Source organism: Diabrotica undecimpunctata, chromosome 9 (genome assembly GCF_040954645.1).
Source record: "Diabrotica undecimpunctata isolate CICGRU chromosome 9, icDiaUnde3, whole genome shotgun sequence".
Lineage (NCBI taxonomy): Eukaryota > Metazoa > Arthropoda > Insecta > Coleoptera > Chrysomelidae > Diabrotica > Diabrotica undecimpunctata.
The window spans coordinates 26,356,868-26,501,046 of record NC_092811.1 but is presented as its reverse complement, the minus strand read 5'-3'; the positions used below and the strand labels follow the sequence as shown (position 1 = coordinate 26,501,046).

At 33.9% G+C, this 144,179-nt stretch overlaps 4 protein-coding genes and 2 long non-coding RNA genes across 8 annotated transcripts; 3 read left to right on the top strand and 3 right to left on the bottom strand.

Moving 5' to 3' along the window:
* Positions 1-37,726: 37,726 nt before the first annotated feature.
* Positions 37,727-38,284, bottom strand: LOC140450479 (uncharacterized). Its single transcript, XM_072544124.1, has one exon. It carries the CDS (start codon positions 38,282-38,284, stop codon positions 37,727-37,729), a length of 558 nt encoding a protein of 185 aa, XP_072400225.1.
* An 8,285-nt stretch (positions 38,285-46,569) lies between these two features.
* LOC140450478 (uncharacterized) lies at positions 46,570-47,259 on the bottom strand. The gene has a single exon (XM_072544123.1). It carries the CDS (start codon positions 47,257-47,259, stop codon positions 46,570-46,572), a length of 690 nt encoding a protein of 229 aa, XP_072400224.1.
* Positions 47,260-58,233: 10,974 nt separating this feature from the next.
* On the top strand, positions 58,234-58,800 carry LOC140450477 (uncharacterized). The gene has a single exon (XM_072544122.1). It carries the CDS (start codon positions 58,234-58,236, stop codon positions 58,798-58,800), a length of 567 nt encoding a protein of 188 aa, XP_072400223.1.
* Positions 58,801-78,299: 19,499 nt separating this feature from the next.
* LOC140449710 (uncharacterized) lies at positions 78,300-106,022 on the bottom strand. 3 transcript variants are annotated; one of them, XR_011951865.1, is made up of 4 exons: positions 105,889-106,022; positions 93,725-94,109; positions 89,978-90,390; positions 78,300-78,534 (listed from the first exon to the last, which is right to left on the bottom strand). XR_011951865.1 is itself a non-coding variant. In XM_072543032.1 (2 exons), the coding sequence occupies exons 1-2, from the start codon at positions 105,892-105,894 to the stop codon at positions 92,262-92,264; spliced, it is 1,854 nt and encodes a 617-aa protein (XP_072399133.1). In that variant the 5' UTR covers positions 105,895-106,022; the 3' UTR covers positions 90,499-92,261. The 3 variants fall into 3 exon arrangements, 1 of the variants encoding a protein (XP_072399133.1); XR_011951866.1 differs by lacking the exon at positions 93,725-94,109; XM_072543032.1 differs by lacking the exons at positions 78,300-78,534; positions 89,978-90,390 and having other exon boundaries at positions 90,499-94,109.
* Positions 106,019-109,477, top strand: LOC140449711 (uncharacterized). The gene is made up of 2 exons (XR_011951867.1): positions 106,019-106,658; positions 106,800-109,477. It is a non-coding gene; the product is annotated as an uncharacterized lncRNA (long non-coding RNA).
* Positions 109,478-128,486: 19,009 nt separating this feature from the next.
* Positions 128,487-136,500, top strand: LOC140451550 (uncharacterized). The gene is made up of 2 exons (XR_011952076.1): positions 128,487-128,628; positions 136,217-136,500. It is a non-coding gene; the product is annotated as an uncharacterized lncRNA (long non-coding RNA).
* Positions 136,501-144,179: the final 7,679 nt, after the last annotated feature.

Below are 144,179 nucleotides of genomic sequence, written 5' to 3'. Positions count from 1 at the left end.
CTTCAAGTTTACGAACAGACTGAAAAATATCTAGTTAAAAATGCAATGATAAAATGATAATTAAGTAAATATAAAAATGCAAACTAATCTTATTACAAAGCTTGTTTTACATGTTTAAAGCGCGGATGCGCGCCGTTAGCACCGAGGAATGAACGGCCTGGACGCGGATCCTCGCCTTACGCAATGAACCTGTTAATTTGTTTATCATGGAAAATCCTAACTACTAAACATAACTGTTTCGTACAAGTACAGTTGGTTGACTCATAGATTATTAAACTGGATTTATTAATTTTTAAAATGGAAATAAGTTTTTCTTTGGAAAAATGGCCTAGTACATGTTTAATAATGTTTGTCGTTTTAGTACGAGCGAACTTTATGTTTTTTGCAATGTCGGAGTCTGGAAAGATAGACTGCAATAAATTTGGCAGATGGTCCATTATAAGCATTTGTAAATTATGTTCCACTATAAAAGCACACAGCTTAATTTCTGCGTCTTTTGTATACTTTGCATTATGCGTAGATGTAGATTGCCTCTCCTAAAAAACTGGTCAAGCCTCTCTGCGTTTTTCTACTTTAACAATTGTCTGGGTGCTTTTTTCCAGAAGCGTGCCTCTCTACTTAACCCGTAACTGCTACCGACAAAAAGTTATCTCGCAGCTGCTATTGACGGGTCACTGTGACCCAGCTGAAATAAAGAAAAAACATTAGCTAATACATTTATTTTAAGTCATAAACACTTTTTTATATATCGGTAAACTAATTTAATGTAAAATAAATTCCTATTTACAATTTGGGCATATTTTTAGAGCACATTGTAAACATATAGGTAATTTGCACAGTATGTATTTGTTTTCCGGTCTTTTTTTCCGGGACAAATTGCGCATCTCTTCCTTTTAGATATATTCTGTATTGGCAATGGTGCAGGTGTGTCATCTATATTTACTCCAAGGATATTCGGTGCGAGACATCGAAGTTTCCGGGGTACATTTACGTTGTAAAGTCTTTTCTTCATATGTGGCGTGTACAGTGCAATGCCTAGTTCTTTTAAAAAATTGTAACGGGATATTTCTTTTCCTCGGGAAAACTGATATATTATTCGGCTGTTTACACCAGACACATTTAAAATACAGTGAAAAATTGCCATAGGCCATCGACGGGTCCTTCGAGAAGTGGAATATGTTGCACATTTTTCGTCCAAAGCATCTACACCTGCTTTGGTTTGGTTATAAAAAATTATTATTTCGGGTTTCCCAGTGCTCTGATCAACAGTACTGTCGTAATGCATTGATGATATTAAAACAACAGATTTTCCCTTTTTTGGAACATATGATACCAGAGTATTGTCTGATGTAAATCCGAACTCTGAAGAACTAGCAGGTCTCTTTCTGTCGGCCATAAATTCTGGAGGAATCATTCTTTTATTTTTCTTCACTGTACCTACATATGTAATTCCTCGTTTTCTTAACTCGTTGGTTAATTCCATTGATGTGTACCAGTTATCACCAGTGACATTACGGTTGGAATTTTCAATACATTTTATCATTCGAAGAACAACCTCAGTTGGATGTGAAAATAGCGATTTTTGTTTCTGTTGGAGAATTTTTCCTGTATAGACCTCCGCGTTATACATGTAGTGTGTTTGGGAATCGGCTAAGATCTGCACTTTTATACCATATTTCGCAGGTTTATTAGGTATGTACATTCTAAATGCACACCTTCCCCTGAATAGTACCAGCATTTCATCTACTGTTAGGTGAGGACCTGGAACATAGTTCTGTTGGGAGTTTTTTACAAAAGTTTCAAATAGGTTGGATATAGCTGCCAATTTATTAGTTTTCACTCTTTCAGACCTTGTAAGATGATTGTCGAATCTTAAACAGCTTAGCAAAAATAAGAATCGTGCAAGTGACATCGAACATCTAAACAAATCTCTCCCTGTACCATCTGTTGCCCATAATGATTTTAAATCTTCATGGTTAGACTTAAATATACCTTGCATAAATAAAAGTCCAATAAAAGCTTCTATCTCAATTTTATCTGTTCTTTCAATGAAAGTTGGGGCAAATTTTGAGAGAGAGTTTTTACGTCGTTTGAATGTAGCGTAATTTGAGGATACTAAGTCAATTCTTGTGTTGGTATGTTCAACAATAATTTCCAACATGTCATCAGTTATTAATAATTTCCAAGCTTCTTTATGACACAGTGGTGGATTCTGACGGGTAGAACCTTTCAGTCCTGGTAAAACTCTTATAATGTTATGAGATTTTACTTTGGACCTTTTTGGCGATTGTTTTGCCCATTTTGTAGAATCTTTTCCATACCAAGCTAATTTTGAAATGTTCAAAGTAGCTGTTTTGTTACTTGAAGCGTTATTCGTGGCATCATCTCTGTCTAAGGTGTTTTCATGCAATAGTTCAACCTCAAATTCACTATCAGAGTCGTGTTCACTGTAAATTTCATTGTCTATTTCATCGCTGTCACTTTCACCTGAATAGTTAAATAATTTGTGTGCAGCTTGCTCCTTATTTTCTACTTCTTGGAGAGTATCTGTCGTTTCATCGGCATCTTCCAAAACTCTTCACTGTTTAGAATGTCTTCCATCTCAGACAAAGTTAAATGCTTACTTGAAGAAGCCATTTTATCTAAAACAAAAAATGTGTATTAAGCAAATGATATAAATATTTAAATTATTCAAGCCGTTAACATAATAAAATATATATATATATATATATATATATATATATATATATATATATATATATATATATATATATATATATTGTGACAATTAGGGTTTATAGAAAATAATTTATAAGTATATACTACATAATATTAGATATTTGATTGTTTTAAATAAGTTATATACTAGAGAATTTTATAAAAATATATTTATGTGAGGGCATTTTAATAAATTAGCATATAATAATTGTAAAAAGTTGTATTTTAGTAGTTATGATTTTGTAGATATTTTTAAGTGAGCCATGTGACTAGGCAACACACTATACCCTCCATTCCTAAGTGTCATTTTAAGAATTTTACGAATATAAGTGGGGTTATATTGTTTGAAATGTGTATTTTATTAAATTAGAGTGTTAGTTACTAATTTGAATGTTTATTCTGATCTGAAAAGCCTAAATGTCAACAAAATTATAAATGGAACATTAACGAATTCTCCAGAGTGCAGAATTTGACCTGTGTTTATGTTGGAACATTCTGGAATAATGATTATGGCGGTGGATCGAACAGATATTTTTTTTGAGAACATCTATATAGAAGTTAATAGAACGAATGGAACATGATCTCTTACCAGATGGTTCTGGAATATCCAAAGGGATATAAATACCAGTGATTTGGATTCAAGATGGCAGTTTTTGAAAGTTTTTAGTCAGAAGCCAAGCAGTTCATTATGAAAGTTAGTCCTAGACACATTTAGTTAGTGAATAGTGAAGTAAATTGTTCAGAATTTTCAAGAAGTCAGTCAGAAAAGTTTAGTAAGAAATATGAAAGTTAGTTGGAGTCAGTGAATCAGATTAAAAAAAGTATATTGGAAGAAATTAAATTATATTATGATTGGAGATTAGTATAAATCAACTTATAATAATTGGATATTGGTATATTGAAAAGAAGAATAAATATAAATGGTGTTTGCTGGTTTGCTTGGTGGTGTAGAAATGCTGGTGAAGAAAACTATATCTTAAATTGGTAGAAGCTGATAATTGGAAAAAGTAATTTCACAAAAACAAGGATAACCGAAGTACGAAGACATTTAGTGATGATTAGAATCTATATAGTGGAAAACAGTTCATTTAGGCATTCAGTGAAAGAAAGGTACAAAATTTTGTTAATATAATTTAGTTAGTGTCATAACAATTTCAATTTTGAAGATAGTTTGTTTAAATTTTACATTGTCTATAGAATTTAATTAGTTTTATAAGAATATCAATTTAAAGATAGTTTATTTTAAATTTACATTGGCTAGGTTAGATATATATGTCTGTTTCATAATAGTTATAATAAAGATAATTTAAAAAAGTACTTACAAGCTAATTCTTTGAGAACCGCGATAAAAACCCTATATATTATATTATTAAAAATACTCATTGCTCATCATTCAAACAAACAAAACATCATAACAATATATATATATATATATATATATATATATATATATATATATATATATATATATAATAATAAAAATAGGTACATACCATTATAACCAAAAAATATTATGTTACTTAAATACTATAGACGGGTCACCGTGACCCAACTACGTAATTATTTCGAATTTGACACGATCAACAAAACTGCTCACTTTGCCTTTTTATAAAATACTAACTGGCCAGAGAATAGGTGGACAGACAGCTCCCCCACTATCAAACTTAAATGGGTAGGGCGGTTTAAAACTATTGATGGGTCACGCTGACCCTGTCGGTAGCAGTTACGGGTTAAAGCTTGCCTGATTTAACATCGATGTCAACGTTACATGCAGAACAGTAAGCAAATGTTCTTTCTACAAAATTATAGTTCTGAAACTATTTTCTTGTAGCATTTAATGATATTTATAACCCTAAATAGGAATAGCTACAATAGTTTAATTGAACAATATAATTATTGACGTTTCGATTTTCAAGCATAAAGTGGAAACGGCAATAAATATATTTTTTTAATTAAAATATAGTTAAATAAACAAATACCAAAACATATTTTGCTATTTTCATAGAAAAAAAATCTGTATCAGACAAACCTTTTTACTTTTTCCAAACCAGCACAATTTACTTTCATATTCCCATTTTATATACCTGGGAGGTATATAAACTTTTTTTCATAACTTTGGCACTAGTGTCGCCTATACTGCTATCACTGTCAGACATTATTAAGTATTAATAAATATACACTATACACTTAATATAATTTACCCATAGACCACTTGAATATATGCAATAAATAACTTTAATAATATAATACTGAATTATTATCGTCGTCTCAGTACATGTCAGGCACCGCGTAGGATTCAGGGATTTTACCAATATTTATTTGAGTAAATCCCAGAAAATCCATTTCTCAATGTCGTAATACATTCTTTATTGCCACTTACCGCTGCTACATCATAGGCGCGCAATAATTAAATTTTATGTCTCATATTCTTTAATCAATCAAATATAAGTATATTATGTTTTGTCACATGGTTTAAATTAAAAAATGCGGTAGAATAAATTGGTAGAGTGCTAGATCGAGGTGGAAAACGGTAGATCTGCCGTAAAAACGATAGATTTGCAGCACTGTTTACTCATAAGCACGCGCATTACCGTCTGAGAAGAGAAACCGTCCATGTACAAATGTGGATGGGGGCAGCACTAAATAACATCCAATTGAGCAAAGATTTTAACTTAAGATTCAATACTAGACTACTTTTCCGCATATCGGCAAATTATTATTTGAAAATTGATTTTTTCGCTCCACTCAGCCGCCTTGCTTGACCCCCAGATACTTAAAAAGTAAGTGATCAAGCTTGGTTGTACTGATTATTTAGCAACACGTGGTTGATTTACCGCGAATTTATTGGCATCAATGCTACCAGCTATATGTAGGCCACCCCCACAAGCTGGTTTAACAATTGACTAAGAACAGTCAACGGCTTATTGTAACGTAGATTCGCTTTCGCTGTTAGATTAACACTGATTTAACTTAATGAAAACTAGCTAATTTTCACCAAATTTGACCAAATATTTATAGCAACCATTTATTTTGTGTAGCCATTTATGAACTTCACCCCCACAAATATTTGAAAAATACCTTTAGTTGGACAAATTAAAAATTTTATAATGTTGAGAGATTTTTTACCTTCTATGGAAATAACCTCAGTGGTCTCAGTGCGTTTTCCGGCAAATCGGCTGGCCATTCACCTGCAGCGATCAGTAGCGTACTGACTTTAGTTAATTCTACTGCACTCTCATATAATCTGTAAAATTCCCTATGTATTCTAATGTCATCTCTTAAATGTCTCGCCAGCCAATCATATTCATTCTCTGATATGTTTAACAACTAACAAACCGTCGCTATGTACACTGTTCCGAGTTTTCAAGATGTACCTCTTCACATGTCTTACTCAGGCAGTCATGACCTCTGAGGTATCTTGATGGATTGGATCTCGCAAAAATGTATTTGTTTTGTGAAGAAATGTTACACTGATATCCGTGTCGAATCAGCAAATCGATAGACTCCTTTATTAGGGGGTCAAAATTACTGCAATTTTTCTTCCTCTCTTTCCTTCTACTTCAACGACAGTTGGAGTATCAGCCAACTTGCGCTCAATTGGTGTCAATGATTCGTTAATCTCATCTGTACTTGACCTTCCTAACTTGGGCTGTTGATATAATCGGTCATCTTGATCCGTGGCGCTTCTCCGGAGCGTCGTTTATTGAAACTAATGATACGGGATAGAACTAGAGTAGCAAGCGTTATGCAAGACTTGTGATTTCTCTCCTTACTTCCCATTTCATCCTTAGCTGTCAAAATCTATTAATTTTTTAAGGTCATCATTAATCATTAGTTATTGATAGCAATTGTGGTGCATTTCTTTTTCGTGTTTAGTTTGCAACCGCACTTGACGATATACGAACATTCCATCCTAATTTTATAAGCTGCATAAAGGAGGACATAAACCTGGTATGTTCGAGCCTCCAGCTGATTTGCCCTCCCCCAAGAGGGACGCACAACTTAGTCATGGCTCTGGTCTTCCTACCTCTCGACATACAACCTGTTACTACTTAATATCTACGAAGCCCTGTCAGGGCAACCCATCCCATCACCGCACAAAACTTGCGGTGAAAGAAGACTCCCGATTTCGTTATTGAAAAAATAATTTAACATAAATGGTTTACATGGTTATCAAATAGTGAACACTTAGGGAGAGCGCCCACTAAACTGGCGTGACATGTAATATAGCACTGGCATAGCACGGGCATGTCACTGGCGTGGCAGGTAGCGCACACCAAAGTAGCATGACATTAAAAAGGCTAGTTAAATTCAAAATATCGCCCTCTGAGGATGAAGTTAAGCTAACGCTTTTAAACGTCAACAATATGAACAAAACTCGTCCGCAACGTCAGTTTTGGATACACCCTTATTGGAAAGAGATGCAAGGGCATAGTAGATTTAATGTATTTAAAGAATTAAATAATTCCAGACTTGTGTCGTCATAGATACCTGAAAATTTCTCAATTAATGAGAAATTTCCAGGTATCTATGACAATAGGATTAATATCTCCAATAAATGAGACAAAACGAATATTAAATTCTGGACTGTCTTCCACATTTAACATGCAAAATTCAAGTAGCACGTGGCAAAAAGTAGAAAAAGCTCTATTTTTAACGACGTGGCGTAGCAAGCTGCATGACGCCACTGTCACTGTCATTTTGGTGTGCGCTGAATCATTCGTTTGCATTGGATACATTTTAGGTAACATGCTGGACGCGCGCTACTTGCTACTTGCCATACCAGTTTGGTGGGCGCTCTCCCTTAGGTGCTATGGGGCGTAGTGCCCTCACTTTTAGCACTTCGGTTGTGTGGGTTTAATTTGGAATGTTTTCGCGGCGCACTTTTCGTATGTTAGCTATTTTTATCTCACTATTTTCTGTTTATGCTATTGTATTTTGTCACGGGCACTGTTTTGATTTTGTATGTTTATTGTACTTATCACTAGATTTATAGGTATTAGTGAACAGTTCATTTTACCGCCTGTTTTATCGTTTTTGTCGGTATTCTGAAGGTAGAAGTAATTGTCGTCGTGTAATGTTGTTTATACGTTTATGTTTTGTCTATCGTCGTCGAGGATCATTTTTTCGCCCCAATCGTTGATCTATTGCGTTAGTTCCTTGTCTGTAATATGTATGTTAGTAGGAGGGTATGCCATTAGTCTTTGTAGCAATCTTTGTGTCAGTGTTTGTCTAGCAGTTTGTCTTTGTGTGACTGTACATGTGTTGAGGACGTGGTGTTGATCTTCGAGTACGTTAGTGTTCACAGTTACCGTCCGTATCTCTAAGACTGAATCTGCTGTAATAGTCTTGCATATGTCCGTGTCCTGTCAGAAGTTGCGTCGTTTTCCATATGAATACTGGTTCTGTTAATTTTACATTTTGAATTATGTTATGTGTTTTTGTCCCTTTGTCTGTGTTGTCCCAGTTTTATTGCCATGTGGTTCGATTTGTATTTTGTCTTATTGTCTTGTTTCGTGACGATGTTAATTTTGTGTTGTGGGTTGATATGTGCTGTTTTCGCGAGGTTATGTGCTATTTTGTGTCCTGTGTCCTGATTTGTCAGTGTTTCCAAGTTCTTTTTTGTTCTGTTAATTGTTTTGTTCCTGTTGTTCCCGTTTTTTAGTTGTGATATTAGTGTGATGGAGTCTGCGTGGAATGCGATTGTTTTGTTTATATGTTGTGTATATTTTGTGTAATTATGTCTGTACATATGGCTAGTGCTGTGGCTTCTAGGTTGTTTATATTTTCGTTTGTGTTAATTTTTCGGTTTAGTCTGGTCGTGTTGTCTGCGTTTTCTGTGTATATACCAATTGTACTGCTAGTTAAGTTGTTACTAGTTTTGATGCTAGCATCTGTGTACGATTTTGTGTTTGGCATATCTATGTCATGTAGCGTTCTAATTGTTTTGTTTGTAGTGTGGTGTGTCTATGGTTCTAAGTTTTAGTTAGTTTGTTCCAAACAATCGTTCCTTGTTGTCTGTGTATGTTGTGTACATGGCAAAGGCATCTACGCTTAGCGGTGTGGTTCCGGCCAGTATATGTAGGGCCGCTCTTGGAGCGGTGTTATATGCTCTGGTGATCGCTCGCAGAAATGGTCTTTCTGCGGCGACCTATTGTTTTGCGATCCTTGTATCCTTCGCTTTTTTTTTCCAGATCTCTGCTCCGTAGAGTAGCATGGATTTTATCGCGTTTTCGTAGATTACCTTCAGTGTTTTCGGTGTCCGTCCCCAGTCTTTGCCGGCAATGATGAACAGTTTGTAACCAATGTCGACTGTTTTTTGTCTATTCATTTTCACATGTTCCAGCCACAGTATTCCTGTGTCGAAGGTCAGTCCCAAGTAGTTGAGATGGTCTGACGGTGTTGATTTGATCGTTGATTCTGAGTCTTGGGGGCCTGGTTGGTTTACATGGTATGAACATGACTTCCGTCTTATCTCTGTTGTACTGCAGTTTATAAGTTCTAGCCCATTTTACATAAGCTGTCCATATGCCTGTCCACTGTTTCTAGTGTCTTTGGTGACGTACCTGTTAGTAAAATGATCTGGTCTTCGGCAAAGGCCTGTATAAAGTCATGGTCTGTCGTAATTTCGGTTTGCTCGATGAAATCGAACCAGGATTCCATTAGGAGGATCCATAGTATGGGTCCTAGGCTAGATCCCTGCGGGCAACCTTATTGTGTTTTGTCATCAACGTATTCTGTGGTTATTTGTCTGTTTTGTAGGAAGTTTGTGTATAGTGTTTGAATGGGTGTCTCGGGGCTTTGTGTAAGCTGTCTATTATTGTGGGTATCCAGGCAGAGTTGAACGCATTTTGTATATCCAGTGTGATAATTGCTGTATGATACTTGTGTTTCTTCTTGTATATTATTTTGTTACTTATTTGATCTATCGCGTCTAATGGTCTTGCATGTCTTAATGTTTTACTCCAAGCCGCGCTGCACAGAATTGCTTCACGTTTAAGTATAAATGCTATAGAAATAAGAGTAGATGGCCCAATGAACAAATTAAGTTAGTTGTTCCGAATATATACGATTTGATTAAGGGTTAAATGTCACAATATCATACCATAATATTTGTGTTTTATTCTTTTTACTGTTGTAATGTAGTTTGTTAGGTTACTAAAAATCAATGAATTTAGACAACAAAATATTATTTTATTTGAAAAATAAACAGAATAAATTTGAAATTATATAAAATAATATATATTCGCTTAGATTTATAAACACAAAATTTGTATTCCAACAATAAAATAAAAAATAAAACGTAAGAAATCAGTATTTTGCAGTCTTTATAATTTGCACATATGAACAGAAGTAAAGCCAGGTATACAATAAAAGTTATCGCACTGTATACATTTATAACGCGACATAGTGGCCTTAGACGTGCCGTATTTTCTACCGTGAATATGGTGCAGTTGCATGGCAAGAAGATGCTATTAGTTCTGGACGACAAACAAAATAAATAAAGAAAAATAAAAATATATACTGCTTTTATTTAGCTCCTGCCCTAAAGTCTTCCAAATGTTCTCTTTAATTACATTATTACGATAGTTAACGTGGCTTACGTCGTAAATAACGGAATATTTTGCTACAAAATTAATTAATTGTTCTTCTGCATTTGAAAAACTCAACTTTCAAAGAATTTTCAGTCAATTTGGAAACAGAAAAAATACGTGTCATCGCTCTGCTGTCGGCGACACTACTGGCTCTGGTGCAGTCCTGCGGTCTGCGGTGGCGACGTTCTGCTTGCGGCGGAGACAGTGCCGCTCTACTCGACATACAGCTCATAAGAAACCATATGAACCAGTAGGTCTGTCGCTGCGGTTTGCAGTTTGCGGTCTTGTTCGGAATCGTCCCTTAAGGCGCATTTTCACGGGTCGATCTAGGTTGAACGATTTGGATCGTTCGAGCATAATTCGATATGTGTGGAAAGCAAAAAGGTTTACACGACAGGCGATGAATGTTAAATTAATTGTGGTACAAAATGGCGTCACGTGAAATGATAAATGTAGGTGCGCAATTAATTTGTTGTGCAATTTGGGAAGAAATCGCTAAATCAAACAAAAAGAAAAAAAAACGTAACGTGGTGGACCCGACCGTGGATTGTGAGACGAAATACACATGGTGCATCACAAATCCTGCTCCAAGAAATGGTTGTGGAAGATCCAGAGGCTTATAGAAATCATTTAAAAATGGATAATGCTCATTTTAGAGAACTTTTAGAAAAAAAACTGCTGAGACAAGTCAAAAAACGATACAAATATGCGTGAAGCATTACCAGCAGGGATGAAATTGCAAATAGTTCGTCGATTTCTAGCCACTGGAGACAGCTGTGTGTAAATGATTTATTAAGGACTAGTACAACAAAATGAATGTTTTTAAAAATAAAAAGCCAAATTAGAACCGGTACATATAAGTCATCAGGTCCAGAGCCACTCTTTAGTGATTTCAATACTTTGCTCAATTCACGATTGTATGTTGTTCTAATATATTTTATTTTATTTTTCAAGTCATTTTCAGATATTGAGTTTATTCATATGCTGTAGAATTGCTTGCAATGCCTCTCGCCTCGCTTGTAGATTGCGATAAAGCTCGGTTTGTGGATTCCATAATACATTATAGTTTTGATAAGCATCCAAAAATCTTGCCATGTCTGCATCTGATCAGTTTTCAGTCATTTTTTCCGAAAATTACAGCTTTTCGTACTAAAAACAACAACTTTATACACGCTAGAAGTACTCTACTCGGCTTTCGGTACGTTGTGTTTCCGTTCGACCAGGTGTTTACACATTCGATTCCAGTCGTTCGACATCGATTCGGCAGCAATCGCCCTTCAAAAGTAGACAGTCTTTCTACTTCCGTCGAATCGACTCACTCCGCCGAACGGCCAAGTCGATTTAAGGTTTACATATTCAATTTGCTTTCGATTTTATAATCGACCTAAATTTCAATCCAGATCGACCCGTGAAAACGCGCCTTTAAAGCTACGATTCCGACGACGACTGCAGACGGCAGTTGCAGTTGCTGCCGCGGCAGCATTTGCCGTCATATTGATTCCTTAGTCAGCAGCAGCCACTTCAGTGATGTGACGGCATAAAACAGTTGAGGTTGTATATTACATAAAAACATGGATTACAAAATGCTTGAAGTTTTACTGCAAAAAGAAGAAGATGACGATTTGTTATTGTTTTATTACTTTAGGAGAAATGCTACACAACCATTGTAGTTAACTAGACTAGAAAAAGGCTCTTATGAAACATTAATCAAAAGACATTTAAATGATAGTGAAGCGAATTTCAGAAGTTATTGCCGTTAAATAAAGACCAGTTTAATTTTGTGATGTCTGTAGTTCATGAGGATCTTACACCAAAACAAGGGGAGGGAAAATATCACCAGCAGAAAAATTATTCCTCACTTTAAGGTAAGCTAATTTAATTTAGTTATTAATGATAATATTTATAATACCAATAATAAAAACAAGATCTAATCTATAAAATCTAATCTATCTAAATCTAATCTATAATAATAATAAACAATATTGTTAAACTAATCTTCTGGAAATTCTCAATTTTCTTCTCTACCTGACTGTTGTTGACACTTCATTGAAGGCAAATCTTCATTTTGTTCATATGTCATATCGGTTGAATTCGAATATCAGTCGGCGATATAACATTGAAAATAGTGTGCTGAGTATTACCAGAAACATTTATCGGGGCGCTATGTGAAGCGTTGTTTTCTGCTGCTAGTATTTCATATTTTGTAAGAACTTGAAAGAGCTCCTGTTTTGCTTTTATTTGAAACACTTTTGTGGGCAGTTTTCGTAAAACTGGTTCGATATGGTTAGCAAACGATTTAAATTCATCACAATTTTGCGATGCATTTGTCATTGCCGAAAGTCGTGACTTCTCCCGTTCTCTCATATCTGATAGAATGTGTTCTTTAGTATTATGACGGCGTTTCTTATTGGGTTGACCGAGTTGCTGGTCAGTTGTGACAGAGAGAGTTTGTACATAACTCTCAGTACTTATGGTAGCATTTGCTTGTTGAGTAGGAGACTCTTCCTGTGTATTATTCTGTGCTGAGTCTGCGAGTTCTTCAACACTGTTTTGTGATGACTCCGTGTCATCATATATGCTGCTAATAGAGAGATATCGCAACGTCAAACGTTAATACCGTATTAAGACGTAAATAACGGATAACGGTCTATTGAAACACAGGTATCAGGAGAGTTATCGCAAATTGTTCTGGGAGGTACGATAAGACTTAACGTTATTATGACAACCGACGTTTGGCATTAAATGTAACCTAGAAATTAATGTTAGCCATACTGGAATATAACTACTTATACTTAACTGTTTTTTTTTGAATAACGGATTTGGAAATTGATGCAGCAATAATAGCTGGTGCTGATGATAACGAAATTAAAGACTTAGTTCTTGTTAATTTGCTAGAAGGAGAAAATATTGAGCAGGTAGACGTGCACTTTAATTTTAATGATTTAATCAATAGTCAATGCAAAGATTTCTTTCGCTTTAGCTCCCAAGTAGAGAAGGATGCACTTAAGCCCACTTTTTGTCCCCAGATCTAGGGAAAAACTGTTCCGGTCTTATGGAGAATAGGGCAAATTTCCCCAGCCCTGTATCTCAAATTTTCCCAGATTCCGACAGCTCGGCGCATCCCACCGTGACCACAACCTCGGCGCGTATGAAGAAGATTTTAATCAAAGTATTATTTATTAAATAAAAAATTCTACCATGTGTAGGACTCAAACCCGCGACCCATACGTTCATGACTAGGCGCCCAGACTACTAGACCAATCGGTCATTTGAATTAGGTAGGCGTCAATAGGTATAAAAAAACAAAGTATTTATCAAAGATGTAACGGTCATTTGCCATGTTTAGAACGGAATATACGAAGCAATGTGTTGATATACCGTGTATATACAAACCGCAGAGGATAATGCAAAAGCGAATAGCCGTATAACGTCAAGGTTGGCGATATGAATATTGCAAACCTATTTTTATTTAAACTTGTGTGTTAAAAATGAAAAGTCGCAAACAAGGTGATTTTTAGTTGTACAGAATTATGTTTTGAATCGAGTATCTAAAATATGAAAAATTACCATATATAGAATCAACCAACATCACAGAAGTAAGTCCTAAAACCAAGTCAAGAAAGCGAGCTAGAAATCCTGGACGTTGGAAGAGGAATACCTGCAAGAAACTAAGAAACACTGGTAAGGAGTATAAAACGTCAAAGGGTAAATTAATTGCTGCAAGAAAGGTTCTTCCTCCCTGTAGTACAAAATGTATACGTAAGTGTACCACAAAATTTACTGAAGAAGAGAGAAAGTCGTTATTTGACAGTTTTTGGGGATTGGCTGATTTACACAGTCAAAGGTCGTATGTATTGAACTGCATGCGTCCTATTCAGAAAAAATATATTAAAGTAGATGCTACTAACACGAGGCCGCGATGACTAAATAAAGCTTACTACTTTACAAAAGAAGACGATCCTCGTCAAGTTTGTCAAAAATATTTTATATCTACATTAGGGATCACTGATAGATTCATTAGAACCACAGCTTCAAAACGGCAAGACGGATTTTTGGAAAGTGAAAAGAGGGGTAAAACAGGCAAAAATAAGGTACCCGAAGAAATTAAAAAAGGTATGCATGAACACTTATCGTCAATACCTGCAGTAGAGAGTCATTACACAAGAGCGAATACTCAGAAAAAGTATATCGATGGAGGCAAGACAGTGATGGATCTGTACCGTGATTATGTTCAGTGGTGTAATGATAGTGGGAAAAATCATGGAAAGTTGTCTATGTACAGGCATATCTTCAATTATGATTTTAACATGTCATTTCATACACCAAAGACAGACCAGTGCCTTATATGTACAACTTATGAGAAGTCTGACCTGGATGGTAAAAATGCCCTTAAAAATGATTACGAATCTCATATTCTAGAAAAGAACTTGAGCAGACAAGAAAAAAATGCAGACAAAAGCAATATTACCAACTTATTCCACGTAGCTTGTTTCGATTTACAAGCAGCTCTACCAGTTCCTAAAGGTGACGTTTCAGCCTTTTAGTATGTCTCGTTTAAATTGCTACAATTTTACAGTTTGTAGCCTTCAACAAAAAGGACAAAAAGGTCCTGTAGAGTGCTATATTTGGCATGAAGGAGAAGGGAATCGTGGATCCATTGAAATAGGTTCTTGCCTACTTAAATATTTAAGAAAAACGGCTAATGGAGCTGACTCTGAAAATTTGGAAGTAGTCTTCTTTTCATATAACTGTGGAGGACAAGGCAAAAATAAATTTGTTATCACCACCTTTTTGTATGCAGTTACTAATTTCAAAATAAAAAGTATTATCCATAAATTTTTTGAAGTGGGACATGGTCAAAACGAAGGTGACAGTAGTCACTCCATAATCGAAAAAAACATCAAACGAGCTTTGAAATCGGGCCCCATTTTCCTACCAGCTCAATACTCAGCAATAATAAGTACTGCTAGTAAAACAGGAAGTATACTTAATCAATGAAATGGCTCATAATGAGTTTGTTGAATTAAAAAAAATGACATCCGATTGTACTAATCAGCCATTTAATGTAAATATTAATGGTAAAAAGTTTAACTTTAATGATATAGTTATGATTAAAGTCGACAAAAATTATCCAGATCGTTATTTTTATAAAACTACTTATACCAGCACAGAATTTAAACAAGTTATAATCAGAAATAATAAAACAAGGAGCGGAATAACTCAACTACTACAAAATTATGATCTATCCCCAGCATATTTGGATACTGTTAAAATTAATAAGAAAAAGTATGATGACCTACAATCTCTCGTCCAAAATAAATCTATACCACCTATACATGCTCCTTTCTTCAATGCATTGAATTATAAGGTCGCAGAATAATATTCCGTTGGAAAAATTCTCTCTTTATCTGATGTATTTCGACTCTATGGAATATTTTTGATTTTAAGTTTTGAATGTTTATACTTAAGTTTTTAAATAAAAATTAGATCAAATATCTTGGTTTTATTTATAACGGTATTTATAACGACCACCTGTCAAAACTGGCCACCTGTACTAGCCGGCAAGCTACAAAGTTCCCCAAACCAAAATTTGTGGACTACAAAACCTGGTATTAGCGGCCACCTTTTTATATCGGCCAATAGTTCTGTCATTTTTAGTGACCGTTATTGACAGGCGTTACTGTATTAGCATGTTTTTAATAAATTTATCCAAATTAATAAAATAATACGTCACTAATACCGCACAAAATCTTAAAAGTTCCACGTACTTGAATGCATTAATGACGTAACTTGAAAAAAAAATTGTCAAAATACCCCTGTCATCAGTTAAACGACTGTATTATGTGAACTGTCAGCTTACCTAGATGAATAAAATCAAAAATACGTCAATAAGTCAGTCAGCTACCGAGCAATCAAAGATTGCATTTCCCCCAAAACTTTAAACGCACTTTACTACAAACTACGTTTTTGAAGTTACGTCACTAATGTTCTCAGCAAGCGATATTAAGCCTAGCAGGAGAAAAAGGTAGAATTCAGAAACAGGGTTTTATGACAAAAAATTATATTTTAATTTACATAATCTAAATAAACAAACAAAAGTTACTGTTTTAATTGTTGCGGAAGTGATTGGATTAATTCCCTCTGGGCTGAGATTGTCTCTCGCAGGCTATTGCGGTCAGAAACTTCCATTTCAAATCTGGCTTTTTTAATTTGTAGCTGTTGTTGTTTTTTTTTCTTCTAATGCTATTTGCCGCTCTTGAAGTTCAACTTTCCTTTTTTCTAACTGCAATTAATTTTTCTCTAATTGCAGCTCCCGTACTCTAATGTTGTGCTCTCTCTCACTTCTTTCTTGAATGAAAGTTAAGCGACTTCTACGAAGTTCTGCACTTTGATTTTTTTGTTTGCGGATTGGCCCTGAATAAAATAAATAAATTTCTTTAAAACAAAATATAGCCTAAACAATTATATTACATTTTGTGTTAATTATAATACAGTTATGTCATAGCTTTTATTGGAACAATTAGAAAACATTCACAGAGGAAGTGTTAAACTCTCAGAATAATATTTATTATAAGTTAGAATTAACCTGCTATTTGTTTCCTGCTGCTGGGACCTTCTTCAGCAGTTCCATCATTGATTGTTTTGATGGGACCCTCATTAACAGTTCCCTCATCTGGTGTTTGCCCATATACCACTTCAGGAGTCTCTTTAGAAGTTGATGCAACTAAAATAACAGTAACACATACAAAATAATGGTTAATAGTAACCAATCACATTTACCATGATTTTATCAATTCCATATTTTTTAAATAAAAGTAAGTATGGAGGTATCAACATTACCACAATTGTAGTCATGATCACTGATGACATTTTCTTCATGGTCAATAGACATGTCTAACTCATCTTTGACATAATATTTTGCTGCAAGGTCCCTTAGAGCAACATCAATTTATGAGGATTGTTGCTCCTGTTTTGTTTTATTTCTTTTTAATTTAGTTGGAGTAATTTTTGTGCTTCTAGCAATGTCCCAAATTTCTTGAAGTAGATTATCTCTTTCCGAGAAAATCTCTTCAACTCCTGATTTTGTTTTTTATGCGAAAATGTATACCTGACTCTATTTACAGCATCCTTCTTTTTCCAAATCTTTGACAATAACAATTGTTGGAACAATGGAACAATTATTGTTCCATCATATTTATTGTTAACGAACGTGCTCAAAGATATTTTAAATTTTAACATGCATTTTATTAAATGTACAGTTACATCAACAATAATGTTATTTTAATATTCAATTTTATTTATGTGTATAATCTTTTAATTTCTTTACTCCCGATGAAGCTATTAAATAAATGGCGAAATATTGAGCTTTAGAAAAAACAAAGATTTTTATTTAACCTTTCAGTGCTAACGTGAATTATTTTGACGTAAGTGCTAACGTCCGTCTCTGAGACCGTATATTTATACATGCCCTAGTACGGTAAATTTTACCAATTTTTAAAATTTAATTACTTTAAGGGTCTTATTAAATACTTTTTTATTTAAAATAAATACAGTTTTATTTAAAAATTATGTTTATAAACATTTATTTTGACAAAAATAATTACTTAACAAAAACAAGCTACTATTCTAAAATGTGGGAAAAAAAACCCTAAAATCTTACTACAAACAAAAAATTTGCTTAGTTGCTTTTAAACTAAAGCTTACATTATCCACTTATAATAACCACACTTAAAAAATTCTAATAATACGAGGTAACTTTAAACTTAAAAAAAGTCAATTTTTTTCTGAACATTCCACACATATACCCTTTATGTGTTCTAAGCACATAAATTTATTACACGAGTAACAACTGTACTTTGTTTTTCGACTTTTCTGGCTTCCACAGTAAAAACAACGACCATGAGATTTTGCAATATTTTGCACATTCAACGTAATATCAAACATTTCTCTGAGTCGCATACTTATCATCCTTGGCATATTTGGTGCAATTGCTCTACGTCTGGCATGTGGTTCAAGCAATTGAATACCCATTGTCTCTAAAAATGTTCTTCTAAGTGGTATGCGTTGGGCTCTCCGAGCAGAATTACACTTGTATATTGTATATGAATTTATGCCGGCGATATTCAGTAGTGCATAAAATATCACCATGGGCCAGCGATTAGTCGATCTTGCACAATTGTAGCTTTCACACATCTTGTCAATAGTGTCCACTCCTCCCTTGGTTGCGTTGTAATCAATTATTATGTTAGGCTTACCAGTCTGGGGATCCAACGTATCATCTTCATAATGCATTGTTGACATCAGGAGCACAACTTTTTTCGGTTTTGGAATATACGAAACAATAGTGCATTTATCTTGAAATGCAAACATACTTGTAGAAGTAGGCCTATTTATAGGCGCCGTAAATTCCAAAGGCAGTTCTGGTCTATTTCTTCGAAGAGTTCCAATTATAGTGAGCTGATGATTGGCCAATAATGTATCAGCTAGCTGCTTACTGGTAAAAAAATTATCAAGTGTAACATTTCTATTTGTACCCCAGATAGGTCTGCACAAACGTACTACTAAATCCAAAGTCTTTGTGGTTTGCTGGTAGGGTCCCTGTGGTTGCTGACCAACATAAATTTCTAAATTTGAGGTATAAGCTAATTTAGCATCAGTCAAGGCGTATATTTTTATACCGTACCTATTTGGTTTTTTTGGCATATAAACTTTGAACCCACAGCGTCCTCTAAAAGCTTCTAATTTTTCATCAACTGTACAATAGTGTGACATGGTGTAGTGTTTTGGCAAATTGGTGTTGAAGTCTTCAAAAAAGTTTCGAATAGGAGCTAATTTATCTATTTTTTGTCTCTCTGCACGAGTTTGTTTATTATCAAAGCGAATAAATGCCAATAAAAATTCGAATCGCTCGTATGACATTGTAAGGCGAAATATTTCTAAGGAAGTACCGTTTTTTCTAAACAAGTCGCGAGCATTGAGATGGTTATTCTTGAACTTTCCTGCTATGTACAACAGGCCTATAAGTGCTTTTATTTCTAGTATATCCGTCTTTCTGTAGGTTCTATTCAAAGGATCAGCATGTAGTTCAATATTTATATTTGTATTTATTACAATAAGTTCCAACATCTGGTCTGTTATAAAAGATCCCCAAATATCACTAAAGATTAATTTCTCCTTAGCATCCCCCTTTACTCCTGGTAAATGTCTCAGTAAATTGTCTGCTCTTGTACGCACTCGCTTATTAGCAACATGCTTTCGCCATTTAGTTTTTTTATCCTTACCAAAAAAAATAGGAATTCGCCGGCAAATATTTTCTGCTTCTGCCTCATGAAATATATCATTTTCTGCTTCTGATATATCCTGTTCACTCTCTGTATCGAGATTTTGTATTTCAACTTCGTCTTCTTCAGAACTATCCGAAGAATCGTTGCATTCCAATTCATCATTACTATCAACGTCCTCTAGAAGTCTCTGCAAATATTTTTGCTCCTCCTCGTAGTTCATTTCTATTTCTAAAAAGTAAAAAAATAATATCTTATTCACTAAAAATAAAACGCTAAAAGTTACAATCCTTACCTTTAGTACAGCCGCAAAAGCTAACATCCGTCTCTGAGACCGAAATCGTGTGTAACAAACGAACCGTGTATCTACATTCAACAATATTTTAATACTAACAACGGTTAGGCAAAATATGAAGCTATTGAATGACCTAGAGCGAATATCGGAACGGATCGTTAATTATCGGTATGAATAGATTAGCTCCGTCTGTGAGACCATGCGTTAGCACTGAAAGGTTAATATAGACCACATACCCGATATTTCCAACATATTTATAAATTGTTTTTTGGTCGAAATAATCACGTTAAATATATATATATATATATATATATATATATATATATATATATATATATATATATATATATATATATATATATATATATATATATATATATATATATATATATATTGTTATGATTGTTTATTTTGACTTTAATCTTAGTTTATTGAGCCAATAAAAAAGAATTATAACTTATTTGTTATCAAAAGTAAAATAATCCTTATATTACCTGTGTTCGATGGATTCAAAAGATTTTCTAGTTGTCTTTTATCGGGAGAAGAAGAAAGGATAAGAATACAAATATATTATATTACAAAGATTTACGTTTCTTTATTTTATATGAACGAATAAAACAATTATTAAATTCTGTCGTTATCTTATCAATCAGCATACAAGAAAATAAATCAAATTTTTATAATAAGATTATAAAGCTACATACATTTATATTACGTGAAAACCAATTTTACTTAAAATTTTCTTTACTTGAAACAAGAAACAACAAAACTTTAAACTTTTGATTAGCCTAACAAAACCTCAGTTCTTAAATTTGAATGCTAATGACCATGATGTCAAACCGATCCTTCACAGATATAAAATTCAATTGTACAAACACTTACAGCTTATTTTCTTCTTGAGTTGTATGTTGGAAGATACCCAGAAAAGTCCAGTCTCCTCAACGATGTGATATCTCCTCTTTGGCACCTCGGCTCCTTCTTAACGTCTCTGCAAACCTCCTGCAGACTACACAAAAAAAAACACCTGATTCACTTCTCCAAACTCAGCTACTTATTTATGACACCAGGACCTCCTTTTGTCAACTTGATGCCGTAAGAATACTTTCACATATACTTTATAAAATGCCCACGGTAGATACAAGGACCTCTTTTAATCTACTTGTTATCTCCTTCCTGCAAACTATTCACTTCTTTTCGTTACGCCGGTATCCAAACTCACGAACCACACCCTATCTTGAGACAAACGACTGTTTCCTTTCGATGACCAAAATATATCTAAATTCTCCGGTCTCAGGATCGGCTCACAAATTCCCATCGGCTTACCATGATTTTGGAAAAGCCTAATTTCGGTTTCAGAGAAAAACTAAATAGCTTACTTTAAAATTGGTTTTGTCAACACATTTTATACATATTTCAAAAGATTAGAATATGGTCATTTAATACTCGACTATACAAACAATGAAAAGATTAACTTACAGGTAAAATGTCTTCTAATTCTAAACAAAGGTTTTTTTGATAATTTTGTTTGAAACGGAAAAAGGTCGTTTTTCCGTTCTATTTCTATTCTTATCTACCCTAAATGTTATCTTAAATTACTATATACAATTCGTTTATATTGATATCTTGAAATTTTATTTCGATGGATTTTTTTTTATTTATTTTTCTTTGGTTGGGAAAGAAGAAACATAACAATATATATATATATATATATATATATATATATATATATATATATATATATATATATATATATATATGTTAAATAACTAAAATTGTTTTTTTGAGCTTCTTTTGGAAAAAACGTTGTAGCAACATGATTTTGTGGTTTTAAGGAAATTTTTAGTATGTAGATGACCCACGATACTAGCTGACGAAAGTTTATTTCTTTCATCAGTTTTCATTAAATTTATATCGGAAAATACTCTTTCCACATTCGCTGATGAATGAGGTAAAACTAACAAATTAAAAACAAATCTACTTAAAACCGGAAACAGTGAAGTTCCATCGCCATATCGCATATTTTCAATATTTGTCCAAAAGTGTTCAATATCTACATTTTCATCGGAATCGATATCAGTATTTCTAAGAAGCTGCCACTCATTATACAAAAGTTGTAATTCATTTTCCGATACTAAATTTGGGAAATGTCTCACAAGTGGTACTATACTGTGACTTTTTTTCTCTAATACATTCTTTGCACTTATTAAATTAATATTGATTAAAACAGGATCGTCAAAATTAAACCTTTGTGTAATTTGTTTAGCATCTTCTACAAAAAATTCCAGGCACCGTTTTCTAAAAATAAGTCTATCTGATTCATTTAGTCTTTCTAAAGATAGTTGAACTTTAGCTCCTAAATATAATTCTTCTAGAAGAAGAACATTATTTGGATTGTTGAAATCTATTTGGTGAAGTGCAGTCTTTATCAATATATCTCTTTTTATGAAGCATTCCAAAAAGGATTTATAAACAGCACTGACACATTTATATAATTGTGCAACTTCTGGTTTTTCAGATTGCATCTGCCGGTTTAAATTGGTGAAAAATGGTAAAGAAAATTCTAAGAATTCTAGATATATGTTTGCGAATTGATCATTTCACTTAAAATATTTTCTGAGGCCAACGTCCGGTCATTTAAAGAAGCATCCGTGAAGTACAAAATTAATGCACTATATTGTTCTCGAATTCTATAAACAACGGATTCAACGGAGAGCCATCTTGTCTGTGCAGGATGTAACATTTTATGTATTTTTACATTACAAAAATGTCGTAATTCGTCTTTTTAAGTTTCAACGCTTTTTGGACTCTTGGTGAGATAAGTGTATATGTCACGTGCCAAATATTCAATACCTCTAGGTAATTTTAAACACGCATAAAAAGCGCATAAGTGAAAACTGTGACATATACACCTTATTACATAAACATTTGGTACATCCGCTTTTAGCCTGGATACAACTGAATTATGTTTACCGACCATAACATTGGCCAAATCAGATGTAAATCTTATTAGATTTCGTTGGTATGGAATTTTCTTTTTATTGAAGAAGTTTGTGACTTCATTGTACGGATCCTCTGCTTTAGCCTATTTGAGCGGCAGTAGGACGAGGAAACTAAGTACCGACATTTAATGCTAGTAACACATTTAGGCTTCAATCTTTATTCATACTTACGTACCTATTATTGTGGCGGTATCGACAAACAAGGCACAGATGATTTGTGCATTATGAACACTATAAACAAATCCACGTGGCACTCCTAGTGAAAATCGCTCCGGCGCAACTCGAACTTAAAACGGTACACAAACACGTTCCAAGAGGGTTAAGTTCCGGTAATCGATTCAGCACCGGGACTCCGTGTCACATAGAATTCTATTGTCGTTTTCTATCTACAACGGCGATAGTAACGTGTATTGTCACTCCGTGCGTATGTCGTTTCGCTTCGGTATTTTCCGATCTCTCTATTATTGAATGTAAAAACATTAACCTGTTGGTTTTACTCAAATATCGCATTTATTGTCTATTATCTTTGTTTGTAACACATTTTAGAGAAAGAAAGTACTATTTTTGGGGTTTTTAATTGTTTGGGTTGACTTTTTCGGTTTCGGTTTATTACGCGGGTCATTTGCATGCTGCTGTTTGTTTTTGTTATTTGAAGTCATTTTTAAAGAGCTTCGTCTTCGTTAAGGCAGCTTTGCATCTAGGCTATGCAAGTCCGTCTTGCATGGCACATCTCTTGCCTAGCTTGACCTTTTTACATCACAGATATTTCTGTGCAATTGTAGATCCCACTTTCATTGTTGCCAATGTCCTCCGGAGGCGTGTCAGCCGGGAGCTGACAGCCGTGCCGGACGCATCAAGGAATTTGGATATCGGTCAAAATACTTGGGAATTCCAAGTTTGGCCAAACCCAAATTTCTAATTGACTCGATGCAGGGAAATTCCACTTCTGCTACGTAAAACAAAGGATTTGTTTTACATAAAAGCAGGTAGATTTTCTCTCAGCAGTCAGTCGAGCTTGCCTCTTCTACTGTAGACCTAGTCGGTGCTATTATTGTTCCAACTAAGTTATTGTTTTATTTCTGATTTCCTATATACCATTTTTATTTTAGCATTATTGTATATTCAGACCTTTTCAGGTTAGAATATTACATTGATCTATATTTGTTCATGTACTGATTGTTTGATATTTTATTTGATTATTTTGATTGTATTTTGTGTCTAAGTTGTTCTTCCGTAAGTTAAGAACACTTAGAAATATTTATCTTGCTTTTTCTATTTTATATTTTGATTTGTACTTTGTCTAAGTAGTTCTTTCCGGTAAGTCAAAGAACTCTTAGAAATATTTCTCTGAATATTTGACTTGTTATTTTAATTGTGTGTCTAAGTCGTTCTTTTCCGGTAAGTCAAAAGAACCCTTAGAAATATTTTCATATCGCATTATTATTTCTGATATTTTATCTAAGATATTTTCTTCCGTAAGTTAAGAAAATACTTATATATTTGTCTATTTCATTTTTCCATTTTTTCTAAGCTGTTTCTTCCGTAAGTCAAGAAACACTTAGCAATATTTTCACATCTTTTCTATATTTGATTTTTCTTATTTTCTATTATAAGTCGTTTCTTCCGTAAGTCAAGAAACACTTATAAATATTTGTGCATTTATTTTACTATATTTGATTCTCTTGTTTATTTTCTGTTCTAAGTTGTTTCTTCCGTAAGTCAAGAAACACTTTCTATAATCTGTTTCATTTTTGCATTTCTCGTTTTATATTTTGAGTATTTTATTTTTCCACTCTAAGTCGTTTCTTCCGTAAGACAAGAAACACTTTGAAATATTTCCATATTTTACTCTCACATTTACATATTTTATTTATCTATATTTCTGCCCTAAGTTGTTTCTCCCGTAAGTCAAGAAACACTTAGAAACATTTTTCTTTGCATTATATTTTTATACCATTTAATTTACTTGTTTACTAAGTTATTCCTTCCGTAAGTCAAGGAATACTTAGATCATTTTTACCTACCTGTTTTCCATTTTTGCTCTGTTACTGTGTAACTGTTCCTTGGAACCGTTACCTATAACAGATATTTGTCACTGGAACTGTTATTTATAACAGCGGTGGTATTTAACCTTTCTACCAGCGACAAACCAAAGATGGTGAATACCCGATCCAATTCCGGGGATAGGAAGAAGCCCGAAGAGCCGGCGATGGGTCCTACAGGCCCAAATGCCCCCTCTCGGCAACACCAACAGAGAAAATATTTATCAATTTGAGGTTATTTTATTTTAAATAAATATAATTAAGTACTAAAATAAATAATATAATAAATAAATATACACTATTTATGGTTATTAAAAGGGTGAAGGATGTCAACCAAAGAAAAGAAAACATTGTTATTGTTGAATATTGCTGTTGTAGCAACAATCATGAAAAATAATAAAAAAAGAAAACCTAGAAAATGCTGGGTCAAACATTGGTTGAATGCAGGACTGGGAAATTTGAAGTTACCCCAAGAGTTCTTGGATGCTAGAGACCTTCAAAGTTTTAAAAACTTTCTTCGAATGAACGAGTCCACTTTCCTTAAGCTCCTGGAAAAAATTAATCCCTTAATTCAGAAAAGAGATACCAATTTTCGCCAGTGCATTCCATCAAGGACAAAATGAATTATAACTTTAAGGTATCTGGCAACTGGTGAAACGTTTCGATCTCTAATGTACAATTTTAGAGTATCAGAATCAGCTATATCTCAAATTATTCCCATTGTGTGTAGGGCAATTTATGATGAATTAAAGAAAGATTATTTAAAGGTGAGTACCTAAATAACTGGCTGGTAGGGGCAAATGTTACATGTTAATTTTTTATAATGTATATATACCATGTACAACAGAGGAATGGTTAAATATTGCTAACGATTTTGATGAAACATGGAACTTGCCAAATATTTTGGGAGCCATTGATGGCAAACCTATTCTAATTCAGGCACAGCAAGAAGAAGGTTCTGCTTTTTATAATTATAAAAAACAGCATAGTATTGTGTTACTAGGTGTGGTAGATGCCAACTATAACTTTTTATATATAAATGTAGGTATAAATGAAAGAGTTTCTGATGGAGGTGTTTACAGAGAAAGTGACCTCTATAAAGCTATTAAACCAGAGTTTTGGCACGTAAATGTCGTCAGTGGATGCCCCACTTGCCTCTGATTTTTTTATTTTATTTATTTCAGTTAAGTATTGTGAACTAATTCCATGAATTTTCTTTTTTATGACATCCACAGTTATAAATTTGTTTTCTTCCATTAAATTATTTTTAATATCTTCCAATGCCTGAATTCTTTTCATTTTGTTTCATTTCTCATACAGAATTATTAATTTTTTGGTCAACTCCATTGTCCATATTATTGGTTTTCTATAAAAGATATATATTAATTTTCTCTCTAGCAATATTATAAAACAAACTTGTACTCACCCAGTCGTTTTTACATTAACTTCAGACATAGTATATCTATTTATCACCACTTAATAAACTTAATTTAAATCAAAACACAACAATACACATGTGGGCTAAGGGACGCTAAAGATAGAGATACGGTTACGTTTTATTCTGTAATCTATTATAAATTGTTATGTTGGCAACATGAATTTTAACGATAAATTGCAAGAAAATAGCATGAAAAATAGAATATGTTCTAATTTTTCGTCTAGCACGGGAATTACATGGAAATAGCCCGTGGGCATGCGCAGTTCCATGATCTGTCTTGCATGGCTCTTGCCTAGCATGAAAATAGCATAATGTAAAACTGTCTTTTAAGCCAAAGAGGTGCAAGTCATATTTTTAAAATTTTGGCGTAAGTCTTGCTTTATAATCTTGAGATACAGATCTCTTAAAAGGAAAAGTGGTATACCTTCTAACTTTGTCCATACCTTCATATATGGCAGTAACAATTAAACTAATCAATGAGTAGCTGTTTTTATTAATAGACATTGTGGTGCAAGTCAGACATACACCACTATTCCTGCAACTGTTTGTGAGAAGTGTGGTGTACTTGTAAATCAACCACAGCTACATTGTATTTTGTTGGATGGATCCTCAATCTGATGAAGATACAAATAGCGAACCAAGTATACTAAGTGACATAGAAATCCGAACACCCAGTTTAAATGATTTTATTTCAATAAAATTTGGTGTTTACTGAAAAAAACAGGTGATAAAGTTTTTAGCCTTATCAGTTGGAGATTCCGGTTTTTATACTTTTTGTTTTTAAATTCACTAAAAATCTAAAAATGAATATTTCAGCCGCAGTAAAGATCCAAATTTGGCGGATTGTGGTTCTTGACATTCTTTACGATTAGTTACGATGCCTAGAATACGGAGACCTGTACGATTTCGTCAACTTAGTGAGTTTGATAGGGGCCGTATAATGGGACTTCGGGAAGCTAGACTTTCTTTTCGGGAAGTTGCAGTTAGAGTGCAAAGAAGTGTAGACACCGTGGTTAGATGTTGTCAGACATGGCTTCAAGAAGGCCGTACGCAAAGAGCAAGAGGCACTGGACGCCGCCGTAGAACAACAGACCGTGAAGATCGCCGCCTAAGATTATTGGCCTTAAGAGACCGTTTCTCCACTACCAGCTCCATTGCAAATGAATGGTTTGCAGAAGAACACGGAAGACCTATTGGCATGCGAAGTGTTTACCGACGAATGAGAAGTTTTCGCCTGTTTTCATACCGACCACACTGGGTCCTCCCGTTAACTCCAGAATACCGCCGTAATCGCCTTCAGTGGTGCAGAGAACGGTCACTCTGGAATCAGAAATAAAACAGTATTGGCTTTAGTGACGAGTCTCGATTTTGTTTAGGCATGCACGATGGTCGAGCGAGGGTTAGAAGATGACGTGGTGAAAGGAGGAATCCACAGTTTTTTGTTGAAAGACATGTTCATCACACTGTTGGAGTTATGGTTTGAGGTGCTATAGCTTATGGTTCTAGGTCACCTTTAATCTTCATCAGAGGTAACATGAACGCGCAGCGTTATATCCAAAAAGTTCTAGAACCCCACCTTTTACCCTATCTTGACACCCTGGCTAATCCAACTTTACAACAAGATAATGCCCGACCACATGTTGCAAGAGTCACAATAGACTTCTTTCAACATAATGATGTCACATTGTTAGCATGGCCACCAAGATCTCCCGACTTATCCCCAATTGAGCACGTGTGGGATATGATGGGTAGGAGATTGCTCAATTTGCAACGTCCTCCTCAGACTCTACAAGCACTTCGAGAGGAGTTGGTGGTTGCCTGGAATGAGATACCACAAGAGGACATTGACCACCTGATCAGAAGCAGGCCTAGGCGCGTTGGAGAAAGCGTAATACATCGGGGTGCATCCACACATTATTAAAGGTAAAAGGGCTTTAAAGCAATGCAATCATTTTGAAATTTGAATCATTTACTTATTATTCATTAAGTACTTATACAAAATTTTATTAAAATAAAATCATTTAAACTGGGTGTTCGGATTTCTATGTCACTTAGTATATATTTCAAAATGCAGGATCTAGTGATGATTATGAACCTTCACAATCTGAAATTTCTGACTCTTCAGGTCTTTTTTCAGGTCTGACTATTCAGGTTTTTGCGCACAATTTCATACATATTAAATGCCGCGCGATGCACCCGTGCCTCGCAATTCAAAATCATGTTTAGAAAGAAATTTTGCTATATTTAAGAAATGCGTTGTTTTTGTACTGCATTTTTATGCGTTTTAAACGAAAAAAATAAATTGGCCTGGAGAAAGGCAAAAAATATTATCATTATGGCGATCAACGTGTTAAGGTAGAAATGTTTCAAAACCTCGTGAACCTCGTAAAGACGCATGCCCGGAAAAATAAATGTATCCTAAAAACATGCACCATTTTAATTTCATAGGAAATCGGGCGACAGGGTAGGATTTGCACGTGCTAATGATGTCGAGTATTCGCTCCATTAGTCTGACGTCACGAGATGGGTGGAGCCAATGCCTGTATCTAAGCAAATTTTCCAGCCATTTGATTGTTCACAGCCTTGTGAAAATTTGCTGTATCACAGCAAATTTTCCAGCCAGTGAATGTTGATGATGTGAGTACCAGTGGGTTTTAAGCTAAAATATTATTTAAATCAGTGGCGGATCCAAGGGGGGGGCTCATGACCAATATTGACCATAATTTATAGTAAATATCAAAGTGAATATTGCTGTTGCATTAGCTCTGTCTGATTAGTGAATACAAATAAAGAAATTGGGGCTGCTGTCCAAGGTATTTGTGAAACTCGTTGGGTTGAAAGGCATGAAGGTTATCTTCAGTTCCAGGACAAATCATCATCAAAATATACAACGCTCTTGAAATAATTTCTACGTGAAAGGACAGTAAAATATCAGCTAATGCATTTTCATTAATGGAAACTATTAGTAGCCCAGAATTTTTTATTTTAGTAGTTTGTCTTAGTGATGTTTTAGGTACAACTGTATCACTTAGTCGTCTTCTTCAGTCACCAAAATTAGATTTGAAGGAGGCTACTGAGGCTATAGAGGACACTGTCGTGAAAACCAATCTGCTAACTCTTGCGAAGACAATTTCCGAAGATCTATTTATTTACACCTTTTAACCCTTTCCGACACGAATTTTTTAAAACGATATATAATTTTTTTAAGTTTTAGCGATTATTAGAAATATTTTTCTACAATTTTTAAGCTCCTCAGGAAATTTGTCAAATTTGACATTCTGAAGTTACGTCATGTACACTGCAGTGTACACAATGATTAACAGACACATATCAATATGAAATGATTTTTATTTATAAGACTGTAATTGACAAAAACTATTTATTTGGTATGAAAATCTGTAAAACAGTTTTGATTTCGAGCAATACATAATGATACTTGACATTTTGTGCAACGAATATACGTTCTTGATCCACAGTTGCTTCCTTTACAACGAGCGATTTTGTCACAGAAAGTCGGTAAATGGCCAAAGTTATCATAACGAATATCTTCAATCGGACGCACTTGTTTACCAGAAGGACCTGCTGCGTTACCTACAGGAGAACTACCTTGAGGATGTAGAGGATTATTTGAAACTGGTCTCAAACGTGCAACGTGTTGTCGAAAATGTATAAGGTCCTTGACATTTTTTTGCGGTATTTTCAGCTCCTCCGATTGCTTTCTATATTCCAACCAGCTGTTGGTGACAGCCATGTCAACAGCATGTGACATTAATCGAACAGTCCATTTCTTTGTTCTGATAAACGATCTGTACAAAGAAATAAGAAAATCGCACTTGTCAACAGCTCCCATCCCATTGTTATAAAGAGAAACTACTTTGGGGCGTGTCACTTCAATATACTCTTTTATCTTCTTATCCCATCTTCGACATACATCAGAAGAACTTACTCCAACGAAATTGGAACCCAGAGTAACAACTCCGCTATCAATCCACTTGGTTAGTACAACACCAGATTTTCTGCAGATAACGTGCTCGACGAAACCCCTGGTAAGTTTCTTTTTATTCTCTTGGCACATAGTAAAAGGTGGTTTAGAAAAGCGGTCCAACCGAATTGTACCAGCGGCATATATTGGTTTCTTTGACAACCCTTGAAATAACCAATAAGAACTGAAATGATTGTCAAAATAAAGTTGTGCTCCTGGAGGTATTTGCTCGGATAGGTGCATTACTACAGCCGGAGACTGGCCAAACAACATATACTCTGCCTTCAGTTCTGTATTTGCACCTTGGTAGACGATGAAATCATATATTGTTCCACTTATCCCACATAATAGGAATAATTTTATACCCCATCTCCTCGGCTTATTTTTAATGTATTGTTTAATATTCACAGCACCCTTAAAAGGAACCATTTGTTCATCGATACTATATACCTCCCTCCGGTTCCAACTGCCTGCATCTTTTTCTTATGGTATTGAAAAGGGGGCGTACTTTCCACAGTCGGTCTTCCGGCTGTTGATCTTCGTTGGAAGTGAAATGCATCGTATTTCGTAGTTTGAAAAATCTGTTTACTTGCATATTTTCAGATATTAGAGGAACTGCAAATTTTTGTTCCCAGTACATTCGGACTCTCGGATAATTCAAATTACCCATTATTAACAGAATTCCAAAAAATGTCTTGACTTCTGCAATGTTTGTAGCGGGAAAGTTTAGCACAGAGCTAACAACAGCATATAAGTTTGTTTTTTCTACGCAGATATTGAGGAGCTCATCCGTGAAATACTGGTAAAAAATTTCTACTGGACTGGGTAAACTTATCACTTCTTGTTTCTTACTTTTATAAAACTGAATATTTTTTGACATTTCATAGATCCCCTTTGTCCAACTGATCTGTTCTTTTTCAATTAAACTTTGTGACTTCAGGTATTCGCTTGCAAATTCGTGTGCTGTCTGACATGTGTGTATTTCTTGCATTGGCGTGTCTTGAATATCATGTGATTCGGACACAATTTCAATCAGCGCAGCTTCTTCTGGTTCCTCACATATATCGCCTTCCACCAATTCATTCTCATCTACAAACAACAGTACTCTAATATCACACAATTTTGCTAAAGAAAAAGGAATAAAAAACTAAGAAGAGTCCCACTTACCCCCACACTACATATCACGATCTTCAAAGTAATTATCCTCTTCCATATCTAGTTCCTCTAAATCGGAATTATCTCCATTGATGATTTCATAAAGTTCCTTCTCAGTTAACGGTTTTTTCCAGTACCGTCTGTCAGTCATCATGTACACTTTAAAGTACATATTTGTAAACCTTCATGCTATCAAAATATTAGAAGTTTTCTAAGAAACCAATAATTCATAACTTACCTGAAATTACAATAGACTCGAGAAAAATATAACAGTTTGATAAACACGCAAAAAACACCAGAAACGCTTATAACTAATTTGAGGTTATACGCCAACATGATATTCACTGTACTAAGAATGGTCACTTTACACAAAACAGTAGAAAGTAAACGTTTTGATGTGATATGTCGATTTTATATGCAATTTGTCATACGACACTACAGTGTGCCGCATGACTTACAGAGAGTTCATTCGGAAATAGCCCATTACTAGCATTTGAAGTATATGTACACTACAGTGTATGCCGTGTCGGAAAGGGTTAAACAATATCTTAACTGATTTAGAAGAACGACTTTAACCGAAAGTTATGAATCTATTTAATCTTCAAGTTGTTTTACCTAAAACTGATAACACACCAGAAGATAAAGTTGCATTAAAAAAAATTGTTGACACCTTCCAGAATATGATTGGACCATCTACTGTATATTCCACAGTAGAACAAGAGTTTTCACGTGAATTCAAAAGTGGAAAAGAGTCGTGCAAAATAATGGAAAACTTATTAATTCTAAACTTCTAAGTGTTAGAAAACTGCGTTATTCATATGTATCCAAATAGCAGAATATTTCTGCAAATATTAATTACACTGCCAGTCAGTGCAGCAACAGCAGGGCATTCTACGCTTAAGCGTCTAAAGACTTGGCTTAGAAATAGAACTTCAGAGAAAAGGTTAACTGGTTTAGCACTCATCAATGTGCATCTTGAAATTTCTCTAGATCTTGATGCAATCAAAGAGCGTTTTGTTAAGACGGATAGGCGAAAAGAATACATTTTATAAAATTATATAATATTTACTTATCTTATTCTTATAGTATTTTTAATCACTGAAATTTTATTTACCACTCGTTACCGGCTGTTACTGACAATTCGTGAAAAAAATTTCAATACCGAGTGAAAAAATATTTTATTTTACTCACTTGTAGCCTAATTATAGAAATAACTATTCTTAAATTACATTATGTTTTTTGTTGAATAAATTAATTTAAATAAAATGCTGTTTACAGCAGAAAGCTAGAAAGCTGGAATATTTAGGTCACATTACCAAAGGTGCGAAATATGAGATATTAAGGCTCATAATGCAAGGTAAAATCAAGGGTAAAAGATCCATAGGAAGACGAAGAATTTCCTGGCTGAGAAACCTAAGAGAGTAGTATAGTTGCAGCTCAGTAGATCTTTTTAGAGCAGCCACCAATAAGGTACGGATAGCTGTGATGATAGCCAACCTCCGCTAGGAGAAGGAACTACAAGAAAAAGAAGCTGTTTACACTTCTTCTTAAGGTTCCTTCTTCATTACGGAAGGGTGGATATAACTACAGTAAATTGCTATCTTGAGCTGTTCTTAGTATCGAATGTGTGTCCATGTCTGTCCAGTCTCTTACATTCTTCAGCCAGGAGCATTTTCTTCTTCCTGGACCTCTTTTTTCTTCTACTTTCCCTTCCATTATGAGTCGTAGAATGTTATATTTTCTCCTCTGTAAATATGTAGATCACTCGTTTTTCTGTTGTTTCCAATATTTAGGAGTTCTCTCAGTCTTCATTATTCTCAGCACCTCGTTGTTGGCCACGTGCTCTGTCCACGAAATCTTCAGCATCCTTCGAAAAACACACATTTCAAAGCCTTCTATACGCCTCATACTTGTAATTCCGATAACTTTGTATTGCAATAAGGAATACATGAATGTTTTTACAAATTGATGTCGGATATCCAACGATAAGATAGAGTTTATTAGGAATATACATTCATTAATGTTTACACTTACAATTATTGCGTTTAAATTACTTAACATGGTTTATACTTATTTATGCTTGGTTTGTTCTTGATTTTGTAGCCATAGGATAGGTGGGTTTAAATTAATTGTCTTTAAAATACCTAGTTTAAATTGACAGTTCTTGATTTTTCAGTATTTATATTTTAATAACTTTCCTTTAGTTTAATAGTTTTGTACACTTGATTTTACTGTCATAGAGTATGTGGGTATAAATTTTTTTTTCTGGTTTAAGTTTAACTTTATAGTGCATATATTTTAAGCTCTTCTGCTGAACAGCTTCAATGGCTGAGCATGCATTCAAATAGATTGGTGACCAAATCAGTACTGTATACTCTAGCTTACTCCTTATAAAAACTAATATAAACTGTTTTGAAGCATCTTATGTCAGCAAAGTTATCCCAGTTTCTGACACAGTATCCCAGTACTTCTTCTTCTTCTTAGCCTTCTGTCGTCCATGTTTAGACATGGGCCGCTCCCAACTCCTTCCATCGGTCTCTATCCTGAGCAACATTTTTCCAATTTGTTCCGGCTATTCTTTTAGTACAATTACCTGGAATGTAATTTTGTATGCCCTTGTCCTCTGTTCGAGAATTTATTAAAAAACTAATCTGTTTTCAAGATTTAATGTGGAATTCTTGTAGCATTATTTTTTTCAGGTTTCCATAGACTACGATAATGGCATTGTAGATGCTAAATGCAGTTATCCGAGAGGTCAGGTGGTGGGTCATCATATGGCAGCATTATGTTTACATGCTCACCATAATATTAGTATTACTGATAAGGTCTGTGGGTGGAACAAAAGGAAAGCTGTTGACATAGAAACTGTAACTAAAATCAGAGACATCTATAAACCTAAAAAATCGAATTATGTGGCAGTACAGAGGACAGCAAATCACGAGGAAATTGAACATTTTAAAGAAGGGTTGGATCATGCAAATCCCACTGGATTTGCTTGGTTACTAATGCCTGAACCGTTACCGGAAGCAAACTTGTTGCCAAGCATTGAAACTATTTTGTTTTCGGGAAGCTACATAAATGCGTCTTTCCTGAAGGAATGTAGGGTGACACAGTCACTTAAACGCCGTGTTCATGATATGACAGTTGGGCAGGCAGACAACCAAAATTGGCTGATAGCAAGAAAATATAGACTGACAAGCAGCAAATTTGGTCCAGTCATTGCTGCATGTAATAGAGGCAAATATCCAAAGTCTCTCTTTAAAAATTTACTCGAGGGGTATGACCTAAATGGTGTTCAAGCTATCCAGTGGGGCAGAGAAAACTAAAGGTGCGACTTAAGTAAATTTTCTGAAGTCACTGGTTTAGATATTGAACCAGCAGGATTTTGTCTTCATGAAAATGGATTTTTGGGAACAAGCCCAGATGGATATGTCAGCGAAAGGTGCATTATTGAAGCAAAATGCCCTTTTAAATATAGGAAGGAGCAAAGCCTTAAAGAAGCTCTAAATGATGAGAAAAAATACATAGTTTTTTATCAAAATGGAAATTTAGTAGTCAATGAGGATCATGCATACTACCACCAAATACAAGGAGAGTTACACATAACCAACAGAGATATGTGTTATTTAATTATTTGGGTCCCCAATAATCATTTAATAGTTAGAATTTCAAAAGCTGAATTGGCAAAATCATTTAAATGTTTTACAAACAGTTTACTTAAATCACTTTATTAAGTTTGTTACTGGTTAGTTTAAAAAAATAAAAGTTAGTTGTTCAAAATGTGTTTTTATCCTTTAAACCCTTATTTTGTACTAAACAAAATAGGTATTGTGGCAAATAATGTACGTTAGGGAAGTGGTTCTCACCACCACAAAAATATTAACTTTTAATTGTTAGTTGTATTTCACATTTGCAATTTTAAGTAGTACAAAGATGCATTTTTTTATTAGTGGTTTATAGTTCAATAGTTTATTGTTCAATGATAAAAAGAGTGACATTCTAATTCATTATATTTCCAAGATAAAATTACAGCATAAAACTTAAAATATATCAGAATAGTTTATTGTAGGTAAATATTAGCCGCATCAATAATCACTATCTTACTTAACTTTTATTACATTTGTAATTTTTACCTACGCCTTTAATTGTGAGGCACCTTCAGGATAGAAGTGTTCTACTTCTTTAATTAAGGGATATTGCATATTTGTAGGGTCCCAATTTGACCCAATTAGGGTCAATCGACCAATGATTGAACAACATCTAATAAATGAACAGCCTGTTAAATTTCTATAAAAATAAGAATACGCGACGTACAAGATCTCTTTTTAACATGTTGCGCACATATCTTCTTAATACAGTTCATTGTCTAGCATTTATTAGACCGTCTGGGAAAACTATACGAAAATATTGTCAAAAATCGCCTAGAAGATGAATTAAGTGAAAGAGGGACTATCTCCAACAAACAATACGGATTTAGAAAAGCTAAATCAGCCATAGACGCGGTAAAAAGTTTTAACCGATACTGTAAAAAACACAAAGAAAAGATGGGCTATACTGGTTATGTTTGATGTAAAGAATGCCTTCAACTCTGCCAACTGGGCACATATCATAACAAAACTGGAATCAGCACGAGTATCAGGATATCTCATCAATATCATTAAAAGGTATCTTACTAATAGATACGTTACAGTGGCAAAAAATACAGAACAGAAGTTAACAGCCGGCGTACCGCAAGGTTCTGTATTAGGTCCGACACTCTGGAATATATTATATAACGGGGTACTATAGTTTGGCCGCTGAAAAGATGGAATGATCACGTGAAAGACACGCACTCTTAAATATTCCTCTCCCTATGTTATCACTTTTCCCACGTTTACACCGCTCAACAAAAACGAACTAACACTCGCTATAATATATTTATACCGTTTTTTACAGGTTATTGATTTGCATTAAATTTAAACATTTTATTCGCTTTTGCGTATAGATTTAAATTCTAAATTTCAACTTTTATAGGGTGGACAAATAAAAAAGTTTATATAAATATGTCAAAAATTAAATTTAAATAAAATTAAGAGATAAATTCGCTTTATAAATTTGATGGAATGCGATTCGTTTAAATAGAATAGAATATCTTTATTCGCAAGAATCGGTTGACAAAGAAATATATCATTTAAATGATTGAAAAACACGTTTCTGTTTCGATGAATATTATAGCAAAATTTAAATTTTGTAAAGAAATTAATAATTGTAAGAGTAAATGTCAAGAATTTTACAATAATTATAATTAATACATAATAATATATACATATATTATATACATATAATATATATATATATATATATATATATATATATATATATATATATATATATACATATGTAATATAAATAAAATAATATCAGGAATATTACAATAATTTTAATAAAAAATAATCTTACCTATTTTAATATTTTTCCTGGAATGATAACTTTTGTAACAATCCTGTATACAGATGGGCACTTTGCATTCTGGACATCCAGTTGCTACAGCTGTGAGCTTTTGTTGTCTAAGTTGTGCATTTGCACATACATGGCAGTTCCTTTGGTGTTTCTGTCGTTTGCTAGTTGACGAATGTCTTTCCATGAAAGTTGTGGCCGTTAGTAGATAAGACATTCCACTGCATTGTCTTCCAGGTCGTTCTGTTGTAAGGACTACAACATGTGAAACAATAATTTTTTGTACTACTTGATGGGTTTTTTGATCCATTTAACTGCAGATATTTGTATGTCTGCTTTATCTACCATTCGTATATTTTGCGTATAATTCATGACAGAATCAGGTTTTATCACGGTTTTCCTCGATTATTATTTGTTGATGTAAGTTTGTCATCGTCAAATGTTGGCAGCATATAAAAATCACGTTCGTCTTTCCACCTCATTGCTAAAATATTGTTACTGGTTCTCGTGTTGAAAGTCACACGCGGTACTTTTTGCGGAAATTTTGGAAATTGTTTATTGTGTCTATTTCCAATATATGTCCTGTATTTTCATATTTCGTTATAAAATGTGTTACTGCGCTACCACTAAATTCTAATAAATTGTTCTGCACTATATCTGTTGTAACACCTACGAAAACTAATAAATATAATACCATTCCAGTTTCACAATCACACAACACACATATTTTCACTCCACATCGGTGTCTTTTCGAAGAGGTATATTGCCTAAAATGGTGCCGTAATTTAATCACTATAAGAGTCTTCCGATGAAGAATCGTTACCTAAATTAATAATAATTGGTTCTAATTGCTGTTCGATAATAAAATCCAATTGCCACATCTTGGATATAATTCCATCAACATGATTGACAGCATTTTGCCAATTATTAGCTGTAACATTATTTAAGGCTTGGTTGAACAATACTTTTACATCGCATAACTTAAATGTACTATTTTTCCTCGCAACTTCGCCCTTTACTTGCGCCCAAATTAGTTCGATGCGATTTAACTCACAATGGTACGGTGGCAACCTCAGCACACACCTACCTGTGAGTTTAACCATTTCGTCTACCACATATTTTTGCTCAATAGGATTATTTTTCACCAATGTTAATAGTTCTGCCTTGACCATGTCATCAGTGTATGCAATACTTTTTTGTCGTAACCAAGTTTGAATATCAGCCTTCCGCGTGGCACTGGTTGGCAATTTTTCATATTTCCTACTGTCTAAAACAATAACTGCATTTTCAGGCAAAGTTGGTAAAATCCTTTGTAACCAATCCTCAAAAAGATGTGAATTCATATCTTCGTGGTAGTCACCATGTTTCTTGGACTCAAACAAAAGCAATCCATTTTCGACAAACCCGTCTTTAGAGCCGATATGTAAGACAATGAGTCTTTTTCCTTTTCCAGAAGGATGTTTCAGTCCTGTAGATAAGCCTTCCACATGTGCTTGTCAAGCACTGGTAATTGACATATCAGTCCAAACTTTATCAACAGTATGGCCAGCGTTGATCCAAGTCTCATCTAGATAGAAGATACTTCGATTTTCCTGTTTATACTGCTTTATATATCGCAAGTATCGACGCCTCCACGATATGATCTCATTTTTTTCCTTTAAGACACTATTGCGGCATCGTTTTTTAAAGCTGCAAAATAAAATAGTTTTAAAATAATTATACTATAAAATAATGTACAAACAAATCGACTTCAATAAACAGCGTATTCATATTCGTAAAACATTCGCATTAAATTTCGCAAATTCGAGTGCGAATGCGAAAATACAAGAATATGCAAATATTCGCGAATAGGAGTACGAATATTCGGTACATCACTATTACTAACATTAAAAATCATTCTCACCGAAAATTAATTGATTAATAATAATACTTTTCCCAAAGTAGTCTTCTTTAGATCAGGGATATGAGGATTTTCAGAAATTTTCTTCATAATCTTTTGGATTGTTGGAAGCTCATTATCGAAGAAGAAGCTGTGAACTATCCGACGAATCATGTTCTTATGCTCATCTGTAATTGCATCGAGCACTTTGTTTCCTCTAGAATATAGTTTTGGTGGTCTAAATTCACCATTATTTTGACGATGTTCTTGCTTGTTCATAAAGGTTCACAAAACACCTGACGAATGTAGTCCAGAGGGCGGAAGAAAGAACGGCAGCCCTACAAAGAATCATACCGAATATAGGAGGCCCAATATAGGAAGCAGCCAAAAACGAAGAATGTACCTGCAAGTGGTACAGTCGACTATATTATATGGAACCCCCATTTGGGCAGACGTACTAAATTACAAAAAGTACAGAGACATGATAACCAGAGCCCAGCGAAAGCCTCTATTAAAAGTTATAAGTGCGTACAGTACTACTTCAACGATGGCCCTACAGGTCACGCTCCCTATTCACCTCCTAGCTAAAGAACGGCAGACGCTCTATAACTCTCGAGACGGCCACCTACCTCAGGTCAGAGCCGCCATTAGAGAACAATTACTAACAGAATGGCAAGCAGCATGGGAGGCACAGATAGACAAGGCACAATGGACCAAAAAACTAATACCCAATGTGATAGAGTGGTACAAATGTAAGTTCAAACGAGTAAATTTTTATTTTATGCAGTTCCTGACCGGACATGGATCTTTCAGGTCTTACACGTATCGTATACGAAAAACCAGCGATGATAATTGTGTCATATGTAACGTAGAAGACCATGCGGAGCATTGTATCTTTAGGTGCAAGGTGTTTGCGTCGGAACAACATATAATGCGAACAAAGCTAGGAGAGATATCCTCTGACAACTTGATACGTGTCGCTATGGAAAGCAGAGAGAACTTTGAATTTCTTATAGACCAAGTAACAAAAATTATGAAGAGAAAGTCCATGATAGAGAAAGAAACTGAGACAGGATGAGAGTGATCTGGGGCAATCCACCTCCATTTAAAACTGGTTATCATTGTATATTATGTATGAATATGTAGATATGTGTATATGTGAATTTGTGTGTACCTAGGTGTGTATGTGCATGTACGTATGTATGTGCATATGTGTGTAATACACTTGTTTATTACTTACGTATTGTTACCTAGTATTACCTAATACCTAGTATTCTTATACCTTATTGTTATCTTGTATTATACATTCCATATACTCTCCCCCTGGTTCCTTACCGCTCTTAGGTAATACCATCGGCAAGGCCATTTACATATAGGCCTATTTTACATACATTATTCTTCTGGTTCCTTACCGCTTCTAGCTAAGAACCAGCAACAAAACTTTATTATTAATTCCGGCAGCGCAAGGCATCTCTAAGTTTCGTTCGCTAACTGAACACGTACGGGGGTGTCTTGACGAAGAATGGGTGGTTTTAGTTGGTAGACAGGGCAACAGAAAGGCATCCGTTTGCAGGACCTCCTCTACATAGAGGGAAATGGGCTCAGATGTTTTCCTCTGCCCTGAATCCAACACACGCCGAGCAATGGTATGGTGTTTAGAACATTTCCACCCTCATAAAAAAAAGTTCATTGACTAGCGGAGATACGAACTAGTAAGGTAGTTTAATAAAAACCGTTGAAGTGTGAAGGTGTCAACAAGTGGCCATTTTGTATCATTCTTGTATAGTAAGTACGGTAAGCACGTGTTGTTTTCTAAGCTTATAACTTTATAATTTACGGAAATATTCGAACGGTGGGCACTTTATGGCTTACTATACACATAATTATTTAATTTAAAAATCAGACTGTTTTCAATATTTTAAATAGTGTATAATTTCCGCATGTTCAATTACTGGTTTGAAATTTTCTAAAAATCCAGTAAATGAACACTGTGTTTATTCGTTGCATTTTATACCAATTATTATTTTAAGCAAAAATCGACTTTAAACATAGGTACCCTAAATAAAAGTGAACTAACCTAAACTATATTAATTTAAAGTATGTGCTAGCAAACCAGTAAATGAACGGTGTTCATTCATTGGTGTTCATTTACTGGTATTCAATTATTACATTTTTTTAGATGGCTGCAAAATATTCACGTTTTAAATAGACAGGAAGCTTTAGACGCGGCAATCAACAAAATCCAAGCCGAAACAATTTCCTTACATAAAGCTTCTAAATATGGCATACCGAAATCCACTTTATATAATAAATTAACGGGAAAAGTGCCTTATATCCTCTCTACAGTGTTGAGTTTTTACGAGGAAAACAAATTAGTGAATTGGATTGTAGCAAAAGCCAAATTGGGATTTCCTATGCATCCCAATGAGGTTAAGGATTCCGTGCAAAAGGTTCTTAACCTTTAACTACACGCGCTGGCGTATTTTGTACGCCAAATTTAATAATTGTACTACAAATATATTTAAAAATTTAAAGACCGACCCTGTTTATGTATCTAACCTCTCACTGGAACGTGCTTTACAACTGGTTTTAGTTTCAGTAGAATCGGCGTTCTGAGAAGGTCGTAATTAGCCGTTTATTATTTGTTGTTCCCGGTGGTGTACAAAATACGCCACGCGTGCAGTAATGTAAGTATATCGTTCAATTGTTTTTTAATAATTATGGCACAAAATTAATTTTTCTTTATAAAAAATGCTATTTCTCATGTAGATAAAAAATTTTATTAGTAATTTTATTTTTTCAGGGATCAGATTCCAGTTAGAAATCCCAATCGACTTACTGATACTGAACTCCAAGCATTTGCTGATGCATTATTTCGAGAAGAAGATGAAGAAGTAATTGGGGGAGATCCAGATACTTCCGACGAAGAAGTTATTTTTAACGAAGAACCTAGTTCTGATTCGAATGGGGAATCAAGTGAAAAGAGTTATATTTTTTCAGATGTTGAATGTGGCAGGAAAAAATAGTCAAATATTGTATAATTTTGCTCATCACTTCAATAATCCAACTAAGTTTAGAAGAAATTTTTTAAAATCTTTATCGATATCATTGATGAAACCACATCTTTCAGAACGAGCTGAAATAAATACTTTGCCATCCAACATAAGGCTTTTTCTAAACACATATAAGCAGCCTCAAATCGATCATCCGAATGTCGAACCACCACCCAAAGTACGAGGAAGGTGTTTTTCTTGTGGTAGACAGAAAAACAGGACTACAACGATAACCTGCAGCATTTGTCTCAGATCAGTTTGCAAGGATCATTCTGTTGCTGTTGTCACTTGCACACAATGTCAAAATAAAGATGACAGTTTAGATAACGTGTGATAAATATTTATCATTTTGACTGTTATTTTTTATAGTAGTATTGTGTATATTTAGTTTCAAAAAATTTGTTGATAACAATTTCTTTCTATATGACTTACTCAAAATGTTTAATAATATTAACCCGGTATCTGGTTTTGATGCTCTCAGGCAACATCGTCGTTATAAGCTCTTAAATCAATTTCTACTTTATATAGCTGTTATGTGACAATGATAATTGTATGCAACAAGTCGTGTTAGTTATATAAAACTGGTGGCGACATCTAACATTCAATAGAGATATTTGAAAAAAATAATTTTACTAGAGAGGATACCAGTAGAGACCTACGTGTAAGTGGGTGTGTCATAATTTTTATTATCAACCGTTTGTTAGGAAAACTATGAGGTTGAATTTTTATTTGGTATATAAACAAAGGTTGTTTTAAAGTAATTCTCTGCTATTTTTTGCTGTATACGGTAAGTAATGATATTTTGTTGAACAAACATCATGTGGCTCTGAAGCAACATTGTCAGTTTAGTAATTGACTTTTTTTTCAGTATAAGATTTCAATCTTTCTATCAACTACCTCCTTTTATGGAAAAAAGACCAAAATGTCGTGTATTGTTCCTGTTAACCCTGATCTCTCTGATTTGTCTGATATGGAGGAGTATGATGAAGAAATTGAAAACATCAATATAAATGAAATTGCCACAGAATCAGATGAAAATGATGCACCTCATAATCATCAACTGCTAACTGAAGAGGAGGCTAATCAAACAAATGAAGAAGGCGATCATGAAGAACCACCAAGAAAACGTAAAAAAGTAGTGGAGTCAGTAAATTATAACTGGTCTGAAAGTGACATAGAAACCATTCCGTTCGAAAATCCAACTATAGGCAATAATGCAGTAGAGGTAGCCTTGCCTCTTGAGTATTTTACGAGGTTTTTTTCACTAAATCTAATAGAGAATATTGTATACCAGACGAATTTATACAGTACTCAAAAAACTGGGTTAAGTGTCAACACAAATACTTCCGAAATAACGACTTTTTCTCCATTTTGATTTTTATGGGGGTAATACAGCTGCCAGCAATAGAAGATTATTGGGCTACTTCTTCAAGAATTCCTCTTGTTGCTGATGTTATGTCCCTAAAAAGATTTCAAAAACTGAGAACACTGGTCCATTTCAATGATAACTTAGAAGCAACTTCAGAAACGAAAGACCGCTATTTCAAAATTCGTCCCCTCTTAGATCATATTTCTACAAATTGTTATAAGTATCAGTTCGAAAACCAATATTCCATAGATGAGGCTATGGTTGCATACAAAGGTACATACAGTGGCAATTTACGACAATACATACAAAATAAGCCTCATAAATGGGGTTACAAGTTCTTTGTAAGGGCAGGTGTTTCAGGATATATTGCCGATTTCATTCCTTACCAAGGAGCTTCGACATTTTCACAACTACAGGGAACTATCAATCAGATTTCTGAAGAAGAACAATCCTTGGGTGTCGGTGCATCTTCAGTGATTGCACTATGTAAAACATTGGATGACCCCCAGAATTCAATTATTTTTTGTGACAATTGGTTTTCCAGTTTGAGACTATTTGATTACTTGAAGGAAAAGTATAATATCCTTAGCTTGGGCACTATTCGCTCAAATAGAATAGCAGGTTGCACCTTGGATACTGATAAGGTTTTGCTAAAACGTGGCATGTACAAAGGTATTCTAAAGAACATAAAAGAAAAATAAACGTGCCATGCCCAAATCTAATCACTCAATACAATAAACACATGGGTGGAGTGGATAAAGCTAACTCTTTATGGGGTCTTTACAGAAGTCCAAGTCGTAGTAAAAGATGGTACTTTCCAATAGTTACCTGGCTCTTAGATGTCTGTATTATAAATGCTTGGATATTATATCAAAATGACAGTAAAGCCAATAATATAAATTTTATGCCTCTCAAGAAGTTTAGAATGGAACTAGCTAGGTCTTTGTCCAACACTGGAAAGAACAAAGTAAAGCGAGGCCGTCCATCAACTATAGAAAATACAGATAACATTATTCGCCACCCTCTTGTTGTAAGACCTGATGATGCTACCAGAACAGATGCGTTAGGTCACTGGCCACTTTATACCGCTAAAGGAAGATTTAGATTTTGTAAAACTGGCTATACAACTGTGCAGTGTGAAAAATGTAACATGCGGCTTTGTTTTACACCGAACAAAAATTGCTTTTTATCATTCCACCGTTAGAATTAGACCTATATTTATAATTTTTTAGTCTTAGGTACTTTTAATTTTTTTATTAAATCAATAAAATGTCCTTTAGTTAAACAGTTTTTTATTTATGATTAACAAAATTTTGAGATCTTCATTAGTGAAGTTATCAGTATCAAATAGTGTTTCTTGACTGGCAATGTTGCTTGTAGGCAACGGATTCAAAAACCACTTTCCCCTATCTCCTTCCGGTTTTTTTGTACCATTAGGATTAGGAAATGGTTTTCAGAACTTATCAAATACTTAACGGACACAAAAGTATTAGACATAATGTCTGATCCATCTCGAATTTTTAATGCGGATGAAACTGGCATGAGAACATGTATGGCGTCGGGTCTGGTTCTGGGACCTTCCAAATATTTTAAAAATCTCTATGAAATCGCAGGTGGGAACGAGAAAGAATTAATCACAGTACAGTGTAATTAAGCAGCTAACGGTACGGCAATCTCACCAATGATTGTGTTTTCCTACAAGAGAATTCCTAAAGAACTGGGTTTTCCTACAAGAGAATTCCTAAAGAACTGGCTCTTTCGGTGCCAAAAGGATGGGCCATTGGAAGGTCCGATTCTGGTTGGATGACCAGTGCAACATTTTTTGAGTATATTGCAAATGTATTTTATCCCTGGCTAGTAGAAAATAGCATAATATTTCCGGGAATCCTTTTCCTAGATGGACACATAAGTCCCACTATAATTTGGACCTTTATGAGTTCTGTATCAAACACAGAATCATTCTTTATTGTCTGTACCCCAACTGTCTGTCGGCCTTGTGATGTCAGTATATTTAGACCTTTAAAGGTTGAATGGAAATGAGTATGCCGCCTTCATAAACAAAAGAGTAGTACACCAATTACTCGCCATAATTTTAGTATGCTTTTTAAAGCTTTTGATGAAGCGTGTAAGGAAAGAACCATTATAAATGGATTCAGGATTTGTGGCCTTTATCAAGTAAAACCTAACGCAGTTGATTATTCAAAGTGTATCTCGATCCGACGAAATGAAATCTTTCAGAAAAGACTCATTACCGAATTGTCAGTAGAAGATTACAAATGTTCCTTAAAAGTATTGGAATACTATTTACATATAAATAATATTACAAATGTTTCCAAGGACATAGATTCTTTTCGAAAATTCTGTGAACAAAACATACATGAGCCAAAGACTTTTGACTACAGTGACGCTAAGTTGCCCACTTCGACTGAATTAGATAATGGGCCAGGCGAAGAATTGTTTAACGAGTCGTTTTTAAATAATATACCAATGGATGCAGAATATACAAGCGATGTATTCACCGAATCATTTTTAAATGAAATGCCAGTTGAAATTGACGGAGTTCTGTACGAGCCCCCAACTAATGATACAGCATTAAAGGAAACTGCTGCAACTACACCTATACCTCGTATTATGCCTGATGAATATATCGATTCCCAAATTAAATAATACTTTTTTAGAAATAGTTAAAACGATTATTGACACTGCTTATAATATTGTGGAAGAAAAAGACTTCCAATCTTAATATAATAATTAATATAATAATAATAATAATCTGCGTGTATTGCTATTCCAGCCAAAACTGTCCATTGCAATGAACCAAAGGTCAAGATACCCAATACTGCCCTATGTCAAAGAAACAAAAATACTTTAAGTGAAGTATGGAGTCATCTTCACTGGCCACAGCAAGAAAGTGTACCAAAAAAGAGAAACCAACGTGTGCGAATGCCTTATGCAATTACATCTAATAAGTGGGTGGAATACCATGTTGAACAAGTAAATAAAAAAAAGAAGAAAAATAATGTAAAAAAAAAGAAAACTGGAGACGGATCTAAAGAAAACAATAGCTAAAAATAAAAATTTATCCGGAAAAGAAACCAAGAAGTCAAACTAGCGATAAAAAAGGGATCAGACAAGAAAAAAAATTTGAAAGGATGAAGTTCGAGAAAGTAAAGGTAATGTAAAAGCAGTAAGTCTACCATAATTTTTAACTACTACCTACTAACAGAGAAATGTTTATACTTTATCTTTACACAATTATTGGCCTCTGCAACAAATGTAAAGCCGATTTGCAGGTTCTCTAACTGAAAACTTATCTTATTTGTTCATTCACTGGTCGAGCGACCCTACCTGGAATACGGCATCAGCATGTGGCAGTGAGGAATAAGGTATGAAATACAAAATTTTAAAATTTTTCATCCTTCTAATGGCTCGCTTAACATGAATTCTAGCCCTAGCAATGCACTCAGTCTGTCTAACTTGCTCAGGGGTAAACTGTGCAGTTGTTAGAAAGGGTGGAATGTTAATGTGGACTCCAGATGGCACTATATCTTTAATTAAAAATCCTTTGTCTGCTAAAATTAAATCCCCTGCTTCTAAGTGATCTAGAATTCCACAATCTTTAATAATTTTTTTGTCAGATGTTGATCCTGGATATAGGCATGACACAAATGTAACTACTCCATTGGGAGCCACTCCAACTAATCCTTTACATATATTTCTATGTTTGTAGGAACTGTATCTAAGTTTTTGGGTTGCCATTCTTGCCCGAGATACACTGGTATATACTTCGGTACAATCTAATATAATTCTACAGTTTGTAAAACTACTAAAGCAGTTCGGTAAACAAAGTTTGTTTTTATTCCGGGAGGGGATTTTGCCCATCAACTGCTTATAAACCACTTCATGTACAACATGCACCAATGTTGTAACAATATTGGACACTGTAGCTTGTGCAACACTAAATCGGACAGCAAGATCTTCATGGGAAAAGTTTTGATTTAATTTCATAAGGGTCATTATTAATTGATCTATTTTCCTAATTTTTTCTACTTTCTACTTGTAATAGTAATTCACTTCAATGTTTTTCAGGAGGTCGAAAAGAGATGTGAAATTTTTTTCTGTAGGTAGGCCAGTATAAAGAAGTGTGAGCCAGTCTTACCCCTGATGTTCTCAAAAGAAAACTTCTCTGAAAGTTGTTTCAGCTCCTCACTCACTTGTTGCAAATTTTGCTTAAGAAAATAGTTTTCTGCATCTACCACAACATGTAATGTCAAACTCTTTGTAGTTACAGATCCCGTTGAGATAGATGGTTGTGTAATTGTACTCTATTAGTATAACACACAAATTATTTATTTATTATATATAGAGGAAAGGCACCGAATTCGAGACAGGTGCCTAATTTGAGACACCGTCGTATATTTGTGTACGATAGGGTGACATCTAGTGAAAATATTGAAAACTGATCATTCTGTGCAGTAGTGGTAGATCTGCTTTTAGTTGATGCTTAGAAGTGACCTTTGTTATTTTGTTGACGTTAATTTGATTTACACATTACACAATTTTTTTTCGGAATTTATAAAAACTTACAATACATCAAGGTAAGATGATTACATTTACTCCAATTATTATTTTTTTTTGTTAGTTTACTATTACTATTACCTTAATAAGATAACGGGAACATATTTCCCACTTTACTTTGCCGCCAAATTTCGATTGTCGCTGTCAATACACAGAATGTTGAATTTTGTGATATTACGTATTCATTTCATGGATAAATACACCAACTATTCTGACAGTTATTCCATGGATCTGATTTTTAGTTGACAATCGACAACTAGATTTTCATAGGTTATGATATTTCTTGCCGCTAAAAGTTGATTTTTGTTACAATTTTGCAAATTATTTGGTGAATCGGCTCCAAAAATTCTGGTAAGTACAAAGTTATTGTATTATTGATATATTATTATATATTGTTTGGTCAAGCTAAATACATTGTAATTTGTTATACAAATTTATGAAAAGATAGTTATTTTTGTCTTTGAAGTTGGTGGGAAAATTATTCCCCTTATCCAATTCCATAAAAAAAACGCAAAAGTCATGCACCAGAAACATTAAAATTTCTGTTATATTTTAGGATTATGAATTCAAGAAGGGGATTATCAGAACGTGAACTCCTTGCTGCCTTAGAAGAAGATTGGTCTGATGTTGATCTCGACACTGATGATGATGATGACATTTTTATACCATCCCCATCTACTTCTGTTTGCGGTAAGTCCGATGGAGATGTTATTGATAGCAGAATTGGGCAATTGCTTGGTGAATCTGATGAAATAATTCCTTCTACAACCGTTGATGTAAATTCCACAACTGAAAGAACATCTGAGAATGACCCACAAGAAAATCAAAGTGTTTTGGTAGAACAGAGTACAGTGGTTACGCTAACTAATTTTACTGGACAATGGACCTCTGAAACAGATGTTCCAGAAATACCAAAATTTGAGCCTGTGTTACAGTCAAATGTTCAATTCACCCATAAAAGTCAACCAATATTTTATTTTGAGAACTTCTTCCCTTGTGATCTAATAGAACAAATTGTTGCTCAAACGAATTTATATGCTGTACAAAAAGACAGCAAAAATTACAAAAACACTAGCCAAGAAGAAATAAGGGCATTGCTAGGTGTTTTTATTTTAATGGGACTGCACCCTGTACCAGACAAAGATTTATATTGGTCAAGTGATCCTTTTTATAATAATCCTGTTATCTCCAAAGCTTTTACAATAACCAGGTTTAAAAAATTAATAGAAAATATCCATCTAAATGACAATTCAGCAGCTGCAGAGAGAGGTTCACCTAACTTTGATATACTGTATAAGATAAGACCATTTATAGATAGACTAAATGAAGTTTTCAAAGAACAAGCCAAACCTGGAAGTCGATTTTCTATTGATGAATGTATGGTGGAATTTTAAAGGACGTAGTTCTATTAAACAGTATATGCCCAAGAAGCCGATTAAACGTGGTTATAAAATTTGGGCAAAGTGTGATGCTATTACTGGGTATTTGTACCAGTTTATTATCTATACTGGAAAAACTGAAGGCATTGAAAATGATGGCTTGGGATACAAGGTTGTAACTGAATTATGCCAAGATATACCACACAAATCTTTGGTTGTTTTTGATAACTTTTTTACGAGTTGCAAACTGTTGGAAGATTTATATGCTAAACAGCCGTATGCTATAGGTACAGTTAGACCTAATCGCAAAGGTTTGCCCGATTTTATGAGGAAAAAGCAAACCAAAAATGAAAAACTTTGAAAGAATGAATTCTATTGTTTGAGCAGTGGCCCTATAACAGCAATAAAGTGGTTGGATACCAAAGAAGTCACGGTTATTACAACTGCTAATCAACCACATGAAGTAACCATGATAAAACGTACACAAAGAGATGGCACAAAGAAAGATATAATGTGCCCAAAAGTTATTGCAGATTATACACTAAACATGGGAGGAGTTGATCACTTTGACCACTTTAGGGCATCATATCCCATAAGCAGGAAGTCTAGAAAATCGTGGATGAGATTGTTCTTCTTTCTTTTAGATGCAAGTGTAATTAATGCATATATTATGTACACAAGAATTCATGATCAAAAAAATACTTCTCACAAGGATTTTAGGCTTCGCCTTGGAAGAGCTCTCATAGGTGACTTTACAGTAAAGGCATCTCGACCTGTGATATTTAAAAATAAAAAAACGGGCAACTTTGGTGTTCCAGACGAAATTCGGCTGAGAAATGTAGGACCACATTTACCAGATGTTCAAAAAAATTATACAAGATGCAGATTTTGCTCAACAAAAAAAGAAGAAAAACGAACGAACATTATATGTAGTTATTGTCAAGTAGCTTTATGCCCAAAACAATGTTTTAAATCATTCCACACTGCTGTAGTTGAGACCTAAATTAGTTTTGTCACCCATATATGCATTTTTGTATTTTTGAATTAATAAATTGTTTCACAAACTGTATAAGGGTAATTAATTTCCCACCTACAAAATTTTTTTAAAGAACAACGGGAAAATAGTTCCCACCACTATTTTTTTATTACTTTTTCAAATTATTTTATATTTCAACAAAAATATGTTTTATTTACCTCCTTTAGATACCAAAAGTATATAAACAAACAAATTAATTCTCCTTATATCCCATGTCTTATTAAGGGTTAGTTAATACATTTTATGCAAATTAAACGGTAATTGTGTGGCATACATAACCAAACAAAAATGCGTTTTATTTTTAACGGAAAAATCCTAATTTGGGATACCTGTGTTCCAAATTTGAGAGTGTCTCAAATTGGGACCCCGTGTCAAATTTTTATTTTTATGTGTTTTTTTGTTTGTAGCTGCCGCCAAAAAATAAAAAATGGAAAGCAAATGATATACTGGTTGTAAATACAGTAAGAAATAGAGAGATGGGCTATTTGAAGGCCTCAAAAGTTTTTGGAGTACCAAAAGGTACCTTAGAACGATATGTGAAATCAGACAAGACTCTTGCAATACGAAACTCAATACCACATCCATTTAGCGGAGTCAAAAAATCAGCCGGAAAGAAATGGTTGAGGCTTTTTCTGAAAAGGCATCCGACGCTTTCAATGCGTCAACGCTTTCAACTCCTCAGGGAATGTTATGTGCTCGAGTAAAATCTTTTACTCCTGAAAATGTATCCAAGTTGTTTGACCTGTATAAACCAGAATATCTTAAGCTTACTAACCCTCCACAACGTATATTCAATGTAGACGAAACGGGCCTTACAATTGTTCAGCACAAACATAGCAAAGTAATTTCCATGCGAGGGAAGAAGCAGGTTTCGTCACTTCAGCAGAAAGGGGCAAGCTGATTACTGAATGCTGCAAGAGTTTTCGTACCACCATTATTAATCTTCCCTAGAAAAAATATGAAAATAGTTGATGCTAGGAGCTCCCACTGGAGCAGTCGCAGAATGCCATGTGTCAGGTTGGGTACAGGCCGATATTTTCACTAGATGGCTTCAACACTTCATAAAATTCGCTAAACCTTCAGCTGAAAATTTTTCTAAGCGAATAATAAATTTTATTAATGAAGAAGACAGCACAAGTAAGCCAATTATGGAATTTAATTTTGAAAATAATGTAAATACCCTTCAGGAAACAAACTTAATTGACATAGAAGTAATTGATTTATATTTAAACATTAATAAAATCACCAAGGCAACCAAAGAAATTAAATTAACGGCTGAAAGCAGCACATTCTTGTTAGACGAACCCTTTAATAATATAAACTCATACGGTAACGTCGAAACTGCTTATGATAAGAGTCACAAGGATATAAGGAAAAGACAACATCCCAAGAACTTGGATTCAGACGAGGAGAAATCCAAGAAAACAACGGAAAAACAAGGATAACAGCACGATGGCTGAAACAATTAGAATCTTGACAGAGGAACTAGCTGAGCTACGAAAGAAATACACAAACTACAGAAAACCATCGAAAAAAAGGACAGACAAAATAGCGACTTGACAAATCAAGTCCTACAGATGTCAACAACTATACAAAACATGTATAGCGGGGAAGGAAAAACAAAAGAACCTCCACAAGGAAAAGCATTGAACCGCAGTGAAATGACAGAAATCCATGTAGAAAAAAAGGACAATAATGAAATCACCGATATGGAAATTGAACCAATTAAAAGTACAAACTGGAAACCTACTCAGAGTAGGCGTTAAAGGAAAAATAGAAACAAAAATGCAGGTAAAAACGCAGAAAAAAAAAAGAGGAACCTAAACCTCAAGTAGAAAAAACAATTACAAAAGAAAAAACAGAAATAATACAACAAGATCTGACTACCAAAAATACCCAGAAAACAAACAAACAAAAACTAGAGGAAGCATCAAGCTCCCAGAAAACAACGGAAACAGAAACGGTGATTTCATCGGCAATAAAACACGCTCCGAGACCACCTGCAATAATTCTGCGATCTGTTGACTACAATCAGCAGATAATAAAAATAGCAGCCCAACGAGGCATTAGCTCCACAAACAAATTTGCAAAATCAGGTCGCAGTATAGTCATACAAACTAAAGATAGAGAAAATTACCTCAAAATGTTAAAAGTCTTAGAGGAATCCGATAAGGACCTATACAATAAAACAAAGAAAAACATAGTAGAGTTCATAGCGTATCCTATCGACCAAGAAAGGACAAAAAGAGTAGTTCTCCGCGGATTAGGAGAAAGCACAAAAGTTGAATTCATCCAACAGGAGCTTGAGGACAAAGATATAGAAGTACTGAAGAAGAAGGACAAAGGATGAATTCAAGAATAAGAAAGACATTATGCAGTGCTATAATTGCCAGGAATTCTTCCATGGATCGAAGGCATGCCACTGCGGTTAAAAATGCGTTAAATGTGGGGGCCAACCACAAGTCTGATGAATGCCAAAAAAGACAGAAATACACCTCCAAAATGCGCAAATTGTGGCGAAGAACACACTGCCAACTAACGGGCAAAAGGGTACCGAAAAGGAAGCAAACCACAATAACCTAGGCAACAAATAGAAACAAATAAACCTACAACAAAAGGCATAAGCTATACTCAAGCCACAAAAGCAACACAAAATACGGTACAAAGTGAGCCAATCATTAATGAAGCGCTGATACTATCCTTTCAAGAACAGGTGAAAAACTTTTCATCCATGTTCGAAAAAATGACCATAGTGAAAAACGCGTTAAGCAATTTCGGCGGTACCCAATAATGCCAGTACAAACAGACGATCTTCAGATTGGGTTATGGAATTCTGGCGGGATTAGACAAAAACTAAACGAACTAAATGAGTTTTCGAACAGACTGAACTTAGACATCATAGCCCTACAAAAAACACGACTTGTGGAAAGAGTGAAAACTAAATTTCCAGGCTATGATGTCTCCAGCCGCGGACTGTTGCTTCCAGGAGTTGACACTAGTACCTACCCTTCTGTAAGCAACAGCCTGGCGGGGGGTTGGACCACGACCCACCTGGCACATCCCAATGGCTCATAGGGTGAGCCATCGAGAACATGAGGTGCGACATGAAGTTTCGATATTGTCGGAAAGCATGATGCACGTTGCTGAATAAGATGGGGAGGCAGCTGATCTGTGTTCAGAGGAAGAGCGAGGACTACGGGGACCAATGTATCGCAGGAGGCAGGACCTGGTATCAGCCCAAATCTTGCGATACATGTGTCCACGTATCGAGAGCGAGATTGCGTCCGGCGAAAACCGTGATAAACTATAGAGGAGTAAACCTCACCAGTGGCAAAAAATCCCCATTACCAAGGTGGAAGGCATCGTGCCGAGGGTATGTGAGGTGCAAGGGTCAGCGCACCGCAAACGATCCCTCCGGGATACCAGGCGACCTCCAGGAGTATCTAGCTTGGGTGGGGTAAGGGTGCACTACCCCCCCTCTTAAGTATATTTCAGCCCGACTCGTGGGAACACTTATGGAGATTCAAAATAAATTTAATTTAACTGGGGACATCAGGTGCATGTGCGGAGGGGAAAAAGGCAACAGAGAGGAAGGCGAAGATGGACGCAGAAGGGGGATCTTCAAAAGATGGGAGAAAATGAAGCGCTCCCCTCAGCAGAGCAGAGAAGGTGAGAGTGGTCCTCAAGGTCCGTCTGGACCAAACCTGGAGGAGGAGTCTCTGGACCAAACCAAGAGAAAAAGGGGACAGAAGGAGGAGTCAGGAAACGAGCCGTCTGAGGAAGAGGAATGGTCGGAGACGAGGGGAAAAAGGTAGAAAAAGAGCCCCAAGTCCAGGTTCGACCGGAATGACACTGAAACCGGAGTGAATGAGGTGGAGGTGCTTCGTCGCCGGGTGGAGGAGCTCCGAACGAGGATCGAGGAGATCTACCGCCTGACGACGTTCCACTCAAACACCCAGACGGACAATCAAGAAGGGTGTAAAAGCGGCGAGAGCTTGCGCGACGCACACCGTGAGGTGTGCAAGTAGAGCAAGTAGAGAAGTAAGAGCTCACGCGAGCAGGCTGAGAGTTTGATGGGAGTGCGAAAGGAGTTGGCGAAGGTGCGCTCGGGTCTGGCGGCTGCGAGCGCGCCCCTCTGGCAAAGCCGAAAGGGGTGAGTGAGTGTGAGGATCCAGGTCGGGACTGAAGACCTGGATGAGTTAGAGGCTGCCAGAAAAGAATCGGAGAGTGTGGCAATCTTGAAAGAAAGAGTGTGCTAGAAGTTGACGAGGTCATAGACCTCGCCAACGAAGATTGGCCGGAAGCAGTCTTCGAAAGGACTGAAGTGAGCGAAGAAAGCTCGCTTGGCAGGTCAAATGACCTGTGCGTGATTGCGGCGAACGGGGGAGACACCGGGGGTGAGGTTCTTGGTGCTTACCCAGAACTGGTGTCTCTTCCAGTTGAGGAGAAAACGGATGATGTTAGGAGCGGGTGGATGTCGTTATCTACTAGAGTGCCTAGGGATACTACTGAGAATTGAGATACCTTCAAGGTGGGTCCCTCTGATAAAAATGAGGTGAGTGGGGCGGCTAGGTTCGTGCACGTAGCATGAACACTGGCCAAATGCATGAAAGAAGAGAGGAGAGAGTGTCTCGCTGGCAGCTCCGGGATTCTTAGGACTTAAACGGTCCAGGAAAATCCTGGAGCTGGTAGCCAGGGCGAGTAGGGTGCGCTTTATAGTGCACGGGAAGCGAAATTTGAAGGGTTGTGTGGCACCGCTGCCCAAGAAAAAATAAGCGGTGGTTATGAACAAATCGGGGCCGAATCGGACTTACGCCAAACTCTTGAAGGATGTTCGAACCAGTGTCGGAGAATGCGAGGACATTAGGGTGAGACAGACCAAAGAAGGTCTATCCTTGTCCCTTAGGTATGAAGATGGCCGAAAGGGTCAGTGAGGTGGTGAGTGCCGGCGTCCCCGCAGCCGTGAAGGCGGTTGCAAGGGGAGGAGTTCGGACCGGTACCATCTTCCTGATGGGCTCACCTCTGAAAACGAGGTGAGAACCGCAATTGAAGGCGTGGCCGGGAGAAAGATCGACCTTACATAATGTTCCTTACATTCGGCTGCCGGTGTCAGAAATAAAAATGCCACCGTCGAGGTCGAGGAGACTGTTGCTCTGAGACTTCTCAGGGCAGGCAGTGTCAGGGTGGGCTGGATCTCGTGCAGCGTGCGCGAAAGGCTGGACCTAAAACGTTGTTTTAGGTGCCAGAAGCATGGTCGCCTCCTGCGTGAGTGTAAACAAGCAGAGTGGAAACGTGTGAAGGCGATGTGGTCTAACAGGCCACATGCGCCAGGAATAGAAGCAGGAGGGTGTGAAGTGTATTGACTGTGGGGCTAATTGACATAGCGGGGGAAGCTCCCGTTGTGAGGTGTTCAGACGTCTCCTTAAGGAACAGAGGGAGAAGGTAGAGGGACCACAACGCTAACATGGCGTGTGGTCCCAATACCAAGAGTGCAAGGTTTCTTCAGACCAACCTGGGTAGGGCGAGATTGGCGCAGGATCTCGCCCTGGAGGCCGCCACGAGGAGGAATATCGACGTCTTTATCGTGTCTCGAGGCCTAATCTAAGATTTTTCCCAGAGAAAGGTTGGCAGGCGGACGAAGCGGGTGACGTCGCAGTGTATATTCGGAATCGCAAGTTGCGAATCTATGCCATTGACGCACATGATGGTTATGTAACCATAAGAATGGAAAGAATGAATGTAATCTGTTGCTATATCTCCCCAAATATAGTCTCCCCAAATATAGCAATGGATGCGTACGAGGCAAGGATATATGAGATTATAAATAAAGGCAGACGATTGAGTGGAGAGTTCTTGGTACTTGGGGATTTCAACGCGAAATCTTCGGGTTGGGGATCCCCAGTCACTGACGCTCGAGGAAGAAAGCTAACGGATTGGGTGTCGGCTTTGGACCTGGTTGTGCTCAACACAGGTCTCGAGCCGAGCCGACTGGATGGTTCTTCCGGATTATGCGAGGACGCACCACTGCTTCATCTACTTTGAGGTGAGTGGCTCGGGGTCTGGCGTCCCCGTTTATACCGGGGGAAACGTGCAGATGAATTGGGAGGCATTTGAGCAACTGGTTGAATGGTAATTCCTTTCGTAAGTCAAATTCCTCGCTGCTAAAAATTAGTTACATATTTGAGAAGTGAAACAAAAATGACCTCTTCAATTCAAAAGAAAAGTGCCATCTGGCTAGACTTTACCTCTGTAAACGAGGAAAAAGCCAAATGTAATATTTGCAGTAATATTTACTCCCACAAAAGTGGAACAACAAGCAACGTAAGGAAGCATATGAAAACTACACATCCTTTAGTAATTGTTGAAGACATACATTTTCAACCGGATGTAACAGAGAAACGGAAAAAAGTAAATATAAGTAGGTATTTGAACATTTTTAAAATTATAATAGTACTAATGCTAACTAATTTTAGTGAAAGAATCTGAGATAGATCCCCAACCTGTTCCTTCAACATCAAGGGAAGAAGAACCTGGCACACCATTACAATTAGGAAAAAAACCACGACTACAAACTACTAGGGTAACAAACTATATATCTCGACCCATATCTATTGCAAGACAACGTAAAATCAATGATCTCGTTTTAAATGTGATAACCATTGATTTACAGCCCTCCTCCCTAGTACACGATGAAGCATTTGTGAAACTTCTTAGAGAATTGGAACCCGAGTACAAACTACCAAGTAGAAACACCGTTGTCAATGTGTTACTGGAGGAACAATACCAAGTAAGTCAAGTCAATGGAGGTACAATACCAATCAATTTAAAGTAAGTTGAAAGAAATTTTGAATGAAAGTGTGTATATGTTTAACAACAGATGGTTGGACAAAACAGTTAAAACCTTAGTAGAGACCATTTTCATCGGAGTCCGAAATCTAATAAAAAGTTAATGGAAACGCAGACAAGACTGAACGCCGAGGAACATTCAATTCCTTTAAAACTAAAAAATGACGTAGTAACCCGATGGAATTCAACGTAGTTTATGTTTGAAAGAGTAATAAAATTAGAAGAATCGCTCACAATTACCCTAGGTTTATTACATAATCCAGTACCACCATTAACAGAGGAGTATGCAGTATTACGGGAAGTATGTTTAGTTTTACAACCGTTTGCAGAAATAACTGAGGAGATCAGTGCTTAAAAGACTGTAACAATATCCAAAATTATAGTTATCATTCGTGGATTAAAATCGGTTTTGGAAACATTAAAAACTAAGTTAATGACAAAAATTGCTCAAGACCTAATTGATGATATTTTATCATCCATAGCTAGAAGATTTGATAGGGCAGAATATAATCTGACTATCAAAAGCTTCTTTATTAGATCCTCGCTTTAAAGCAAAATCGTTTTCTTCAAGTTCATCAGATGCATTGAGAAAAGTAAAAGAGGCTGTGCAATCTGACATAGTTGCCATTATTAAAAAGAGGCAAAGTTCTCTTAATTTGGATTCGGTAAGTACTACAGATCCAGATGAATTAGTTCTTACTTACTGGTTCTTCTCACAGTGCTAAGGGAAACTTAGTCTGGGAGAGTTTTGATAATTGTTTTGTAGAAACAGAAGAAACCAGTCCAACTGCCACTGCTATATTAGAAATGAAACTAGGTTTGTTCGTAGAACGATCAGCAACCGTTGCCAACCATCAGACGCACGCGCAGTTAACAGTTAGCGTTCGTAGAAGCACTTCTGACGGTTGGCGATTTTAAGTTTGCTGTTCGCAGTAACAAAGTGATTAATCAGAATTCAGTTTCCAACGGTTGTTAAAATCCCCAACGATTGTTCGGACTGAAAATCAGCGACATGCGCAGTGGTGTTGCTGTTGTATAAATCTATCAATTCTATAACCACAAAACAAAAATAACCTAACTAAATTGTAAAGTGAGTTGTCTTCCTGTTTGTATTTGTTTTCATATTTAGTAGTGTAAATACTCAACTAAGTAATGGAGTCTAGTGATTCATCAAGTGTATATTTGGGAAGCGATATCTCCAGTTCAAGCGATAGTGAGGACAATATTTTTGTACCTAAAACTAGAAATGAAAATTACGTTGAAAATACTGTACCATCCTACAGTAACCAAGAGTTTTTCGAACATTTTCGAGTGAGCAAACAAGTTGCAAGTAACTTGTCAGAAAAATTTAAAAACTCAACACATTTCTCCCATCAAATGGGCGAATTTGGAAAAATAACAGCTCTGCAATATGTATTGGTTTATCTGTGGTTTGCAGGGTATGAGGCTGCTTCATACAGAGATGTTTCTGATAGGTTTAACATATCTCTAAGTTCGTTGAGGAAAATTATAGTCCGAATGACTTATTTTTTATCGAATTTGGCTCCTGAAATAATCCAATGGCCAAATTTTCAGGAAAGAATAAACATTGAAAGATGTTTTAGACAAAATGGTTTTCCAGGAGCAATTGGTGCAATTGATGGTTCACATATAAAAATAGATAAGCCGTCAGAAGACCCTGATACCTTAACAGGAAACATTTTCACTCCATTCATGTAAGTTCTATTTGGTTTCACAAACATTTCGATAACTTGATGCATAGATGTGCTATGTCCATCATACGCCATTTGAGAAGACAATTTTTTCAATCTACAGTACCTTTTCAATTTAGATGCATTATACTATCCTAAATAGATTAAAAAAGTAAAATATTACTTTATCAATGTTTATGGTCTATAGTCTATTTATAGTAGCAACAAAATTCCCAAAAATGAACATAAGTAGTATATCTGAGCTTTAAGGTATCGATTTGTTTTTCTTTAATTACAACCATTATGTGTATCATAATGTATAGAATATACAACTGAAATTGTATTCGAAACTTTTTTTAGCTACAAGTAGTATGTGATCACAAAAGAAAAATAAGGGATGTATTCATAGGTTACCCTGGGTCAGTTCATGATAGCCGTGTCTTCAGAGCATCACCTTTGAATGAAAGTTTAGCCGAAAATTGTGGTGAATACTATTTATTAGGAGACAGCGGTTACCCATGCTTAAACCATCTTCTTACACCATATAAAGATTTTGGAAACTTAGGAAGGATGCAAAATAATTTTAATGTTAAATTGTCCCAAAACAGATATGTTATTGAACATTGTTTTGGTATACTCAAACAAAAATTCAGGCAATTGTACCATTTAAAATTAAGAAAAATTTCAGATTGTGTACATTTCATAAGGGCATGTTGTGTTCTTCACAATATAGCTCTAGAAGACACACTACCTGTCATTTTTGAAAACATACCTGACGATGTTGAAAATGAACCTGAAAATGACGAAAATCTACAGGACAACCAAAATGGAATGGCACTGAGAAATAGAATAGCAAATATGTTGCTAAGAAATTAATATCAATAAAAAATTTTTAAATAAAATCCTTTATAAAAGGTATATAAAAAACCCAGTTGGGCTATGTTAAATTGACAAAACGTTTTCGGAATAAGTATTCCATCATCAGTGTCTATACATGGATGTAGCCACTAAATATGTGGGTAAAAACCCTTTAAAAATTATTAAATGAAATTTAGTTTACATTATGTCTAATTTACAATTAAGATGGTAAAGTTACCGTTGGATTGGTAACATGGCGACATATGACTCTACATTAAGTTGCAAGTCCTGAGACGGTATGTCTACGAGGACTTTATTAAAGCAACTGATTGTTGCTTCATATCAGTCGCTTTAATAAAGTCCTCGTAGACATACCGTCTCAGGACTTGCAACTTAATGTAGAGTCATATGTCGCCATGTTACCAATCCAACGGTAACTTTACCATCTTAATTGTAAATTAGACATAATGTAAACTAAATTTCATTTAATAATTTTTAAAGGGTTTTTACCCACATATTTAGTGGCTACATCCATGTATTAACTAGACACTGATGATGGAATACTTATTCCGAAAACATTTTGTCAATTTAACATAGCCCAACTGGGTTTTTTATGTACCTTTTATAAAGGATTTTATTCAAAAATTTTTTAATATATGGTATACAGCCAAATACAGGAACTTAGTTTCCTTGTGAATATTAATAAATTTATAAAACAACTTTTTGTGTATCAAATTTATGCTTTAACTTTTTTTATTTTCTTCTTCTTCTTCTACGGCACTACAGCCCAAAATGAGCCTTGGCCTCCTTTATTTTTTGCCTCCACCCTTGTCTGTCTGTGGTTGCTCTTCTCCATACACGGACTCCTAAAAGTGCTTGTGCGTCGCTGCTTACTGTGTCTTCCCAGCGCTTTCTTGGCTTTCCAACTGGTCTCTTTCCCTGCATTCTGGCGTTCAGTGCTCGTTTTGGTAGCCTATCCTCTCCCATTCGTATCACATGTCCGGCCCATTGCAATCTTTGTATTCTAATGAAGTCTGACAGGGGTGTTTCCTTATACAGTTGATAGAGCTCGTTGTTATATCGAATTCTGAAGATTCCGTTTTCCCTCACAGGTCCTAGTATTCTCCTCAGTACTTTTCTTTCGAATGTGTCGAGTTTGTTTTTGGATGTTTCTTTCAGGACCCATGCTTCGCTGCCATAACATGCTATTGGCCGAATTAAAGTTTTATAGATTCTCATCTTTGTATTTCGGTGGACACTTTTAGACCGAAATATATGGGAGAGGGCAAAATAAGCTTTGTTTGCCTGTTTTTATTTTCTTAGGTGTAATAAATGTAGTTGTTATGTTTTATTTTTTATAATACAGATCTTTTTTAACTTTTCATTGTTTCTTATGTAACACCAAAAATCTAAATAAAAAATCCTCCAACAAAACTCTATTGTAATACTTACCTATACTTACATAGTAACTCTTGTCTAGGATAAATGATGAAATGGGTATTTTATCCTAGGGAAATACTTGTTTAGTTTTGTAAAATTAATTTTTAATGTAGTGATATTTATTGTGTAAACCATCTGACTAATACTTGATTCTATGTAAGCCCAAAATATGTAACAAAAGAACAAGAATTATTAATTCCTTGAAAAGGCTGATGTTCTTTCAAGAGACCTTAAAGAATAAAAAATGTTGCCTAACAGGTCGCTATTTGTTTGAATTGTTAGGTAAAATCTTTTATCCTCTAAGTCTCTTGAAAAACAACAGCCTTTTTTCAAGAATTGACGATTCTTGTTCTTTGTTACATATTTTTGGGTCCACGTAGAATCAAGTTTTTTTTAGTTTGTTTTATATTCACATGGTAGAAAGAATAAACATCATTACAATGAACAATGTTCCACAACGATTGTTCTTAAAAATGTTAATTTTTAGTATACTTGTCATATTATTCCATTAAAACAGTTGTTCACATAATAAGGATTTATTTTAACTTTACAAAATCTTGAAAAATACAAAACAATACTACAATCTTAATAGTGTGACAACTTAAAAAGTATCAAATTTCAGTTATCCTTTGAACTTAGCTTAAAAAGATGTACTTTATATAATACAATATTCAGTATTGTATTATGTGAAGTACATGTTTGTAAGCCGAGTACAAGAGTTAACTCAAATTTCATTTTGTTCAAGTTGTTATGCTAGTGTGTAAATGTTGAAAAAAAAAACAAATCAAATTAAATCAAATTTGTCTACAACTTTTTCTAACAACTCTGTGGTTTTTTTTAACAATTCATTTTGTTCTTTTATTAATTTATTTCTCTGTCTTTTTTCTTCTATACTTTCTTTATGTTGTTGTTTTAATAATTTATTTCTTTCTTTTCTTTCTTCTAACTTTTCTTTTTCTAATTTTAAGTGGGCTTCAAACTTCTCTTTCTCTAGAGCCAATCTAGCATCATTATATTGCTTTTTTTTCTCCTCTTTGTCTGTCTAAAACATCTACTCGTTTGCTGATTCTAAAAAAACTTTTTTTGGCTGATGTTTGAAGACCAGTAGCAACAGTTTTTTGTGGTGTTACCCTTACATCATGAGATGTTGATGGTGTACTTATTACATAATCGTGATCATCTGCTACATTTTCAGAAACAGGTGTAGAAATGTTGTCTTCTTTTAAGTTTACAATTGAATTTGTGCTGATTACACATTCAGGTACAATATTTTTTTTTGTGCCGAGTATTTGTCCCATTTCTTCGGCAAATTCAAAATCTTTTCTCCCTCTCCCTGTTTTTTTGGCATTGTCTATATATTTTTTAAAATTTCTTTCTAAAACCCTCCAACGGTTTTCACAATTTGCTGGGGTGCAATTAACATTATTCATTTTTAAGTCAGAAGATATAACTTCCCACAACTTTTTAAAATTTTTTATGGCGAAAGTTCCCACATTTTTTCTATAGTTTTTATATAGATCAATTAATAGCAATGTGTTTCCTCTCGTCCATACAAAACTTGTTTCAGCGTTGACTAATAGCTGTTCACTTTCTTGGAAAGCCAAATACTCTCGTAAGGATTCTAAAAATTTTAAATAAATATAGTATAGAATAATAGTAATAAAAATAAAATCATTTACCTTCCATCTTAAGGTTAATCAGTTGTAGAAATTTTAATTAAAATAGGTATAACTAAAAATAAAATATACTAAAAAAAACTAATCAAACTAATAAAATCAAATAAACAGTATAACTAATAATATTAAACAATTAATGCAAAAAAGGGAATAAAAAGATTTAACAAACTAATTAGATCGAATTCCAAGAAATAAGGAAAGGAAAGATTTCGAGATTTGACAAACGACAATGACAAATGCAAAACATCAAAGTGTTCGTAGAGCACAAAATCACAAACTAATTCCAAACAGTTTCCAACTGAACATGCGCATTGTATTTCGAATCACAAACCATTTGTAATCGCTACTACGAACAAACCTACTGTATTTAGAAGCTCCTAATATTAGACGGGCAGAAAATGCACTATTGTGGTGGAAATCAATGGAGCTTATGTATCCCAATCTTTCTATTTTGACAAAAAAACATCTGTGTGTTCTAGCCACATCTGTGCCTAGCGAGCGTATATTTTCCAAAGCAAGACAAATAATTTCGGAAAGACGCAATAGAATCAAAGCAAAACATGTTAATAAATTATTGTTTTTAAATTGTAATAGGGGAAATGCGGGTATTACCGGCCAGCGGCAAATACCGCCCACTCTATACAATATGTTAAACATAGACAAATAGTAACGTTGACAACGTTGAAGTGACGTCCCGATACTACCGAGAGAAGCGAGCAACAAGATCGCCAGCCATAAGCACGTTTAGTTGTTTGACAGAGATAAACGTGTTTTGTGTGGTGCCGCTATAATATTTACGTGCTCGAAAATAATTTGTAAGTAACTTATTTTTATACTTAATTTATTGATTTTTTTATTAATTAGTGACCGGTCCTCTTATATATATGGATCGAAACAAATTCTTACAATATTTTGAGAAATAACGATTAACAATTGTTTTGCTTATAATATGGCGATGGCGGGTAATTTCGCCCAACTTTTGCGGTATTACCATCCAGTGAGCGGTATTAAACATTAATTTATACATTTTTAATTTAGGATAAAAAATGCCAAAGGCAACGGTGAATTCACGGAAAAAGGCAACTTGGAGTGCAGAACAACTTCAGGAAGCTATAAATGCAGTGAGAAACGGAAAGGGAAAAAGGCAAAGTGCAAGAGAGTTTGGTAATATAGGATTTCTATTTTTTAATCCATTTTCTAATGTTCTTTTTTCAGGTATCCCATATTCTACATTAAAAGATAGACTAAATGCCAATAATGCTTGTGCAGCACAACTAGGTCGTAATCCTATATTTTCCAGTGAACAAGAACAGCAAGTGGCTGATCGCTGCATCTATCTGGCGAAGATGTTCTATGGTCTAACGGCCACTGATTTACGAAGAATCGTCTACGAGTTTGCGGTTAAAAATAATATTAAAAACTGCTTCAACGATGACAAAATATGGCCGGTAAAGACTGGCTTCAAGCTTTCTTAAAACGGCATCCAAATCTTAGTTTGAGGAAACCCGAGGCAACCAGTTTAGGGAGAATTTCGGGTTTTAATACTGAAAGTGTAGGCCTTTTTTTCACAAATTTAAATATAGTCTTAACAAAATATAACTTTCAAGCCTGCCGTATATTTAATGTCGACGAGAGAGGTATTACCACGGTGCAGGTGCCATCCAAAATTATAGCCCCAAAAGGTGTCAAACAACTGGGAAAAGCTGTAAGTTGGGAGAGAAGTCGAAATATAACTGTGTGCTGCTCAGTAAGTGCATCAGGGATATATATACCACCGATGTTTATTTATCCTAGAATCCGAATGTCGGATCAGCTCAAACGCAATGGACCGGTAGGTGGCATATATGAATGCTCGGCCAAAGGCTGGATGAATGAAAATTTATTCTTGATTTGGCTTAAGCATTTTAATAAACACGCATCTACTTCTAAGGACAACGCAGCATTGCTGTTGCTTGATAATCACAGCAGTCATTGTTCTTTATCTGCATATGAATTTTGCCGTGAAAATGGGATCATTATGTTATCGTTTTCGCCCCACACGTCCCATAAGCTACAGTCACTAGATCTGACATTCTTTGGGCCGCTAAAATCTGCCTATTCAAGTGAATGTTCTCTCTATTATGAGACGAAATGTTCACCAAAAAATAATACCATTTGATATATCGGAAATTTTCAATCGAGCATTCGTTCATGTAGCCACCATGGAAAAAGCTCAAAAAGGCTTTGAAATAAGTGATATTGTTCCATATAGAACGAATATTTTCACGGATGAAGATTTTTTGCCTTCCACCCTTTCTAACATTCCCGCTGTCGAACTACAACTTCCTGAAGCTGATATTACCCCCTATACCTCCAAACCAAATCGAGTACCTTCAAAAGATGCAGTCTTGGAAATAAATGAACCTGATTATTTATTGTTATTCCAAGTACATCAAAAGTCATCGAAGCTCAGGCAGATGTCGCTCCTTCATCATTAAAATCGGAGCTTATAAACGAGACAAGGAGATATATCTATTGAACAAATGACACCGTTGTGCGTAGTGAATGAAAATAAATTAAAAAAGAAAGGTAGAAAATTAGGCATTTCAAAGATTTTGACGGCAACTCCAGAAAAAATAGAACTTGAGCAGAAAAAGAATATAAAATTACAGAAGGAAGGAAGACAAAAACTTCCTGTCAAAAACGTTAGCAAAAAGGTAAAACACGCCACGAGGAAAGTCAAGTTTGACGATAGTTCTTCAAGTGCTTCATCCCACGATGAAATGGAAATTTGCAACGATCATAGTTCCGATGATCCCAACAACGACATAGAAGAAGAATGCATGTATTGTGGTGAATATGGAAAATCTGAAATGTGGTACAGATGCGGAGTATGCCATAAATGGGCGCATTAAGGAATGCAGTGGTTACGATAATCACAAAACTTTTGTATGCGATTATTGCAAATAGAGTGTAGTTTTAAATGTTTTTATATTCGTTTTTTTAATTAAGTAGTTCTTTGAATATGTTTTTTTACATAATAAATATATAGATGTTGTTTGTGAACAAATAATTATTTTGTGTTTGATTTTCATATAATGTAACCCTGGGCGGTATTACTGGGCGCAATTACCCGCATGGTCGGATAATTCCGCCCGAGTGTAGGTTTGTGAATATAAATGTAATACTCCGCAAAATAAAATAAATCAACACTTTCAGGCTTAAATAATTAGAAGTCGATAACATGACTGTATTTTGACAGTTGAAATTCTGTTTCAAGACCTATAGTTTTTGTTTAATTCAACAAATTGCTTAAGTGGGCGGCAATACCCGCACTTCCCTTAATAAATTTCTATGTTCTGATTGTTCTGACATTATTTTATATTAGTTGGTAGTTTGTATTTGTATGAATTTTACTTATTTATTTTATTAATTTAAGAAAATTTAAGTACATTTTGTACATAAAACTTGCATGTTGTATTAATAAAGTTAGCAAACCGTCAGTGATGTGACAATACCTCCTATCTGCTTCTTCATGAGTTTTGTAAGAGAGATGAAAAACTTTTTTATGGTTACCTCCCGTTTTCATATTATATTTTTTGACGTTTTGTAGTAAATTAATAGTAGAATTTACTACAAAACAAGTCAAAACTTACATATAAAAACAGGAGAACCCTAAAAAAAGGTTTTTCGTGTCTCCTACAAAACTCATGAAAAAGCAGATAGGAGGTATTGTCACATACTATATGCAGTCCCAGTTTGGAGTTCAATAGCGGAGACCAACTGGAGGAGACTTAAAGCCATAGAGACATCGTGTTACCGAATCATAGACGGATCAACATGGGAAGAAAGAATATCCAATGCAACTATCAAAGAAAGGCTCCAGTACTGAGGGAGGTGGCTGAGAAAAGGACAAGATACGTCTTCCACCAGGCCACAAGAAAACTCCAATAGACCAGAAACCTGGAAAACTTCAGAAACCATCCGAACCGTTTGCTAAGAGAGCTAACAAACTACAATCCAAATCTAAGGACGGTACATAGACGGCCTAAACAACAGCTGGCAGGATACGGGGGCAACCCCGATTGAACGCAAAGAAAAGATACTCGCATAGAAATCCCCGATAGCTTAACAGTTTTGGCCCAAAAAACACAAAATCCAAAAAAAAAACAAAAAACCGAAAAAACGAGCATATGCTCAACAAAAAAATACCTTAAACTCCCAACCCACTCCCCATTTTTTATTATAATTTGTCTTATTTTTAGTTATTTTTATTTTATTTTTGCACTAACCAGTTAAAACAAAAAACACAAAACCCAAAAAACATATACACGGGATGTGTGAGAGCACTATACACTTGTGAATGCACATCCCACTCAGCTTTAAACCCTACTCCTATTTTTTCAGCCAACCAGGAAAGTAGGTACGATGCCACAAAAAGTACCTACAGAAGAAGAAGCCAGGAAGCCAACAGCAGAAGCCCAGGAATCCGAGAGGAAGAACCATCTACTTCAGGCGGTGCAAGAGCGGGACGTCGAGAAGAAAATAAGATACTTAACAGTTTAAAATGTATTTTATAATGGCAATAAACGTTTTTATTTTTATTTATTTTATTTGGTGTAAGTCTTCTTACAAGTTTCTCTGATGACGGGTAGACCCAGAAACATGTTTTAGAGAATGAGACTCTAATTAAATCTAAACGCAAGCGTCTACGTATATTTATTTTGTTATCGTCCTTACTCGATGAAATGAGTAAAAAAAATGATAATAATTTATATGGATAAATTGAGGCGTCTCATAGCAAAAATCGCCTTATCCAAATTTTACGAAAAATGCTCCTCTTACAGTAATATTTCCGTAACAAATCGTCGCCTGAGAATTATACTGTTCTATATCCACTTTTTGGCAGTTTGGAGTTATATACATAGAAATTTTTGTAAAAATTAGCTTGTTCTATATCCATTGAAATGATGATAATATTCAGAACCAATTAAAAGTTTTCAGTAACATTTAGTTCTATATCCCGTATGCCTCAAAATATTTTTAAAATTATTTTGTTCTATATCCTCTTTAACTTTTAGAATAAATACGTTACTAGAATTATAGTGTTCTATATCCATTACGCATAATGTGCTTAATACCGGACTGTACGTGTATGTACATCATGGCATGTTGGTAAATGATCTATTGTTTTTTGTAAAAAGTGAATAGTAAGAAAATGTATTTAAATAGTAGTGGGTATTCCTGAAACAATTTAAGTAAGTACGTTTAATATTATTGTGTTGATTTAATCATCCTTATTAAACGAATTTGCAATATTACCTAACCTCAAAATTTTCATAGACACGGATATTTTATTGAATAAAATGTAATTAAACCTATTCAAATTAATAAAAAATCTTGATAATTATTATAAAAAGAAATATGTTACACATTATTATGTATTTGTAACTATTAAATTACTAATACGGGTTGTATGTGTTTTGATATAAATAGAGTAGTACAGGGGTGGATTAGCAATGGATTAGCATGAATGTTTCAGAAAGTAATGTGGTCATATTTCAAATTCGTTCCTTTTAATTTTGTAATTTTGATTCGAATTGCATGTGTTTCTTACTACATTGATATTTAAATCAATTTCTTTTTGCAGTTTATAATGATGCAAAACTTTCACCGTCGCCAACAAGGCCTTCTTCATGTCCTAGTGACGTTTAGAAGTAAGCTTACATTAAATTTTTTGAGAAATAATACCACTAAATAATATCTTATTTTAGCTCTTTGTGGCATATTATCGAAGAGGATGTCGAAAACGACAAAGAAAACATTAGTAAAGAAACATCTCAAGATAAGCACGGACCTAAAGCGACACCAAATGAAGGAAAAGTTGTTTTACAAATGGTTACTTTAAACACTATGGATACACAAAATTTACAATTTAGCACACTGAAAGAAGTAGACGCATTGGCACAAAACTATGAAGAAAAAGAAAATAATCTTCAATCACAAAAGTTACCTGAGAGTCAAATTGAGATGGCAGAGGAAGAAGAGTATCTTAACGAAGAAGTTAATAAACCTGCGGTGATTAGTCGAAAACGAAAAAGAAGACCATCAGATTGGAAACAAAATATAAGAAAACATAAACGACAATCTGGACAAGAATATGTTGATACAATGAAGCGGACCAGGGAAAAGAAATCTGTGAAAATAGAGACATGTCGATCTGAAAATTGTGTACTACAGTGTACTGCTAAAATTACTCCTGACGAAAGAGATACAATTCATAGACAGTTTTGGTCTCTTAATGATGACAAAAAGAATCAGTTCTACTCAAAACATGTGAAGCGTATTTTGGCAGTAAGAAAAAGAACAAACAATGAAACCAGCAAAAAAACATTTTCATATCAATATTTTTTTATGTATGTGGAGTTAAAATAAGAGTTTGCCAACATTACTTTTTTAATACATTAAATATTAGTAAACAGAGGATTTACTACTTTTTTAAAAGTGTAAAAGATGATGTTAGATGCATTGTTCGTTCCCCTATTCGTGGCAGGCATCAGAAGAAAACTATCTCCGAGGGAAAAAAACAAAAAGTACGAGAACATATTAACTCTTTTCAAAGAGTCGACTCTCACTATTGTCGACAGAGTTCTACCAGACAATATTTGGAAAGAAATTTAAATTTACAAAAAAAAATCGGTTGCCTGTAAAGTCGGTTTTACGGGCGAAGATTTTACGTGACAACGTCTTTTTCTCGGTAGAATATTGATTGATATGAATATTATTAAATTGCACAATAGGAACAAGGAATTGCCGCTATAAACTCAGTTTCTCAACTTTTGTGTCAATCTAACAATTAATCAAATCATAGTTTACGATAATGAAATATTAGTGTACAATTATTTACCTTTATTGTTGTAGTTGTTGTAAATGACGAATCTACTCACGAATTGAAGACAAATCTCACGATCTCACGATTAAGGTCTTACATCTTACGATTTTTAAATTTTTTTTAAATTTCAAGTGTTTCTAATAAAATGCATGGGAGGAAATCAGCTTTTTTAGATTGTCACCTTGAAATATCCATAAATTGACTGTATTTTTGTATCAAAGTGGGCTACTCCAATTAACTCAATTAATATACACAAAATAATATAAACAAAGCTTAAAAGGTTCTTTATGCTTTGAAAGTGGTTTTATAAACAACTGAATTGTAATGTATATTTTACCACCTTTAATAAATATGAAGTATAGACTAAATTTTGTGTAAAGAACAAACATTCAACAGACCTAATAGTAAAAACATATTGATTTAAGTGTGAATTTGAGATAATGTGCTGACAAAATGTTAAATCCTAAGAAAACAAAATTATGTTTTTATGTATATTCATTATACTTAATACTCTTGGGTAAAATACCTCATATCATATATGTCTTTAGACACAGTTAATAATTTTCATTGAAGTTTAAACTATAAAGAATGTTTACAATCATTGCTCAATATTAAATGGATAAATCCATAGCAATATTATAAAAGAATATAGGTCCCTAGGTAATTTCCTAAAATTATATCTGATACTGGTGGTTCCCCCTAAAATAGGACACTGTAAGCACTCCACATTTTCACTACAGACACAGCTGACGATACTTTCAACGATTTTCAACTTTAGCGATTCAACGCGCCTAATTCTCTAGTGCCGCGCGCAGCGGACCGATCATGTTTGAGTGGGACAGAGACGCAAGGCATTCGCCGGTCCGGCGGGCCTCTCTCTCGTTCGGTGACTCACTGTAACAGACGTGAGCGGGCGTTACACTTTTTCTTAAATGACTCCGAGCCACAACCTAATTTAAGACGTTGTCACGTCAAAATGTATGATCTATACAAAACTCAAGAATCAGAACCAGTCAAATATCATATGTATCGGACAATATTCAATACTGAATTTAATTTGACATTCTTTTGTCCCAAGAAAGATATATGTGATAAGTGTGCAGCATATAATTCTCTTACTAATCCGACTGAAGCAGATATTTTAAAATTTGAAACTCACAAGAAAAATAAAGATTTGGTACATCAGGAAAAAAACCGAGACAAATTTATATCCTCCGAGGGCAAATGTGTTGGTGTTTTATGTTTTGATCTGCAAAAAGTTTTTTCGCTACCAAAATCTAACGTAAGCAATTTTTATTATAAAACAAAATTTTCTTGTTATAATTTAACTGCTCATTTCGACAAAACTAAGATCGTATATAATGCCTTATGGCATGAAATGATTTCTGGTAGAAGCGGACTTCATATTTCTTGTGCTTTGATTAAAATACTTAACCCTTAACTGGTATGGTGATTTAAAATTACACTTAAAGTATGGCGGGGTCAGATTTGACCCTGTGCCTTTTTTTGCATGCAGCAAATAGAAAACAGAAAAATTTTCATTCAGATCGAATATAAATCCTTTTTATTATAAATAATAATGTTTACATATACTTTTTAATAATATCTGGCCTACTTCTGGCTAAACTTATAAAAATTAACATGGCTTTTCTTATCTGTAAAAAAAAATAGAGAAAAAATTAAAAATAATTTTAAACGGAATTGTTTTAATCAAAACAAACCTAAACCTAGGGAAAAATACTTAAAAACATGAAAAAACATAATAAACAAAAATTCTGACAACTACATTTTGCGCAGTATTTTATTGTTCGGAGCAATTTGTACACATGTTGGACGTTTTGCAATGGTCTTTGCAAATATGCCTGCTACACTCGTCACATACAATTGGATGTTTGTTGTCACTGTAAGGGCATAAGAAGCATCTGGCACGCTTAGGTTGTCGACGTTGAGGGTTATCTATGCTTCGTGGGGCCTCATCTGGGATATTGCTGATTCGCCTTATGGTTACCTTCAATTCCCGAGGAATGTTTTTCATTTGACTTCTTCGAACTAAGTGTTCGTTGATCATTTCTCTCCCTAAATCAATAAGGAAACGGTTACGAACCATCTCATTATTTGGATTAGCAGCATTATAAATTATGCCTGCATTTGCGGCGGAGATGTCCATCATTCGGTACCACAAAGTTAGAGGCCAACGCCGAGTACGTCTTCCTACTTTGTAATTGGCACAAATTTGGTCCAGTACATCAACGCCAACTTTCGTTAGGTTATAAAAGGAGATGATGTCTGGTAATTTCTTTGCTCCTTCTTCGACCATGTTATTATGGTGCATTGTAGACATCATGCAAACTGAGCGATTTCTTTTTGGAACGTATGACGCAATTGTTATATCCTTAGTAAATCCAAAAAGCGAGGAAAGTGGTTCACGTTGCTTACTAGCTAGGAACTCTTTAGGTAACTCCCTTTTATTCCGTCTAATAGTACCTACGTATGTCAAGTTTTGGCGTTGCAATTCTTCAACCAGCTCTAGTGACGTGAACCAATTGTCCCCTGTAATATTACGGTTCGAATTTGCTATTGGTTCAATCAAAGTTAGCACAGTTTGGGTTGGAATAGATAGCTTCTTTGGATTTGCCCTATTTTCATCTTTGCCCGTATATACAAAAGCATTGATCAAATAATGTGTACGAGCGTCACACAAACACAATATTTTTAGTCCGTATTTCACAGGCTTGCTTTTTATAAACATACGGAACCTACACTTTCCCCGAAATCCAACCAACATTTCGTCCACGGTTACGTATTCCCCACAAGAATAGTTTATCTTACAGTTTCCAATAAATCTGTAAAACAAATTTGAAATTGCAGCAAGTTTATCTCCGTCTTCAATACGTTGTCGTCTAGTGGCTGGATTGTCAAATCTTAAGGCTGTTAGCAGGAAACTGAATCTCTTTAGAGTCATTGTTGCACGAAAAATGTCACGACCTGTTCCATCTGTTGCAAAAAGCGAATTTATGTCCTCGTGACTCGACTTGAACACTCCAGCTAGATAGAGAAGACAGAGAAATGCTCGCATTTCTACTTCATCGACATGATTAATAAACTGACATGACAAGGCCTGATCGCCATAGGTTGCCTGCAGTTCAGTTATTTTCTCATTCGTTCTTGCGATAACTTCATTTATAATGTATCCATCGAGAAAAAAACTGAGCGCCTGCAAGGGTGTAGTTGGCTTATTGGTCCGACATGGTCCCGAAAGGCCAGGAATATGCGACACTATGTTGGTGACGCGAGTACGGCTAGACGCAGGTGGCGTTTTCGCCCACTTTTTTCTATTTTTTCCGTAGAAATAGCCACTTTCATCCCCAACAATTTCACTTTCAACAGATAAGCTAACTTCTTCGACAGAGTGCCTATCACTGCCATCAACAGCTTCATCTTCACTCTCACTATCAGCATTGTAGTCACTATCCGTATCGTGATCACTAACAATCGTCTCTGCATCGGAAAGGTCGTTGTCGGTATCCCATAAAGTTTCAGCAATATGTTCAATTTCCTTTTGTGTCAAAGGCGCCCTTTTGTCACGCACGTTCGACATATTATACTTCGATCACAACTCTAAATTGAAAGAACAAACAAAATTGTATTTTTTTCTGGAAAAATAACAGTATTGTGCTTCTTACCCGAAAACGAGAAATTATCCTTTAACGGTATGGCAGGGTCAAATCTGACCCAATTCACAATATTCACGTGGAGCCACTAATTGCTTGCGGGCGACTGATAGCGGAACTGAAGCAGTTGCACGCCTTGAAAGAATACCTCAAATGGTATGTTGCCATATCGCCTAGTTTTTCCGAAAATTACAAAAGAATTTCCAATAGGGTCAAATTTGACCCTGCCATACCAGTTAAGGGTTAAAAAAGTAGTACTAGATAATCCTGCACTTGAAAAATCAATTTTATGGCAAAATTAATTTTATGGAATAAAAATTCAATAATGACATTTGCTTTGCAACATTTTTTGCAATCCAATTCTTCAGGTCAGATAAAAATAATAGAACAGAAATTTGGTGAACCGGGTCACAGCTGTGTACAAGAAGTCGATGCAGCTCATAGTTGTATAGAAAGATTTGTAAAAAATGTAGATATTTGGAGCCCCGTAAGTTTGTTAAAAATTTTAACGAAGATTCCAAACTCGTGGAAAATGAAATTTAAATTTTTTCAAATGATCACTGCAGATTATAAAAATTACCAAGCAGAATCAGAAAAATTATCCTATCGAAACGTACCTTACACTAAAGTGAAACATCTGATATACGAAAAAGAATTTCCTTTAATCATAAAATATGGTGAACTATATGAAGGGCCACTTAAGGAAATTAAACTGGAAAACGTTAAAAAAACGCGATGTCAAATACATAATTTACCAGAAGTGCTGCAACTCGTTAATTTAACACCAAAATTACCTGAATTAAAGAAAAAGCATCTCAAAGAGATGATACCGTTCATGCCGGAAGTTGATAAAGAGTTTTACAATGTTGTTTTGAAGCACAATTCAAGTATCATGTGCAACAAAGAAAAACAAAAGAAATAGACAAATAAGGAAAGTAGCGAGAAATAGAAGATTATTGTTTTTTTAGTACACCTAATAATTGTATTTTTGTTTAAGTTACGGTCATATATTTAATAAATTTTGGTTTTTATTTGATAATTTGTCGTTACCACCAATAAAACATTTTAAGAATTAGTTAGTTCTATATCCACTATACATGTTCTATATCCCAAATATTTCAGTTAAATGTTCCTTTTGTTCTATATCCAAATAAATTTTTCCGTATTACATGTTAATGTTGTTTTAATTGGCAATAATAAAGCACTATAACAAAAAGTAATTTATTATGCAAACAGTGATCATGATCTGTAAAACAATTTTTCAATAATATCAAAAATATTTTACATTAAATTTAAAAACGCTCTCCTGTAAAATTGAGTTTTAGGAGATGGAACAGTATAATTCTCAGGCGACGAAATGCTGCTTTATCCCATTAATATTCAACGGCAAAATATTGTTGTCAGCGCAAAACTCGTCTTATCCACTGCATCTTACATGTCAAAACTCGCCTGATCCATGCAGCCTATAAGAATGCTGGAAACATGAAGCGCGTGATCCAAACTGACAATTTTCTTTTTATTCGGTTGTTGAGGCAGTATTTTAGCAAACGTTTATCTATGCAGTGTGCTAATATGTTCATTGTTATTTGTTTTATTTGATACCTAAATTTATTCAAGTTCTATTTTTTGAAATTATACGAAATTCATTGTCATGTCTAAACATGGAGCAAAGAATAAAGTCGGCAGAGAGAGGTAGAAGTAGAAAAGTTGTTGGAGACAAATCAAAGTGGGGACGAGAAATATTAAAACGTGAGCGATATGTTGTAGCTTTGTCTAAAATTGACAAACTATAATAAACTATTGTTTTTTATTTTTTGTAGGCATTCTGCGACAAGCTTGCCAGTATATCCTAAGTGCAATCATAACGGAAAAATATATAGATGTGTGAAATTAAGTAATCGGGACATTTACAATTTTCATCGTAACTTTTATCAAGAGAAAGCCAAGATTGGGCAAGATGCATACATATTAAAATTTTGTAGATGTTCAAAACCAAAGCGAGATAGACAGAAAAAAAAATGGCAGTCGGGAAGGCGTATACTTTGAAAAAAAATCTGATTGCGAGAAGTTTGATATTCAGGTTTACCAAAAAACATTTTTAAGCATTTTTAATATTTCTAAAGCTCGTGTCCAAAGAATTGAAAAGCAACATCTTGAAACCGGCCCAGAGAAAAACGTGGTGGTGATCGCATAAGCAAAAAATATGAAGAAAAGCGAGTGGCCGTTAGAAAATTTCTGTAAGGTTTGAAAGGTGTCGAAAGACATTACTCCCGTTCAAAGTCAAGTCGGCAATATTTGTCTAGTGATTTAAATATATCCAAACTTTGGAGGCTTTACAACCAAGATGCTACTATTGAGGTAAAAAAAAAAACTTTTTTTCATCACATATTTTCAAGAGAGTACAATATTGGATTTGGAAGTCGAGTAACATTTGACTGTCAAAAGAATTTGGTCAATCTCAAGGTCCCTGACCAAATTACCTATTACAGCAGACGTTATACACATACAACTTTACTGTGGTTCAAGGATCTTCCAGAGCAAAAATGTCTAAAGAAAACGTTCATATTTATACTTGGATGGAACATCAACATAAGAAAGGTTCGAATGAAATCTCTTCAGCGTTTATCATGCACTATCACAAGCTGATTTGTCGTCTTATTCGAACATACGACTGTGTGCTGACGGATGCGGTGGACAAAATCGAAATTCAACAATGATAGGTAGGTACGTTGTCTTACTTTTTTTCTAAGGTAGCACCACCTAACATTAAAACTATAGAAATAATTTTTCCTGCTCCTGGATATTCATATTTACCACCTGATAGAGTGTTCGGGCGAATTGAAAAAGAATTAAAAAAAATTTCGACCATCATCGTTCCTAAAATATATTTGGACCTATTTAAGGAATACGACACTGTAAGATTAGAGCAAGATTGTCTCGTTATGGGCTGGAAATCTGCTGTTGGTGATTTTCTAAAACCCGTGGGCTCCTGGCATTCTGATGTATTCCGATGCCAAGAGATTTATACTAACAAAAAATCGTAGTGGAAATGTTATAGTTCAGGGAGAACCTTTCTATTGCTCGGATACTGGAATACCCAAGTCAATTTTAAAAAAAGGCAAAAAATTGGAGCATCTTTCTCCAAAGTTATTCCAATGGGTGTACCAGTAAAACCTGCCAAGTTAACGGATGTAAACAATTTATTGGGGAAGCATTTTGGAACAGTAAGAACAGGAGACGATAAAGACTTAAGAATTTAATTTACAATAAATTATATTTTGCTTGAAATAATGTCGTTAAACAACAATTAAAAAAAACTTCCTCCATAGACCCAGTGGGATTCTTATTTTTTTTTTGTAGCATAACTTGCCAAATCCAAATTGACGGATCAAAACTTATCCACTTTTTTTTTTAAGTTTTATCTTATTGTATATTAAATTAATGTTTTAAGTTTTATCTTATTGTATATTAACACTTGGTGTACCTTTTCGCTCGTAAAAAAATAACTTCGGTAAAGGTTTTTTCGATTTTACAAGAAACTTCATAACGTGGATAAGACGAGTTTTGGTATGAGACGCCTCAATTGTTCATGCATAGTGGAATATAAATATTCCCAGCATCGCTCTGAATGGCTTAATTAAGCTTACTTTAGTTTACTTTAATTGCTATCGACATTTCACAATTATTTAAGTTTTTTTCTTTCCTTATCGTAAATTGGTTAACATCGGAATTTTGTAAGCAATTATGCAAAACAGCCATATCAACAATTTTCAATAATCATAAATTCGCTTTTCAAAAGTAAAGCCAATGCTAACGCAATGATTATTCAAAATAATTCTAAGATTCCTCGACCAACACTACTTGACACAGACGGATGATATTTTTAAAAGGCAAATTGGGAACTTTTCAAGGTACCATCTTCCAAAACCTTCGGCAGATAGGCAACCTAAGTCAACCAAAATAACATAGGAATTTCAAAAATTTAACTTCTACAAGAAGCAATTATGCAAAACAACCATATAAGCAACTTTTAATAATCATAAATTGGCTTTTCAAAAGTAAAGGCAATGCTAACGCAATGATTATTAAAAATAATTCTAAAGCTACTGGACACATAAGGAAGATATTATTGAAAAGCTAATTGGGGACTTTTCAAAAATTATCTTCCAAAACCTTCCGCAGTTAGGCAACCTAATTGGAATTTCAATAATCATAAATTGGCTTTTTAAAAGTAAAGCCAAGGCGAAAACAATGATTATTAAAAATAATTCTAAAACTTGGGAATACCATACTTTACTTCATATATTTGGAATGTTTTGTTTTAGTCTAAAGCATATTTTGCCATATACTATATAAAATAAAACAGCATACTAAACGAGAAAATTATTATTTAATCCATATAACATTGGTTTATAAATGAATTCATATAGTTCCAATAGATAAGAATCTTCTGATAAATGTTAGTATTTTTGTTGGTACTTTCTCATTGATTCAATTATAACTACATTGTCATAAATTGTTTTCCATCAATTCAGAGTTGATTAAAAAGCATTATTAAAAATAATTCTAAAACTTGGGAATACCATACTTTACTTCATATATTTGGAATGTTTTGTTTTAGTCTAAAGCATATTTAGACTAAGCATACTATATAAAATAAAACAGCATATTAAACGAGAAAATTATTATTTAATCCATATAACATTGGTTTATAAATGAATTCATATAGTTCCAATAGATAAGAATCTTCTGATAAATGTCAGTATTTTTGTTGGTACTTTCTCATTGATTCAATTATAACTACATTGTCATAAATTGTTTTCCATCAATTCAGAGTTGATTAAAAAGCATTATTAAAAATAATTCTAAAACTTGGGAATACCATACTTTACTTCATATATTTGGAATGTTTTGTTTTAGTCTAAAGCATATTTAGACTAAGCATACTATATAAAATAAAACAGCATATTAAACGAGAAAATTATTATTTAATCCATATAACATTGGTTTATAAATGAATTCATATAGTTCCAATAGATAAGAATCTTCTGATAAATGTCAGTATTTTTGTTGGTACTTTCTCATTGATTCAATTATAACTACATTGTCATAAATTGTTTTCCATCAATTCAGCGTTGATTAAAAAGCACTTCTTTCTTCGTAACTTGTTTTCAGTACAAAATTTTAAAACTGAAAAGAAACAAAACGGTTCATAGACATCCAGGCACAAGACTTCCATTGATATTCTGAAACAAAGATTACAATAATTAGAAATATTAGGCATGTTATATGAGATATATAAACAAAAAAACAATACTTTGTTATTCTACAAAACAATAGAGAATATGGTTCCATATACAATTTCCGGCTGCACGATAGTTCAAGCCTCAAAATGCATAAACGGGCATTTTAATACCTTCATTCATGGTTAAAATCTAGTCTCGGATGCAAGGTATGTGTAATGTGCAAAATCTGATGGCTGCTTTTTATACAATCAAAGAAAGTCAGCAGCTAGATCATGTCTTATAGTTGATTTTTAACTCTTGAAATGTGAAAACGTGCATTTTTTATACCGGACGAAAAAGTACGCCCCCAAAATTAGAGCGTAAAGTGCGAAATTTATGTCCAGCGTGTTAGGTGAAAAATATGGAGATATCAAAAAATAGTAAAAAGTTGAAGTAAACGTCCAATACAAAAAAAAATATGGAAAATACATTTTACAATTTTATTTTCTCACTTCAAAATTCAACCTAGCGGAATTATTGGCTTCTCATAGAGGGGTAAACAATTGCGAAGATGGTAAATGAATTTGAAAAGTTTTGCAGCACACAGTGGTATTACAGATTACTCTTTTATTTTAACCTAAGTCACAACGGGTTAGCTGAGAGGCGAAAAATAAGTAAAAATCGAGCAGAATCATGTGGCATTTCAAAATTTTTATTTGAATTAGCTAGCTTAATATTCGAGCTTCCGCTTAATAGCTTAATATTGACTTCCCACAAGGAGTAGGTAAGAAGTGGAAAATTAATAGGGTGGTAATAAATTTGTAAAAGTCTATCAAAATACTGTGGTACTTCAAAAATATTTTTTTTAATTCTGCTGGCTCGAATATTAAGCTAGCAGGAACGTTTCCAAATAAGATTGGTTTAGAGGTGAAAAATTATCATGGTGATTAAAGTTTAGTCTAAACTTAACACTTTTTTATTTCAGTTAAGTAGAGGAGAGTGAATTTGAAAAAAAAAATAAAAAATTTTCCCCTTAAATTTTAATCTAACAGAATTATTGACTTTCCATAAGGGGTAGTTGACGAGTGAAAAATTACTAAGGTGGTAATAAATTCATAAAAACCTAGCAGAACACTGTGGTATATCATAAATTTTTTTTGGAATTCTACTAGTTTTAACTGTAAGCCAGCAAAATCGCTCCCCTTAAGGGTGGTTTGGTGGTGAAAAATTATTAAGGTGGTAATAAATTAGTGAAAATGGGTTTAAAAGTATGCCATCGGCAAAGTTTTTTTTCTGAATTCTGCTAACTTGAACCTTAAACCAGCAGAATCGCTCCCATTAAGGGTGGTTTATATTTTTATTTATATTATTATTGCCAATATGATCGCCAACGTTCTATAATCGGACAGGGTACTGAAAGAAGAAGAAGGGTGGTTTGGTGGTGAAAAATTATTAGGGTGGTAATAAATTAGTGAAAAATGAGTGAAAAAATATTACGTAGGTTAAATTGGATTTCGCTCATTTGTCCCCGCTAGATTAAGAGTCATATTGGTTGACGGCAAACAAGCAGTTTTGCAAATAAACTGTGAATACAATGAAAAAGTTTTGCAAATAACCAGCAACTGTGTACCTGCTTTTATATGGTAAAGAGGAAGTTATAAAAGATTTTAACGATAGTAATACAGTATACTCCCTCTATAACGAACACGGTTATTATGAGGTTTCGCTTATAACGAGGTACATTAGATGTCCTGTGAAATTTCTATTGAAATATAATCGTCTATAGCTAGGCAAATTTGGTTATAACGGGAGAAAATAAGATCGAAAAACTTGTTTTTTACGTTTATGACCCGGCTGTGGTTATAAATAAATACCCTTTTTAACTGCCGGCAATAATCTTAACTGCTGCCCGCAATAAACGTCTTTACAATAAATACAAATGTTTCACATCTTTAAAAAATATGATAGAATGATACTGAACAATTTAAAGAAGTCATTAACAATACAAGTAAACAACTTCTTTTTGTTTTAACATATTTCTTTGACAATAAAAGTAAACTTTTTTTCAAAAACGCTATTCAAACAATATTTAGAATCTTATATCGCTCCGAATGACTTCACTATAGGAAGCTAATATTTTAGAAATCTACATATTTATATGTATGCACAGTATTATTGTTGTCTGATATAACGAGATCGGTTTATAACGAGGTAATTAGTCTGCCATTTCAGTTCTCGTTATAGAGGGAGTCAACTGTACGTTCCTTATTGAAAACTTATTTAACTTAGCGAAAAAAGTGAATTTTGATTTTTTTGTCGATTACAGACTTTTGCAAATAACCAATAATAGTAAAAATCTGTTTAAGGCATTAAGTCGACTTTACACTAAATGATTTATCATGTGATTTGTCATATGATAGCTTGTCACGGGAGAATAGGACGATACCTTTTCCGCATGATAAAATCATATGATTTTCGGTAATAATACCGGTAACACCAACATATTTAAATATCGCACCTTATTCTTATGTCAATTCAGCGACAGTCTCTTACCGAGAGACAACATCCTTTATTTATTTATTTTTTGTTTGTTGCATTGATATTGAGCCTATTGTCTAATATCTGCGCTATTGTGTCGTATTTTTATTTTATTATTTATTTAGTTTATTTTATTCTTAGTTTAGTGTTTTTTTGTCATAGTCATAATTTTAGTTTAGTTTCTTTATTAATTATTTTTAATTTGGTATAATATCAACACTAAATTTGATATACCCCGTCCACTATTTCTTCCTAAGAGCCACCTGCGAGCCCAAAGGCGTCTGATCTTTTTTTCTTACTTACTATTAGCTGTAAGCAGTTGTTGCCGGCGTATTATTATTAAAAGTTCGGAAGCCAATGCAAGCAAAGATTTATTTTCCATTATAATAGTTTAAAAATCTAATAGTTGTTACCTATACTGTGTCTAATAGCTCTATGACCATAAACAAAAGAAAAATCAATAAAACCTCATTGTCACTCATATCATAAGTCATAACTTATCATTCAGTGTAAATACGATTTTTTAAAACATCATAGAAACGAGGAATCACAACAAATCACAGTAAAGTCGACTTTAGATTTGGTCGAAAACGGAAAATCTTCTCACAAACGCGCAACTCACCAACCATGCAGTGAAGTACAGAGAACAGCATTACCGCGGTATCAAGGGGGAAGAGGACTTATGGACATAGGTGAGAAACTGGATAAACAGGTTGCATATTTAAGAACCTATATTCAAACGCAGGTTGAGACATCTACTTTACATCGAGCAATTTGCGCAGTAGATGACACAACACTACTCACACTGAGGGAACAAGAAATGCGCCTAAACCACCTGACTAAACAAGAAAAAATGCGCACCTGAATGAGTAAACCTCCGTATGGGCGATATCTCAATGAGGTCAGCCAAGAATATGTCGACAATACAGTGTCGAAATATTTATTGTCATCAGGAAAGACGTTTCCCGAGACTGAGGGTTTTCAACTTGCCATTCAGAATCAGGTTATTCCAAATAAAAATTACCTGAAATATATTGTCAAAGAACGCCATGACTAATTAGGAAAAATTCTTCACCAAGAAGTAGCAAGCAAACTGGGACCAAAACGACCATCTCCCTTATCATCAATATGTACCTGACAGAATGCTTGAACACGCCAATTCGTTACCCTAATATTACAATGTTCTATGTAATATTTTTTACTAAATTAAGTTTTCAATATTACAAAGTTCTATGTGACTAGCACTACATCACAATTTGTATGGAAATTAGTTTGCTCACATACAACTCTGGTAATATTAAAAAAACCAAGGGTGTATGTACAAAATTATGCTTTATATGAATAGCAAAGTTCTATGGTAAACATAGAACTTTGGAATTTAAAATTTGATTAAAATCTAAATATTACATGGTTCTATGTTGTAACATACAACCTTGTTATTGTATTTTTTGTAAAAGTGAGGTTATGTTCCTGTATTTATAATACAAATCGCAAGCGTTTTGGAGAGTGTTATTTGTGTCTAGAATTAAAAAAAATGAGTAATTTAAGTGATGACTATGTCCAAGACTCTGATGATGATGAGGATTACGTATTACCAGTTCAAAAATCATCGAAGATGAAAGAATGCAGGTAAGATTTTTCTATATCTTATATTGTGAGGTTAGGTTTTTATTTTTTATTTCTTTTTTTACAAAAAGTTCTTTGTTTCAGACTTAAAATTCGTGGACGTGTTATTAATATTCCCGTGTCAAGAAGTAGCAGCGAAAGTGATGACGAAACTAACTCAGAAACGGATTCAAGCAGGTAGGCATGATTTGCTAAACAAAAAAAATTAAACAACGTAACATTTTATTAATTTCTTTTTATAATTTAGCTTGTTGTTACTATTTAAAAACTAATTTGTTTTAGAAAAGCTCCTAGTTCGTCTTCCACAATCATTCACACTCCAAAGAATAAAAAGGCCCCAATCATAGTTGTTAGCAATATTAAGATTAAAAATGCATCTAACTCTGGTTCTGGTGACTTGCAGTCTAACTTAAATAGATAATTATAATATATAATAAATATTTTGTTTAACTAAATCGCGAAAACATTTTTTTTTATTTTTATTTTAGAAATGTACCTAGCAGTTCTACAACTTTAGTTCCAGAATTCACCAAGAAAATCCCGTCTTCAGAAGATAACAAAATTAAGATTCTAGAACCAGACCATTCTGATTTCGATGATACAAATAATATTGGACATATTTCCGAAGAAATTTTACTAGAAGAAGCAACTCATAATATAATAAAAAGATTAAAATCTAAATATTACATGGTTCTATGTTGTAACATACAACCTTGTTATTGTATTTTTTGTAAAAGTGAGGTTATGTTCCTGTATTTATAATACAAATCGCAAGCGTTTTGGAGAGTGTTATTTGTGTCTAGAATTAAAAAAAATGAGTAATTTAAGTGATGACTATGTCCAAGACTCTGATGATGATGAGGATTACGTATTACCAGTTCAAAAATCATCGAAGATGAAAGAATGCAGGTAAGATTTTTCTATATCTTATATTGTGAGGTTAGGTTTTTATTTTTTATTTCTTTTTTTACAAAAAGTTCTTTGTTTCAGACTTAAAATTCGTGGACGTGTTATTAATATTCCCGTGTCAAGAAGTAGCAGCGAAAGTGATGACGAAACTAACTCAGAAACGGATTCAAGCAGGTAGGCATGATTTGCTAAACAAAAAAAATTAAACAACGTAACATTTTATTAATTTCTTTTTATAATTTAGCTTGTTGTTACTATTTAAAAACTAATTTGTTTTAGAAAAGCTCCTAGTTCGTCTTCCACAATCATTCACACTCCCAAAGAATAAAAAGGCCCCAATCATAGTTGTTAGCAATATTAAGATTAAAAATGCATCTAACTCTGGTTCTGGTGACTTGCAGTCTAACTTAAATAGATAATTATAATATATAATAAATATTTTGTTTAACTAAATCGCGAAAACATTTTTTTTTATTTTTATTTTAGAAATGTACCTAGCAGTTCTACAACTTTAGTTCCAGAATTCACCAAGAAAATCCCGTCTTCAGAAGATAACAAAATTAAGATTCTAGAACCAGACCATTCTGATTTCGATGATACAAATAATATTGGACATATTTCCGAAGAAATTTTACTAGAAGAAGCAACTCATAATATAATAAAAGATAAAAAGATATTTACTAAAAACGACAGAAAAACACTTCTGAATGGACATGTAACAAAAGAAAATCTTTATTTGATCAAGGTCTAGAGTATATTTCTTCTCGAAAAAAGGTAGTACCTGCTAGAAAGATTAGGAATAAAAAAGATTGTGTACAAAAGTGCAGAATGAAGTGCTCGCGTCAAATTAGCGACGAACAAAGGAAGGAAATTTTTAAAAACTATTATTTACTCTCAGCCATCGAAAAGAAAAACTATATTTTGCATACCACAGAAGCTGAGACTCCTTGGAGACGAAGAAAAGGCAAAAATCCAGAAAATTCGAGAAAAAGCAAAAGTTTTAGGTTTTATTTTGAGATAAATAATCAAAAGATCCAAGTTTGCAAGTCTTTTTGCACTGGGACTTTATGCATAAGCCAGAAACCAATTTATACGGTGCACAACAATAAAACTTCCACCAAAACCTTACCCGAAAGTAAACAAGGCAAACATCAAAAACGGGTAACATCACTCGAAGATAATAACTTGGTCAAGGAGCACATTAACATGATTCCAAGAGTGGAATCCCATTACTGTCGCAAAAAAACTAATAAAGAGTATTTAGAAAGCGGATTAAGTATCAAAAAATTGTATGAGCTTTATTTGGATTTTGCTGGAGAATGCAAAAAAAATCCAGTTTCTTTTGCTGTCTACAGAAAAATATTTTGCAACTATTTTAATATAGCTTTTCACAAACCAAGAAAAGATAGATGTGATACCTGCGAAGAAATAAAATTAATAAAAATGGAGAAGAGGGAAGACGAAGAATCACAACGAAGATATACTGATCATTTGAAAGAGAAAGAGTATATGAGAGAAGAAAAACAAAGAGATAAAGAAAGCGGAATACCTTTATTATGTTTTGATCTGGAAAATGTTTTGACATGTCCAAAAGCAGACATAAAAAATTTCTTTTATAAGAGCAAATTAAATGTGTACAATATGACCGGTCACCTTTAGGTTGGGAAAAAGGTGTATTGTGCCGTGTGGAGAGAAGCTTTACATGGAAGAAAGGGAAATTACATTGCAAGCGCAGTTTATAAAATAGTATGAAAAGTGTTGGAGGACCATCCAGAGTTTACAAAAATCATTTTGTGGAGCGATAGCTGCGTTCCACAGAATCGAAACAGTCTTATGAGTTATGCTCTCAGTTACCTAATTCAAAAACATCAGAATGTGCAAAATATTTCCATGAAATTTTCTGTTCCAGGACATGCTTGTATTCAAGAGGTCGATGCAATCCACAGTGCAATTGAAAGAACGTTGAATAAAGTAGAATATTATTCTCCTACTTCACTTCTGCGCTACCTTTTAAAAGTAAACCGACAAAATCCATATACAATAATTCAAATGAAACAAGAACATTTTATAGATTTTCAGTCTTTTTCCAGCCAACTGAACTACAACGCTGTACCATTTTCAAAAGTAGTAGCATTAGAATTTTCTAAATCTTTTTTTGAACTGAAGTATAAAGATACTTTTGATCCAACCAAAGAGCTAAAAACTGTAAATTTACATCAATGAAAATTACGAAAAGGTCATGTTAAAACCGAAACAGAACCACTCATTCCGCTTCAATTAAAAAAATGTGATAAGGCTGTTGTACTTCCCCCAAATAAGATAGATGCCCTAAAATCTATGTTCAAGTATATCCCTGAAGTTGATAAGGAATACTACGAGTGTATTTTCCTCCAAAAATAAGATTTAATTTGTTTTTTTTTTTGTAGCTAACAAAGTTCTATGTTAATTTTTTAAATAAGTAAAATTTTCTTGCTATATCAAGGTTCTATGTTTTTTTTTTCAAATACCTTTTCTTCTAATACAAAAACCAATTTTTTGTTAATTTTTTCTTTAAATCACCTTTAATACATATGTACATTTTTAATTTAAATTCAAATTTAAAATATATAAAACAATTTGATTTTTATGAAAGCTCATTTTTTTAAATCGATTTTTCTCAAATTAGCAATATTGTTACATATTATTACCTTGTAATATTAGGGTAACGAATTGTCAACTTTACAGGGACCCCACTGTGCTTACAGATCCACCAGTAGCACATAATAGACCGGATCTCATAATAGTTAATAAACTTACTATACAGACAACTCTAATAGATGTGGCGATACTTAACGATAACAACCTGCGTGTTAAATATAACGAAAAAATCACCAAGTACAGAGATCTGGAAATACTACAAATAAGGAGACAACAGAGAATGGAAAATACTCAGACGATACCTATTATTCTCTCTACTACTGGAGTTATTCCGAAGAGTCTCTCAAAAAACACAGTTGAGTCTTAATGAACATCTCTATAAGACCATGCAAAAAGCAGTACTGCTCTCAACATTTAGATGCGTAAGAAAATTTTTGGGAAATACCCCCATGTACCAAGTCAACCCCCATGTACCAAACGAGAACGATACCCAACCACTGATGTCCTGTTTCAAAAACAAACGTAATACCAGAAAGAGCTAAGCACAAGACTAAAATCAATAGAGGCACTGAAACAAATGGATATAATCGGACTAGCCAATAACATAAAAGTAACTGTAACATCGGTTAAGAAAATATGCTCAAACACGAAAACAGCCAAAACATCTAAACTCCAACCTAATACAATTAAACTACTCCAACAAAGACGAAACAGAACAGATCGAACTTCGGACAGCTTCAAAAGTTTAAACAAAAACGTGAAGAAAGAAATTAAGAACGATCATAGAAACTAAAAGATATAATACAAGATAACTGCAATATGAAAGTCATAATCATCACGTAGCGCTAAAACCCTGGGTGGGTCTTGGCTGACTGTACAACTTTTTTCCAATTTGTTCGGTCTTCCATCAACCTAAGGTCAAATGGAATGTTCATTTTCCGGAGATCTGCTTGGATGTTATCTCTCCATCGCATTCCGAGTGGTCTTTTGTCTGTGGGAATCTCCTCCCATACCAGTTTTACAAGTCCCTCGTTATGCAGTCTGTGCACGTGGCCTGCCCATCTTAGTCGCTGTGATTTAATTTCTTGGACAATATCGGCGTCATTGTAGAGTGCTTTAATTCGATATTGGTTCTGATCTTATACTGGTTTGTGGTGATGTCATGGTGAGGTCAAAGTATTTTTCGTTCAAAGCGTCTGAGCTTTTCTTCGTTTGCTTTGATCATGGTTCACGTTTCGCATCCGTATGTTATTACAGGTCTGACGATGGATTTATAGATTTTTATCTTTGAACTTCTTGTAAGATTTTTTGATTTTATGAGCTTATCCAGTGCGAATAGACAGCGGTTCGTAGATTGGATTCTGTCTTTTATTTCTTCAGTAACATCGTTGTCAGCTGTGATTACGGCCCCCAGATACTTAAAACGTTGCACTCTTTCGAAATTGAAGGTGTTGACTGTCACATTTTGTCCTATTCTGTCTCTTCGTGTCGTTCTATTTATACACATATATTTCGTCTTCTCTTCATTAATCTTCAGCCCTACTTCACTTATTGCTACTTCCACCTTGTTGAAGATGTCTTTCATGGATAGGATGGAGTCTCCAACGAGATCTATGTCATCTGCATATGCGAGTAATAGCTTGGGACCTTGAACCGATAGCAATTCTATTTTTATTTCGGCCGACCTCATGGCTTTCTCTAATACAAGGTTAAAAAGTTGAAGATGTCTTTCATGGATAGGATGGAGTCTCCAACGAGATATATGTCATCTGCATATGCGAGTAATAGCTTGGGACCTTGAACCGATAGCAATTCTGTTTTTATTTCGGCCGACCTCATGGCTTTCTCTAATACAAGGTTAAAAAGTAGTGGAGATAACGCATCACCCTGTTTGAGTCCACTGTTGATTTCAAAGCTACCAGACAGTTTATTATTTACACGTACTTTAGATATTCCACCCTCCATACAGACTTTGGTCATCCGAATGAGTTTCTTTGGTATTGAGAACTCCGCCATGGCATTCCATACTTAGCTTCTTTCTACGCTATCATATGCCTATCATATGAAAAGATTGTGTATGGGTCTGTTATACTCCCATCCCTTTTCTAGAAGTTGTCTCAGCGTGAATAGTTGATCCATTGTTGATCTGTTTACCCTAAAACCGGCTTGATATTCGCCTAGGACATTTTCAGCATAAGGGATTAGTCTACTAAGAATGATGTATGAATGTAAGAATGAATATGAAAGTACTGAAAGCAAAAAACTCAAGCGGCATAACAAAAATCATAGAAATAAAAAATGAGAAAAACGTCACCATCCGAGACAGAAAGGTCATTGAAAAATTGTATACTAAATTATACTCGGTAAATACATAACCACAACAACGACATACTGAACGAACAATAATTAACACCGGCTCAGAAGAAGTACCGGACATAACCGACTATGAAATAAGAATGGCCTTAAATCAACTAAAAACGAATAAATGCCCGGAAGGGGATAAAATTACAGTTGAAATGTTGAAAATTGGTGGCAGAAAAATGGAACAGGTATTAAATATTTTATTTAATAAAGTAATTGATAAAGGAAAGATTCCTCATGAATGGTAGAACTCCGAAGTCATTCTACTATTCAAGAAAGGAGACAGAGCAAACATTATTTGGACGGGAGAGATTTTTGTTTTGGTTCAGAGCAGTGGCTATACCGTTCTGACGAGACCTAAAGAGGTCGAAATACGTATAAACGGTTGTCGCTGCCTGTATCAAAACAAAAATCTAGTACCGTCATTATGTTTTATTACTTACTTCGTTTGGAGTACCAGAAACTGAATTCACTACGAATTTTGACCAGGATGAACGGCATGTGGAATGCAATTTTAGATTCCCTTGTCAAGTAATTTATCCAGCTGTTTGTTTCGCAAGTTTTAGGAAACACAGTGGTAAAAATTTGAATTCGGTTTCGCTAGGTAGAAATCGTTTGATTTTTCTTTTTGTTTTTAGATGGCGTAGTTACGTCCGTATATTTTGATAACTATTGTCTAGGACGGGAGAGATTTTTGTTTAGATTCAGAGCAGTGGTTATACCCTTCTGACGAGACCTAAAGAGGTCGAAATACGTATAAACGGTTGTCGCTGCCCTGTATCAAAACAAAAATCTAATACCGTGATTATGTAAAACAAATTATTCTACAAAATAACAATCACCACGTTCAACCAAGCAGTATCCCAAACTATTGTATGCCTTCGGGTGTTTGCTTTGAAAAGCCTAAATGATTTTTTGACATAATTCGTCTAAATTTCCGGGACGTTCATGCTCAGCTCCGTACATTTGTTGCTTCACATAAAAAACAATACAAAAAAGTCCAAAGGTGCAAGATCAGGAGAGCACAGTGGCATTTTTATGGTATCTTGTACTGATAACTATATCTGGAAACGTAATGTTTAAAATCTAACACCTCCCGTGCGTTGTGAGCTGGACAGCCGTATTGCTGCAACCAAATTTCATCCATATTAATAGGTAATGCTTGAACTGATGGAATTATGTGATTTCTCAGGAGCTCTAGGTATTTACGACGACACATTATCCCACAGTGCCCACAATGAAAAAGTGCCAATTACATTGTCACCTAAAATACCAGCCCAGACATTGACAGTATTGTTTTGTAAGGAACACTTATGTGCCTACTTTCTGTAGAGGCACATATGACAACATATGGATTGTAATGACTAATTAGTTAAAGAAAAAGAAGACTTACCTGTAAATAAGATTTTTTTTATGAAATCTTCGTCACAATTAGTGTGTTCCACCATGTCCTCACAAAACACCATTCATCTTTCATAATCAGCAGGGAAAATTTCATGAGTTTTTTGCATTTTTTAGCAATGGTACTCGTTTCCTTTTAAAATAGTCTGTAAAATTCTAGCACTAATACCAATTTCTCTTGAAATTAGGGTGCTGTTACAAGGAAAATTGATTTCAGCTAGACTCCATATGGCAGTTTCACTCTGTTCCTGTTCTTCATTAATTGCACGAGCTGGTTGATTTTCATCTTCATCACTATCTGTGCATTTTCTACAATTCTTGACACAACCAGTTTTTTCAAATTTAAACATAATGTTGTGAATTTTAGATTTTGTTGGTACAGGGCCTTCAATTGAAATCGAAAACCTACCAAAACAAGAATTATTATTAATAAAAAAATAAACATATCGACGGCTGAAAGGCAAAAATGACCAAGCGACATTTGGCTAACTTTACAGTAGAGCGGTTTAAAGTTTGAAAATTTTGAAAAAAATTCATAAAACCTGATTTAGTGGTTATATTTGCATAATTCCAACGAACTTTAAATGCAGTTTAGATACTTTATAAACTGCCCTTTGTAGACTATCTATTTTTTTAATAGTTTATGAAATAGTGTCGGTTAGTAATATTTTCTGCTAAATCGCAACCAGTAAAAAGTTACCAACCGACTATATTTTTGTACCTTCAACTGGAAAAAAATACTGAAGGTGACTAATTTTTATTATCGGAACCTAGTAAAATTGACTAAACTTGATACACGTTTGACTGTATTTTCGGAAATAAGACCTATCCGAAAATCATTCATGTTTTGTAACGAGTAAGATGGTTCAACTAGAAAACTAAAAAGTATAATATACAAGTAATTATTATATTACTAACAGATCTTACTTTGAATCGCGTCGTCTTTATCTATACGACATGCATGTATAATAAATTTCTCATTCGAAATATTACTGATTTCTAGGCATACTTACCACTTTGCAAATGTTAAGATATTAAGTAAATAATACCATTGGCCTATTTATACAACAGTAAAATGATACTTTAAGGTGACGATTCAGCAGTGTGTATTTCCCAGATTTATTTATGACTTCTGGTTTTAATAATCCTTACTCGACATAACCCATTGAAAGATAAAAAACTGTGAGAACGAAATTTATTAATTAGTATGTGAAACTGAAGATAACGTCAGCAAATTTGTGGAATGTTTTTATTGAATGGATTTTATAATCAAACAAAATCTATAATTTGAAGCTATTTATAGACAAAGCCAAAAATATACAGGGTAAACTTTTTCTTTAAATTTAAACAATAAAATTTTCAGAGTTCTATAAGTAGGAAGCTGGTCTATAAGAGGTTAAGAAGGAAGTAAATAAAATAAAATAATTTATTTTTTTAGTAGTTTATTGAAATATATATTGTACCCAGCAATTAAAAAGATAAATCTAATGTAAAAATACAAATAAAAAATGGATATTACAATTATTTTTAAGTTTGAAGTCACAATTTTCAGTGGTATCTTAGATTCTATAAATGATCAAAATTAACCGTGGATAAAGAATAGTATCTAATAAGGTTTTTAATTAGTTACATTAGAACTACGTATGAAAGACACATTTAAACATCATATCTATTTTCATTTAAACATTTTTCATTTAAAACAAAAAATTTTTCATTTAAACATTTAAACATCATATCTATTATCAGAACATTCTTGAATTTTTTAAAAAGTTACAATAAGTTTTGAGCATCATCAGGTTCAACGTCTTCGATATCTGATTCTGGTAAAGTATCTTTTATATTTTCGGAATAAGGTAGATCAGTGAATTCGTTCTGGAAATGCCCGGGAATCACTTTTTCTTTACAAAGTTTAATGAGATCGTTATATTTGGCCTTTGTTATCGGTAGCCGTGATTGATAGCATGCCATTAGAGGTACTTTGGTCCTCGATTGTAATTCAACCTTACTCGATTGAGCAGATTTATTCATTGAATATTTTACTGTAACATTCAAGGGATCGCTTTTTTTAAAAGTTACTATTCTTATTTTACTGATTTTCCCAGTGAGATTACCTTTAAAGTACTTGTCAGACATAGTGAAGTTTGATACAAAAGTGAGTTTTTCAACGTTATGAGGAAAGGGATCCTTTCGTGCTGTGCTGAACACTGTATACCATTGAGATGGTGTGTAAATAATAGTATTCTTTAGGTTTGCTTCACTGACAGCATGGACACTGTCTACTGGCATATACGTGTGCCCTGTAAGTAATTGATCTGAATTGTTTCTAAATTTTTACACTGTTGCAAAGTGGAGTGTAACATTGTCAAAACCACCCGATTCCGATTTTGTCCAGGGCAACAATCGCAATAAAGAAGTAAATTTTTGATGTTACCCCTTTGGTCAACCTTCATAATGTACCTATTGAGAATGGTGGATATCTCGTTCGCACCCCTTTTGCCGTGACTTTCATCCCAGTAATAACAAAAAACTTCTCGCGTTCCGTTTTCATAAAAGCATAAATTATACACTGCCAATTTTCGTGAATAATATAAGAGCATTGAATCACCATGTGGAGTGTTTAAGACTTTCTCCAAATCAAAACTCACACAACGTGTATTAGGGTCTGTTTTGTGTATGTTTTTGTGTGTAGAAAAGCGGTTGTAACTCTCATTTTTCTCAACTTCATGGTCAGATTTTTCTTTTGCCTTTATTGGGTCTGAAATATTTTCCTGTTCGAATTTTAAGCACTTTAAACATTTATCTTTTTTGGGAATATGGAATCCTATATTAAACTCCTCAGTAAATATTCTACGATATACCCTCTCACTTACAAAATCGGTACCATTTTCTTCTGATTGTTTTTTGTATGTTCGGTAGAGATTAGTAATATTTTTATGTTCGTGTGATAAATACACTCTTGTAGAATCGTGTCGACAATAATGAGATGGTACTGCTGGTAAACTTTTGATGAAGTTGTACACTGATTGTATGGTAGCTGGTTTCGTTTTATTCGGAGGTAGGTGTTTTCCACGTAAATCCTTTTTTGCGCAACCCCAAGTAGAGTTCTTAACAGTGTGGTAAATAGATTTTGACGATATGTTTAGCGTGGCCGATAAGAATTGCAAGCAAACAACTCTTCTTCCTTCTCCTTTATTTATATGATACTTATAGGTTGCTTCTCGTTTAACAGTATCGGTCCGTTTACGTTTAATATCTTTTTTTTGACTTACGCTAACTAACCAATCTCTTCGACGATTAGCACAGAGTCCCCAAAAATGATCAAATACTTTTTGTCTTTTTTCAGTATCTATATTTTCACAGTTGTTTCCGCATCTTTTCCCAATGCAAGGGTTTGGTTCAACAGATTTGGGTTCAATAATCTTGCCATCTTTTCGTTCATATTGTTGTCCGGATGCTCTTTTCTGTGAAAGGTCTTTTCTCGAATTTTTTTTCTTCATTCTGAAACCCTTTTCTGCTACCGTATCTTCATGAATGTCAGTAAAACTATTGTTGCACACTTTTGGTTTACATTTAGACTTAGTTTTCTTTGTTTTTCGTGTATTTGGCGATACCTCATCATCAGAAGAAAATGTGACTCCTGACCATTCTTCTGAATTTGAACTTTCACCACAATCAACAAATGTAGAAAAATCGTCATCCGATAGATAATCAATATACATTTTATCAGATTTGAACTTACGTTTACGACCGGTTTTAGACTTAATACACTCAGATCCACCAGCCTGAAAATCTCCCATTGTTGTAGAGTTAGTAGATTCAGCACTTATTTGAACATTAGGAAAAGTATTCATTTCTGACATATCTAATATACCTTTAGGGTTATTGTCTGTTAACTCATTTTCTGGAATTCCAATTTGAACTAGCGAATAATCATCTGGTGGAGCTCCCTTCTGATCTTCGTGTTGATTTTCAGTTACAAGTTCTAGAACAGGCCCAGATGGTCCAGCGAATACCTCATCTATCAAAAAATTTTCAGTTATTGGACCAATGATATCGATTTTATCGTCAGCTGTAGGACTCCCAGTTAACGTCATTGAAAGATTATCGTCAGATACGGTCTCACTCTGAAAATAAAATCGTAATTAGTTATGCAGGGTGTTTCTTTGGGAAAGAACGTTAACTGAAGAAAAAGGACACTTAGGCGGTCTCAAAAATACCATACTTAATTGGTCTGACTTCATTAATAACAAAGATACCGATTGTTTTATCTATTTTGTCATTTTCTTGTTTGGTTCATGACTTTTTAACCACAGTGTATATTTAATTTAATGTACAGGGTGTTGTTTTTGGATCGAAACATTTTTTCAATATTTTTTAATCCGGACCTGGATTTTTTACAATTGTAAATAAGTTAATTGATTGTACTCATTAAAGAATATTTGCGTGCCAAATATAAAATAAATATACAGTGTGATTAAGAAGTTATAGACCAAACAAGAAAATGGCAAGATAGATAAAACACTCAGTATCTTTGTTATGTCAGTAATGAAGTCAGACCCATTAAGCATGGTATTTTTGAGACCGCATCTTTCTACAGTTAACGTATGTTATTTTCCCAATGAAACACCCTGTATGTAGTTAGTAACCAATAAAAAAGATCAAATACATGATAATAACTAAGAAAACAAACATACAACCGAGCATACATTTGGAAAATATACTGATAGAAAGGGTTGATAAACACAAATACTTAGGTACCTGTATTTCGGAAAAAAATGATCAAACAAAAGAAATAAGGAGCAGGATAGACATAGCAAGAAATGCATTTGTAAAAATTAAAACAGTTTTCTGCAACAAAGACCTTAGCTTAGAACTGGGACTAAGAGCTTTGAGATGCTACGTGTTTTCGATACTGCAATATAGACTTGAAAGCTGGACATTAAACCAAGAACACATAAATAAGCTAGAGTCATCTGAAATGTCGTGTTACCGAAGGATGCTTAGATTAGCATGGACATAGAAAAAAGAATGCGAAATAATAAACACAATAAAAATAAGAAAGTTACAATATCTATGGCACACAATATGAGGATAAAGTGATATGAAATACTAAGACTGAAATACAGGGAAACATAAGAGGCGGAATGAGTATAAGAAGAAGGAGAGTGGCATGGTTGAAGAATTTAAGTGACTGGTTTAAATGCAGTTCTATATAACTCTTCAGAGCAGCGGTCGATATAGTAAAGATAGCGATGATGATATCCAACCTCAGATTAGGATATGGCACTTAAAGAAGAAGTTAGTAACACCAAACACTAATATAGTATTAGAAACACTAAAATATAATAAACACATGTACTTACCGAAGGTAAACCTTTGGTAGATGTCCCTGCGCTTGCCAAAGCTAGGTTTAGGATATTATGTGTCCGTTTTTTACTCTCCATTATAAATATGAAGAAAACAACACTGTTGATTCCAAAATATAATTGCTTATTAATTTCTTTATTCCAAAGTTCTAAGATTTAGTAATACCCAATCGTAAAAAATATCGATTTTAACTGTTGCACAATTCGAAGCACACTGATGGGTATTCTGTTATCTATAAATCAAACTATGGTTTGGAGCCCGTCTAAACGGCGCAGCGAAACAGGTTACGTGAAATGTTGTAAAATTTCCCTTTTAAGAAATGTTATTACATCTAAGCAAAAAAAACATAAAAAAACGGCAGGTAAAATATTACCAAGCGACAACTTCGACCTATTTTCGGTAGAAAGAAAGATCTATTCATCTTGTTTAAGAAAGTTACATCTCGATATAATTAACTTAATAAAAAATGTTATTCAATTAGTGTGCGAAAAAAAGTAATAAGTGATAAAAAAAATATTTTTGGGTCGAGTAAAATTTCTTAAGCAAATTAAAACTTTAGATATTGTTTGTAAAAAATCACTAGGCGCCCAAACATTTAAAATGAAATCTAATAAAAACTTACTAATTGTAAATGATTAAAATGGAAGAGGTACCAAATGAAAAAAACAAAAAGTTGTTCTTAAATTTACAAAATTCTAGTCGCTTGGTCGCCGAAAATTGTTAAAAATGTCGATTATTTTAAGTTACCAAGCGACAAAAAATTCATCGTAGCCACATGAGGATAGAACCAATCGACGCAGAAAAATTTTCTGATTCCAATGATATATATAACTCAATATCGCCCAAATTGGCGTTTGGTAACTTTTGCCTTTCAACCGTCGATATACATATTTGACGTTTCCATTATCAAAACTTAATTTTACTTTGACAAAACTAAAATTCAATCTAATGGGTGTTAAAAACAAGCTCGTATGTCTGTACTAAATTCATACTATATTCAGTCTCTCTCTGTTAGCAGAACAACCTCATTCTGTTTTTTTCACACTAATTATGCAAGCTATATGCAGTTTTCAGATTACCACCACTGTATACAAACAGATGTTTATAATCAAGCAGAATGATGTATTCTCTAATTTGATACAGATTAGAACTAGTGTCCCACAAGGAAGTGTTCTTGGACCTGTTCTCTACATTTTTTATGCCAAAGATACCTCTGAACTAAATATGGATACCATTACTACATTTACTGATAAGAAAAAGCAGCACTTAAGAACTGGACTAAACCATGGAGAATCAAGCTGAATGAAACCAAATCAAAATGTCCGGGTATCACTTTTCACGCAAGACACAAGTGGAAATGGGGAAGTTTGAATTCATATATTTCCACCTTATAGTTCTCTAACACTCTCAGACCAAGAGGAAGAAGAATCCACTAAAACTAACAAAAACGCAAATAAAACATCAAAACCACCTCCAATATATGTCTACCGAGTAATTAAATACAATGAAATGATAAAACAAATAGATCTAATAGCAAAAAAGTAAATATAAGTTGCGATACACCAGACACATATAGGAAAATAATAAAATACACGAGGGACAAAAATGTAGTACACCACACTTATCAACCTAAAGAAGAGTGTGTCTATAGAATAGTCATTAAACACCTACACCATACAACGGACATCAATGAAATAAAAACTGAATTAGCAAAAAATGGACATAAGGTTAGAAACGCGATGAACTGCATAAGTAGAACAACGGAACAACCTTTAAACATATTCTTCGTCAACTTAGAGCCAGCAGAAATCGACAAAGACATTTCTCTTCTTCTTAACATGCCATACACCAAAGTGCGTAGGCGACTATCTCATTACTAGAATTCTGTTCTTGGCGGCGTGAAACAGCTCGCCTGTATTGTGTATTCCTGTCCATTGTTTAATATTCCTTAACCAGGATAATTGTTTGCGGCCGGCTCCTCTCCTACCTTCGATCTTCCCTTGTAGGATTAACTGTGGTATTTCATATTTTGCTCCTCTCAATATGTGCCCAAGGTAACCAATCTTGCGTTTTTTAATTAATTCAAAGAGTTCTCTTTCCACGCCGGCTCTCTTAAGGACGTCATCGTTTCGAACTCTATCCACCCAAGGTATGCGCATCATTCTTCTCAATGACCACATTTCAAATGCTTCAAGTTTGTTGATAGATGTTTTTTTCAAAGTCCACGTTTCCATGCCATAAAGCAAGATGGACCATATGTAGCACTTGACCATTCTGTAGCGTATTTCGAAATTTAGGTTTTGATTACATAGGAGCGGTCTGAATTTCACAAAAGCTTGTCTTGCCATTTGTATTCGGGTTTTTATCTCTTGTTGTGGATCCGATTGGTCATTGATTGTGGTGCCAAGGTATTTAAAAGTTTTCACGCGTTTTATGCGATCGTCACCTATGCATATTATCGGGTTTTCTGGAGGGTTTCTGCTAATGACCATATATTTCGTTTTCAAAATGTTGATTTTGAGCCATATTTTTTACCTATGTTATTCACACTATCAAGTAATAACTGCTGATCTTCCAAATTATCATTTATAATCACTGTGTCGTCCGCATAGCGTAGGTTGCTGATTGGTGTGCCGTTCACCTTAATGCCTAATTCCGTGTCTTCTAATGCTTCCGCAAATATATTTTCAACATATAAATTAAAAAGCATCGGAGAGAGTATGCAGCCTTGGCGGACACCTTTCCGGATTTACATTTACATTTACACAGACATTTACAAACTGGCAAATCTTCAAAATAGAGCTATACAAGTGGAACCTCCAAAAATAACAAAAGGGATCACCCAATGCAAGAGATGTCAGCAATATGGCCACTCAAGATCATACTGCAACAGACCACTTGTGTGTTCAAATGTGGTGGAGAACACAATATGTCAGTCTGCAAAAAAAGTAAAGATACCCCTGTTAGGTGTGCTTTATGTGATGGTGCCCATCCAGCCAACTACAAAGGATGCCAATTCTATCATAACTTACTTAAGCCAAACAATGCCAACAATCGTATGAATATTCAACAAAACGCTAACAATACAACTAGACCTAAAATGCGTACAGCAACATCAGTGCCTCTAACCCATTACCCAAAACAATCACAAGGCAGCTATGCTAATGCAGTGAGAAATGGTACTGAACAACAATCAAACATTAATGACAAGATGAACAAATTCTTAGAGGAATTCAAAAACATGTTCCAACAATTACTACAACAAAACAGCATGGTCCTAAACTTGCTGACAACGCTTATATCTAAAATTCAATAGCTTCATTAAAATAGCAGAGTGGAATGCCAGTGGACTTCCAAAGCACAAAAATGAGGTCAAGTTATTTCTCTTACACAACGAAATTGACATTCTGTAAATAAGTGAAAGCCATTTCACAAGTTAAACTTACAATGCAGCCCACGCTGGATCAGCTATTCTGATAAAAAATACTATTAAACATACAGAACTGCCAAAGTATGCTGAAAATTGCTTGCAAGCTACAGTTATCAAAGTCAGTATGAGGTCTTACGAACTAACAGTTGCAGCGGTCTACTGTCCACCTTAAAGACAGAAGACTTAAAAACTTCTTCGAAACTCTAGGACATAAATTTATTGCAGGGAGAGACTTCAACAGCAAACATAAATTATTTAGATCTCGTCTCACAACAACTAAAGGCAGAGAACTAGTAAGCCTAATACACGAAAACAACTACCACCCTTTGTCAACAGGCTCTCCTACATACTGGCCAACGGATCCAAACAAAACACCTGATCTGCTGGATCTATTTATCACTCAGGGCATCTCTCCTGGTTACATGGAGGTCATGCCGAACTATGATCTCTCATCTGACCACTCCCCAATTATAGCAACCATCAGCATCTTTATAGTCTACCAAACTGCCACACCAAGGCTACACACTGGGAGAACTAACTGGAAAAAATACCGCAGCAAATTAGAAGAAGATATTAGTCTACAAGTAAGCCTCAACACAACAAGAGAGATAGACGTAACATTACCGGCTTTAACCAACACTCTTATAGAGGCTGTACAAAATGCAACACCTGCGAACAATACAAGTAGCAAAGCCCAATACATCCCAGCTGAAATTAAAAAGTTGATAGCTCAAAAAAGGAAAGCTTGGACCAAATGGCACCAAACCCATGCCCCAGCCGACAAGACTACATTAAACAGGCTAAGCAATCAACTAAAATTCAAACTTAAAGAGGCACAAGAACTGTAATTTACAAACTACATAACAAATCTAAACCGGTACGATAACTCAATATGGAAACTGATCAAAAACTCCAAGACTCTGATACCTCCAATTAGAAATGAACAGGGACCAACACTACAGTGGGCCAGAAGTGATGAAGAAAAAACAATGCTATTTGCCGAGCACCTAGCTCAAGTATTTACTCACAACAACGACGCTCCAGATATTGAAAATGAAAGGGACATAAATAACATTCCAAAGAACATACTAGGAAGCAGACCACTAACCAAAAATGAAGTTCAACAAGAAATCCAATATTTAAACATTAGAAAAGCTCCTGGGCTGGACAAAACAACACCCAAGATGATGAAGGAATTACCAGATAAAGGAATTATACAGATTACTCTCATCTTCAATGCTATTCTACCTATGATTAAACTACTGGCCAAAGCTCTTTAAAAGCGCTGAAATAATACTAATCCCAAAAGCAGGAAAATCCAAACGAGGTTTCATCATATACGCCAATAAGCCTACCACCAGTCGTATCCAAAATACTTGAAAGGTTACTGTTACAAAAAATTAACTCAGACCCCAATACGGAGGAATGGATACCTAACCACCAATTTGGTTTTCGAAAAAAAACACAGCTGCTTTTCTAGATGTTAGTCAACCCTTTGATAAGGTTTGGCACACGGGCCTGATTTTCACAATCAAGAAATATTTACCCATCACATACCTGAAACTGTTAAAATCCTATCTGAGTGGGAGAAAAGTCTGAACAAGAGTGAATTAAAGTAATTCCAATAATTTTCCTATAAAATCTGGTGTTCCACAGGGCAGCGTTCTTGGAAAAATATTATATGTGCTATACACAGCAGATCTACCCTCCACTAATGAAACCTTCACTGGCATGTTTGCAGATGATGCTGTCATCCTTGCAGCCGACAAAAATCCAATTATAGCACCTAACATTCTACAGGTACAACTGAATGAAATCGAGACATGATCTTACAAGTGGAGAATTAAAATGAATGAAACAAAATCAGTCCAAGTGACTTTTACCTTGAGAAGAGACTCGTGTCCCCCAGTTTCACTTAACAATATCCAACTTCCCCAATCCTCTAGCACTAAATACCTAGGAATACATCTTGACCCATAACTCACCTGGAAAGAACATATTCTTAAGAAGAAGAAACAAACTGACCTAAGAATGAAAGATCTATACACTGTTTAGTAGGCAGTAAATCGAAACTGAGCCTTGAAAACAAAATCCTTGTAATCAAAACCGTCATAAAAGTCAAACACAGCCATAATTCAAAGATGCCAATCAAAAATACTCCGAACGATAGCTGATGCACCTTGGTATGTGCCAAACCTAACACTTCATGAAGACCTAAGAATCCCGTTCGTACAGGATGTAATCACTAAATATGGCACGAAATACTGGAATCACATAGTAATCCCTTACTCCAACCTCTGCTAGAACACCAAGCCAATAGGAGAGTCAAAAGGAACTGGTCAGCTGACCCGAAAAATAGTTAACGGTATCTTGTCACTGGAGAAGACCACACCACACCAATAGGAGACCCTTGCTCCGCAGCCAGCAAATTAGCTTATAGAACTTTATTTGTGTTTTGATTGATTTTGATTTTTAAAACATGAATATAAGTTTTGTTTATGTTTATGTTAGAAATTGTAGATATGCATAACATTTTTAAAATAATTTTATGATAATATAAGACATGCCTTAGATTTAAGAAGGATAATTGATAATAATTGATATTTACTTCAGTTGTTTTTTGTTACAGTTAACTGATATTGAAGAAAAAATTAATGAATGTATTACTGAATCCCGATGATAGGACTAATTAAACCAGTGTTGCTGTCATGTAATCCTGATGAAGACTTTAATTATGATGGTAATGATACAGGTAGCACTAAAATATATACTACTTTAGATAATGCACTGCATAATATTGATATATCTCAGAATGAAAACGACGACAGCAGTGATCCAAACTGGGTAAATAATCCTGAAGATTTTGATACATCAATACTGAAAACGAAAATTCAGATCAATATCCACAATTAAAAAATGATGACAGCAGTACTCAACAAAATGTATTAACTGACTTACAAAGTACATCAGCAGAACAAACGAATGAAGAGGCAAATGGTGTTCTGAAGAAAAAGCCACGTAAAAGAATTTGTAATCTGTCTAAATGGAAGCGAATATAAAAAGAAATGAGTTAAATTCAGGTAAATCTTCTGTGAATTCATCAGGTAAGCCAGTTAATAAGAATACTTGTAAAGCAAAATGTGGAAGCAGATGCTGTTTAAAGTGTACGTCTAACATTAATAATCAAGACAGGGAAAAAATTTTAACCCGTTTTTATTGTTTCAATGATATTACCAGGAAGAGGGATTTTATTGTAAATTGTATCAGCCAAATTACATCAAAATATGAATATAAGAAGGAAAGAAGTAATAGATCAAAAAATTTTGCCTTTCATTTTGTTGTTAAGAGCGTAGGCGCAAAATTTCGGGCCAATGCTTTTTAAATGCATTCATTTTTTTCGAATCCTAAAAAAACTAATACATAAGTATTTTTGAAAAATTTAAACGCAGAATGAAAGAATACATTATTACTGAGGGCCGAAAGTCCCTGAAAACTTCTATAATGTTTATTTTAATAAGTTATAGGGGTGAAAAAAAAAAGAGAACATTTAGTGTGATTTTTAATTTCAAATATCTCATTCAAAAAAACTTTTCGTTTATTCTAAGGGACTTTCGGCCCTCGGTAATAATGTAATCTTTCATTCTGCGTTTAAATTTTTCAAAAATATTTGTTAGTTTTCTCAGTATTAGAAAAAAATGATTGCATTTAAAAAGCATTGGCCCGAAATTTTGCGCCTACGCTCTTAATGGAGCTAAAGTTAGAGTGTGTAAACACTTTTTTGTTAGTAGTTTGTCTATTAGTACTATGATGGTAAGGACTGCTTTAAAAAAATTAAATAGAGAAGGTATAGTGATATGCATGGAAGACACGGTCAACAAAAATCAACCAGTACTGCCATATTAAAAGGTATCCTTCAGCATATTGAATCAATTGCAAGAATTGAATCCCACTATTTAAGGGCAAAAACGTCTCGAGAACACATTGATGAAAGCCTTAATTTAGCTACTTATATAGGCTGTATAAAGAAAAATGTTAGGAACAAAATTAACCTTATACTAAACAGCCTATTTATGCAAAAGTATTTAATACTGAATACAACATTGATCTATTCAAACCAAAAAAAATATCAATGTAATTTAGGCCAGAAGTATCAAAATAGCTCTCTGCAAAAAAAAACATTTAATGGATGAGGAATATAAAACTCCCATTAGACACAAAGAACAAGCAAGGACTGAAAAACAGAATGATGTAGAACAATCAAGAAAAAATTCAGATAAAAGCATTGTTTTAGTGTATGATTTACAAGTTGTATTACCAAATCCTTTAGGAAAATCTTCAACATTTTATTATAAGAGTAAGCTAAGTACTTTCAATTTTACTAGCTATGTGTAGCACGAAACCTTAGCTAAAAGAGGTTCAAATAAAATTGGTAGTTTTATATTTAGTTATATAAAAGACCATTGTGTTGAGAAATAAGCATCAATATATTCTGATAACTGCTGTGGACAGAATAAAAACAAATATGATTGTGCTGTGTACTTATAATGCTGTTAATGGATTACCAATTTCAACAATCTACCATAACAGTAGGACATACCCAAAAGAGTGGATATACTTATGTAATAAAATTGTAGAGGAAAATTTACTTAACCAGGGAATACAAGTGTTGCAAAGGATGTGGTAGAACATTGGTGACAAGCAATTTTTACACAAAAATTACTTTAGCTCAGGAACTGAATGTAGTAAATTCTTATTTAATCAGAACTCTATGTTCCAAAACAAAATTTATCTCATATGTGGTTTCTGCTATATTTAAAAAGTTTGAAATCAAAGCAATGCAGAGCAGTACAAACATAATCGTGGATAAGTGGAATGATAAAAGAGATGTATTGTTTATGACCACTAAAAATGTATCAGAACTGCAAGATGTATATACTTCAATAGGCACTATTAAAAAACCATCCACTATAATAAAATATAACAAAACGAAATCATTTATTGATGTGTCAGATCAGAAAGGAGCATAATATGCATCTACAATTCAGAAACATTTTAATATTTGCACAAAAACCAAACATAGTATTATTTTTTTATTTCTAGGGATTAAGTGATACCGAATAATTTTTTTTTGAGTTGTTAACAAACACAGCAGTTATAAACAACCACCTACTTTTTTCCAAGAAGTGACTATGAGGAAAATGTACATAAGTGAGTGTGAACACCTGGTAATGGCATTACTTCAGTTGGATATAATAACAACAGACCAGGAGAAAAAGAATTAAAAAATCCACAAGGAAAATAAATTCCTGCCGCTGGCTGTATACCATGTATCACAAAAAGAGGTTTAAATCTTTGTATGTAGGTATATTTAAAAACCCTTAAAAGGGCTATATCACAAAATACAAACGTTTTCGTAATAATAATTCCATCATCAGGTTAAAAAGCGGGTTAACATGCCTAAGTCACCAAAATATATAAGCCAGTTACCAGCTGATGTCCGTTTGAAGAGGTTTACTCTCCGGACGCTGGTACTCACGTGAGGCATGGTTATGTGTTGCCTGAAGTTAAATCTAATAAAGTATTAAACATCACTCACTTTTAAACAACAACATGTACATTTTTTGGTAACTTCAATTTTTTTGTAAAGGGTTGTACCCTAATATTTTGGTGGCTCAGGCATGTTAACCTGCTTTTTAACCTGATGATGGAATTATTCCGAAAACGTTTGTTTTTGATGTAGCCCTTTTAAGGGTTTTAAAATATACCTACATACAACAATTTAAACCTCTTTTTTTAAAAAGAATTAGACCATTGTCTCACAAACCTAACAAAACATGAGAGATGTTCATTAAGTTACAGGAACATTGCCATGAAATACGGACATACACAGGCCATAACAGATGCTAAAAAGGTATCCACAATGTGAATATCATCTAATGAAGTTAATCTGTATCTACGTCACAAATGTTTTTTGGTATTAAAAGTTATTTCTCTAAAAATGTACTGTGTCCAAATGTGATGGTCATGTATGTATCCAAACATATTTGAGTTTTATATTAGATCTCGTGTACAAAAGATGGACACACAATAAATGTAAGTAATCTCAAAAAATCTGGTCCAGCAGTAAAAGTTTAGTATATTAAGGTGGTTGTTAAAGTGTTGAGTCAACTAAAGACAGAAAATCATTCACAGTGTGTAAGTAAGAACAATGTGTTACTAAGGAGTAACTTCATGAAGGAGCATCATTTTATAAACAATATAAATGAAGGGAATGACGATTCTACGGAATATTCAGTAGAATAACTTTTTTATTCCACCTACTATGTGCTAGAATATCTTTTTTGCTATTATACAGGTAGTACTAAGAACAATATTCATTTCTATGATAAAAATGTCTGGCAAGTAATATTCCTTTTCTTGCATGTATGCCTTGCCATTTTACAAAACAATAACATAGTCAAATGATGAGGATGAATATAAATCTAATTACATACTCTAGACATGCCAAAAGTAACAACCTAATGACTATTATAACCAATATAACATAGAATGAGTCAAAGCTTTAAAAAAACAAACTATTGTATTTTCTAAATACACATTTATATTTTGATAAAACTATCAAATGTATCCATAATACAATCCAAATCAGTTTCATCGTATAAGGAGAAATATTAGAAAAGTTATAGACCATGTCAAAATTTGGCTAATATAATTTCAGAATTTGGAACTAACAGAGAAAATATGTTTGATGACTAACAATAGAAAAAGTAATGAAGTATCTAACTCAAGATCAAAATTTCTTGGATGAAAATGTTGAATTAAGATATTGGATAATAACATAACTTATAAACTAATTATAATTGTATGAAAATATTATGAGTTAGCGTAAGAGGTACAAAAAGAGGTCTAATTAAAGCTCTAGACTCAACTTTCAAAAGTATTATCAATCAAATGCATTATCCCGAAATTTAAACAACAGATAAACAATGGATTTTGGCGAATTAAAGCAATAAATTAATTATTGAAAACCATACCACACTTCCAAAAATTAATGTAGGACTGTGGAAACCATAACTGTTAATATCATTATAAAATTGAATACTTACTTCCATTGTGATTCCTCACTGGAATTGAAAATATATTCGCAAATGTTTTAAAGAACACATTTTTTTAGCCGTATGAAATTAAAATTTTTGTCATTCTCACTTATCCTATCCTTATCAGCTTCATCTCCTCACAACTCCCCTCCTCTATGTGTCGAGTGTCGGCGAGTCGGCGCCAAAACTCCATAGATAAATTACACCTAGATTGGTAACAGGGATAGCCAAGGTCAAATCATGTTCGGATTAGGCGCCCATTCGCTTGGTGGCGCTGCTAGTCTCGTTCCTGCACGGAGTGAGTGTGCTGTGATCAAGTCAAAGTTGAGTTTAGACAAATACAGCGCCATATTTGTATTTGTTTTATTTTTTATAATTTATTTTATAATTTAAAATTTTTTGTATAAATAGTGCAAAATCGTACAATTTTCGACGATTTTTTATTATGGAATCGAACACATTACATGGAATAACAATGTAGAGACGAAGAACTGAACAAAAAAGATGTGTTCCAGATTGCATGGATACTACCAAAGAATATAGACGCTTAAGCGTCTATATTCTTTGATACTACTTTTTTAAGTCCAGGACATTATATGGATATGTTTGATAAATGGGTGAATGCTGTTAAGAGCCCTAATTAGAGAATGCTGCAAAAGAAACTATTTATAACAATTTTCGTGTATGCGCTAGTCATTTTAAAGAGGAAGATATAGTCAATGTTGGAAATAGGGGTATTACGAGAACAGCCGTTCCGAGTTTGTTTTTACCAGGACCAGGTAAGAACTATTATACCACTGACCTATATTCTTATTCACATTATATCTGACCTTTTACTATAAAATTAGTTTATAAATTTAACCTAAAATTATATATTATAAAACCAGTCTTACTTAGCTTAGTATTTGAATTATTTGTAGGTGGTGGTTCAACAACTATCTTAAAAAGCATCACCTTAGAGAGGGTTCGGCATAAATTTCTACAGGTGTGCGCCTTTCAAAGTTGGATTAGATTAGCAGACCATGACTACACTATCATGGAGAGGTCTATGAGCTTGCCTGCTTTAAGTATGAGGAGGGATCTGTCCCTCTCTTGTGAGTGAGATTGGTCTTAGAGTACCATATTATAATACCATGGTTTGCCTCATCTATGTACTTTTAATGTTCCATTTTGTAAAACAACCTATGGTGCTAATAGCCCACTGAATAGATACTTATCTTTGTTAAACAACCTAAATGTAAATGTATTTAATATGTCCCTCAATAAATATATAAATATTAGTAGAAGAGTTACTGGTACCATAGAGTTTGGAAACTTAACTGTGTAAAATACTTCATGTTTTTATTGTAACTAGGTAATACTTTACATATTTTTTTATTTTTGTTATGTTATTTTTCCATCTTTATTGTTTGTGCTGGATTTTAGAATCATAGAACTAACTGTTGGGTTTATAGGTTTTAAAATGTCATTACATCTTTAATTATATATATATATATATATATATATATATATATATATATATATATATATATATATATATATATATATATATATATATATATATATATATATGTATGTGTACATGCATGTGTTTGTGTACATAATATATTTTTATTTCACATTATTTAATTTTATTATCTTAAAATACTGTGTACTTAACCACTAAGTTGTAACACTTAATCGGCTTGTCCCGTATATTAGCCTGCATCCACATAGACAGCGGTAAGGCGTTCAGAGTTATGAATAAATAAATTTGAATGTGTTGACAGGGATCTTTCCTATTCTGTTGATGACAGGGATGGGATGTCTGATCTTAAGATGACATACTGGTGAAAAAATCTGTTGATTGTAATTGTGTTTGTCATTTCAGGCATAAAAACATTATTATCCTCTGTTGTTTGGAGTTTATACTGAGCAAATAAAGTTATTATATCAGGTTTTAGCAAAGCTTACATTCTGGGTGAAAACTTTAAGCATACCTTAGAAATAAATTATTTACCTTATCCATTGTTCTTTTTTTTTGTTCGTTTTTTCTATTTGCTATCATTCGGTTATTCCTCATTCTTGGGTTTTCTTTTTGCAAGAAGCAATATTTTGCTAATCTAATCAAAATCATAATTTTGTTGATAACCAGAATATTTTTCTGGAACTCATATTATGATTCTGATTATAAGAATAAAAGTATTATCATATAAATATATAACATATAGTATGAGTATAAATGTATATAAACTTCTTTCTAGAACTAAATCATTTAATTGTTCTGTTTCCAACTTAGCAGGGTCCTTGAGTTCTCTCTTTCTGTGAGTAGAACGCCAGACTGTAAGAGTTTTCACTGACCACTGATAGTGTGTGTTATTGCATTAGGATGAAAGTACTACAAAAAACTCAGAATGTCTGATGGCTGTCTGTTGCTTATTAGGCTTTAATTTGACATTAGAATTACAAAAAAAATATTTAAATACTGACAAGTTCCTGTCATAACATTTAGAACACTAAATTATACTACATTCACCCGTCCCTATTTTTGAACAAAATATTGCAACTATTTTGGTTTATTTTTAGCTCCAGCTGATTTACAGCTAGAATGAAAATCTGAATTTTCCAATCTTGGTTCATCATTATCATCAGGTTTTTGAACAGGTAAATTTTCTGTCTCATCTGGTATTTATTTAGTAGTGGAATTCTCTAGTGTGTTATTTGGACCTTCATCATTATCTTGATTCAATAATATAACAATTCAACAGTAAACTTCTTATATAGTGCAGAGCACATGGTAAAGCAGTTTTCCATTAAGTGAATTCTAAATTTTTGGTTTTCTATGCTAGATTCACCAATTTCCATATAACTCATTGTATTTTTCGACTTAACCATTTTCTTCATGATTATATGGTGTTGTTCTACTTGAATATATTCCTTTAGAGTGTAGATAATTAATAAATTCTTGTGAAGTAAAGCTAGTTCTCCTTGTTAGATATGATATATACCGTCATTCTATATAAACCAAATACTGATTTAATCTGTAATTGGTTAGAATTGCTTTTCTACCAGATAATGTCTGCATTTTTTTAAATACTTCAACTCATTTGCTTTTTTTTCAATTGCATAATGTTTTTATTCAGAATCTGTGAGGGTATGTGTGAAAAAAGCAATTGGTTTTCCAGATTGATTGCTTCGCTTATGTAATCGTAGATTAATTTTTTAAAAGCATGTACTTATCGTTACCTTCTAGGGATTTATCTTTAGATTCATTGCTTTCTAAAAAATTCTTGAATGTTATATACTTACTAATGTTTGAATTCTTTGGTGGAAGTTTGACAGTTTGGACCAGCCTCTAGTTTATCTGGTCTAAAGTACTTCCCCATTGTAAATTTATGCGAATAAAATTGTAGTAAAATGTCTTTTGCAGAATTAGGCTTTTATTCACATAAAACTTGATAAGAATGACAAAACAATTATTTAAATACTGACCCGTTCTTGTCACAACATTAAGAAAACTAAATTATACTACACATGGCTTGTATTATTAATATTTCTTGTAACACATATAACATTTCTTGTAACATTTTTATAAATAAAGATTTTATTCTATATTTTATTCTGTAATTTTTTTAACCACTTTGGCATTTTAATGTAATGGAAAATAAATATGTCCCAACATAACAAGAAAACCCAAAAAGTATACGAAAAATATTTATTATCGTATAGGATAAGGATTTTTCTTGTTATTTTAGGATTATATCGATTTTCCTTTACTTTAAAATGAGTTCACAATCCTAGGTAATATTACTAAACTTTTGAATTTAGCGCCATGTATATATAGTTATGCGCCCGATCACTAGGTGATGCGCCAATCATTGTTTTATTCCTTAACACGGAAGTTTCAATGCTAGGTGGTAGTGTGCTATGCAAAACTCTCACGTCACGGCCAAACCATAGAAAAACCGAACACACACTGTGTTGGGTCCTAGAATAACAGAGACACACTGTGTTGGGTTTTTCTCTGGTTGGGTTGTTCTCTGGCCAAACATTTCAGATATGCGCACGCATTGTGTCCAGAGGTGGAGAACTATCGATAGTCGTGACTATCGATAATTTCCGATAGTCTGACACGTCACTATCGATGACTATCGATAATTATCGATAGTAGGATTTTGACAAATTGACATTAAATATTTTTGTATTAAAAATAACCTATAATTTATTTTGTATTGCATAATAATACATATTTTAATATTATAAATATAATAATAGTCTCCCGTTTTATACCGCTGTCGCGGCTTTGACATATTATAAATAAAAATTAAAATAAGATCATTGAAAAGGAAAAGAGTAGAACGTTGAATTTAATTATTTTGTCATTTAAAGAGCATTATAACCCATACTATAGTACAGATGACTATCATGCTTCATCATACAGAAGTGCACTTGCAAATGGCTATTTTAGTAGCTGTTAAATACTTTTGCATACTATAGGTATATAAAATGAAATTTATCGAGAATGTATTATTAAGTTATAGTGAACATCCAGTCCTCAACTAACTAATGATACAATTCCAGAATCCTCAAGACAGCTATAACAGTTCAAGTGCTGTATAATCAATCACAAATTGCTTCAATCTATGTATATGATCATTGTAATAATTATTATTAAACACTTGATGAATGAATGAATTGAATATTAAGTTCTATAAGAGACATTCACTCATAATTGTTTATTTATATAGGTGCTGGTTTAGTTTTAATATGAAAATAAGTTATAGGTAAATTTATCAATTAATATAAATACTATGTGTGTATGCAATCAAATTACGGTACCTGTGATGCTGTGATGTTGATGTATACTTCTTCTTCCTCAGTGCACTGGGCGATTCGGGAACAAAATCTTCTCACAATGTCACGTGGTTAGGGTACTATTTACACAAATACTGGAGTGTTTAGCGCGACAATTGATACAGGACTATCTCTAAACTAATTGTTTACACATTATATTTACATTCCTTAAACTTTTTTTTAATAAATCAAGCTTCAATAAATATATGTTCTTTTTAAGATTCAATGATTTGGATGTGAGAATAAACTTTTATTTATTAGTTCTTTGAGAATAAATAACACAAAACATCCAACAAAATTGATCAAATTATATTCAATTAAAAATCTTTGTCATCTATTTTCCTTAAATACAGGTGGCCTGTATTTGATTACAGGACAAATATAAAGGAAGCAAGACTATACAGAGATGAGTGTGCTAATAATAGGCACAATAACACAAAATATGGAAAACATAATCATTGTGAAATAAAACAAGATCAAACTTTAATGTTTATTTTAACCATTTAAACAAATGTACAAACATTCAAAATAAAAAACTTTTTAAATAATAGTAACCATTGCTGCTTATTGCAATAATTGCAACAGATGAGCATTTTTATTAAGAAATATCATTTCTACATTTTTTGGTTTAAGTCAGGATCTTCTGTCACATATATAATAGCTCCAGCCCTACTGAAAGTTCTTTCAGATTCTACCGATGTACCAGGTATACAAAAATATTTTTGGAACAACTGGGCCATTGGATTCCCTTCCTCTCCAGTTACCTAAAATAAACAAAGAAACTTAACACATTCCCTAACATTTTGGTCCCATGGGACTAACACTAGCATTGCCCTAATGGGCCGTGTTAATCCCATCAGACCAACACGTTTTTATTTATTTATTAACAGCATTTTTAAATGTACACCAGAAGAACAAGATATATATGACGAATAGTTTCTTAACTATACATTAATTTCACAACATAACCAAGTGGCAAGGCTCTATATACAAAAAAACTACGCATATGGTGGCCTGTAGAGGCACATAATATAAAAATATGGCTGGTAGGGAATGTGTTAAACATAATATATATTTCTAATAATTAGAAACAATTATTGTTTTACTTACTTTCCAAAACAGAAGCGGATCAGTGTCTTCATTTGAATTGGGTGTTTCTAGGTATTGCCTTTTAATAATGATAGCGTCAGATAGGTTAGATTTAACTTCTGCTTCATTTTTTTGTCCAATAAATGAAAATAAGGACTTCTTAGGTGCAGATTCAGTCTCGCCATCTCCATTAGGATTATTTTTTCTGTCAACTTCCTTTTCTTGCAGTATTTGGCATATTTCTTGTTATAAAAATACACTGGCTTGGTTTGCATTTTCTAGGCTGTAAAATCCTTCCTTTTTAAAACGAGGGTCTATTATCGTCACAATTCTGGTAATTGATCGTTTTTCATAACTAAATAATCTATTTTGAACTACTTAAATGTTGAAGTTCTGTGCAAAATTGTTTTCCCTCTTCTGTTGTCATTTCTTTTGAACAATCAACTAAATGATTATGAATTCCATATGTTAATTAAATAATTAATGAAATTGTTGGGTAAGTGCTACCTGAGATTTTATTGTAGCTTCCTCAAAGCATTCCAAACATTTATGTAATTCTCTTAATAGCAATAATTCATCTATTGTTATTGGTGGTGGAGCTTTTCTTAGCTTTAACAGAGTAGAACCAAAGAATATAGACCAAAGAATATAGAAGCGTCTATATTCTTTGGTATATAGAACTTAGGGAATCTTGGGTTTCAATGATTCTTCACAGCAAAATGTGCTATTCCATAGAGTTGATACTTCCGGAATTAGTTTAACTGCAGAATTACTTGCACTATTTTCTTTCGGGTGGTTCATAAACATTTCATGGGCTGTAGTGCTGCTTTTAAAGTACCTTATGTCGTGTTATCGAAGAGGGGTTACAAATAATAATCGTTACTTCACATAAACATCAGTTTATTCTCAACCCTAAAACATACATCCATGCCCGAGCTTCGGCAACCTTCACATGACATGTCTAACCCCCGTCATCCGTGTTGCCTAACTCCGGCACCTATATCTTAAACTAGGCTAACAACACATCTCCCTCTTTTTTTTTATAAAAGATCCCTGTGTCATTGATGATCTTATACCTAAACTAACTTAAACTACTACAAACATAATCTGTTAAATGAACCGGTTTCTTCACAAGTCTTTTTGGCCTGCTAGGCTTTACGCACTCAAAGTCCGATACACTATCAGTGTCACTATCACTTTTATCCTGACCCGATGGAGGTAAAACATGATTTCCACTTTTTGTCCGGATTGTTCGATTTTGTCCGGAAATACACTGGGTTCCCCCCTACTACTTTCCTCCATAATTTTACCCTGTATGTCACCATTGCTTTGATTAGAGCAAGGCATTAGCTTTGTGTTACTAGAAATTGGCGGAACATAATCATTTGAGGATTCTGGTTGGGTGCTCAATACAGGGAAACAGTAGGGTGCATGAATCAAATGCCATTTATTTCTTCTACATTTCCCAGTTTCAGTTTCAATTATATAGGACCTGAGTTCCTGACAGATCGCAACAACTTGCCCACATTTCCTGATATCAACCACCCACACAGAATCACCAACCTTAAGAGGATCTAAATCCTTGGCATTGTGTCGCTTATTGTAGTTTTTCACTTGTTTATCCTTTATTTCGTTCTTTTTATTTTCAGTGTTTGGTTCTTTTGAAAAGTTTAATAAGCTTGGAAGCTGGGGCAAGTTAGATCTTAATTTTCTATTCATTAATAATTCAGAAGGTGAAATACCACATTCTAGTGGTGTACATCTGTATGTTAACAATGCCAAACTTAGGTCCTCTTTTTTATTCTTCTGAATTAATCTTTTTGCAATTTGTACAGTGCGTTCCACTCCACCGTTGCTCTGTGGCCAGTGTGGACTGCTCGTCTTATGAATATATTCTTTTGAAAACTTTATAAATTTTGATGAAAATTGAGTACCACAGTCGGATCTAACTTCCTCTGGGATACCATAACGAGAGAAAATATCTTTAAGTTTAGGAATAATGGCATCTTCTGTCATATTGGTTAAAGTAAAAATTTCAAACCAATGTGAAAAGTAGTCAGTGGCAATCAAGTACCACTTATCATAACATTTAAACAAATCAACCCCCAGTTTTTGCCACGGCCTTTGTACAGTATTGTCTTTATGAAATGTTTCTCTATGATTTACTCTGTGTTCAACACATTGGGGACAATGTGTGACAAGGTTATTAATCTGGGATGACAAACCCAGCCACCAAACGCTCTGTTTGGCACGATCTCGACATTTTACAATTCCCATATGGCCTGTATGAATAAATTCCAACACCTTGAGTTGAAGACTCTTAGGAATGATTATGCGAGACCCTTTTAAAAGTAATTGTTCCGAATAGGAAATTTCATATCTATATTGATAGTATGGCAACAATTCAAATGGTAATTTAGATCTTTCAGGCCAAGAAGACAAAGAATATTCTTTTAGTTTTTTACAAATATATTCATTTTCTTGTTCTGTTTTTATTAAATTCAAAAAATAATCTTTAATTGGTAAATTATGAATAATTGACTGCACATATGCTGCAGTTAGTTCTTTATTAGCTAACGTATCTGTTTGTAAAGGGGCCCGACTTAAAGTATCTGCTACAATTAAATTTTTTCCCGGCGTGTATATTACAGTATACTTGTATCGCATTAAGCGCATTCGAAATCTTTGCAAACGTGGTGTTAACTCATCTAAATTTTTAGTTTGCAGAATTTGTAGTAAAGGTTTATGGTCTGTTTCAAAAATTAGGTTAGGAACTCCTGAAATAAAATCGTAAAAATATTCTGCTGCCCAGGTAAGTGCAAGAGCTTCTTTCTCAATCTGAGCATATCGTGTTTCAGCTGAGTTCAGAAGCCTAGATGTAAAAGCCACTATTTCCCGAGTATGATCTACATTTTCTTGAAATAGACATGCACCTATACCAAAACAACTTGAGTCTGCACTACCAATTATGGTTTTATTAGCATCAAAAAACGCTAGATTTGGAGGGCTCTCTAACTTTTGTTTTAAAGTGCTGAAAGCTTTATCTTGTGCTGTACCGCATAAAAAGTTAATATTTTTTTTAGTAAGTGTGTTAATGGTTCAAGAATTTCAGATTTATTATGAATGTATTTTGCAGCAAAATTAATCATACCCAGCCATCTTGACAGCTCGGTCTTATTTTTTGGTTCAGGAAAATCACGGATAGCTTTAACCCTATCTGGATCAATTAATATCCCTTGCTCAGAGACCATATGACCCAAGTATTTGTTGTGATGTATCAAAAAAGTATTTTAATACATGTAGCGCCATCTTTGGATTAATGTTTGTAAACACTCGGTGTATGGCGTGTTGCCAATATTGATTATTACAATAAAGTTGAAGTCGTTGCTATCGAACGAAACATGGCGTTTGTTGTTTCAATGTACCCCAGAAAATCCTCACTTCCACTATAATTTTCAAGAGGTTATGGGCCCAGCATTCAGTTTTAAAGTTCTATAACCTGAAGGTATCAGTTGTGAGTTTTTTTTGGTAACGTAGTCACGTAGGGTCGAGTGAAATTCGCAGTTTGTTTTGTGGACTGAAAATGGCGGCTACGAATTATTTAGCCAGTGTGCCAAAATTAATGGGTCGCGAGAACTATGATGATTGGTCTTTTGCGATTGAAAACGTTTTTGTGCTCGATGGTTTATCGAAATGCCTGGAAGAAAATGGTGAAACAAATGCAGACACGCAGAATAAAGCGAGGGCAAAGCTATGTTTATCCATTGATCCATCCATTTATGTGCATATTCGAGAGGCGGCAACGGCATTGGATGTGTGGATAACATTAAAAAAACTTTATGGCGAGAAAAGTTTTACACGAAAAATTGATTTACTTAGGACTCTCATAAGTTTGCGGTTGGATAATTGTGACAGTATGGAGAATTATATAGGGCAGATGATTGAAACAGCCCAGAAATTAACTCGGAGTGGATTCGAAATTACTAGTGAGTGGATTGGTTCATTGTTGCTTGCAGGATTGCCAAACAGATTCACCCCAATGATAATGGCACTGGAACATTCTGGAATTCAAATTACAGGGGATGCAATAAAGTCCAAGTTAATTGATATGCAGAAAGATGGAACTAGTAGAAACGCGGGCAGCGAGAAATCTACTGGTAGTGCTTTTGCCAGTCAAGGCAAGTTCCGAAAACATCCCAAAGATGGCGGTGGCAGTGTTAAAAATGACAATAAAGAACATGTGGTTTGTTTTGGATGTAAACAAATAGGTCATTACAAAAACAAGTGCCCAGTTTTGAAAAGGGATTTTGAGAGTTTTCGAAAACATCAGAGAAAACCGGAGGATAAGAGTGCTTTTAGTGCGGTCTTTTTAAATGGTGAATTTAACAATTCAGATTGGTATATTGACTCTGGAGCAAGTGTGCATTTAACGTCAAGAAATGACTGGATAAAAAATGCATCCCAGGATATACAGCTCAAAGAAATTTTAGTAGCCAACAATGAAAAAATGCCAGTGTTGTGTGCTGGAGAAGTAGAGTTAACTACAGTAAGTAGCAATAAAAACTTTGACATTGTAGTTAAAAATGTTCATTATGTACCCAATATTACAACCAATTTACTGTCAGTTAGCCAGTTGATTTTAAATGGTAACAAGGTTGTTTTTAACCAGAAGGGTTGTGAGATTTTTAATAGTAAAGGTACAAGTGTGGCTACAGCTGATTTGATTAATCAAGTGTATAGACTTAATTTTGTCAAGTCTCAGCCAGTGGCGTTCTCTATGTATGCTCAGGACTGTTGTGATTTGTGGCATAGACGTTTTGGTCACATCAACTTTAGAGATTTGGGTATAATGAGGGACGGAGCAGTTGAGGGCTTGAACTATAAAGGGCGGGCAAGTTTGCATAATATGTGTCAAGTGTGCTGTGAGGGAAAGCAGACTCGGTTGCCATTCAAGAGTAGTGGAAATAGTGCTGCAGAATTGCTCGAGGTTGTGCATGGTGATTTATGTGGTCCCATGGAGATGATGTCCATCGGAGGATCTAGATATTTTTTGGTTCTTGAAGATGACTTGAGTAAGATGGTTTTTGTTTATTTTTTAAAATACAAAAGTGAAGCTCTAGATAAGTTTAAGGAATTTAAATTGCTAGTTGAGAACCAAAAAGGGCACAAAATCAAATGTTTTAGGTCTGACAACGGAGGAGAATTTTGTAGTGCTGACTTTGAATCTTTTTTAAGTAGTAATGGTATAACACATCAAAAAACAAATCCTTACACCCCAGAGCAGAATGGTACTTCGGAGAGAATGAACCGTACCCTGGTGGAGAAGGCGAGGTGCTTACTATTCGATGCAGATTTTCCTAAGCAGTTTTGGGCTGAAGCTATCAATACTGCTGCATACTTAAGGAACAGATCTGTGGTCAGAGGTCTTGAAGGTAGAACACCATATGAACTCTTCTACAGTAAAAAGCCAGATGTGAGTCATGTTCGAATCTTTGGTAGTGAGGCAATGGTTCATATACCCAAAGAAAAAAGGCAGAAGTTTGACAAAAAGGCAGAGAAGATGTTCTTGGTTGGTTATGGTCAAAATGTGAAGGGCTATAGGCTCTATGATCCCATTAAGAAGAGTGTAATTACCAGTAGAGATGTGGTCATTAATGAAAAACCAAAGCTGCTGAAAAACTTTGATTTTTTTGGATCACCAAGCAATGATATTGCAGTGACAGAGGTATTACCTCAAGTGGGGGATCCAGACCAAGGTAAATTCCCAGATAGACTGTCAGATGAGGAAGAATACCATGATGTTTTGGATGATGACCTCGGAGATGATTCAAATGACTCAGAGTATGTTCCAGACATAGTGATCACACCAGAAATACCAAGTACATCAAGACGATCCGACAGAACCAAGAAGCCTAAGGTCTTCAAAGACTATGTGACATTTCAATGTCATAAGCAGCAGGAAGTAGATCTGGAAGATATTCCATCCAGTGTGTCAGAAGCTCTATCCAGACCAGACTCGGCCAGATGGAAGAGGGCCATGGATGAAGAGATGGTATCTTTTGCAGAAAATGAGGCATGGGAGTTGGTCGATACTCCAAAAAGTGGAACTTTGGTTGAGTGCAAGTGGGTTTTCAAAACCAAAGTTGATTGTGATGATCAGGTGTGTTATCGGGCTCGTTTAGTGGCTAAAGGGTACACTCAACGTGAAGGTGTGGACTATGAGGAGACGTTTTCTCCTGTAATAAGGTATTCAAGTTTACGATTGTTATTAGCCTTATCTGTAAAGTTAGATTTAGATGTTATCCACTTGGACGTGAAGACAGCTTTTTTAAATGGTGACTTGCAAGAAACAGTGTTCATGCGTCAACCAGAATGTTATGTTCTTAAAGGTAATGAAAATAAAGTTTGTCATTTAAAAAAGGCCATTTATGGATTAAAGCAGTCTTCTCGAGCCTGGTATCAAAAAGTGAATGAAATTTTGATTAGCCTAGCATTTAATAAATCAGATTATGAGTCATGTGTCTATATTAAAAAAATTGATAAGAGTTTAGTTGTAGTGGCTCTATATGTTGATGATTTTATAGTTTTCAGTAATGATAAGGTCCAAACTGATTTATTAAAGGCAGAATTATGTTCAAAATTTAAAATTAAAGATTTAGGTCAGTTAAAATTGTGTCTTGGTATGAAGATTCATAGGGATAAAGATACTATTAGATTAGACCAGACTGCATATATTGATCAGTTATTAAGAAAGTTTAATATGGAGGAGTGCAATGTTGTCAGCTCACCAATAGATAATTTTGATTTTACAGAAAGTAATTGCTTAGAAAAAGTTGAAAATCCTTTATATCAGAAATTAATTGGTAGTCTAATGTTTTTAGCAGTTTTGACAAGACCAGATATTGCATATAGTGTAAGTTTTTTGAGTCAATTTAATAAAAGTCATAATGAGTATCACTGGAAATGTGCTAAAAAGATATTGAGGTATTTGAAGGGGACTAAAGACATTTGTTTGACTTATAAAAGGGATGATTTGGATTTAACAGGGTTTGTTGATGCTGATTGGGCCTCAAATAAGTTAGATAGAATATCTTACACAGGTTTTGTTTTTAAACTTTCGGGTGGTGCGATTTCTTGGAAGAGTGTTAAACAGAAATCAGTGGCTCTTTCTAGCACTGAAGCGGAGTATGTAGCTTTAGGGGAGGCTACTAAGGAAGCCATTTACTTAAGGAATTTGTTGTCAGAAATTCAAGGAAGACTGGATTCAGTTGTTTTGTATAATGACAATCAAGGGGCTCAGAAGTTGTGCATAAATCCAGTATTCCATGAAAAGACAAAACATATTGACATTCGCCACCATTTCATCAGAGAGGCTATCCAAAATAATGTTATTGAGTTGAAGTATTTGAGTACTGATGAAATGTTGGCTGACATCCTTACTAAAGGGTTGAAAAATGTTAAAAATTCTAAATTTAGGCTAGGTTTGGGTTTGAAAGTTTAGATATTTTTTGATAAGTGGGGGTGTTGTGATGTATCAAAAAAGTATTTTAATACATGTAGCGCCATCTTTGGATTAATGTTTGTAAACACTCGGTGTATGGCGTGTTGCCAATATTGATTATTACAATAAAGTTGAAGTCGTTGCTATCGAACGAAACATGGCGTTTGTTGTTTCAATGTACCCCAGAAAATCCTCACTTCCACTATAATTTTCAAGAGTATTTAGCTGTTTTTGTTGCTATAGAGCATTTGTTTTTATTTAGTGTAATACCTTCGTTATGAAGTTTTGTTAGGACTGTGTTCAAAATATTGTCATGTTCCTCTATTGTCCTTGTATGAATAAGAATGTCATCTATATGGACAACACAGCCTTCAATGCCAGTTAAGATTTTTGAAAATCTCATAGTAAAATACTCTGGGGCACAAGATATACCAAATGAAAGCCTTTTAAAGAAAAATCTGCCAAAAGGTGTTATAAAAGTTGTTAACAACTGACTTTCCTTATTCAATTTTATTTGGTAAAACCCACTTGTGGTATCCAATTTTGAGAAGAATTTAGACCCTTTCAACTGTGCTAGTGTATGAGATATTTTCCCGAGAGGAAAATGTGACCGTAACACGTTTTCATTAAGTTTAGTATAGTCACCACAAAGCCGTACACAATCTCCCTTGTCCACACAAACAATTAAGCTGACCCAAGAAGTAGGATCTTCAATGGGTTCAATTATCCCTAATTTTAGCAATCTATCAATTTCAATTCTTAATTTTGGTAACAGAGGTAAAGAATAACAAAGATGAACTGATGAACCACAGAACCACGGTTCGTAGACTTACTACGGTTGCCTCTTCCGCCTAACCAATGAACATTAAGCCCGAAACTGTCAGGTAAAGTGCCGAAGTACCGTCCCCCTAAGCAAAATTTTAAATTCTGAAATTTGATTTAGAGTTAAAATAATGAAAAAACTGATTTAAGTAACTTAACTCTATGTCTAAGAGTTTTGCTAGTATTCTACTAAATAAAATTTTCTGAAATAAAAATAAATAAATAATAAAATAAAGCAAATTTCGGTTCTTTAAAAATGGTATCCCAATTGCGTCCCCCACCCATTCCTAGTTAAAATGTATGATTTTTTTTGTAAAACATGATTTAAACAGTACTAATATCTGTTACAATAAATTTATTGAGATAGGAACATGTTTATACATTTTGATACATAAGTTTTATCTATTTACACCTCAATCAATCATATGACACAATGACACAAATCACAAACAAAATTTTTGACCTTGGTTGAAGTTGAACATATCTCATGGCACCACTTGAAGCATTCCGAACACCTTATCCATTTTTCTTCTCGCTTGTCTAGTGAAAAACGTTTTCCACAAATGACACATGGTGCATCTTCATCACCAGAACTATCCTCAGCATCAGTTGATAACAGTGGAACTTCTGTTTCGTCCTCAGAGTCACTTGAATTTAAATCCCACTTCGTTGTTTTCTTCTTGGGACGTTTGTTCAATGATGTGCTAGGATTTTCTTTATCTTCCATGATGAGGCGTTTCGTAGCTGTTGACTGCCTTTTCTCTTCTGCCATTTGTTTCTTTTGTAAAGAAATTTTGAGAGAAGTTTTGTGAGGCCAGTTACCAAGAATGAAGTACCGGCTCTAGAAGATGTGGAAGGTTCGATAACTGGAACATTCTGGATGTCTCGTAGACTTACCACTTGAGGTGGGACTGAAACATTCTGGATGTCTCGTGGACTGACCGCTTGAGGTGGGACTAGAACATTCTGGTTGTCATTATCCCGTCCATTGGCAGGCACCTCTTGCTGTTCAAGTTGTCTAGCAATAAAATCATGCTCCTGAAAGACATCAGAATTAAATTGATGGATCCCAGTCTTTCTAAACCCATTGATGGCCGTTTCAAGAATAGCTGCACGAAGATACGCCTCACAAAAGAGACTGGATATTTGCAGTTTTGTGACAACTCTATTTGGGTTACTACCCAACCATTATTCTATAGCTTTAGCGTATCTAGTTTTCAAAGGAAACATAAACGATACATCCAAAGGCTGTAGCTTGTCTGTTGAGTGTGGATGAAGGCAAATTATAGATACTCCTGACTCTCTTGCAATGTCAATAAGTTCGAGATTTCTAATGTGGGAATAGTGACCATCAAGGATAAGCACAATAGGATTCTCTTTTGATGGGTTCACAATGAAACTAAAGTGTTTAAACCACTTAAGAAACAATGGACAAGTTACCCAACCTGAATCTGAACATCCGCCTATCGACCCCGGAGGAGCTCCGTCAAGCAATTCTTCCTGCCACCTTTTAAGTGGAAATATTAACAAGGGTGGAATATACTGGCCTGCTGCTGACATACAGGTTATGACTGTGGTTGTGGATCCACGTTCAGCAGATGAAAGTTTATGCACTTGCTTTTTCCCATTACAGATTACTACTCTAGTAGCTTTGTGCTGTACTACAGATATCCCTGTCAGAGCTGTAAAAGATACTTTTTAAAAGTATCTAGATACTTTTAAGATACTTGAGGCAAAAAGTATCTTAAGATACTAAGTATCTAAGATACTTTTTTGTGAAAGTATCTAAAGATACAAAATACCGGAAAAGTATTTAGAGTAAAAAGATCTTAGATACTTTCAAGTATCTAAGATACTTTTGAGTATCTAAGATACTTTTAAGTATCTAAGATACTGTTAAGTATGTAAGATACTTTTATGTATCAAAGATACTTAGATGTTTTTCTAGTATCTAAGATACTTAGATACTTTTGTAGTAACTAAGATACTTTTAGGGTATAATAATGTGCTCGGTACTCTACTACTCTACAGTAGATTGTCGATACTTTTGTTTTAAAAACATCATTTTAACCCTTTAAATTATCATACAATTTTAGTTTACTTTGAAATGGTATACTTTGGGCTTTGGGGTAGATAAGAAATAAAAGACGTTAAGTTATTACAAACTAATAACTATGTATTGAAAACAAAAATCCAACATTAAATTTTCAAAACAATATAAAATAAACATAAATTCGTGTGTTAAAAACAGCATAAGATGCATTATGCATTAAAAACAGAACATTCAACATAATTAAATTTTTAAACACAATAGGGTAGGATATAAAAAATAGCAACATTTTGGTAGCTAATAGCTAGTTATTATAACCACTAGCTTTTAGTAAAACTAAATTTTCAAAAGTATGAAGGTAATGGCGTATTGAACTTTTTAAATAATTGTTCTATAATATTATATTTTTTTAACATTTGTATGTTGGTTTCAGAATCGGCCAAATATTGTAATAGTTGCAGCTCAGCTTGTCGTTTATAATCTAAATCATTATAGCCAGTGTTTTCGTTTTGCGTTTGAAGATCGGAGTATTCGGAGTTAATATCAAATTCAAAGAAGTCGTTTTGCATTTTGTTACTTTTCATTACAGTAGTAATGTTATTTGTACTTACATCAAATTGTTTTAATTGTTCCTCATTTTCCTTCATAATTTTTATAGCTTCTGTAATTACCAAATCCTTAATTTCACTAAGGTCATTTTCGATATTCCTGATTCCTCGAAATGCATTAAGCCAACGTGTTTTAAATAAAGGATTAGTAACTGCAGCAATTATTGCAGATTGGTTAGTCAACTTAAGAAGTTTTTCAAATCTGGAGTTTAAAGATACTGTCAGAGCGTTCAAAATAGGTTCCACATATTTAAACTTATTGGTTTTAAGCTTTTCAATTTTAACAAACAAGCTTACGATTGATGGTAGAAGGAAACCGTAGTACATATTTTGTTCGCCGTGAAGAATGTCAAGTGCCAAAGCAAACGGTTTTAGTATTTGGCATAATTCTGCTAAATAATTTAGATCAGTATCTCTGAGGCGATCTTGTTTTGCAAAATTTAATTTTTTGATCTAAGAGAACTGGTTGAATTAATTATTTTATAATATCAGTAGTTGTTATTAGAGCAAGTGTATGACTTGTACAACGTATGTGTTCAGATAAAGTAGGTATGATCAAATTATTGTCACTTAAATTATTTGGAAGGAGATAATTTTCGTTTTCAAATATGTCAGGAATATCCTCTTCATCCTCCAAAATATCTTCCTGATCTTCCTCAATGATGTCGATATCAACTTTTGGCACTTGTTGTTGATGTTCACCGTCGTCACCAGTGTAGTGTAAAACATTATTGATACCAAAAACACCAAATGCTTTGACAAAATTTAAGCCGTTGTCAGTAATTGTTGCTAACACTTTATTTGGATGTAGATTATAAGCAGTATGTATGTCTTCTAATAGTTCAGCTATACGGTCGTGTGTATGCGCTCCAGAAAATCTTCTACATGCTAGCGGTGCTGACTTAGAAGTTTGTCGTCAATCCAATGACATGTAACGCCAAGAAAATTTCGGGTTTTGCATGACCAAATGTCAGCCGTCGTGCAGACGTAACGGATATCATGTAATGTTAATTTTAAGTTTTCTTTGTTCTCAGACACCATAGAGGAAATTTTTTTTTTTACAGCTGTAGGCCTGGATATGATTTTTAAAGGAGTAATTCCCTTAAATAAATTTAAAAAGCTACGATTTTGTAACAACGACAAAGGTGACATGTCATCTACAATAAACTGAAGAAGTCTTCTTCTCCCGCTACGGCCGGCGCGACAGGTCGAAGCTTGTCGGATCATGAAAAGTATCTATTTCTCAGGTCGTGAGTAAGTATCTAAGATACTTTTTTGTATCTAAGATACTTTTTTGTATCTAAGATACTTTTAGTATCTAAAGATACTTTTAAAGATAAAAGATACTAGATACTTTTAAGAAGTATCTAAAGTAAAAGTAACTTTTAAATGAACCAAAAAGTATCTTAAATAAAAGTATCTAAGATACTTTTAGTATCTTAGATACTTTTTTTATCTTTTTACTAAAGATACTTTCAGCTCTGATCCCTGTTTCGTCTACATTAAATATTTTTGAGGGGGTCAAAGTTTATTTTCTCAAGTTCAGGCTTCAGGATAAAGAAATACTTGTCAACATTTTTTTTTGTAAATCCTTTAGCTCTAGCCATTGACAAGTTCTGTGGTCGTCTGAGGGAAAGGTCTGGATAGCGTTTGAAAAACAGTCTAACCCACTTTTTGCCAGCAGCCTTTGTATCATTCGATAAAGGATGAGGTACTTGGTTTAAAATGGCTAGCTGGTAAGCCAATCGCTTCAGGTCAGAAATAGTCTGTCCATAATAATGCTGCTCCATATCCAGACAGTTTTCGACAAGAATTTTCTCGAGGCCAGCTGTAAAAACTGGCTTTCCTTCAAATTTTGATTTCACACATTCCTCTGGTGTGTGGTCAGATTCGACATAATCTTTTAAAGTAGCCCTGGGAACACCGAAGGTCTTAACAGCTATTTTATATCCCATTTCTTTATCTCTCACAGCAGTGATAGCTCTCACAATGGCATCAGGATTCCACGCTTTGCGTTGTGGCATCGAAAAAAATTTAGACCTTATATTGATTTACCAATTTACGCAATTCTTAAAATTTTCTTTTTTTTCACAGAACTCGTAAGTTTAATAACAACAATACTGTTCAAGACTAAGGTGTCTACATGTTAAACTATTAAAACATATCGAAAAGTGATTATATATCCATAAAAAATAGTTTAAGTAGTCAGGGAAAATTAAAATTTATAAGAAAAATATATGAAAAGATTCCTAAATCCGTCCCGGGACGATTTGAGAACCTCAAAGGGGACGGATTTAGGAATTCCGTTATATAAAACATGGCCGCTGTTCGTGACAAAACGACTACAACTACACGGCTGTGACAAATGAAATATAATACTCAAAGAGCATTCTATTATTATCAGTCGATAAATCAGTTTAAACTTACCTTTAGGCGTCAATATAAGTATTTAAAGTAGATTACAAACCATCGAGTTAGAATCTATAGAGAAGCTATGAGCATATTAACGTGTGTATTAAAAACGGCGTAGGTAGGCGTGGCTAACGATGATACCAATATGGCGGTGGGATCATGGCGGGACTCAATAATATTAAAACTACTATAAAAAAATGACTAGTTATTCAGAAGATTTAATCATAATCTAAAAAAGTGAAATGCATTTTTAATAAACTATGATTTATTTATCCCGCGGTAAATACTAAAAATACGATATATTATACATAAAGATAAATTAATACAGTCAAATACTATTAATTTATTCTCTGAAGTACGGGCCATTACTTTGTTTACATATTTGTACACTGACCTGTAGAACGTTCTTCCTGAAGATTTTTTATTAACATTGCTTCTGCTACTGCAACTACGTTGAGAACAAGAAACCATTATTATGCACTATCACAATATATTATTACAGTTTCTATGAAAGTATTATAAAACAAAAAATATTCGAAAAACAACAAACGTAAACAAACATATACGATCTGTCAAAAGTGTCAAAACAATCTTAACAATATGGCCGAAGTGAGGTCGTTTTTAGTCACGTGATGCGCTCTCCATAGATTCTAACTCGATGTTACAAACTGTAGCAAGCTATCACATAAACTATTTATGAAAAATTTAAGGTTAAGTGAGCAGAATAAAGAATCCTACGTCACTTCCACTAGTACACTCGTTTTGAAGAGTTTCCTTGCTCTCTCGCAAGGTTGCAGTACTGTCCGTAGAAGTTACAGTGGGGGACGAAATTAGGACAGGGGACGGATTTTGGGCACTTTACCTTACTCTCGTGACGTAATTCTTCCCCTTCAACCAATGGTCTCTTTGCTTCACCACAATGCTCAAAGATATCATTAGGCTAATTTCCATTGTTAAACGATAAAAATAACTCGTCTTAAACCAAACTAAACATGCAAAAGCAATGGTAAACATTAGACTGTTATGTTTGTTTATACCATTTATATCGGCCATGACACTGCAGTCGACCTGCCCTCTACATTCAGTTTCGATCGCGAATAAATGGGTTTTGTATTCTTGTCACCTTGTGTACTCTGGTGACGTAACTCAAGCATCCCCAACCCAGTCGGAAGAGGCAACCGTAGTAAGTCTACGAACCATGCCCAGCATGGCAGTGTTACCAGACCTAGGGAATTTTCCCTATACCTAGGGAATGTTGAGCCAGCTTAGGGAAAAAGGGATTTTTATTCAATTCTTTGAAAAATCTAGGGAATTCTTAATATTTGTAAGACTATTTTAAAACATCTGATGGATTTAATAAACTTTCCAAAAATGTACATATTCGCTTCGTGCGTAAGCATAGTAGGATACCTAGAAACGATGCCAGCGTGCATAGCGGAGAAATATGACAAAATTGGACCTATCTTTTTACGCATAAATTTGATCAAAAATGGGTGCAAATACATGTTGCGTATTTAATTGTGCTAATACTAGCAAAAATAGTGAGTGTAGTTTTTATAGGTTTCCAAAGATTACATATAAATTGGAGAAAAGAAAAAGACGGATTTGTGCTATTAATATTGTTGCGTAACAACAATACTTAATATTTTTAGTCTATTTTTGTATCATATTATTTAGTTTATTTTTGTATCATACTGTATATTAGTTTAGATATATAAAATTTCTTTGTACTAACTAATAATCTGTAAAGCGCCGTTATCTTGCATTTAAATAACTTTCTACACAAGTTTCTAAAACCTTCATAGAATCGTAACAATGAAAGGATTAGTATTTTCCAAATTACCCTCTGACGCATTCCAAAATACCGCAAGTTGAGACAAATACCCTTATCAGGTAGTTTTTATCAATGATTTGAAAGTTAAAGGTATTTGAAAAATAAACATATCTTTTAATACGTCGAGGGGTCAGGGGGGAGATTTCGGAATGTTTGTGATTGAGGGGAGAGAGTGGGCATCAGTATCAGTTCAAATTCCAGCACTGAAGGAGCGTCAGGCTCTACTCGCCCCAGCGGCATATTAGTGTTTTAAACCAGTCGGTATATTAATAAGTTCGTGTCAATATTGTATCACCGACAAGTGTGTATCATATGCAAGTTATCGGCGTTTAAAATACATTGTATTTGTTTAAATATATTTGTTCAAACGTTCTTTTCGAATCTTCATTTTTCCCAGTTTTCTGGGTGGTCCTTCAAAGAAATATATATATAAAGTGAACCTATTTCCCTAAGGAAAAACCTTGTTCCCCAAGGGAAAAAACCAGCGACCTATTACTGGTGCGTGAAACAAAGCCATCAGGACAAATGTGTAAGGACAAACACTTACATCTTCGCTCAAATATAAAAAAGTAAATATCACATAATTTCATTTTTATGCAATTGAAATAGGAAAAATTTTAATAATTTACCTTAAATGATACTTCATAAGGCTTCAAGCTGCATCTGCAGCCTGCCTCATGACTTAAGCTTTTATATCATAACTTTTACTAATATTATTTTTAATTACATGCTCTTTCACGTGAAAAACTTGATTTGTCAGTACTAGATTTTTCCGTTTGGGATTGAAAAGATAAATTATGATGAATTTTTAAAAACCCAGTTTTTAATACTACAGTTATTTTGTACATTAACTGAAAAAATATAATTAAAAACCAATTATTACTAATTGTCAATTTGGTATGTATTTAACATATGTTTAACCTCAAATTGGGAGGTCCAAAACTGTCAGATGAAGGCGGTAGGTGTCGCGTCAGTCACGCACAGAGCGAATATCATCTGCTTGGAAATTGTATTATTCGGGGAATCACTGAATTCTGTTCATGTGATTCCTCGTCGGAGACTATAGTGGTGGAATTTCTCGAACTTCGAATTACGACGGGGATCACCCGGGTTAAAATATCTTAATACTTTAATATTCTTACCTCTTACAAATTCACGAACAACAAGTAATACCAATCGCACAGAATGAACGTTCATAGCCAAAAGCCCTTATTTATTCTTCAAGCAATTACAAAAACCAATATTTCCAACTTGTTATGTGACAAATACACACAAATTAGAAATGTTTGGAAATATTTTTAAAACCCCCGCTCATTCTGACGTCAGACTTAGGTAGGTCATTCTAGGATTCTAGGCTAAATATGATTGTCAAGTTGTTAGGCAAATCTAGGGAAATTTTGGCAAAAATTCTAGGGAATTAAAAAAAATTATCTGACAACCCTGCAGTGGCCACTGAGACCAGGAGGCCACGCCATTTTAATTTCATACTTTCATACGACCGGCAAATTCTGGTGCTGATGTTGCATTAATTAAAAAAATCTGTTCCTTAAAACGTTTGCGAATTTATTTTCAAATCCGGTGTGGAATCTATACAATGGAAGTAAGTATTCAATTTTACAATTTAATAATATATTAATTAAGTCATGGTTCCCACAGTCCTACATTAATTTTTGGAAGTGTGACTGATTCTCTCATATTTTTTATAACAACTGAAAGCCTATGGTGTTAATAATTTGCAATATTTGTCTTGATCTGTCTTTGTTTGAAGCTGTTCTTTGCTATATGCTTTTCACATAATAAAAGTGCACAGATCTCACTAGAAGAGTGCACTATAAAAAGTGTGAATATCTCTGTAAAAAGTTATTGTTTGTCTTTTCAAACCTTTGACTCATTCTAATATAAATGTTGTTACCTTTGGCACATCTAGAGTGTGAAGACTTTTGCAATTAGATGTATATTCATTCTCATCCTTTAAATATGTTATTCTTTATATACTTGCAAGGCAATGAATATTACTTACCATTTTTATCATAGAAATGAATATTTTTCTTAGTGCTACCTGTATAATAACAAAAAACATATTCTATCACATAGTAGGTGGAATTAAATAGTTATTGTACTGAATCTTCAGTATAATAGTCATTCCCTTCATTTATTTATTTTGAAACTTTACAAACACTATAAACTAATAGTAATTACATATAAAGTGCTTACAATGAATATAAACATACAACTAATGCACTAATTTAATAACAATAAAATATATGAAAGAGAATAACGCTGATGAGCAAGCAATGTCTTTCACTGATTTTTACATTAAGGTAAATGTGGGAGTAATTCACATTTTAATAAATTACACAACTTGAAATACATATAATTTAAAGAAAATTCCAATCTGTTTGTAAATTTGGACGATTTTCACATTTGGTCCTATTGAAGATAGCTACAAAGGAGCTGTGAATTAAATTCACAAAACAAATTTTTGACGTTTTACTGTGTTGTCATGTCTTTATAATGTATATGTTGTAGGCTTCAATTACAAATACAGAAGCTTTCAAAAATACATTTTTATTATATTATTATATGAATTATGCAATTTTTTTATTTTTTTATATACAACACGAACGAATAAATACTCGTTTCTTCTCATATAAATTGCAGTTGTTATTACAACATTTTTTTGGCATTTGCCTTTGATAATAAGCTAATAGATTCGGCAATCCTCAAACCGCTAGTTGCCAGATTGTTACAGATGGTCACCAGATATCTGTGGAAAGTACCTGAATACTATTCTTATTATTTTTTGAAAGAATTTCTTTGTTACTTTTAGTTTGTTAACGTTCTATTGGATTTTTATTAATTATAAATCACATGCTATATGCTATTTCCCGATTTATTAAAAAAACATGGCAACACAGTCAAGAACCAACATTTCGTTCTATGAACTTTAATTGACAGCTCAATTATAGCTATCTTCAATGGGACCAAATGTGAAAATCGTCCGTAAATTTTTTACCAAGATATTCTTCAGACAAAATACTTTCTTCTAGAACTAATTAACAGATATCAGTTATAATTGATTTTTTTTATTAGGTGTTTAGAAAATAAGTGCATGGGGTTCAATAGTTGACAACAAGTGTTCTAATAAATGACATGTAAAGTTGTAGTAGTTGACATCATATAATAGAAATTGTATCTTTTAAAGTTAAGTGTGATAATGTGGTTAATAAATAAAAGTGGTTATTAAATTTCGAATACATTTTTAAAGAATAGTAAATTATTATGATTTATTCAATTTCCTAACATTGCATACTTAAACTAGTATAAAATTATGAAGAATAATAACTCAAACCACACTAAGTCTACATATTATATTCGTTAAAGTCAAAGTTAAAATATTTTTGTTCTCTTCTATCTAACTCAGATTGTGGTAACTTAAATATTATATTTCCAACAAAATATTTATTCGTTTCTCTTACCCAAAAACTTAACAAGCACAAAATCATTAATGCTGAATTTCTTTATTAATTAGTCATTATTGAATGATACATACTCAGAGTTTAAGTCTTATCTCACTTGTTATTAAGTCAAAACTAACATCGTTTGTGGAGGAATCAGATTCCACCTATTCTTCATCTGAATCAGATTCCACCCATTCTTCATCTGAATCACTGCTAGAACTTTCAACCTTCTTTTTTCTTTGTTCTTTTTGTTTAACTTTTAATGCCCCTGTCTCTTCTTTTTTAGTTTTCTGTTTTATGCAGCGTTTATTTTCTGCCTTTCCTTTTCTTTTTGTTTTTCTTTGTTTCTTCCATCAATATGAATCAGAGCTTACTATAGAAGGGAGTTTTTCCTTGGGCTGTCTTTTCAAAGTATAAAACATGACGAGTTTGAATGGAGATGAATTTATTTTGCCCCCCTGTACACTGGAGCTTTTATTGGCGTGGAACAAGCCATTACTGCATCTTCAGTTGTTGATTCTGTAGAATTTTTGAGTATATATTTTTCATCTATATTTTGTGCTGTTGGAATCACATGAAGTCTACTGCCATTACTAGAACTGGAACAAACCATTACTGCATCTTCAGTTATCAATACTGTAGAAGTTTTGAGTATGTGATTTTCATATATATTTTGTACTGTTGGAATCACACAAAGTCTACTGGTTACAGCAATTTTTCCTCACTTATTTCCTTTTCCAGGAAAGCCAGACCATCATCATTTAATGTTATTGACTGTATTGAAGAATCTTCTAAGTCATTTTGATTTTTGTGACAATTGCTTTTCACTTTTGAGTAGCCTGTAGCATTCTTATCCCAAGGCATTAAACCACTTTTTTTGAAGGCATTTTTCATAGTTTGTTTCTCAAAATTTTCAAAATTTTTATATACAAGAGGTCAGCTTTTCTTAAATTAGGTATTATATTATATATATATTATATTATATATATATTATTATATATTAGGTATTAGGAGTATTATCTACACATCACTGGTGAACTTTCCACCTTGTTTTCATAGGTTTGGAAAATCCTATGTCAAGTGGCTGGAGAATACGAATTGAATTGGGGTGTAATGCTATAAGTATTATTCTATTTTTGCTGTAAAATTCACTGGTATGCAGTATTAAATGACTAGTATGACAGTCAATAAATAATACAGCAGGTGTCATGTTTTGTGTTTGTAGCCAAGGATGATCCCAGCTCTCCATTCATCCAGCCACTATCAGATTTGCCCATCGACCAACCTGTGGGTTTTTTTATATTCATATACAATCATAGCAGGAGCAAAATTGCCATCAGCATTTGCAGTTATCAAAACAGTCATGCATTCTTTTTATCAGCATTAACCTGTTGGTAAACACTTTTTTCACGGAGCAAAATTGCCATCAGCATTTGCAGTTATCAAAACAGTCATGCATTCTTTTTATCAGCATTAACCTGTTGGTAAACACTTTTTTCGCCATTAAGAACCAGTGCCTTTTGGGTTCAGAAATATATTATGCAGTCTCATCTGCATTGAAAACGCATGAAGGATTGTGTAGTATCTGAAGTTGATCTTTGTTTGACAGATAATTTGTTATTTCATCAAACCAATTTATTATGCCATGCTTAGTTACTAAGGCTCTGGAAGCTGTTAAATTTTGTGCTACTCGTTCTTTTAAACAAAGATGTCTTCTCAAAAAACTTCCTTACCATGCACAGCCAGGGCGGACAGCAACAAAATGGAGTGTTTTTTCATTCGTTTTATTTTAATTTGTATACTAACCAGCAGCTGTTTTTTTGTTACTGGAAATTTGGCTTCTGCTGAGTCTAGTATCCATTGTACAAGCAAGTTTTCTTCATTGGATGTCAGAATAGTCTTTGGACCCATTCTTCTAGAAATAGGAGTATTTCCTTTCATCTTGTACAGAAGAGTTACTCTGGGAACCTGATGTCTTTTTGCTGCAGAGGCTATTGGCATCCCAATAGGAGGCATTTTTACCTACAAAAAAAACTGTGATGTTATAGTTGATATATTGTGTTGCAATAGTTGACATGCTGTGTCATCTACTGGTTCGGACAATGGCAGAATAATAATAAAAATACACAAATGCTAATTACTAACTAAAAAGAACAGATATCCACTTTGCCTAGATCTGTGTCTCTTCTCCAGTAGTTGATACTAGTGTCAAGTATTGGTGTAATGACCAAAATTTGCTTTAGTAGTTGACACACCACAAATAATTTTGAGGTTAGCCCCTAGAAGAGTTTCAAAACGTCGAACATGTTAAGTTAAAAGATTCCCTAAGTCTAGACAGACTTAGGGAATCTTTTACTAATGGTATTCCCATACTACGGTGCCAATACATGCAGACTCTAGGAAACTGTAAGTTTCCCATCACAATATGGACCTCAATAAAAGTCTTAATTTCATCCAAGTTTGTCAGTGGAATTCTAGCAATATTTTTTTGTGTAGCATATAAATTTGTCATATCAGCCATTTGTTGTAGTATCTCATCAGGAATATATTTGGTAAAAAATTCAACTGGTGGTGGCAAATCTACAACAGGGGTAGTCAGAATGGTTGAATGCCAATGAATATTTCTCGTTTCATATTGTACATTTTCCCCTTGTATCCAAATTATTTTTGATTTCTCAGTAAGACCATGTTTTTTCTCAAAATTTGTTTGGTTCCTTTTCAACTCATCTTTGTCATTTTGCCCCATATTTTCACCATTTGCAATTAGCTCCAATCTTTCTTCATCTGTCAAATCTATATCTTCAATGTCGCTGATTTCAGGCTGATTTTCATTTCCATTATTTTTTATCTTTAGTTACATCTAGAATGTCATTATTTCTTTGTTCTCTAGATATTTCGTCTGACTGCCAACCATCATCATCATCTGACAGGAACTCAATATCTGAAACATCATCGTTCTCAAGATAATGAAGAAGTTCTTCTTGGGTTAGCTTTCGTTTTGAAATTTCTTGCGTTTGCCATTATCTAAAAAACAAAAACAAACGTATGAAGGAGAAACGTTAGTAAATATCCATATAAAACTAAAAAAAAAAACTTTTGAAAACTACATTTAGTCAATTTTTAGGGGTGCCCCTCCCTCAACAATTTATTGTCTCGCGTCTACACCATACCGACACTACTAATACAAAATAGAAATAAAATTTATAACTTTTGCAATAACATGGTCCAATATATTGTCTACAAACTGCGTTTGTCCATGCTAATGTACATACTAATTCAAACTACGTGTGTGGACTTTGTATTATATATAGAGCATTATAAATTATTATGGAACTCCAACACTGAAACATATACTTACCAATAGCAAATCATAAAACTTCTAATTTTAATAGATTTACAAGAAAACGTAAAATATATGACATAACCTAAAATGCACCTATTTGCACAACACGCCACTCACCTTTTAAAATGTTGCCTAATGTCTGTTGTCAAACTTTATCGCATTTACTACCAACCTAAGAAACTTTAAAATATGTTGTACTTTCTGATGTACAAATGTAGATTAGGAGGTAAATAATTCTGAATTTAATATACCTAAGGCAATACAATTCAATGTACATGGTAATGTACAAAAATAGTGAAAGGGTTAAACAAACTGCGATGCACTCTTTATGTTGTAAGATTTCTTCTTGGATTGTATCCATACAATTTCCCACTGATTGAGCATTTTGATGGATGATACTGCTCTTTATAACTGAGGATCCTCCTATATTGGTGGCATCCTCTTTTTCATGAAAAACCTCGAGCCTACCGCTCCGTTTGGCCAAGCCTCTCGTTTCCATGCTTCTCTACAATCGTCTTGTCTGATGGTAACTTTCATTGAGGCATAATGTTCCGGGTGGGATGATGAATGCTCTTCACATTTTACGCCTGGAAAATTTGGCTCCAAATGGCCTTCAGTTGCTCAGGTTTAGTTCCTGTTTAGTGGAGGAAGCCCAGTGACATGAAATGATATAAATTTTGGAACTGCTTGAACCTGGGAAGTATTTTCATTTCGGCCCACCACAAAACGACGGGTTCTACGTTTGGCTACTTGCCACTCATTATTTTTATTAGGTGTGCATACCTGATCCCCTAATTGTTGGATATCTTGCATGTTATTTGTAATCTGTGCCTGTAAAACTGCACTGTTTACTTCTTGCTGAGTGAAAACTTTATTTTGAGGGTTATGTTTATGTACTTTATAAGAAGAGGAAGAAGAGGACGAGAAGTTTAGGAGAGGAAGATTCTTTCCTGTTTTAACTTTATAAACAGTATAGGAATTGAGAACGGCATAGTCTATAAGGTGAAAAAAAACTTTTTTTTGTACCATTTCAGAGTTTTTCTTACTCAAAACTTTACTCAAAAGCATATCTGTTCTGTCAATGCCACCCATGTTATCATTATAACTTATTATGCATACCGGTTTTTCTATATTGGTCCCATAGCCTTTTTCTATTACTTCCACGGCTTTATTATGAATTGAAGTTAACACGTGGTTCCGGCCCAGTTCCATTTCAGTGTGGTTAATTTACAATATATACATACAATAGTATGTATTGTAAATTGGTTAATTTACAATAGAGTATGTATTGTAAATTAACCTTGTATATCGGTAGTCAATCCGGTATGCTTGTAGTGCTTCCAGGATTTTGTCAAATTCTACCATGTCAAAGGCTTTATGGAAATCTACAAAAGCCAGAACGAATGGTTGATTGTATTCGATAGTCTTCTCTATTACCTTTTTAATGCTCTTTAGGTGACCATTTGTTCCATATCCGGTACGAAATCCTACTTACTCTGCTGGCTGGTAAAAATCAAGTTTTTTCTCAAGACGATTCTTTACTATTCTTGTAAGGAGTTTGTATAGGTGACTAAGAAGACTTCAGGTCTGTAGTTTTCTAATTCACGGGGATCTCCTTTTCTGTACAATATAATTACCTCAGCATTGTGCCATTTTTCGGGTATATTACTGTCCAAAAGACACATTTCAAAAAGGTTTTTTATTTTCTTAAGTAGGCAAGTACCTCTGATTTTGATGGCATCAGTAAGTACACAATCTTCGCCTGGAGATTTGTTATTCTTAGCTTTTCTTAGAGCTAGTTTTATTTCGTCTATTGTGATAGTTCTGATCCTTGTTTCACAATGCCCATTTCCTTGTTAATATTTCTGGCACTTGATCTTCTCTGCTATTTGCTTTGTGTTGCCTTGGTACAACAATTTGTAGAAGTCTTCAACCATTTTAAGGGTTTCCTCTCTGTTGGTTGTAAGATGACCATTTCTATCTTTAATCTACAAACCTATAACTTTTCTATTTTTAAGGTATTCACCATACCATAAACCGATTTTCCGTTGCTAGTTACTCTGTGTTTTTACAAAAGTGTAGTACAAAATGTAGGTATCCAAATGGATACTTTACCAAATAACTGTTAACGGTATTACATATTTTAATCCAACTTTGCGTACCTAAATTATTTATACCACGCTTTGACTCATCTGCTTAATTTTCAAGATCTGAACGACGCCGCTCGCAAAATCGCCTTTTGCACATCACACATACAAATGTTTGTTTTTGCCTCTAAGACTAAATTTTAACCATGAATAAAGGCATTAAAATGTATTGGTTTTTTGTTTATATATTTCATATAACATGCCAAATGTTTCTAATTATTGTAATCTTTGTTTCAGAATATCAATGGAAGCCTTGTGTCTGGATGTTTATGAACAGTTTTGTTTCTTTTCAATTTTCAAATTTTGTGCTGAAAACAAGTTAAGAAGAAATAAAGAACTGCTGTTTTAATCAACGCTGAATTGATGGGAAACAATTTATGAAATTTTAGTTATAATTGAATCAATGAGAAAGTACCAACAAAAGTACTAACATTTATCAGAAGAGTCTTATCTATTGGAAATATATGAAATTCATTTATAAACAAATGTTATATGGATTAAATAATATTTTTCTCGTTTAATATGTTGTTTTATTTTATATAGTATATGGCAAAATATGCCTTAAGACTAAAACACAATTTATGATTTTTAATAATCATTGTATTAGCATTGGCTTTAATTTTGAAAAGCCAATTTGTGATTATTAAAAGTTGCTTTTATGGTTGTTTTGCATAACCTTGTAGACGTTCAAATTTTGAAATTCCTATATTAATTTGGTGGAATTAGGTTTTGCCTAACTGCAGAAGGTTTTAGAAGATATCGTTGAAAAGTTCGCAATTTGCCTTTCGATAATATCTTCTGTCTGTGGCAAGTCGATTTTGCCGAAGAATCTTAGAATTATTTTCAATAATTATTGCGTTAGCATTGGCTTTAATTTTAAAAAGCCAATTTATGATTTATTGTTAATCTCGTTAGGCAAAATTGCTGGTTGACTTGGTTGCTTAACTACGGAAGGTTTTGGAAGATATCTTTGAAAAGTCTCCAATTTACCTTTCAATATCTTCCATATGTGTCAAGTAGTTTTAGAATTATTTTTAATAATTATTGCGTTAGCGTTGGCTTTAATTTTGAAAAGCCAATTTATGATTTATTGTTAATCTCGTTTGGCATAATTACTGGTTGACTTAGGTTGCCTAACTACGGAAGGTTTTGGAAGATATCTTTGGAAAGCCATTATTTGCCTTTCAATATCTTCCATATGAGTCAAGTAGTTTTAGAATTATTTTTAATAATTATTGCGTTAGCATTGGCATTAATTTTGAAAAGCCAATTTATGATTTATTGTTAATCTCGTTTGGCATAATTACTGGTTGACTTAGGTTGCCTAACTACTGAAGGTTTTGGAAGATATCTTTGGAAAGCCATTATTTGCCTTTCAATATCTTCCATATGAGTCAAGTAGTTTTAGAATTATTTTTAATAATTATTGCGTTAGCATTGGCTTTAATTTTGAAAAGCCAATTTATGATTTATTGTTAATCTCGTTTGGCATAATTGCTGGTTGACTTAGGTTGCCTAACTACGGAAGGTTTTGGAAGATATCTTTGGAAAGCCATTATTTGCCTTTCAATATCTTCCATATGTGTCGAGTAGTTTTAGAATTATTTTTAATAATTATTGCGTTAGCATTGGCTTTAATTTTGAAAAGCCAATTTATGATTTATTGTTAATCTCGTTTGGCATAATTGCTGGTTGACTTAGGTTGCCTAACTACGGAAGGTTTTGGAAGATATCTTTGGAAAGCCATTATTTGCCTTTCAATATCTTCCATATGAGTCAAGTAGTTTTAGAATTATTTTTAATAATTATTGCGTTAGCATTGGCTTTAATTTTGAAAAGCCAATTTATGATTTATTGTTAATCTCGTTTGGCATAATTGCTGGTTGACTTAGGTTGCCTAACTACGGAAGGTTTTGGAAGATATCTTTGGAAAGCCATTATTTGCCTTTCAATATCTTCCATATGTGTCGAGTAGTTTTAGAATTATTTTTAATAATTATTGCGTTAGCATTGGCTTTAATTTGAAAAGCCAATTTATGATTTATTGTTAATCTCGTTTGGCATAATTGCTGGTTGACTTAGGTTGCCTAACTACGGAAGGTTTTGGAAGATATCTTTGGAAAGCCATTATTTGCCTTTCAATATCTTCCATATGAGTCAAGTAGTTTTAGAATTATTTTTAATAATTATTGCGTTAGCATTGGCTTTAATTTTGAAAAGCCAATTTATGATTTATTGTTAATCTCGTTTGGCATAATTGCTGGTTGACTTAGGTTGCCTAACTACGGAAGGTTTTGGAAGATATCTTTGGAAAGCCATTATTTGCCTTTCAATATCTTCCATATGAGTCAAGTAGTTTTAGAATTATTTTTAATAATTATTGCGTTAGCATTGGCTTTAATTTTGAAAAGCCAATTTATGATTTATTGTTAATCTCGTTTGGCATAATTGCTGGTTGACTTAGGTTGCCTAACTACGGAAGGTTTTGGAAGATATCTTTGGAAAACCATTATTTGCCTTTCAATATCTTCCATATGTGTCGAGTAGTTTTAGAATTATTTTTAATAATTATTGCGTTAGCATTGGCATTAATTTTGAAAAGCCAATTTATGATTTATTGTTAATCTCGTTTGGCATAATTACTGGTTGACTTAGGTTGCCTAACTACTGAAGGTTTTGGAAGATATCTTTGGAAAGCCATTATTTGCCTTTCAATATCTTCCATATGTGTCAAGTAGTTTTAGAATTATTTTTAATAATTATTGCGTTAGCATTGGCTTTAATTTTGAAAAGCCAATTTATGATTTATTGTTAATCTCGTTTGGCATAATTACTGGCTGACTTAGGTTGCCTAACTACGGAAGGTTTTGGAAGATATCTTTGGAAAGCCATTATTTGCCTTTCAATATCTTCCATATGTGTCAAGTAGTTTTAGAATTATTTTTAATAATTATTGCGTTAGCATTGGCTTTAATTTTGAAAAGCCAATTTATGATTTATTGTTAATCTCGTTTGGCATAATTACTGGTTGACTTAGGTTGCCTAACTACGGAAGGTTTTGGAAGATATCTTTGGAAAGCCATTATTTGCCTTTCAATATCTTCCATATGTGTCAACTAGTTTTAGAATTATTTTTAATAATTATTGCGTTAGCGTTGGCTTTGCATAATTTCTGGTTAACTTAGATTGCTTAACTGCTGAAGGTTTTGGAAAATATCTTTGAAAAGTCTCCAATTTACCTTTCAATATTTTACGTATGTGTCAAGTAGATTTATAATTATTTTTAATAATCATTGCGTTAACATCGGCTTTAATTTTTAAAAGCCAATTTATGATTAACATGTTGACTGCCTAGCTGATTTAGTACTGTTTGTGATTATGTATTTGTGAACCATATTGGCACACAGCACTATTTGCCAACGGCAAAGTATGTACCTATATGGTGCACAGCATGCTGATGTAGTCAATCATTGTATGTACCTGTACAGATCCACAAGCTTAATATTTTATATGAAAATTTTAATCAGTTGGCCTCCTAGACCATTTTTGGAGATATGGCCTATTATTTTTTGGCAAGGATGTTTCAAAATAATACACTATTTTAGGTAAAAAGAAAAATATTTTATTCATCAAATAAAAACAAATCAAACAAACAATGAAACAATCACTGCAAAGGTATTTACAACAAATCAGACAACGTGTCCACAATGTTTTAGAAGTTTGTTGTGCTTCTTTTCGTCCCTCTTTCTTCGCGACATAGCAATTTTGGCATCTTCCTTTTTTGTCTGTCTTCTGTAAAATGTGTCGATTTATATATTACGAACTTTCTGCTGTCTTTTTTGTAAAAAACTCTTTTTGTTTGTTGTCACTGAGTTATACAGATAACTTGCGTTTACTACAGCTATATTTAGCATAATAATAGCATAATTAATCTCGAATGCAACTTTTACTTGTAAAATAAATATTAGTTGAATTCCAAGCCAAAGACAGTTCACAGTTCACCTCAGTCTCTCCTAGAGCCCTAAACTCTAGGGAGCCGATCAACGGGGCTCTGCTACAATTACCTACCTAGACTCTGAGGCAAAATGTCCTTCATCGTACCACAACTCGACAAATCTACAAGCTTATCTTGTTCTTCTGGGAGGCATTGGATTTGTTCAATTGTATAAAATATCAAAGCTTTTTTTGTACAAAAAATATGTATTTGTATTTTCTTATAGTATTTGATTTCTAATATCAACTTTATTATACACAAAATAAGGTTTATATACCTAATCTTTATCAACGAAGTCCATTATTTGAAGCTTCATTTCTTTCGTTATGTTTTATCCAGGCACAGATTCAAAACAAAGTTCTATTCTGCTGCAATCAAGAGTGAATAGCCTCCTTTATATTTGTATTCAAATAGTTTAAAATATTTGGATTGGACAGTTTTATCGGATTTTGTCGCAATTTCTAAATTATTTTGTATGTACAATGTAGTCAACCAGGCTCTTTGCATTCCGTTTTGTTACAAATATGTATTTGCCTCTTATGTCTTGTTTCCTTACAGTACAAGTGACTTCTATTAGGTGGCTATTGATTCTACAAAAAGCTATCATTTTGGTTCCGTTTCTGTTTTCTATTACTTCTCGATACACTCCTGTACACCCTTTACTTTCATTAGCATCCTTTCCTACTCTGGCGTTGAGATCTCCAAAGATGAGGACATTTTTGATAATTTTTTTATTGTTTAGTATATTCTGTAGAGATCTATAGAATTTTATTATTTCCTTTTCCGGTGCTCCTTCTAGTGGGGCATAGATTTGTATAAAGGTTATTGTCGGTGGCATTTGTAGCGTTCCTAATATTCTTGAATTTACGTATTTTAACAGATTGACTTTCTGGTCGTTTTTTTGGCTACTATTTGTTAAGTTGATCTTCCCTTGGAGTTTTTTTCTTGATTTCACCTTTCTTACACAATCCTTCAATACGGTGCGACCAGTTCAACCTTGTATCCATAGTAACACCTAGTAACTTTACTGGTTCAGATGGTTTAACCCATCTATCAGAACTAAATACTATTTTCTGGGTTTTCTGCTCGAAGTTTTGTTACAATTAAACCAGGATTTAGATAAAGGAATAATGCCATACTTTTTAAACAAGGGTTTACACCAGGCGCGATATTCCGCCGAGTCAATAATTCTGATTGCTGCTTTTTGAAAAGTGCTGTACATACTGCATTTTTAAATTTCAAATTTTTAAATTTTAAAGTTGTATAAACACTCTTTATACCAATACTGCGAAAAATGTTACTAAAAATACCATAAATGAAAACAAAACATGATATATTGGTACAAAATAACTGGAGAATATGCTTATATTACATCGTAGCTTTACAAATATGCAACAGCCAATTTCCTAACCGAACAACCTTTTTATTTGAAAAAATATCAAAGCTTTTTTGTACAAAAAATATGTATTTGTATTTTCTTATACTATTTGATGTCTAATATCAAATTTATTATACAAAATAAGGTTTATATACCTAATCTTTATCAAAAAAGTCCATTATTTGAAGCTTAATTTCTTTCGTTATGTTTTATCCATGCACAGATTCAAAACAAAGTTCTATTCTGCTGCAATCAAGAGTGAATAGCCTCCTTTATATTTGTATTCAAATGGTTTAAAATATTTAGATTGGACAGTTTTCCCGATTTTGTCGCAATTTCTAAATTCGTTTGTATGTACAATGTAGTCAACCAGGCTCTTTGCATTCCGTTTTGTCGCTACAAATATGTATTTGCCTTTTATATCTTGTTTCCCTAAAGTAGAAGTGACTCCTATTAGGTGGCTATTTTTTCCACAACAAGCTATCGTTTTGGTTCCGTTTCTGTTTTCTACTACTTCTCCATACTTTCCGGTGTACCCTTTACTTTCATTAGCATCCTTTCCTACTCTTGCGTTAAAATCTCCAAAGATGAGTATATTTTTGGTAATTTTTGTATTGTTCAGTATATTCTGTAGGGATCTATAGAATTGTATTGTTTCCTTTTCCGGTGATCCTTCTTTTGGTGCATAGACTTGAATAAAGGTTATTGTCGGTGCCATTTGTAGCGTTCCTAATATTCTTGAATTTACGTATTGTAACAGAGTGACTTTCTGGTCGTTTTCTTTGGCTACTATTTGTCAAGTAAATCTTCCCATGGATTTTTTTCTTGATTTCACTGCTCTTACACAATCCTTCAATATGGTGCGACCAGTTCAACTTTGTATCAATAGTAACACCTAGTAACTTTACTGGTTCAGATGGTTTAACCCATCTATCAGAACTAAATACTATTTTCTGGGTTTTCTGCTCGTTTTACTTAAGTTTTGTTACAGTCAAACCAGGATTTAGGTAAAGGAAGAATGCCATACTTTTTAAACAAGGGTTTACAGCAGGCGCAATATTACGCTAAGTCAATAATTCTGATTGCTGCTTTTTGAAAAGTGCTGTACATACTGCATTTTTAAATTTCAAATTTTTAAATTTTAAAGTTGTATAAACACTCTTTATACCAATACTGCGAAAAATTTTACTAAAAATACCATACAATGAAAACAAAACATGATATATTGGTACAAAATAACTGGAGAATATGCTTATATTACATCGTAGCTTTACAAATATGTAACAGCCAATTTCCTAACCGAACAACCTTTTTATTTGAACAAAAATCAAAGCTTTTTTGTACAAAAAATATGTATTTGTATTTTCTTATACTATTTGATGTCTAATATTAAATTTATTATACAAAATAAGGTTTATATACCTAATCTTTATCAAGGAAGTCCGTTATTTGAAGCTTCATTTCTTTCGTTATATTTTATCCATGCACAGATTCAAAACAAAGTTCTATTCTGTTGCAATCAAGAGTGAATAGCCTCCTTTATATTTGTATTCAAATGGTTTAAAATATTTAGATTGGACAGTTTTCCCGAATTTGTCGCAATTTCTAAATTATTTTGTATGTACAATGTAGTCAACCAGGCTCTTTGTATTCCGTTTTGTCGGTTCAAATATGTATTTGCCTTTTATATCTTGTTTCCCTAAAGTAGAAGTGACTCCTATTAGGTGGCTATTTTTTCCACAACAAGCTATCGTTTTGGTTCCGTTTCTGTTTTCTACTACTTCTCCATACTTTCCGGTGCACCCATTACTTTCATTAGCATCCTTTCCTACTCTCGCGTTGAAATCTCCAAAGATAAGGATGTGTTTGGTAATTTTTGTATTGTTCAGTATATTCTGTAGGGATCTATAGAATTGTATTGTTTCCTTTTCCGGTGATCCTTCTACTGGTGCATAGACTTGAATAAAGGTTATTGTCGGTGCCATTTGTAGCGTTCCTAATATTCTTGAATTTACGTATTTTTACAGAGTGACTTTCTGGTCGTTTTCTTTGGCTACTATTTGTCAAGTAAATCTTCCCATGGATTTTTTTCTTGATTTCACTGTTCTTACACAATCCTTCAATATGGTGCGACCAGTTCAACTTTGTATCCATAGTAACACCTAGTAACTTTACTGGTTCAGATGGTTTAACCCATCTATCAGAACTAAATACTATTTTCTGGGTTTTCTGCTCGTTTTATTTAAGTTTTGTTACAGGCAAACCAGGATTTAGGTAAAGGAAGAATGCCATACTTTTTAAACAAGGGTTTACAGCAGGCGCGATATTCCGCTGAGTCAATAATTCTGATTGCTGCTTTTTGAAAAGTGCTGTACATACTCCATTTTTAAATTTCAAATTTTTAAATTTCAAAGTTGTATAAACACTCTTTATACCAATACTGCGAAAAATGTTACTAAAAATACCCTACAATGAAAACAAAACATGATGTATGTTGTGTATTAATAATACTCAGACTTTTTACAACTTAAAGTTTATTCCAATACCATAACCAAACATGGCCATTCCCTAAAATCGACCAAACTAAGAACTACTCAATGACAACTGTCACCACTACTTGGCCCTGTCTCTAGTTCCGTTCACAGTTACTAGTGACAGGGTGCTTACACATATATAATATTTCTCCCCCTTTTAACTACAACTTACAATAGATTTACTTAGTCTAAAAACCTAGCCGGTTTTTTCTTTACTCGCTCTGATCTACGTACAATATTTAATTGCGGTGATTCCGCAATGTTATCCTTATTCACGTCACTATCTTTTATTTC

What these genes read in the sequence shown, in the direction of transcription:
- LOC140450477 (XM_072544122.1), top strand. Translation starts at nt 58,234, where the DNA reads ATGGAGTCTAGTGATTCATCAAGTGTATATTTGGGAAGCGATATCTCC.
- LOC140450479 (XM_072544124.1), bottom strand. Translation starts at nt 38,284, where the DNA reads ATGAATTCACATCTTTTTGAGGATTGGTTACAAAGGATTTTACCAACT.
- LOC140450478 (XM_072544123.1), bottom strand. Translation starts at nt 47,259, where the DNA reads ATGACCCTTATGAAATTAAATCAAAACTTTTCCCATGAAGATCTTGCT.